The sequence below is a fragment of the Pteronotus mesoamericanus genome, unplaced genomic scaffold, assembly GCF_021234165.1.
Source record: "Pteronotus mesoamericanus isolate MK-2021 breed Mesoamerican mustached bat unplaced genomic scaffold, CSHL_Meso_final contig_33, whole genome shotgun sequence".
Classification (NCBI taxonomy): domain Eukaryota; kingdom Metazoa; phylum Chordata; class Mammalia; order Chiroptera; family Mormoopidae; genus Pteronotus; species Pteronotus mesoamericanus.
The window spans coordinates 2,855,629-2,998,275 of NW_026555135.1; the positions used below are offsets into that span (position 1 = coordinate 2,855,629).

The following is a 142,647-nucleotide window of genomic DNA, read 5'->3' on the forward strand; positions in this document are numbered from 1 at the left end:
CAATCAGAATGAATATCCTGATGCTTGCCCTGGAGTGCCTTTGGCCAGGAGACCCACACTGGCAAGTTGCAGGGCAGGCAGATGCCTCTTAGGAGCTGGGAGCCAGAAGCCATGATTGGAGCACAAATAAATGAGGAACAAGAATGCACAGCACCCTCGGCATTCTTTAGACCTGTTCAATTCTTCCCCCTAACGTGCCCCTACGTGTGCTCTTCTCTGCCCAGCTGGCCTTTGTCATCCTACCCACTTGCATTCCAACTTCCTATAGCTCAAAGGCCACCACCTCCAGGGAGGCTCCATGGTATAGGCAGGGGAGTGGGTGACAATCACCTTAGAAGATAAAAGATATAGACTCTTCACAAAAAATGCACACAAACCCATACGATTGTGCGTCTGATTTCAGAGGTTGGGGACCATCTGGAGCCTGACTCTAGACTCCAGTGGAGGGAGGGGAAAGAACAGAGTTTTAGGGTCAGTCAGATTTGAATTCAGATCTTGACGCTGCCACTTACTCATGGTGTGACCCTGAACAAGTGATTGAACTTCTCTGCATCTCAGTTTCTTCACCTGGAAAGTGAGGTTGATCATTCCTATCTCTTGCCTCCCAAAAGCTGTGAAGACCAAATAATGACAACATACTTACTCCCAGGCAGTGCCCCTGATGATCAACATTTCTAAGTTTCCTTCTCCCCCCTCCCATCCCTGAAAGAATTTAAGGAATGCGTGGAGCATGGGGACAGGGAAAGTGGCGAAGACAGAGGGAGGAACTATCACTGAGGGGAGACACGCTCCCTTTGCCCTGTCCCGGCTGCCGCTCTGCTTGTCCCCTAACCTCTCTTCCACTGTCAGCCAGGGCTCAGCCCATTCCAGTCTTCCTGGGACAGCTTTTCTCAACGAGATTTACATTTTTACTGATGTCCCTTCTCCCTCCCAGGGTAGTTTCTTCCTTTTGCTTCCCCTCTTGCTATAAAATGGGCTTACCCTGGAAACCAGCAGTGTGAGACTGGCCTGAAGTGATGGCTCACAGATGGATTCATTCACCATTCATTTATTCATTCATTCAACCAACAAATCCTACATGGCTGCTCCGAGCACCTGTGCTGACCCTGTAGGGGACACAACCATGTGTCAGACACAGGAAACTCTCGGTATTAGCAGACAAGCTGACAAACAGTTACAAAAGCTTGAGCAGTCATATAGGAGAGGAAGAAGCCACAAACTTTTCCTGGGGCCAGCAGGGAAGGCTCCCCAGTAGAGGTTAAATCAGAGCTGGCCTTCGAGCTTAAGCAGGACATCACCAGGTGGAGAAGATGGGAATGGGCATGGAAAACAACGGGGCCAGCACATAGGAAGGCATGAGAGAGCGAGGTGTGCTCTGGGGCGTATGGCCTGCGCCGGGCTATCAGGAGAAGGGAGCTGAGCTTGGAGACACCGGTGGGGAGTAAGCCTTGAGTTCCAGCTGAAGGCTTAGGATGTCTTCCTGAGAGCAAGGAAGGAGCTCTTAAAACATTGATTGATGGATTATTCGTTGGCTGGTTATTTTAAGCAGGGAGTGACATGACAAGATTTGTGTTTTAGAAAGACTGCGCCATGGGGCTTTGAGTGGAAAAGAGAAGCTGGAGGCCAAGTGCTCAGGCAGGAAGCTGGCGCACTAATCCAGAGGAGAAGTAGCAGGCTGTGGACTGGGTCAGGAGTGGCACCCTGGAAGTGGGGACATCTGAGTCTTGAAAGATGAGTAGTAACACACCGGGTGGACAAGTTGAGAATGGTGTCCAGGGAGAAGAAACTGCACAGATAAAGGCTCAGCGTGCAGAAAGCTCCTGGCAGGCTTGGGAAACTTCCACTAGTTCAGTAGGGTTGCGGTGTGGCTTGAGAGGGAGGTCGCGGTGAGGGATGAGGTTGAAGAAGTGGGTTGGGCCCTCAATTCCTCTCAGTATTCTCCGTCTCGGGTGAGACCAAGACTCATGTAGGGGAGGAGAGGGAGAATTGGCCACTTGTGCAAAGGTGGCCGTGCAAGGCTACCTCCCTACAGAGTGTGAGAACCATGGTGGGGGGTGCTTCTTACTCAAAACAGACCCTTCCAGGATCACAACACTTGACATTTGACAAAGTCCCTTTGTACCTGATGCTAATGGTTTCCTGGTGAGGAATGTGGAACAGGGGTTATTATCTTATATAGTACATAAAGACACTGAGGCCTAAAAGAGTACAGGATGTTGTCTAAGGTCACTCAAAAACTCTAGCGCTTTTCTCATAAACCTTCTGTCACTGAGTCACATATACGCAATAGCTGTTGTAGCTGCCAACTAGCATGATTGAAATGAAAAAAGGAGGAGAAAACGCCTCAGACAAAGAGACTAGCTCCTCCTGTTCTCAATTCCTCAACCTCCTCCCTGGAGCTGGAGACATTCCAGCTGAAAAAACAGAACCAGGTTTCCTCTGCTTTGGAATCCGATAGACATAGGGCAAGTCCCAGCTTGGCCACTTTCCAGGTGTAGGGAGTCACTACACTCATCTCAGCCTTGGCTCTCTCATCTGAAAAATGGGAGAAACAAACTCTACCTTTCTGGGGTGCCATGAGGATTTAATGTGATAATGTGGCACCGGGGTAAGTAGCTAACTATTGCTGAGTAACAAATTACCCCAAAACTTAGCAGCTTACAACAGCAAGTTTTTATTATCTCACAGTTTCTGAGGATCTAGAAGCCAGAAGCAGGTTACCTGGGAGATCCTGGCTCAGGGTCTCTTACGAGGTTCCAGTCAAGTGTCAGCCAGGGCTGCAGTTATCAGAAGGCTCATCTGGGGCAGAAAGGCCCTTTTCCAAGCTTATTCTCAAACCATGGTCAAAGGTGTCAGTTTCTTTTCATGCAAGCCTCTCCCTAGGCTGCTTGTGACATGGTGGCTAACCTCCCCTAGAATGAATGATCCAAGAAAGAGAATGTGTCCAGATGAAAGTGAAGTGGCATACCATAACTTTTGCTGTATTCTATTTGCCATACAGACTAACCTTGGAAAAACATGGGAGGGGAATACAGAAGGGTGTGATAACCAGGAGATGTGAATCATTGGAGCCTCTGGAAGCTCCACAGGTGCCTGGGACAGTGCCTGGTACATAATATATACTTATTCAGTAGTAGGTATTATTAGCCTTCCAATGCTGACAGACTGAGAAGATAAGATTTGGACAGGAAAAGATGAGAGACCTTGTCAAAGGAGACTGTGACTTGAATTGAGCAATGCTTCATTACATGATAGAAAAGGGGGTTCTGGACAAAGAGGTATAAATCAAGGAAAGCTTCCTGGCAGAGGCTGGGGAGGAGACAGGAGGGCAATCTAGAGAAAAGACAGAGGGTGAGTGTGGCAGGCACAATTGGTTGCCTTCCCACAGCCAACCCCTCCTTCCTTATTTCAGTAGCAAGATGCACAGCAACAGGGATGATCCAAGCCATTCATGAAAAGGCCTTCCCCTTTGCCAGTGAGTGGCCTAAGAGTGGATGTATGACCTCATTTTGGTCAGTGGCATATAAGGGGATGGTCTGCTCGGAAAGCTCCCCTCCTGGATAAGAGGGGGGCATGAGAGGAGGAGACCCTTTTTGCCCCTATGCCCTTTCTTCCTGTGTGGGAGGACATGGTGCTCAGTGTCACATCAACTATTTTCCAATAACAGGGTGGGGGGGTCTCCCTCAAGACTTAGAATGGGAAAACTCTGGGTCATCAGAGACATGGTAGAATCACCAGACTAGCCTTCCTCTGTCCTCTCTCTTAAAGAAATAAAAGATTTAAGCCACTCTAAACCAGGTTTTCTCTTATCTGCATTCTAACTGATTGAGCAAGCAAAGTATTCCAGCTCCCTTTGGGGTCATTTCCCTTTCCTGAGGAAGGTAGGGTGGAAATGTGGAACAAGAAAGAGCCCTGGATTGGGGGTCAGGGGTCCTTGGTCTAACTCCAGCTCTGTGTCTGAGTTGCTCTGTGATCTTGAGCAAATCCCTGCCCCTGTGGGCCTCTAATAATTATAGCTAATATTTATTGACTGCTTACTGTGTGCCAAACACTCTGCTAAGAGCTTTCCTTGCATTATCTCATTCAATCCTCACATCAACTCTGCTATGTCAATATTATTATTCTCTTTGTTTTATGGATAAAAAGACTGAGGGGCACAGAGATATTAGGTAATTTGCCAAAGGTTACATAGCAAGTTAGTGCTGTATCTATGGATTCTGTATTCAGGTTTGTCTCTCCCTAAAGCCCAGGCTTCTGACCATAATGTTGTACTGCCTTGCGAGGCAGTCTCTGGACGACATGACCTTAAGGGCCTTTCCATCTCAAATATCCTTTGATTTGCTGTCCCATTTCTAGCTACATGATGAACAAACCAGCTTATCCTAAGGAAGAAAGAAGTAAGGACTGCCTTTAGCCATCTGAAAGGCTGCCATGTGAATGGGAAATTAGACTTACTCTGTGTAGCTAAAAGGTCATGAACTGGACCAATGTGGGGACACTACAAGGAGACAGAGTATAGCTTACATAAGTTAGAACTCTCCAGCTGTTATTCAGCAGGGGGTAGAGGTATGCACAGAGGTGAGGTAATGGCTCTCCTGTAAAGAAGCTTATGGAAGCCTGTGTTTGATAAACCTTTGTCAGAAGTACTGCATTGAGTACTTCTGGTGGCGGGACTGAATGGCTTAAAACATGTAATAGGAATCAAATGGGATAATATACGGGAATACTCCCAACACTATAGGAAATATAGAGGAATTCCAGAAAACAGTGTTTCTTTTCCCCTTTGACACTGAGATTTCTTGGATTTTAGATTCTCTAATACGGATTTTTGGCTCTTTGGCTCTAAGACTCTACAATTCTATAATTTCAGCACACTGTGATTCTGCTCTGTTAAAATGCTATGATTTTAATACTCTAACTTTCCATGATTGTGTGGCTCTAGAGGCTGAACAGTCTATGATTTTGTAATTTAATAGTCTCTAGCTTTAACAATATGATTCAATAAAATATCTCTCACCAACTCCAGAAACATGAGGGAGTTGCTCTAAACGCTGTGCTTCAGTGGCCTGCACACACACAGGGCTACTCCCTTTGTCCCTCTTATCACTCCACTGCCAGGCCCCATACCAGCCTCAGGCTCTCTCTTCCAACCAACCCTCCTCCCTGATCCCTACTCCATTCCTACTTTGCTGCCTCTCTATCTGCTTGTGATTGTTCATTAAACAAGAACCTTTTCTGTGCCTGACTTGTGCTTATTACAAAGGGGATAAAAGGGAATGAGAAGGTATGGTCATGATCTTCAGGGGGCCTAAGATCTAAGGGCTCAAGTCCCTTGTTTTTCTTTAAGCTCAACTCAAATTCACCTCTACTAGGAAGACTTCCTTGATTGACATTAAATATCTAGCACCAATAACTGCAATTACATGTGTGAAGATCTTAGCTCTTTGTTTGGTTGTTTTGTACATTTTCAGTTATATGTCCTTCCTGTCTCCCTGATTATAATTGAGGCTTCCCCCTAAATCAAGAGCATGTCTTCTTCAACCAGACTGAGGGTTTTCTAGAGAAAGGCCATGTCTTCCCCATCAGACTGGTGGCCCCATAGAGACATGAGCCATGCCTCCCTTTTGTCATACTTGAGCTAGAGTTAAAGGTTGAATGACGTTTCTCCACCAGAATAATAGGTTCTCAGAAGCAAGTTCATCTTGCACCGAAGATTTTATAAGAGCAGATGCCACATCTCCCTTTTAAACGGGGAAGTCCCCAAGGCCAAGAACTAAGCTTCCATCCTTGTGCTGGGGGCTGTCTCCTTGAAAGCAAAGGGTCTAGAGCTCTCTCCTCTTTTTCTATTCTTTCAATCTCAGCCCAGGACTCTGGCCATAGGAGGGATATTTTTCCTAAAGCAGATAGACGAATGAATGAAAAATGGAAGATTTGGGAGGCAGAGTAGGAATTCAAGCCTCTCTCCAATTCGTCCAGACCCTTTCTTGCTCTATCCTGGGCCATCTCCTACAAGCCACCCCTCTGCCAGAGCGAGCTCCTCCCAGCTCCTCCCCGCAACTCGGAGCATTAAGTGAAGATGTCAGCACCTTGGACAGCGCCCAACCCATTACAGGACTCCGGAGCCAGCGGAAGGCAAGCTCTCCAGCTCCCTTAGCCTCTGGGTGATGGATTTCCTCGTTTCTCAATTTGATTAAAGACCAGTAGATAACCAGAGCGCCTTGTTCCGTTCTCTTCTCTCTTCCTGATGAACATAATTAACTCTGCCAGGCTGGGAATACTTGCTGTTAAATACTGCCTGCCCAACCCCCACCCAGGCATGAATCAGTAACACAGCCAGAACACTTACTTGGAAGAGTCACACATTTTGTCCTGGGGAAAGGAGGTGGGAGAGGAAACTTGCCCTGAGAAAAACAGGGGCTGTGAATGGGTCTTAAATATGGTAGTTGGGTAAAGAAAACCTTGAACCAAAAGTCAGGAAAATTGAAATTTAGTTCTGACTTTGCCACTAATCTAGATATGATCTAGAGCAAGTCACATGGCCTTTATGAGTCAGTTTTTCCATTTTGTAAGATGAGGATGTTAGACTTGACAATGTCAAGTGCTGTGTTCAGTGCTAAGAGTCTATGAAGGGGGAGTGGAACCTTTAAAAGAGAGAGGGAAAGAGACGTGCCTGAGGTCACACAGCAAGTTCATGGCAAAGCTGGGTTTGAATTCATCACTCCCGATTTTTACTTCAATCCTATTTCACTTGCACAGAACTTCTCTCTTCATCCACATCACAGGCTTTGCTGCCTGGGTATGGAGCTGAGGAAGTTGCAGACAAGTGGAATTGAGTTCTCTGGTGCTGACAAAAGAAAATAAAACTTAAGATATGTGGAAATGCTTTTTTTTTTTTCAGCAGAAAGCAGAGACCATGATAGAAATAATTAAAAGTGGGGGGAAAGGACCACCTGATAGAGACAGAAATACAACCCCAAACTCAGAGAATCCCAGAAAGGTTCTGTGACTTGTTCAAGGCCATCTAGTAGAATCCTATTAAAGATGAAATCTTATCCAGACCAAGTGTTGGCGGGTGCCTCTGCCAGAGTTGGGAAAATAGCAATCAACAAATATATATTAGGTTATTATAGTGTGCTCAGCTGTGTACTATGCACTTAGGCAGGGATATAGGGAATGGTCCATGAGTTTTGCTCTCTATATCTTTGATGTGCCGCTTCTTCTGCTTGTAATTACTTCAAGTGCATCTATGTATGTCCAAATACTGCTATTCCATTAAGGCCCAAACCAAAAGTCTCCCCTTGTAGGGAGGTATCCATAACCTTATCCACATGACACTTCTCCCTCCTCTGAATCCCCAAACCATTTTCTTTGTTTCTGTTTTATTATACTCAGCATCATCTGCCTTATTAGCTCCCATCCTTTCCTCCAAAGAAGAGCGGGAAGAGGGAGAGAGAGGGAGAGGAAGTGTTTGTATTTTATTCAGTTTTGAATTGTTCAGCACATTCAAGGTTTGAAGTTAACAGAATCTCAGAAAGATGGATGGATGAATGGATAATGAATATAGATGTATGGGTGACTAGGAGAGAATAGATGAAGGAATGGATGTGTGGATTGGTGAATGGGTATATGGGTGTATGGTGGGTGAATGGATGGATGGAAAGGTAAGTCTATGATTGAAGAGATGTATAGAAAATGGATTGAGTATGTGGGTTGGTAGGTAGGTGGGAAAATGAACAGATGAATGAGTACATAAGTGAATTTATGGACAGCTAAATAGAAGGGCATGTAGGTAGGTGGCTATTGGGATTGGTGAATGGGTAAATTAATATCTAATTATAGTTGTGTAGATGAAGGAGTGGACAGATAATTGCATGACTGTATGGAAAGATAAATTTCACAGTAGATGGAAAGAAGAATTATGGGAAAGAAACATGGGGATGTTCCTAGTATCACAAAGATCATTTTCATGGAGACTTTTCATGGTTAATGTCAGAAAAATGACTGTGGGGTTAGCTGACTCTGTTTAAGCTAAGTAAAAAATGTGCTAAGTTCCCAAAAGATCTCAAGCAATTTCAGGCTGTATCAATGGAAGTCAATAGCAAGATCAAGAAAGGTGATGGTCCTGCTCTGACCTGAGCTGTTCACACTGCCCTGGAGTCTGTGTTCTGCTCTGTGCATCTGGGATGATAACATCCATGGCTTGTCCACAGAGCTACAGTGAGGAGCGACCTCTAGTCACCAGTGAGAAACTGTTGAAAGAACCAGAGGTGTTCAGCTTAGAGAAGAGCAAAGTCACAGATGACAATCACCATGTCTCAGGATCTGGCTGGGCTTTCCTGGGACATCTCCTGTGGCCCCAGATGTCTCTGGGACTGAATTCCAGAGAAGTCACAAGGCTGTCTCAGCCCCTTGTGAGAAAAGCCATGATAAAAGGGAAGAATTATGTTTGGGGAACTCCTCACCTTGGGGGTGTACAAGTAAGATCTGGACATACTCTATTAGTGAAGCTATAAAATGGGGACTCGTTTGGTGTGGAAAGTAAATAAAGGCAAGTCCTAGGTCTCTTCCCACCTCAAAATTAAATCATTCCTCAAAAATTAGGTTTGCTGTTTTTTGTGCTCAGATCAGAATGCCGGGAATTCCTGTCCAAAGCTGAGGGTTTAGGGAGATCTGAGAGATAGATATGGTTATATGGGACCCTCAACTTTCTCTCCATGTAGGACTGAGCTTTAAGGATTGAGGAGGAGCCAAAAATGTCCTTTCTGAGACCCAAATGACTGGGAGGGGGAGAATCATAGCCAATCCATGACCTAGATTTCCTGTAATTAATGAGCCTACGTCACTGATGTGTTGGCTTCTGATCAACACTGTCTCCCCAATCCCGCCCAGCTCTCTGGTATGAAAAGATTAAATCAATTAGGAGGAGGAGGAGATCTGGCTGGCGCTGGTTGAGAACAGCAGATAATTCACTTACATAACAGGGGATTGAGGTTTGGACTTGGCCTTGAGTAGTGGGGGGTGGATCCCAGGACCCAGGCCTTCGGGCAGAGACAACAGGACTTGGGAGTGAATGCAGAAGCAGAGTCCAGGGGAGGGGGCAGCAGTGACCCAGGCAAACGCCCATCTTCCACCTTCATGCTGAGAGCTAACCACTGTTCTCTGGGCTGGGAAAGGGCCAAATTAAAAAATCACTCTTTTTTCCCCAAATGAGGGGGACCAGCCACCACTATCATTCAACAATTAAAATCAGATTAAGCCTCTCTCCTTAGTCTGGCATTCAAGTCCCTGCAAGCTTTCCAGCTGCATCTCTTGCTTCCAAGGGGTGGGGGTGGGTTGAGAGGGAATGTCCTGGTTTTCCCTTTGTGCCAGGCCCTGGCTAGGCACTGGAGGTACACAGAGAAACAGACCCAGTTCCCTCAGAAGTGGTGTCTAGTGAGGGACTACACACTCACAACACTGAGCCAAGTGGTAAAACAGAAGCCTGCATAGTCAGGGCCTGGGCAGGGAGCACAATGAGGGAGCCTCCCGGGCCAATTCCAGAAAGCTTCACAGAGGAAGCAGTACTTGTACTCATTGAGACTTAAAGGAAGGATAAGTTAGTGGGAGTTGATTGGTCTGAGCCAGTTGAGGGAGGGCCTTGATTAGAGGGAAGAGCACGTCCAAAGGTGTGGAGATGTACAGAAGCTTGGCACACATTCAGGGAACAAGTTGGTGTGGATGGAGCCCGGAGCTCAAGATAGGAATGGGGGACATTAGGTAGGAAAGGTAGCTGCGTCCAGGTCTCGCTTTTGATGGTATGCCAAGAAAGCCCTGAGGTGATGATCCCAGAGTTTCTGATCAGTCCACATTCCCTGAGCACTGGCAGCAGGGCAGACCCTGCACTAGAACTGGGGGACAGGTGGGGGTGAGGGAAACGGAGATAATCCAGCCTCAGGCCTGCCAGCTAGAGTTCTAGAAGGCACACAAGTATTTCCCCTAGCCAAGATGGATAGTCCCGGCTTGGCTCCAGGTGTGATTTAGGTCTGGCCTGAGTCTTTGGAGCTCTGCTTATTGGCGGGGCCTTCCCACAGCCCGTTGCTTAAGGATTGATAATCCCAGGCAAGTGGTATTGCTTGTCAAAAGTGAACTGGCCTCCGGGAGCCTGCTCCTGCCACCCAACTGGCCTTCTGAAGACCAATCCTGTAGAAAGCAAGGTCCCCATGAGCAAATTCAGATAGATGAGAGACAGTGACGGGCTGGGCTGGTATCCTGAGGAGGCAAGGCATGGGTTGGGAAACATTTATGAGGTAGACTGGAAGGGGCGTGGGAGACACTGAGGGTTTTTATCTTGGGTCAGGCTATCTTCTGGGAAAACACAGGAGCACATATGGGTAGGAGGGGAAGAAAATGAGTTGCAATGGTTTCAGGCTGCTCGAGTCACAGGTTTCATCAAATGGAGGCCCACGAGGCTTTAGGAGTTCAAGTGGAGCACACACAAGCTGCCTGCAGACAGTGGGCACGTGGAAATCCCTCCCCTGCCCACGCCCTTCCTTTATTCTTTCCTTCAGCAGCTCCCAGTACCTCCTCTCTCTAGGAAGGCTCCGGACTAAGCAGCAAGGCACAGATCTAGGGTCACCCTGTTCTTTGTCCCAAAGGCCAGCATTAAGCACAACACTCCTAGCACATCTAGGACTTGTCTGCATGAAAAATTTGGCTGAAAATTGAAGCTAGTGCCTAAAATTTATTCTACTGTTGAAAAGATTTAGAAGCTAACTTTTGTGGCTGCAAGCAAAAGAAACTGACTCAGACTAAGCAAAACAGAAAAAAAATATTGGCAATTCCACCAGGTAGCTCAGAATGGATGAGAAAGCTGGACAACCAAATGAGGGGACAGCTGGATTCATAGCCAAGGTCATACCAAAGGAATAGCTGGTCCCAATGCCTCCACTAATACAACCTTTAAGCATCACCACCACACTGCACACCCAGATGTGGCAATGCTACATGACATAAACACAAATGAATTCTAACCAATCTTCCTTCCAGCCTACTAATTGTCACATCAAAGTCCTGAGCCATGCACAGCTGGTCAAACTGCCAGGGGTTGGCAGTGGGAGAGTATCTGGCCTCCTTTGGCTTTGAAGTGGAAGGTGGTGTCCTAGTTTCCATAAGGATTCACCTCATGGGAGATCCACTCAAAATACAAAGCAAAGGATTAGTCTTAGGCAGCAAAACGTGTGAGAAATGTCCACTACACCTTCAGTGAGGACTCACTAAATGCTGTGAGCATGGCCAGGAGCTTTAAATACACAGATCTGCAAAGCAACTCTCTAACTGGGTAATGTTTGATTCTATTTCATAGTGAGGAAACTAAAGTTTTAATGGTCGAGTAACTTTCCCAAAGTAAGTGATAGAACCAGGATTTGAATACAGGTGTGTGTGTGGCGGCAGGGGGCGGGGGGTTGTTGAATACATTATGCTGTCTCCCAAATTGTAAACACAGAGCATTTGTACTTATGCTTCTTAACATGTGTTTTAAAAGTCTGGGGCACAGAAAAATGACTAGAAGTAAACATTCCAATGTCTTCACAAAATGGTTGATGGAATAATGGTATTATGAGTAATTTTTTCCTGCTCCTTAATGTTTTTCTGTACTTTCATTCTTTAATACCTTACTAATCATAAGAAAAAAATAGAGTAAAACAGCTTTAAATAGCATACCAGTGTTAACACAATTATGAAGAAAATATGCATAGAAAAAAAGACTGGAAGAAAATGTCAAAAAAGTCTCTGGAGCCTAGAAATAAACCCATGCCTATATTATCAATTAATATTTGACAAAGAAGGCAAGAACATACAATGCAATAGAGATAGTCTATTCACTAGATGATGTTGGGAAAATTGGACCGATACAGGAAAATGCAAAAAAAAAAAAAAATTGAAACCAGACCACATTCTTATACCATATACAACAATAAACTCAAAATAAAGACTTAAATGTAAGACTTGAAACCATAAAACTCCTGGAAGAAAACATAGGCAGTAAAGTCTCTGATACTTCTCTAAGCAATATTTTTTTCAGATATATTGCTATCAGAAACAAAAGAAAAAAATAAACAAATGGGATTCTACTAAACTAAAAATATTTTGCACAGCAAAGAGAGCCATCAACAAAATGAAAAGATATGGGAGAACATATTCACCAATGATACATCGATAAGGGGTTAAAATCCATAAAAAAGAATGAAATCTTACCATTTGCAACAGCATGTATGGACCTACAGGATATTGTGCTAAGTGAAATCAGTCAGTCAGAGAAAGATAGTCAGTCATACAAATAATGCATGATTTCACTTACATGTGGAATGTAAAGAACAAAATAAACTAACAAACAAAATTGAAACAGATGCAGACACAGAGAACAAACGGATGGTTGCAGGGGGTGGGGACTGGAGGAAAAAGGCGAAAGGATTGAGAAATACAGATGGATAGTTACAAAATAGTCATAGGGATGTAAAGGACAGCAGAGGGAACACAGTCAAGAATACTGAGACAACTGCACGGTGCCAGGTGAGTGCTGAAAACACTGGAGGGAACACCTCGTAAAGTATCTCATTGTCTAACTACTATGCTGTACACCTGAAACAAACACAAAATAGTATTAAATGTAAACTGTAATTAAAAGATAAAATGAAAAATCGTGTCTGGATTGTGGGATTATGGCTGTGTTCATTTTTCTTTCAACTTATGTTTTTCAAATTTTCCATGGGGAGCACACTCGGGGAAAAAAAGTAAGTTATATTTTAAAACCAAGCATAAAAAAATGACATTAACAAAGAGATGGAACTGCTGTGTCTCTGCCCTTTTAAATTTCTGTAGTCATGTCCTAGAGTAGTTTGGAAGCCAAGGTAGCTCTGGGTTTTCCGGGGCAGCCTGGCAGTCTCTTGCAGTGTCTGTGCTTCCAGCAGAGCTGGCATAGCTGGCGTGGATCGCAGTCCCCACAGCTACCTCAAGCTGAACACTTGAGCCAGGCTGGGAACAACCCAGTGTGCCCACCTCTTTTAACAATGTGCATGTCACCGGCCCTGCTGCCCTGTGAGAATTCTGCTCCTAAGGCTGGAATCCCCCTCTCTGCTGGTTTCACCCGTTTCCCAGGCTTTGAGTTTTACCTTCCCCTCTGTGAATGGGGCAGGGCTGCTCAGTCATGCGAAGTTTAGGCCCCTCTGAGGAGCCTTCTGCATCTCCTTGTTCCAGTCCCCTCCCCTCTCTGCACTGGCCCAACTCAGAGGGCCGTGAATAAACAGAGGATGAAGGCTTGGTCCTGTCCTGGCTGCAGTCTGGTGGAGGAACCAGTCTTCCAGCCTTAGGAAGACTCCAGACTATTCCCTGCCTTAGGAATGTCCTGCTCAGATGGAAGGTGCTGTCCCTGTTTTCCAGGAGCTCCTAGTGGGATGGGAAGACAAGTGGGGAGAGAGTGGGGGCTGATTTGTACAAGAAGAAATCGGTCTCGGACAACCTTCACTCCTGACCCTTCTGCCCCAGGATCCCCGCACCTCTCCACCCATCCCCCCAGGTGATACCGCCACCAGCATGGCCTCCCCTGGCCTCCCTCCCCGCCCTCACATGTCCAAGCACAAGAAGGTTTCTGGTGCCCTGTGCATCCTCTGGCAAGTCACTACTCCCCCCTCCCCACATCGCCACACCCAACCTACTCCTCAGTTTCTTTCTGGACAGAGTGAGGGAGCCACATAATCTTGAAGGTCCTCCAACCCAGGGGGACATTTTGTGTCGTGTTAGCTCCTTCCCAGCCCCTCCTCTTCCCTCTCCCTGCCCAGCATCTTCACTGATCTGCTCCCTCTCCTCCTCCTTCCAGGTACACCCTCTTCTTGCCAAGCCCTCAGAATCTCCAGGCAGAGATCCACTTTGGCTCCTGCAGCAGCCAAGCGGCTGCAGTAAGGGATGCAGTGGGGTAGAACAGAGGTGGCTGGGGAGGGAGGAGGGCCCAAGCCAAGGCCGAGTTCGAGAAGGCTGGGCAGGGCACAAAGCCAGGCCTAGCAGCCCAGGCCAAAGCTACCTCAGCAGCTTCTGCTAAACTCTAGCAAGGCATCTACGCTTGGGTGGCATCTCCAGAGCGGGGAGGCTTGTGGGGGAGAGGGGCACCTGCTGAGGTCAGCGTGGCCTCCAGAAACCTCTCCAGAGGCCACAGAGAGTCCCAGCCCAAACCCTGGACTCAAGAATAAGAGGAAATGACATGTCCTCCTCCCTAGGGCTGGTGCTCAGGTCCTGGAAAGCTAGAACCCAGCGCTGAGAGGGTCCCCAGAGAGCACCTGCTGGATACAGCAATCTCCTGGGAGCTGTAGAGGCCCTGCTCACAAGCCTTCTGGGGCGGGAAGCTCATTCCTGCTGGGGCAGCCGCTCCACTGAGAGGTGGTCCCTGCATCAGGTATCAAACTGCCACCAATGCCTCCTCTGTGCCAGGACCTGTGCTGGGCTCTGGGGGTGCAGAGATTCAGGTGGTCCCTGCCCTCAAGGAGCTTGCCATCCAAGGGGTGAGGTGGACAGTGCTCACATGCTGCCACAGGGAAGCTGTGGGAGCCTGGAGGCTGCCCTGAGCCAGCCTTCCAGTAAGGTGGGTGTGGGGTGGGTCAGGAACAGCTTCCCACAGCAGACAATGGACCCATGGGGCGCCTGAATAAGCAGGCAGCTTCAATTATCACTTAAATGCTGACAACTCTCAGCTTTGCATCTCTAGCCCTGACACAGCTCCTGAGCTCCAGACTTAAATATCCACTGCCCATTCAGTGTCTCTACTTGGATATCTCGGCATCTCTAACTCATCAGTGGCACAGCCAAATTCACCCTGTCTGACCACGCTGCACCTGGTCTTCTGTCTCTCAGTGAGCGATCTCATCATAGATAAGCCAGACACCCAGAGTCATCCCTCCCCCTTACCCCGTATCCCGCCGGCCACCAGGCCCCAGGTGACAAACCCTACTTCCCCCTACCTCCATCCACACACCACCCAGCCCAAGCACCGCTGCGCCCACCTGCACTCTTCCAAGCGTCTCATTTGTCTTTTTTGCATTCAGCCTCCTTCAATCATTCAGTGACGGTGATCTTTCCAAAATGCAAATAAAATGATCACCTCTCTGGCTTAAAAGCTTTCAGTGGCTTCTCCTTGCCTTTGGGATAAAGGTTAAAACCTTGAACAAGGCCTGCAAGGCCCAGCGTGGCCTGCCCAATTGTGTCTCGGCAACATTCCTCCTCCCTCTCTTGACCTCTTGTCTCGGGCCCACCTGGCTTGGTCCCCCTTCTCAGAGACCTTTGTACATGTTAATCACACTGCCTCTCCCAGGAGCGCAAGGACTTGGGCTTCCCTCCTTGCTTCTTCCAAGTGACTTCAGGGACATCTGTTCTTTGCACCACCAGCCTCCGGCCCCTTTCACGTACCGGAACGGCTGCAGGACAGGCCGGTGGTTATAAAATAATTGGTGTGCTCAGATCCCTAGACCCAGAGCCTCGCAGCATTCCTGGGGGCATGTCCCTGATTCCAGCTCCCCTTCCACTCTCTTCTTCCACTTCTGGGCTGGGGGCTGGGAGTGAAGAGCTGGCAAACTTCCCCATCCCTTCACAGCCTAAACCATTCCTTAGCATTATAGAGAGGCCCAGAAGTGAAGTGCTCTGGCTGGTACACTCCACCTGGACCTCAACCCACGTGTTCCCTGGGCTCCCAGGCAGGCAGGCCATCCTCAGGCCAGCCAGGCACGGCCTCCTCTGTGCAGTTTGCTGGGACTCCCTGAAGCGGGAGGCCCTCTCATTTCCCGTGGGCTCCCATGACACTTGGTATGCCCAGCTGTCAAATTCACTTGTCGTTGTGTCATTTCTCTCCCCAGACAAGAGCGAGCTCAGCTTGCTCAGGGACTGCGTGTTTTCATCTCGGCACCCTGAGCCCCGCTCAAAGGTGGTCCCGAAGGAGAGGCTCTTAAAAGCCTCAGCATTAGAATTTGGGACTGATGTCACATAAATGTATGTGTTTTCTTTAAACTACTGTTCAGCTCTGTCTCCTTCCGCCTGAACTTTCTGTAAGAAGGTGCACCTATGAGCCTGACCGGCCTCAGTTTTGATCTCAGCTACACCCATTACTAGCTGTGACCTAAAGCAAATGCTGAGCTTCTTAGGGCCTCAGTTTCTTCCCCTATAAAATGACAACATCCTCCTCTAAGGGTTTTCACAATTAAATGAGCTATGTTATGCAGAGGGTACGGCATACAGTCTAGGCTCAATAATTCCTTCCCCTCTCCCCAACCCCAACCTTTGAACCCTGATAAAGACTTGACATTTACCTCCATGAACTTGAACCTATGGTTGTCACCTATAGATCAAGTCAATCCAGGTCATTTTGAAACCCAGTGCTGACACAGTCACTCTCCTGCCCACAGATTTTGATACATGTGTTTTATTTGGCCTCATCCAAGTACTTCAAAAATACATTAGACTGAGCAAGTCAGTACGAAGGACCAAGCCCCAAGCAGGGCTCTAGTCTGCCCTCCAGGCTGCTATTGATCCACTAATCAATTTTCCTCCTCTGGCCGTCCAGGCAGCCAGGGACTCCCCTAGAGTATCACTGTTTGATCCCCCCCATCTTACCATAAATATACATTGGAGATGCTCCAGATGCCTTTTCAAAGTCAAGATTCTCAGGACTCTGACAGACCCCTGATTAGTTCTCCCAGAGGAGAGAGGGGAGGTTAGCCTGACTTCCTTTGAGTTAAACCCATGCTGAGTCCTGGTGACTACCACATTTTCTTCTTCTTCATTTCTAAATGCTATAAATCATTTTTTTGGCTGTCTTTGTTAAAGCTGTTAAATCTGAAAATTTTTCAGTCCTCAGTGAAATGATCTTAGAAATGACCAAATTAACCCAGGCTATTTGCCTCCAACAGTTGGCTACTGGTTGGAAAGTTTAAAACACTTAAGTGAGAACCTCCCCCTACAGAGGAAATTTGCTTTCTGAATGAATGAAGTTTTCTGTAAGAAGGTACATTTCCATCCTGCTTTTCTGATTCATTATAAATGTAGAATGGTGCAACTCATATTGCTGTCTTCTTGTAATCTTGAGTCAAACATTCACTTGTTAAAAATATAACAACATTGTGTCTTAATAAGAGCTTAGCTGTATATTTTAAGACCAACAAAATAAGCTTGGCCAACTATGATTTTCAAAGTTTTGTAAGATTATTGAGAACACAAAAAGCCAGTACAAGAGGGAGCATAATGAAATCCAGCAGGAATAATTTGTAATTAGAAAACCCCATGCAATTCTTCAGCCAAGGATAATGGTGATCCATCTTAAAAACACATGTGTCCCATGCTGGGCACTGATGAGCCTCATCAGACACACTCCACTGACACTTCTCACAATACCGAGGGGCCGCTAATTGCTGGTGGGTGCAGACAGGCAAGCTTCTTGCTGCTCCTCTCAGGAGATCATGATGATTAAGAGCAGGCATGGGGCCAAGCAGCCAGGGTTGGACTCTCAGCCGTCCTCCTACTCTGTGATCTTAGACAAGTTACTTACCCTCTCTGTGCCTCAGTTTCCTCATCTTTAAAATCAGGCCTGAGAATCATGACCTTTCAGGGTGAAGGTTATGAAGACTGGGCCAGCTGTTATGGGAAGTCGGCGTGATTCAAAATGTGTCTTTACTGCTCCCCAGTTACTAGGGTGCTCATGGGCAAGGCTAAAGGAGTTTCCTTTCCCCACCCCACCGTTACCTCTCTCTTTTAATAGGGGCACTTGGCCCCTGTCAGAAGTTCCAGCCTACGTGGAGGGGAACTGCCCACAGTGGCTCTGCCCTGAGGTCTGGTGTTTTCTCTCCTCCTCAAGGCCCCCCGCCCCACCCTGGACCACCCCTGGCCCTGGCCCAGCTGGACTGCTGGCGGTCTGCCCAGGCTAAGCAGGGGTGGCTTGACTCCAGCAAAGGCTAAAGGTTCTTCATTTTGTTTTCTCTGCAGCTCAACCCTCTGAGCTGGGTAGAGGGGCAGGAGGAGTGGCAAAGAGGGGAGAAGAAACGCACCGTTCTCGTCACCTGCCTCCCCCATGGCGGGGCACAGGTTGCATCCATCCCCGATTGTCCTCAGCCCCAGGAGAGCTCCCCACAGGGCCCCCTGCAAGGCGTCTCAGGAGATGGCAGTGACCTGCTCCCCGTCTTTGTAGCACCTCCACCATCCTTCCACCTGCTCCTCCCTTTTTATGTCCTTCCCTGGTTCAGCTTGTCCTGCCTATTGAGTTCAACAGCTTCTCTCAGCCCTTGCCACGTGCCTGTCCCTCCCCGGAGCTGAGCACTGCGGGGCACAGAGATGATGCAGGCCAGGGCTCTGCCCTCCAAGCGCTCATTTTATAGCAACAAGAGCACAGGCTGCAGAGCACACAGCCTGTGCTGGACTCTCCACTCGGCCCCTTTTAAGCTGTGTGATCTTGGGTCAACTACTTAACCTGAGTGTCCACTTCTATATTTTAAAATGGGGGCCAAATTTCATTTCAAGGCCCCTGTGAGAATTAAATACAAACATGTGTGTAAAGTCCTCAACTCAGTGCATTGCATACAGCGGATGCTGAGTCAAGTCTGCCTTCCCTCCTTGCCTCCCTCCCTCCCTCCTTCCTTCCCCCTTTCCCTATAGCCAGCTGCCTCTTCCAGAGGAGAAGGTCACAGTGGGGTCTATGGGTGGATGTAGAGCCCTCCCCCAGCAGGGGGACCTAAGAGCCAGAGCCATTTGGGCCTGTGTGGTGCCAAGCCCCATGCTGGGCGGTGTTGGGGCACAGACCAGCAGGGTTCTGCCTGCCAGGTGCTTTCTTTCAGAAGTAGACTCAGTCCTGTGACCTCCTTTTCTTTCTCCCAATGGCTAATTAGGGCTGATTGTGGGCTCCTTTTTAGCCTTTCCTTTTCTGAATTTCTAAATGGCTTCTGTTTTCTTTCTCCAGGGCAGGGCCAGAGACACACTAGCAGGGCCACATGAAGCCCCCCCCCCTCCACCAGGCCCTGCACCAAGGAGGGGGTGAGAGATTTATCCTGGGTGTCCCATGGGGGTACTGAGGCACAGGGTTTGGGGTGGCCCCAACAAAAAACTGCTTCTTGACTGCTTTGGCTGCTGTCCATCCACCTATCCTGAGGCTCCTGTCCTAAGTCCAGGAATAAGTGGGGCAGCCAATATTCAAAGCTCAGGCCTGCCTTCAAGGTCTTCCTGCCCACCCAAGTCTTCCAGAGAGTAAGGAGCTTAGAGACCCCCAGGGACATCTCTACTAGGGTAGGGGAAACTGCCCCAACCCCACCTGTGGCTGAATAGTTCACTATTTTGAAATACAGTGGGGAAATCTAGAGACTAGAACCTGACCCACTGGGGGAAAGCAGCACTAGATCATCCTGGGAAATAGCCAACATGAGGCTGGAGAGAGAGAGAGACTCTGGGGTGTCAGGGAACCTCCCATTCTTGAGGCCTAGGCTGGTGGCAATAAGGTGGTCTGTCTGCAAAGAGCGGGGCTCCAACACTCCATCTGTGGGAAGTGAGTCAGTCATGAGCCCCAGGAGCAAGAATTAGCAGCAGAGGGGGCTGAGATGCAGGATGGGACCCCAAAACCTCCAATTCTAAGAAAGGACTGAAACCACAGTCCAATAAAGCTGCTCCACCTGGGCAGAGGGAAGGGAGGCCACATTGGCTGGAGCCAGGCATGGCTGCCACATGCAAAGAAACACAGACCCATGGAAAGGGTAGGCAGATCAGGAACACATCATCCAGGGGCTCTGAGCAGAAGCAGAGAAAAAGAGAAGGGGATGCGGACAGAGGAGTCACCAGAAAGTCTTCCTGGGAAAGGAGTGTCACCAAGAAAGTCAGGAAATCCGGTGTCAAAGATTTAGGAGGAGAACTGGAGGCAGGCTCCGCGCCTGTGCCACCATCTTGAGCACCAGGGCCTGCACGTGGTTACCTCTGTGGTCTAGGTGGGTGCTGGGGAGGATGTGATGCTGGAACTACTCAGGCCAAGGTGTCCTCCTACTTGCTCCAGCTTGGGCGGGCAGGAGGCTGCCACATGTTCTCATCACGCCTGCTCACCTGGAGCCAGAGCCTGCTGGCTCCTCTGCTAATGGCTTCCAGGTGTGTCCTTGGGCCCACGGGGGGAGACATCCTGAAGAACACACCCCCTCTTACCCAAGTCTTACCCCTCTGGTCACCTTCAGCTGCAGAACCTGGGCTGGCCTGGTGCCTCCTAGTGAGACTGAGTGTGTCCGTGCCTGCAGGTGTCCACAGCGCTGGGCTTGTGTCTTTCTGTGTATCTGTAACTCTCTCTCTCTCTGCATGTGAGTCTCTGCAACCACTGTCTCTGTTTCTGAGGCTATGTGTCCATGCGCTTCTCTGTGTATTTCACAGCAAAGCTTTCCTTGACTCTAACAACAAATTCCATCAGTGTTTATTGTCTAATAAAAGGAAGTCCAATATCACCCTTCCTGCTTCGCCTCCCTAAGGCCCTAAGTTTTTATTCCAGAGTTATTTTCAGCCTAAATGGAGAGAATCTGATTTATGCTCTGCTGGGGGTGACTTGGACTCAAGAAAATAAGAGGCTCATGGCTGATGAACTGCAAAGAAGCAGGAGCACCATAAACCATCCCCCTGTGGCTGGGAGCAGGCCCCCAGCTCCAGACGCCTTGTAGTCCCTGGGTCCCTCTCCTGGTGTTCTCCGGATCCAGGCTGATGCCCGAGTCAGTCTGCGCTTCTGAACCAGAGGTTATACTGACCACCAGTTTTATCAGCACCATCCTCACCATTACCTCCTCCTACTTCATCATCATCACCATCACCATTACCATTATCACCCCCTCTAGCAGCATCACCCCCAGCACCATCCATTCCATGGCTATCACTATCAGCACCACGACTCCTACACCATAGTGACTGTCACCATCAGCACCACTGTTCCATTACTAATGTCAGATATTTCTAGCTACTTTTCAATAGGTGTTTCTCCTTCTTCCTCAGTAATAAGGTCCGCAACTTTTTGCTGGGCAGACTACCTCCCAATTAAAAGACTGTATTTCCCAGGCCGTTTGAAACTAGTTAGAGGTGGCCACGTAACTGAAAGTGTTGAATGAAATTATGGGATGTACCCATAAAGAGAAAGGGCACGCTTATTTACTCTTCACCACTATCTGCTAACTGATGTGATGGCTCGTGCTCTAGCAGCTGTTTTGCACCACAAGAACAAGGACTACATACTACGGAAGGCAGAGTGGGAGGCTGGTAGGAGTGTTGGTTTCTGACTGTTGAGAAGCCATTCAGACTCTGGACTGCTACATCTGGACTTTTTATGAGAAAAAAAATGAGCTTCTATGTTTATATCATTTAAGAGATTGTTATTTTGGGCATTCTGATGCATACAGCTAAACCTAAACTTGATTAGTATACATCACCACGTGTTAGCTTGCCTTTAAATAGTCCAGGCCAACGATCTCCGTATGAGATGGGGAGGGGGAGCTAGGATATGGAGCGGGGAGAGAGACTGACTGATTGATTGAGATTGAATTCTAGGACATGGGAAATGCTTCTACAATTCTGATCCTCCCGGTCACTGTTTCCAAAGACATTCAGCACCATGGACAGATCACAGACCACGGTAGTGAGGGCAGGAAAAAGTGAAAAGAGGGTTGTTTTGTTTTTTGTTTTTGTGTGTGGTGGTGGTGTGGTCGTGGCGGTGGTGGTGGTGATGGTTTTCCTCAAGATATGTTCATTAACCCCCACTCTGTGCCAAGCACTGTGCCAGGAGCTGTGAGAAATACCAAGACAAATCTCCGCGAAGTCCACATTTAGTTCCCAAGACCAGGCCAAGCAGATCAACACGGGAAAGCTTCCTGAAGCAGAAGAAAGGCATTGAGAAGCCAGCTGAGGGACGGAGCCAGACTGCGTGACAGAATAAACAGAACACTGAAGAATATGGGACCCTGTGAGCGGGGGATGGGCTCCAAGTTGGAAAGGGGTGAGACAATTGGCCTGTGAATTAAAGGAAAGTAAAAATAGGTGGGGGTTAAGAAGTGAGTTTTCAGGCCCTGCCCCTTCTATTCTTCAGACACTACATCAAAAATTTCAGTTTCTAATCCAAGGAATATATGATACTGTGATTGTATGGAATCTGTCTAAAATCCTACAATTCTAATCCTAAAGCTCTGAATCAGTTATCTGCTACTGTGTAACAACCTCCTCTCCACCCTCCCCACCCCACCCCTACCCTGAACTTAATGGCTTAAAACAGCAACCATTTTTTTTGTTCACAATTCCAAGCCAGCAATTTGGGCTTGTGTCAGCTGGGTGGTTCTCCTGGTCTTATCCAGAGTCCCTCAGGCAGCTGCAGTCAGCTGGAAGATCATCTGGGAGCTGGTTGGTCCAGAGGGCTTCAGCTGGATGGCTCACTCCCGGCCTCTTCCTCTAAGAGGCCTGCTTGGGTTTCTACACATGGAGATCTCAGGGAAGCAAGAAGAGGGGAGTCCCAGTGCATAAGCACTTTTTAATCCTCTGCTTGCATCACACTGGCTGATATCTCAATAGCCAAAGGAATTTCCACGGCCAAACCAAAGTCAGTGTGGAAAGGGACAGCATGAAAATATGGAAACAGGCAGGATTCACCGGGGAACATTCGTATAACAACCTACTGCAGGTGCTAAGTGTTTCATTCACCACCATTCATATTACCAGTACCGTAAGAATCTTATGTTCTGATTCAAACAGACCATGGCTCCATGGCTCTCTGAGTCTGTAGTTCTTAGAATTCAATGTTTTGATTCCAAGATTCTGTAATTCTAGAAGTAGAAGGTCTAGTACAGCTGAGGAGGATCACAAGGACACAAGAGGATGCAAAGGAAGTCAAGCACTCTAAGGTCACTCCCAGATCTAAGCAAGAACCCATCCATCTGCCTCTCCCACTTCCATCCCTTAGCCCCCAACTTCCTACCTGGAGAAGAGCAGTGGCATGAGCACCAAGTCAGGAGTCAGAAAAGATCCATCATTAACCTAATCATAGCTCTTAACCTCCCAGTGTTCTCATGTAACCAAAAGAGACAGCAATCCCTGTCTTCTGAATGACACAGAACAATGGAAGTCAGGCGAACTGGGCCCACTAACTTCCATTATCAGGAGGCTGACTCTGGTCCAGCTTAAGAAGGAGGTTTCGCTCCCACAGCCCCAAACTGTAACTACAGCTGCTGAGACCAATTCTTAAGGAAATTAAGATTTAAATAGGTTATTACCCTTGGTCTATCCTGACCTCTACCTGCAAAAGAAAGGAAGGAGGGGAGGGGAGAGCAGGAGAGGAAAGAGACTCCTGCTCCTGACTCAGCTGAATTTACACTGGAATCCTGGGGCCAGCCCCTGCCTGGCCTTGAGCCTCAGTCTGCTCTGCCCTTCAGGTTCCCCAAGAGGAATGTGGAGGCAAAAAGCAGCTCTGTGAAAGGAGGCGTGGACCAGGGCAACAATTCATGATGTTTTACAGCTGGAGTGACCCATGGCAACCCTTGAGCTGGACCACCCTGAAGCGCCAATGAGGAGATGGAAGCCCAGAAAGGGACAGGGACCTGCTCACAGTGGCACAGCCGGTCAGCAGTAGGCCAAGAAGGAAAGCCTACTTTCATTCCCTTTTCTAAACTCCAGTTTCTAACTTTAAACTGGGGATAATAAATCCAGCCTGGGATACCACAGAAACTGTGAAGCACTGTGAAAAAGTAGTAATACGGGATTTCCCCACGGTCTGGGGGGGGGTGGGTGTTGAGGGGGGGATGGGTCGAGGTGGGTTGAGGTGAGGACAGGAGCACTCATGACTTTCAGAGGACTCACCCAGCGCGTTTACTCTAGTCTTTCCCCAGAGGCCCAGGCCGCAGAGTGGAGAATACCCATTAAGTATCAGAGTTATTTAAAAGCCAGCTGTCCGCCCCTCAGGAGCTGTGTGGCCTCTGCTGACTCAATGGAGAAAATGGATCTCTGGCCTATGGATTTTCCCACAGCACGTCTCACAGCAGTGGGGGGAGGGGAGTGAGAAATGGGAACAGCAAAGCCTGCAGTGGAGGTTTCCCCTCCTGCCAGGGCAGAAGCTACACCACAGGAGAGAACCTGGGGCCTCACCCGCTACCTAACGACTGAGCTCCATGCTGTCAGCCCTGCCCGGCTGCTCCTCCACTTGCCGCAAGGGCAGGGGGAGCAGAGGAAAGGGAGGCTGCTACAGCATCACCCTTAGGAGAGCCCCCAGACCATCCTACCACCACTTTCTAGTTGCAGTGGAGCCAAGTTCAAGGTTGAGCATTGAGAAGGTGGGGGTACCAACTCCGGGCAAATCACATTATTACCTCCCCTTCCATGACCCCCATTTGTAAAAGGCCAAGGGGCACTGAACTCAAAAGCTTTCCAAGACCATCTCTCTCTCTCTCTCTCTCTCATACACACACACACACACACACACACACACACACACACTTCTTTGCAGGCAGGGAAACAGATCTGGAAAGGTAGACTTGCCACAGACCTAAGAGACAAAATGGGGCGGGAGGCAGATGGGGAAGGGGCTACCTGCTGGCTGACCTCAGGAAAGTTGCCAGACTTCTCCAGGCTTCGCACCAAGGAAGTGGAGCTCATGGAGGGCAGAGTCTTTGTGGGGTGAGAAGAACCCCAGTGGAGGAGCTAGAGTAGGGGAAGAACAGCACCTGGGAATGCTGAGAGGGGATCTGGGGCATAGTAGGGTAATAAATTCAAGAATTGGGGTCCGGAGTATCTGGCATGGGGGATTCCCAATCCAGCACAGGGCAGACCGTAACTCTGCTTGGGTGGGGCTGGGGTGACTCACTTGCTGAGTCCTAAGGAAACCCTGAGGGCATGAGCCCTTCGCCCACGGGCTCCCCTGGGATCTGACCAAACCACACTCCCCAGGGAGCGCCTTGGATGGGGAGGGCTTGGGCAAAGGAGACAGCACGGGCTCCTGTCAGGCTCCAGTCAAGTCGACTTTGCAACCCTGGTGAAAAGCACTTAACCTTTCTGGGCAGTGTCTCCTGGTATAAAGTGTCGATGGAGGATCCATCTCCTCCAGCCTGCCTCACAGGGATGGGATGATCAAGCCAGAGATTTTTAAATCATTATTTCATTCAACAAATGTTCTCTAGTGCCTTCTCCATGCTGAGCTGTGCACTGGCAATACAGGAAATCAGACCAGTCCTGAGCCGCCGCTGCTGACAATCAGAGGGTGCAGGACAGCTCTAGTCCTCTGACCACTAAGTGAAATTCAAAGGAGAGAAGGAAGCCATGAAGGCTTCCTGGAGGGGGCAGAACTCAAGCTGAGCCCTGAGGGGCAGTGGTTTGGATCGGAAAAACAGTCAAGGGGAGAGAGGACCCCAGGTGTGAAAAACAGTCTGAGCAAAGATACTTCCACTGGATGCCTCAGGGAAGAAACACACAGCCTTGAATGCAATTGGACATTTATTGAATACCTCCTATGTGCCAAACACTGACAGCCCTAAGATGGACAGGGCTGTTCCTCCAGAGAACAGACTTGGCTCCAGGGGCAACCTAGACAGATAAGGGAACAAAGAGGGGAGGCGGGAAGGGGGCCAGGTAGAAGCATACAGAGAGACGGCAAGTGGCAATATTTTCTATACGCCATGAATATGCTGTGATGGGGAAGGAGGAAGATGGAACAAGGCAAAAACGACATGGCAGCTAATTAGTCCCAGAAAGAGGCAATGCCTCATCCAGAGCCACGTGGTGAAAGCATGGCAGGGTGGGTGCTAGCCCCCAGATCTTAGGCGCTATGGCTTTTCTTGTCTCAAAGCATTTTCCATTTACTTTATCTCAACAGCTTTCCGAGAACTAGGAAGGAGTTCAGAAGCCCACCTACTTTCCAGGAGTAGAAGCTGACAGCCCAGAGGTAGATAGAGGGCCACCCTAGCGTCTGTTCCTGGCCTCAAGCTCCCTGGGGTCAGGATGAGATTTCCCCGTGGTGCTGGACCCTCTCCGATGCAGCCACTACCTTGGACAAAGCCCTGGGCAAGGACCCTGGGGCCAGACTACCAGGAAAGCCCTGGCAACCACTGGCTTTGAGACAAGTTCCTGACTCTTTGACCTCAATTTCCCCACTTATAAAACACAATCATTGCCTTGTGCTCTGGTGCCTAATGGTTCTTAGTTCTCCTTGAGTCTTCTTTTCCTAGTCAAGGTGTGTAGCACTCCCCAGTCAAGGCTGCCTACTGCCCTGCAGCCTTTTCATGGGGGTGGGCATCAGCCAACCAGGAACTAATCACCATGGGGATCTGGGGAGAAGGCTCTTACCTTGGCAGTTAGACTGATTCCTCAGAGGCTGGAAGCAAAAGGGACTCTATGTAGCAGGACAGGGAAGCAGAGACCGTTTCATTCAGTCATTCATTCATCTACAAACATTTACTGTACACTGCCTTGTGCTAGTCCCTGTAGTAGAAACACTACAGTGAAGAGCCAGTGCCTCCCTCTGGGGGAAATGTCGGAGTTGGGGTTTGGGGCTGACATGGCCCAGGGTTGGGGGGAGTACAAGAGCTGAGTGAGGACCCAGCCCCAAAGGCTCTATGAGAAAAGACACCACAGTTGGTTAGCTCCACAGACCAAGGGCACAGTGGAGGGCGGGCAGGCCGGGGCTCAGTGTGTTGGCCAGTCTCTGGATGCGCACTTGCATGCATGGGTCTGTAGGCTTGCCCCTCCAAGAACACACCCAGGAACGTGCATGGGCCCAGAAGCATGAATGTGCTAATGAATCCATATACACATACCAGGATGCACTCAAATCTATGTTCATAAGTGCACATGTATGAATGAAGCTTCATGTACTTGCATGAGGCACATCTGAGCGTGTCTGGAACCCTGCTCAAGTTTATACAAGCCTTTCTATGCATGTGTATGCACATCCAAGTGAGTATGAATCTGTATGTACTCACACGTGGACCTCTCATGTACATATGTACAGACATGTTCAATCATGCATGTGCAAGTTACTGATCTCATTTGCCAATACCTGGGAGAGGGAAGGGCAAGCTACCCCCTTCCCCCCCTGCATCAGCAGCCCTGGTCCTTTACATTGGTCTTTGCCAAAGACCCAAGCCACAGCAGGGTCTGCCTCTTCTCCTTAAGTGGTATTGATCTGTTAAATATAACCTCGGGGAAGGAATCAACCCAACAACCATTGTCCCTAATTCAGGAGAAAGACTGACTGATTCTTAGGTGGGGGGAGCCTCTATCCCAACCAGCTCTGCTGATACCAGAATGGCCTTCAGGATCAAGTGTCAGTCTCTCCAGCCTGAATAATTCATGCCAAGGCCAGGAGCGCTCCCTTCTCAGGAGCCTGTTCCTTTAAGTCAGGTCTGGAGCTTCCCAGCTCTTTAAAAAAAAAAAAAAAAATCCATCCAAAACTAAACAAACCCATGAACAGCTCAGCCCTGACCCCCCTTAAGCTCCCCCAATCCCATGCTGCAAAATCTGCTCCTGTACTCCCAACCGCTGGAGCCCCAAACCCCCCACCCATTCCTTGTTTATAGGTGGGGTACCATGGAGGGAAGGAGGCGCAGTTGATGGTGTCCAACAACCCCAGGGTCCTGAGACCCAGTAGAACAGTCTCGTACAGCACCTCCCTAGGAGCTGGGGCAGGGAGGGGACAGCAAAGAGCTGAATCACCACACCCACTGGTCCCAAGGCCTAGCAGAGTGGTTGCAGGAGGAGTCCAGGCTGGTGGAGGAAACCAGATGAAAGAACTCCAGGCTCAGCAGCCAATGAATTGGGTGTGAGGGGTAAGCAGAGGGGGTGTCGCTCACTTTCGGAGGTGGGGTGGGATGGGGTCGAGGAAACGCTAGTCCCACCGGACTTGCAGTAGTGGTAACCCAGCCAGGCCTAATGTAACCGGGGTCGCAGTGGAGGGGTCCGGAAGCTGGGGATTTTCCAGTCTCTCTTTGCACAGCCCTCTCCTGGATCACAGAGATTAGGAAGAGGCTGAAAAATGAGTAACTTTCTCAGCCCACCCCTCATGACTGCCTGCCCTTGCAGAGAGGACGCTAAAGTCCTGCCCCCAAATTCTCACTCTGTGGTGCTAACCCACCTGCCTTCTCTCCTCAGTCAGGCCCAGCCCCACAGGTGCCATAGAGAAAGAATCCAGTTTAAACATGAGAAGTGGGGCAGATGAGGCAATGAGAACCTGGGAGAGCCAAACTTCTCAGCAGACCCGGAGCCCAAGACGGAGGAAGACAAAGCACAGCAGCCAAAAGCCCAGATTCTCGGTAGCCTACCACCCCGCCTCTCTGCGAGGAGGGCGCGGAGACTCCGCTGGGGGCGGAGGAGGAGGCCGGGAGGCGGGGAGGGGGGGGTAGGCAAACCCTGCCCACTCGGCTCCAAGCCCGGAACGGCCGCGGAAGCCGGAGGCCAGCGCGCAGGGCGAGTAGGGCACCGGGGGCGGGGGGCTGCTGCCCGCCTGACCCCTCTCGCCCCAGCCAGGAAAGGGAAGGCTCCTCGGATTTTAGAGTCAGTGGACGGACCGACCGCAACTGCCAGCATCTCCAGGTCAAGGACTTGCCCCACCCGCCCCCTTCCCCGCCCCCAAGGCGCTCCGAACTCACTGGTGAGCGCGGCGGCCCCGGCGCTGGATGCGGGGGCCGCTGCGATGGCCCCGCGCGCGGGACAGCTGGAGCCAAGGGGGCCGCTGCTACAGGGGGTGCTGCTCGTGGCGGCGGCGCTGAGCCAGCCCGCTGCGCCCTGTCCCTTCCAGTGCTACTGCTTCGGCGGCCCCAAGCTGCTGTTGCGCTGCGCGTCGGGTGCTGAGCTCCGGCAACCGCCACGGGACGTGCCGCCCGACGCGCGCAACCTCACCATCGTGGGCGCCAACCTGACGGTGCTGCGCGCGGCCGCCTTCGCAGGCAGAGACGCGGACGGGGAGGAGGTGGCGGCGGACGGCGTGCGCTTGCCGCTACTGACCGCTCTGCGCCTCACCCACAACAACATCGAGGTGGTGGAGGACGGCGCCTTCGACGGGCTGCCTAGTCTGGCGGCGCTCGACCTGAGCCACAACCCGCTGCGCTCCCTGGGCGCCGGCGCTTTCCGCGGGCTGCCGACGCTACGCTCGCTGAAGCTCAACCACGCGCTGATGAGGGGCGGCCCCGCGCTGCTGGCCGCGCTGGACGCCGCGCTCGCCCCGCTTACAGAGCTGCGCCTCCTGGGCCTGGCGGACAACGCACTGAGCCGCCTGCCGCCTGCCGCGCTTCGCCTGCCGCGCCTCGAGCAGCTGGACGCGCGCCTCAACGCGCTGGCCGGCCTGGGCCCCGACGACCTGCGCGCGATTGAGCGCGATGGCGGCCTGCCCGCGCCGCGCCTGCTGCTTGCCGACAACCCACTGCGCTGCGACTGTGCCGCGCGCCCTCTGCTGGCCTGGCTGCGTAACGCCACGGAGCGCGTCCCCGACGCGCGGCGCCTGCGATGCACCGCCCCGCGGCTGCTGCACGACCGGCCTCTTCTGGACCTGGACGAGGCGCGGCTGCGCTGCGCCGACCGCGACGCCGAAGGTCGCGGGGAAGAAGTAGAACTCACCGGCCCGGAGCTGGAAGCCTCCTATGTCTTCTTCGGGCTGGTGCTGGCGCTCATCGGCCTCATCTTCTTAATGGTGCTCTACCTAAACCGCCGCGGCATCCAGCGCTGGATGCGCAACTTGCGCGAGGCCTGCCGGGACCAGATGGAGGGCTACCACTACCGCTACGAACAGGATGCCGACCCGCGCCGCGCGCCTGCCCCAGCCGCCCCCGCCGGCTCCCGCGCCACTTCCCCGAGTTCAGGCCTCTGAGCTTCGCCCGTTGGCGGTTGGTGGTGCCCCTGCCAGCTGATGACTTTACTGGGGCTACCTGGCCTGAAGCAGTGGGTATGAGATACCCGCGAGCTTGGGGCTTTTGAGACTTGCCGCTGGCTGACCTCAGACCTTTGGATTTTGGCATCACCCCGGCCTCTCCCCACACACACACAGCTAGAAATCCCAAGCTGTACCCCCTTTTTCCCAGACTCTGTGGCTCTCACCATCAAACATCCAGAGAAACCCCCTGCTGATTCCAGAAACCCTACCCACCCATCCCAGGCTCCAGACCCATCAGCTCCCCTTGTCCCCTTTTAAGACTCACCCAGAGACCTTATCCTAAAACCCAAAAGCCCTGAGATTGCCTCCACCACCCTGTTCCTTGAGCCCTGACTCTTAGCGGCAAGCATCACCCTAGACTTCAGGAACCCCCATCTCCAGCCTGGAGCCCTCACTTTCCTCCCCAAAGCTCAGGCCCTCACATCCCATTCTGGCCTCAGAGGCAGAGAACTCCCATGAAAAGGTTTTTGTGGACTTCGAGCCTTTTTCCTCGTACCAGAGCTCTGAGCCCTCCATCCTACAAGACACCCACATCCTGGGGCTCTAAGGGTTGGGCACTCACCCCTGGTCAGAGGGTCTATTTCATACCACCCACCACCCCAGCTCTGGTGCAGGCCCCTCCCTTCTTTGGCCCCTGCTTGGGGCTCAGCTCCCTTGGTCTCTCCCATACCAGAGACAGGCGCACATTATATAGCCTTAGTGTGGAACCAATCCCCAACCTTTCCCGCCTGGCCTCTGATCCCCCACTACTCAGTGTTTACCCCAGTCTCAAACTTAGCTCTTCACCCTGGTCTGAGTTACAACCCCTGCCCAAGTCTTAGGCTCTTGAGTCCACCCACCCCCATAGCTTACACTCAGTACCCACCCCTCTCACTCACTACTAGGTCAGGGTCCAATGAGGAACCCATCCCTGGAATGTGCCCACCCTTTTTACCTCTAAAGTGAGCTCTCCAGCCCTGCAAGACAGGTGCAGGCGCAACACACCCCCAGCCATATTGGTGGGTCCCCCGGAGGAAGGAGAGTCCTGGGAGTGTAAAGTTGGGCCTCAGAACCAGGGTCGCACACCCACCATGGCCTCGGCGAGGGGTAAGGAAGGAGGCCCTGCAGGGCTGGGAGCTGCTGCCCACAGGCCGCTTCCCACCCATGTGACTCTTCTCCCCTAAGGATTTCTTGCTGCCATGTTCCCCGCCCCCCATGCCTTCTGGAAGAAGAAGGGGGTCTCACCTCCTGTCTCAGGCACAAGCCCTTTTTGTTCAGGGTCAGAGCTTCAGCGACCTGCCTTCTGCATGATCCCAAAGCACAATTGGTGAGTGGGGAGGGCGTGCCTCTCTCTGACTCCCACCCCTTGGTCAGGCAGAATGGCTGGTCTGTGCTGCTTCTGCACACAGGAAGTCACCTCCTTCAATGTACTGGTTTGAGGCCTGCCTTCTCACCCCTACCCAGGAAATCTGGATGTCCCTTGGGCAGTTTTCTATAAAGTCTGCAATAATCTGTGATTCTCTGCTCTTGTAAGCCATGCCACATCATTCCTGCTGCCCTTGGGGCATTGCAGTGGTTGGTGGGGACACTTGGGTGGGCATTTTGGACCTCCCTGAGGTGCTGTGACCCTTGGTGCCTTCTCCTGGACTACAGGAAAAGAAACGGGCTCTGACTGCACATAGTAGGGTGGAGGCTAGACCCATAGACTTCCCACTGGGACGGCATTACTCTCCAAACTGGGCTGCTGTTTATCCTCTGAGATGAGGTTATGCACAGCCAGGGTGGGGGCCTGTGCTTCCTCTGCATCCTCTTACCCTTCCATTCGTCATCACGGTGTCAGGGGCGGGGGTTGTGGGGGAGATGGAGTTGAACTGACAAATGCTAGCATCACGCAAGGCTACCAGGGAAGAAATCCAGCCACAGAGAACTGAGACAGTTAATTCAGACAAGAAAAAGGATGGATCATTATTTGCTGCTTTGGTATCAATCCCTCTGACGAATTATCTGATACTCCCTTTATTCTTTGTCATACTACTATCTCCTGGCTAGAGATGTGAGAGCTGCCCCCTTGGGTATGTGAGAGGCTGAGAAGAGAAGCAGCCTAGAGGTGGGGGTGGATAAAGTGGCTCCTTGAGGTACGTGGAACAAGGAGGCAGCTGGGGCCCGGGCCAGTGGGGCCAGGCTAAGGGGCTCATCTCCTGCCTCAAGTTCCCCAGACTGGGTTATTTCACATCGAGGATCTCAGAGCCCTGGGACCATGGGGTGGAAGCCCAGAACTCTGGCATTTCAGAATTTTAGGGCACATCATCCTAGAATTTGTGCCTTCTAAATATTGAAAAGGTCCTCAGAGGTAACGTGGGAGCCATCTCCCAAGCCATCTCAGTGAGGAGCACCCTCTCTCAAAAAGGTGCTCACTCCCTCTCTTCCTGGGAACATCTGTTTCAGCACCAGAGGAACCTGCCTGGGACTTCCTGTCAGTCCAGCCCCAGCTTTGCCTTGGGACCCCGAGCATAGCTCACCCCAGGCTCTTCGCAGAGTCGGAGCCAGTGCATGAGGCCTATCTTCTCCTAGCAATTCCCCTACCCTAGTCATTGCCCATGAGAAAGGATCAAAGTCTCTGGAAACATGCCCATCTGTCAGTGACCTTCAAAGGGTGCTTTGACAATCCTCCAGGACAAAGTAGTAGTTGTGTCTCTAACATGGTTAGAGAACTGTCTTTAACAGGCCACCTCCCCAGTTTCAAAGACGTGCCCTCTGATGATACAGCCAAAGACTGCAATAAGCTCTGGCAAATAAAACATGCTATTAGTTCTGGGTCCGTTGTCAGCAAAAATCTTTGAGGGTTTTATATGAGAGCGGCTACTAAGCAAAATATCAAATCAATAGTTGTCAAAAATCAAGTGACTGAGTGCTTCATGTATGCCAGTTGATACTTAACCTTAGTGCTCATTAAATGTTGCCTGGGGGCCGCCACCCTTTTGCAGCCTGTTAATGGCCTGTGGTCTTACGGGACTATCAATAGGTCCCCAGGGCCCCCAGCCTTGCTTCCTCTGCAAAACCAGCCACTCACTCAGCCTCTACTGAATACAACTTTTCCAGTCCCAGAGAAGCTAAAGACCCAGGGGAGGAGTCATATTTAATCAAGGGTTAGAGAAAAGAAGTCCCAGGGACCTGAAAATATAGAGTCAGGACCCCTGACCCAGCCTAGGGAGACTTCCTAAAAAGTCACATTTGAATGGGGTTTTAAAGAATGAGTAGGAGTTTACAGAACAGAGAAAGATCAAAAGCTGTCAGCTTGTGCACAGGCCTGCAGGCAGGAGGGTCTTGTAGAGGATGGGAGAAGACCATTCATGGCTGGGAGTGTGCAGGAGGATGTACGAGGGCAAGACAGATCTGCCTCCCCTGCATTCGCTACTGGGCGCCTGTAGAGGGACCTCCACCTTCAGAGAAGTCAGGGAAGTGGTGAGGTATAATGTGAAGGACAGGAGAACAGCATGGTACCCCTTACTTGTTCCTTCCTCCTGCCCATCCTTTTCCTGCCATGCTGGGCACCGGAACATAGAGAGGAACCATAACTAAGCTGTGCCTACAGGGGGCCAGATGGGCAAAGGGGTAAGGGAAGGGGCGTCCGGAGGAGCCCACAAGAGACCTTATAGGAAGAGGTGAGATGGAGGGATCCAGCCGGCCCTGCCCTGACACCCTGATGCTGCCCACCCCCTCCTGGCCCTCAGCAGCGCCAGGGCCCCACCGCAAGGCCAGCCGCCCCCTTTAATCATACACCGGGAATGCTGCTAGAAGGCTGAGGCGGGCAAGAGACTGCAGCGGCCAAGTGCCAGGGAGAAAATTCCATCCAGGGTGTCCCCTAGAGAGCGGCAGAGAGCAGGAGAGGGAGAGAAAAGGTGTGTCACTGTCAGAAATGTGATAGACGTGAGACCTGCTTTGCACTTTGAGAAACGCGTCACTCCCCAGAATTCTGTGACCCTGTAAAGATTGTGCAACTTCCTCTCAAAAACAAAGGGAGCCATCTCCTTGAGAAGTTATTTCTGTGACCTCTTCCTCCCCACACCCCTCCGTGAGGGCCCGGCTACAGCCCAGAGGACAAGGTTTCAGTCCGAGCTCGGCATGACTTGCCAAGTCATTGGGTCCTGATTCAGAAATACTGGTTGAGAGCTCACCGTGTGCTGGGTGCTGGGGATTCAGCAGTGAACGCGGCAGCACCGGCTCCTGCCATCCTGGCCCAGTCTGACACTGACCTTGGGCAGCCCTGCCTGTCTCTGGCTCCAGGTCCCCTCTGTCCAGGCTGGGGCTGGACTGGTGACCTCCGGAGGCACTGCCTGCCCTCACTGGAGTCCATCTCCTTCTTCATTAAGTCTCTGCCTGGAAAACTCACAGCCCTAATGTATGGGCATGGCCTTTCCCAGACCGGGAGAAGGGGCAGGGGCAGTTAATATTCCTGCGGCAATGCACTTGGCTCCTTCAGAGCCACCTCCTCCACCCCCTCACCTCTCCCTCACCGCCCATGCCCCCCGCCCCAGGGCTGCCTCAGGGCAATTTATCCAGGCCTGGCCAGTCCCACGCAGACCACCTCAACTAGCCCATTGTTGTACTGGTGGGGAAACTGAAGCCCAGAAAGCCTGGCAGCCCTCCTTCAGGTCACACAAGGCAGATCCAGAGCCCAGGGTGCACCCTGGGGGCATCCCTGCTCTGCTCTGGATCTGACTCTGACCCATGGCTGCCCCACCTCCAACCTCTGCATCTCCGCCCCTGTGCTCATGGCCGCCTGCAGCCAGACCCACGCCTGTGGTGGCCTGGAGATAGAAAAAGGACGTGAACAAGGAAGGCGTGGAGAGGACTCTTCAGCCTCCACTGGCAGCCAGCAGCAGGCCTCAGAAACCCACTCCAGCCTCCTGCAGGCAGAAGCCCTGCTGGGAAGTCCTTCTTGATGGTCCCAGGCATGAAACTCATTCTTCCTGAGCCTCTTCTCTCCGCTGAGCTGTTGCTGAAGTGGACCGGGGCCTGCGCTTGTTGTCCTCAGTAAAGATGGGGTCACTGTGCTAACGGAAGCACACCGAGGGCCCCTAACTAATGTGACCATCCATACTAGGCAAGTTTGGGGAGTGAAAGCAGCCACTATTGATAATTACATGGGGACAAGAATAAGCTAGGACTGTATGAGGCTGGTGGGCCTTGAACTCCAATGGCTTTTGAAAAGACCTGAGGGGCGGGGCAGCGGGGAGAGAAAGTGCTAGACTGCTAGACTAGATATTCTGCCAGCACTAGACAACTAATATACTCCTTGCCCTAAACCCTGTCCTCCTTCCACACCAGACAACATCTTGAACACTCTTCTCCAGCCACACCAAATCACTCGGATTTCAGTGACTGAGCCCAGGCATTCCAAGCCCCGTTCCTTTGCTCACCCAGTACACTCTGCCTGGGATGCCTTCCCCATACTGAGAGCGGCAGGACCGCTTGAGCCCCGTCTGCTTTCCTGACCCCACTCTCTTGTTCCTGTCACTGTGCACCCCTCCGCCCCCCAGACCTTTATTTGTACGGATTGGTTTCCTGACCCATTGTTGGCAGCAGACCAGAAGCTCCGCCCAGAGGCTTAGTTCCCTTTTGGGTCCCCAGTCCTGGTACACAGAGATTTGTGAACACTGCCCCTGTCCCACAGAAATCCACAGCCCAGGGGGAGAAGCATCACGCAGGGCTTGCGGCTTCCTGCTGTTGTGTGTCAGACGCCCACCCCCTCTGAATCCCACAATCTCCCACCTCATTGAACCGAGGTTTCAGTTACATAAGATGCCTACATGGTCAGCTCCTTGTTGGCAGCTGCTCAGTCAGTGAGAAAAAAACAAAAAGGAAATACAGCTTTAGAGTGTGTAATCATGCAAAACATAATTTAGCTTTTTGACTTTGACTTTTTAATACAATTATAGCTTTCTGGACTTCCATTTGGAGTACTCGTCCAGGGTCCTCTTTGACCAGTTTGCGCCACTGGCTCAGCCTAGGTTCCTTGCCTCCAGGGAACTAAAGCGACATCCCTTGGCAGAATCTTGCAGAAGCCCAACCAGTTTTAACTTTTCTTTGCACATATGCGCCATCTGCTGGCGAAAATGGGAAAATTCCGCTTTCATTTAGTCATAATCTATGCAAGTATTTCAAGCGCCAAGAACTGTGCTAGAAAGAAGCTGAGGATATAGTATTGAAGAAAAATGTCAAGAGATAAGCCCTTATAAAATAATAATAGTAATAAGTAACACATATGTGCTTACTATGTGCCAGGGATTGTTCTAAGCTCTTAAGACATATTAACCCATTTTACCCTGATGACAATTCTGTGAAGTAGGTATTATTACCATTTACACTTTACAAATGAAGAAGGCACATAAAGATGAATAATTTGTCAAGGCACGCTAATAAAGGGTCAGTTTAGACTTAGAACATAGAGCCATGTGCCTACGCCGTAAAGAAGTAAATAAAGAAGGAATATATTTTGTATGAGGGCAATAAACGGAGTGCTAGGAGAGCAATGAGGAGGGGTGTCCCTTGAATGGGGTAGTGAGGCAGACCCCCCTGAGGAGGTGGCTCATCCTAAAGAATGGGAAGGAACATGCTTTGTAAAGTGCCCAGGAAAGATCAATCCAGGCAGAAGAAACAACGAGTGCAGTTTCTTCTTTGAGACTGAAAGTTCAAACGTCGAATGTCAGGCAACTCCTGGCCATGCTACCCCTAAATATCTCTCCAATTGGTTCTTCTGCTTCCCCACCTGGTCCCAGGCTCTACATCTCTCAGCTCCTGCCTCAGTTCCTGTCTGGTTCCCCTGCCTCTAGTCTCTTGTTCTGGTCCATCCTCCACGATGAGGCAAAGCGATCCTAAAAACGCAGGAATCTAGTGCCTTTTACTGCCCTGCTTAAAGCCTGGCTCTTTGGACTGATTGATTATCTGTAACCTCCCTCCCTGTGGCCATGGTCTGGTCCCACCTCCCTTCGTCCTTCCCTTCAGACTTCTTCTGGTTCCCTTCATCCTAGCTTCGTCAAATGGAATGTCCATAGCCTCTCCTCACCTGTCTAACTCCTTCTCATCCTTCAAAACTCAGCTAAAGCAATCCCCCCTCTAGGAAGCCTGCCTTCTTCCCCGTCTCATCCACCCCCGCTGAACGCGATGACCCCTCCTCAGGGTTCTTGTCACAGGCCATGAGGCCCCATCTCCAACATCACTCAACAACAATTCTAACCCTTTGTTGCCATGTCTTATCTTCCTGTGAATCTGAGAGCTCCTTGAAGGAAGGGATTGTCTTAGTTATCGTGTGTCTTCAAGGCACAGCATAAGCCCCAGCAAATGGTACCTGCCCATTGTTTGCAGTCTTATAGCGAGCTATAAGTTGTTTAGTTTCTTTTTGCTTGTTTATTGAGGTGCATATTTGCATAGAGTAAAACCCACTTTTTTTGGCCTACACTTTGTTTGAACAATCAAGACATGGAACAGTTCCATCACCCCCCAAAAATCCCTCCTGCGGCCCCTTTGTAACCACGCCCTTTCAACGGCAGCCAATGGCAATGAGTGGTCTGTTTATTGTCCCCATAGTTTTGCCTTTTCCAGAATGTCATATATATATATTTAATTTATAAATCATGTTTATTCTATTACAGTTGTCTCAATTTTTCTCCCTTTACCCCCTCCACCCATCCCACTTCCACCCCCCACTCCCACAGTCAGTTCCCCCTCTGTTGTCCATGTCCATGGGTCATTCATACATGTTCTTTGTCTAGACCCTTCCCCCTTCTTTCCACCATTGTCCTCTTTCCCCATCCCCTCTGGTCACTTTCAGTCTGTTCCATGTTTCCATGCCTGTGGTTTATTTTGTTCATTAGTTTATTTTGTTGAATAGGGTACACTTATAGGTGAGATCATATGGTATTTGTCTTTCATCAACTGGCTTATTTCATTTAGCTTAATATTCTCCAATTCCATCCATGTTGTCACAAAAGGTAGGAGTTCCATCTTCTCTCTCTTTTTCTTTCTTAAATGCAGATTGATTTTATTTATTTTTTTAAATGTCAAAGTTAATTATAAAATATTTAAAAAATTTTAAACCATTATAAAGTCTCAGCAACTAAACCAACATTCAGAATGTTATATAAATAGAACTGAACAATTTGTCCTTTTAAGTCTGGCTTCTTTCACTTCATATAATGCATTCTGAGATTCATCCATGTTGCAGCTATCATTAGTTGGTTCATTTTTATTGCTGATCAGTATTCCACTGTATGGTGTACAATGGTTTATCCACTCGCACTTGTTGAAGAACATTTGGGTTGTTTCTAGTTATTGACAATTATGAATATAGTTCACGTCCAGGCTCTTGTAGGAATGTAACTTTTCCTTTCCTTTAGGAGTGTAACTACTAAGTCTTATCGTCTGTTTATTTTTTAATTTGTATTGAATTTTTAAGGTGACACTGGTTAATAAAATTGTATAGGCTTTAGGTGTGCAATCCTATAGTACAAATTTATAAGAAACCGCCAAACTGTTTTCCAAAGTGTCTGTGAGTGACTAATCAGGGCGATCACTTCATAAGTTATATAAATGTCTAATCACTCTGTTGTATACCTGGAACTAATTTAATACTGTATGTCAACTGTAATTGAAAAATGATTTTTAAGAAAGTGTGTTACTATTTTGCATTCCCATCATGAGTGTTCCAGTTCCTCCACATTCTCACCAACACTATTTATTGAAAAAACAACAATTGAATTACCTGTGCAGCTTTTAGGAAAAGGAAGTGACAGTATTTGTGCAGGATTTAGTTCCATTGACGTGGGTGTGTATCCTCTCACGAACACTACACTTGACTGATTACTGTAGCTTCCTAGTAAGTCTTGAGATCAGGTAGTGGAGAATTCCAACTTTGTTCTTCCTTCTAAAAATTGCTTTGCCATTCTAGCTTCTTTATCTTTTCACATGAACTTTAGAATCAGCATGTCTATATCTACAAAAAAATCCTTCAGAGACCTTGATTAGGATTACATTAAATTCATAGTCAGTTTAGAGAGAATTGGTATGTTAACAATATTGAATCGTCCAATCCGTGAATGTAGTACATGTCTCAATTTGCTTAGGTCTTCTTTGATTTCATTTCTCAACACTTTGTGCTTTAGAAGTGTGCATAGAGATTATACACATATTTTTTATATTTATACCTAAATATTTCTATTTCGGTGCTATTGTAGATGGTATTTTTCTTGGCATTTTCCTTTCCACTTCAATTTCCAGTTGTTTGGTGTTACTATACAGAAATACAATTGATTTTTGTATATTGATCATGTATCCTGAAACCTATAAAAACACACTAGTAGCTTTTTTGTTTTCTATGTAAATAACCACATTGTCTGTACATAGAGGGCATTTTATTCCTTCCTTTGCGGTCCATAAACCTTTTACATCTTGTCTTGCCTCACTGCGCCGGCCTGGAACTTCAGGAGGATGTTACATGGGCGTCTTGAGAACCCCATCCTCACCCTGGAGGAGGGACGTTCAGTCTTTGGCGGGAAGTGCGATGCTGACACGTGGCTGTTGTGTAGATGTCAGTTACCAGATTAAAAAAGTTTAGAGGGTATTTTTATGAATGGATATTGAATTTTGTCAAGTGCCTTTTCTGCATATGTTGAAAAAATTGAGCTGCATCCCATAAACTTTGTTATTTGTGTTTTCATTTTCATTTACTTAACATTTTCTAATTTTCCTCCTTGACCCATTTAGAAATGTGTTGCTTAATTTCCCAGTATATATGAGTTTTCCAGATAACTTTCTGTTATTTGTTTCTAGTTTAATTGTTATTGTTTTTTAAAAAAATTTATGATTTAAATTCTTTTAAATCTGTTAAGGTTTGGTTTTTTTTAGACCCAGAAAATGGTCTTCTTGGTCAATGTTGCATGTGCACTTGAAAAGAATGCGTATTTTATTGTTTTGGGGTAAGATGTTCTATTAATGTCAGTTAGGTCAAGTTAATTGGTAGTGTAGTTCATGTTTTCTACATCCTTACTATTTTTTTGTGTTATTCCTCTGGAAGAGTTGTGGATTCGTATGAACCAAAACCTTTTGGTTCATCAGGTTTTGCTTCAAGTACGCATGTACATTTAGATGCATTCATTACTAGATGCATATACATTTAGAATTGTTACATCTTCTTGGTAAGTTGACACTTTTACTTTTTATATTATGTTCCTCTTTATCCTGGGTAACAGTCCTTGTTCTGCACTCTACTTTGTCTGATATTAATACAACCACTTAAGCTTTCCTTTTTATTATTGTTTATACAGTTAACCTTTTCCATAATTTTACTTTTAATTTATCTTCGTATATATTTTTCAAGACTTTATTTATTTACTTTCAGAGAGAAGAAGGAAGGGAGAAAGAAAGGGAGAGAAACATCAATGTGTGAGAGATACATGAGTGGTTGTCTCTCTCATGTCCCCAACTGAGAACCAGACCTGCAACTCAGGCATGTGCCCTGACTGGGAATTGAACCCATGGCCTTTCAATCCACTGAGCCACACCAGCCAGGGCTTTGCCTTTATATTTAAACTGGGTTTCTCCTAGACAGAATATAATTGGATCTTGTTTTTTTTTTAATCCAGTCTGACACCCTCTGCCTTTTAATTATGTTTAGGCCATTTACATTTAATACAGTTATTGATGTGGTTGAATTTAGGCCTACCTCTTTTATTTTTTGTTTGTCTCTCCTGTTTTTTTTTTTTCTTCTGTTGTTCCAACTTTCCTGCCTTCTTTTGGAATATTTGAATATTTTTCAGTATGTCATTTTAATTTATCTATATTTTTGACTCTTTTATTTGTTGCTCTAGGAATGACAATATACATATATAACCTTTCATAGTATACTTAGGATTAATATTTGATTACTTCAAGTATAATACAGAAGTCTTACAAATAGGTCTCTTTATCTTCCCCCCACTAATTTTTACAGTATAGTTGTCATATGTGTTCCCTTTATATACACTGATATCCTTATCAATTTATAATTTTTTCTTTCAAGTTACACATATTTAAAGAACTCAGGATGACCAGTGTAGCCTTTTATATTTACCCAAATAATTGCCATTTGTGTTTGTCTTAATTCCTGGAGATGAAGGTTTATCTCTGGCATCATTTCCTTTCAACCTAAAGAATTTCTTTTATTTATTTACTTTTATTGTACATCTTCTGGTGGCAAATTCTCTTACATTCTCTTCTCCTGAGAATCTCTTTACTTTCCATCATTCTTGAAGGATATTTTCCTTAGTTACAGAATTCTGGGTCAATAATTCTTTTTCTTTCAGCACTTTAAAGATGTTGTTCCACTTTCTTCTGGCCTCCATGTTTTCTGTTGAGAAAGCTGCATCAAATCATCATTCTTTGTATGGAAGAACATACAAGAATGTGTCACTTTCTCTAGCTGCTTTCAATATATTACCATTTATTTTTGGTTTTCAGCTGTTTGGTTATGTGTATCATATGGTTTTCTTTGAGTCTGGGATTTGCTCAGCTTCTTGAATTTGTGAATTTATACCTTTCATGCAATTTTTCTTCTGCAGCAATATCTTAATTTTTTCAATCTTGTTTTCCTCTGTTTTTCAGATTGAATAATTTATACTTATCTACCTTTGAGTTCATTGACTCTTCCTCTGCCACCTTCCAGTGATTTTTATTTCAGATATTTTATTTTTCAGTCCTAAAAATTCCATTTGGCTCATTTTTTAGTTTCTGCATTTCTGTTGAGAACAACTATCTTTCCATCACTTTCAAGTTCTAACAGCTACTTCAGAATCTTTTCTAATAATTACAGCATCTAAGTCATCTTAGAGTTGGCATGTGTTCATTGTATTTTTCCCTTGAGAATTGGTCATTTTGCTGGGTTTTTGTTTGTTGAATAACTTCAGATTGTACCCTAGACATTGTGAATGTAATATTGTGTAGACTCAGTCCTGTTATAATCCTTTGTAGAATGTTAATTTTGTTGTTACGTTTAGAGGTAATCACCTAATTTAGGTTCAGACCCTAAGTTCTGTCTCAGCTTCTGTTGCTGGTGGTTCTAACTTCAGCACAAATCCACAGGAGAAAATAGGAAAGGGAAATTTACCCAGATTACTTCTCCAAGTTTTGACTCCCCTGCACCATCTTCCTGCTTTTGTTTAATTTTCAGAGTCATTAGGTAGTTGTTTTGCATTTTTGTCCAGTGTTTATGTAATCAGTAGGAGAGACAAGCTATAGCAGACTTAGCCTGTCTTGGCAAGAATTTGAAATGCCTACGCAGTTCATTTTGATTTGCTAGAGTTTCAAAAAGCTAGATAAACGAAACCCCAAAGCACTGTGAAGGCAGCTATGGCAGGAGGAAAGCCCAAAGCTAAGAGGCAGCAGCAAGTACCTCTCTGGCATTTAGAATCCTGATGAGATGCCAGGCCCTCCTTCTACACTGTGATATCCAGACGAACATGATTATTTCTATTTCCTAGATGAGAAGATTAAGGGAGAGCTGGTGATTTGCCTATTTGGTCTCCCATCTAATCCCCTGACCTTTACCCGCTCAGTACTACAGGGCACTGATCATCGCAAACTACATGTCCAAAGATTCCTTGAAAATTAGCTTCAGCCAATAGGAGGCACACACAGGAAACTGGAGGGCAGGAGGAGAGGAGAAACCAGAGTATTTCTCCCACTCTCTTGCTTTGGGCAGCATCCCCAGCAGTAGCTGTTCCCTCTGTGGTTAAGATGCCTCAGATACCCTCTCCCCCAATGCCCCTGCTGGGCTGCCCTGGTTCCTCAGCTCCGTAAGACCACCTCCTCTCCCTGCGCTTCCACCACACAGGTGTTGTGGTTTCCTGTTATACCTGATCTCTGGGTTGCCTCACATCCCATTGACCCTTTCAGCTCTCGCAACATTTTTATAACCAGTTTCTTCCATTAAATTCCTGCTACTGAAATACTGGCATAGGTGTTGGTTATCTGGACTCAGACTGATCTAGTCCGTATGGGAGGGCAGAACGAAAACCCCAGCTCAAGCCTCCTAATTCAAATGTCAGTATCTTCCTGCTGCCCTTCTCGGCTGGGAGGGGCATCAGGAAACAGACCACCTTCTTGTCAACAGGAGGGCAATGCTTTGCTCTAAGTTGCACATTGTTTTACAGGAATGTAAAAATTTGTCTTTCATATAGGATCCATTTTCTAGGAAAGTTGTCGTATATTCATCAGCATGTTCCTTCTGTGTTAATACAGTACAGTACCATTTAGAACTTCAAATCTTTTGCACCCACATCCTCACTCCTCCCATGTGTTCTTTTAGAAAAGTCAGAGGGCAAGTTGTGAAAAACAGGAGTGGCTTTGGGAAGGTCCAGCAGAGCAGGAACGGAGAACTGAACATAAATTGGGGCTGGAATTGGGGCAGGACTTCAGCGGAAGGGGTCAGTGGCGCCAGAAGTTGGGATGGCTCCACCCCAGGAGCAAACCAGGGGTAACGGGATCCAGTGGTGTCTGAGAGGGATCAGAGTTGTGGCAACTTCCCCAAGGCCATAGGCTGGTAAATGGCAGAAGGGGGAGGAGGAAGCTTCTTGGCAGTCTCCAGAACGGGGCGCAGCAAACAGGTTGGGTGTGGGACCACAGACAGGGGGAGGGACACCTGACCCAGCCATGGGCCCTTTCTACCCGTCCAGGCATCGGGGGCAGCATTTGCTGGTCCCTGTCCCGCCAGGGGTTTTTGAGACAGAAATAAAAGCACAGCCAGCACCTGTCACAAAAGACCTTTAATGGCCACCTACTTATGGTTCTTTTGTTCACTGTCCTGTTAGAGTTGAATGAACTGTAATAACTTATCTGAGATAATAAGGAATGACACAGGTACAACAAATAAACCTGGCAGATGGCCCAGGAATGAGGGTGTCACAAAATAATCACTTCACAGAGGGGCCACAGACCCAGAGAGCTGTCCCAGCCACCGGCCACTCCCCACACCCGGGACGTGCACACACAGTCAGTGTACCAGGCTGAGCGCCGGCTCCCATTGAGTAGGAAGAGGTGTCCCCCAACCCATGTCTTTGGCTGGCCCCACAGTGTAGAGACGTTCTAGTAGGAGTGCGCATCCTGCACTTGTTCCCTTGAGTGCTCTGCCGATCTGCGGTGCAGGCCATGCTCGCACCCCGAGTTTATAGGGCTCCCACTTCTCATGTGAAAACACCTCTCATACCCATCTCTCCTATGATCCTTGCAGTAGCAAGTCCTGCGAGGTGGGCAGAGCCTGGCACTAGCCCCACATTACACATGGAGAAACTGATGTCAGTGGGTTCCACGGGCGCACTGGGACTGAGCGTAGAGAACCAGTTGGCACACTTTCTTCCACGCCCCGTGGCTTGCAGTGCCCTAAACCTCACCTTTTCACTTAGAATGCCCAGGCTGGGGGCAATGCAGGATTCTGTGTCAAGGGCTGGTCCAGATCTCACCAAAGTGCCCACCCTCAGCCCTGATGAGGGATCTAGGCAAAGGGACAGGCTGGCAGGGAGAGAATTCAGGAGACTACTTTTCATGCATGGGTGGGGCACCAGCCTCCCTTCAGGCACCCTCCTGTGGCCCACACACTCGACTGCCCACAGACATGGGAATGGGATCCTGTTAGAATTGCTCGAGGGAAGCTTGCTGCCTAAAAAGTCTCTGGGCAGATCCTGCCCTCACAGGAGGCACTTTTGCTATGAGGTCCTGCCTCAGCATTTCTTTTATGACAACTGGACTCCCATCGATCTGTCTCTCTGTAAAAAGGAACCTGACTCTAGTTTCTCCTCCCATCACATTGTTCCTTCTGTCATCCCATGTACCTGGGCCAGGAGCACTGGGTGTCCTGTGGGGACACAGACTCGAGTTCTAGGGTGAGGGCTGGGCCTGTTCCCTCACTCTGCTGGCCCCCACACTGCACGGGCCGATGTCGGGGTCAGGACCCATTGTCACTGAGCACCAGGCCGCTGCCCAAATGAAATCTAGGCCCAGGCTTCAGGGTGGGGGCTACAAAATCATCGAGTGTGTGTGTGTGTGTGTGTGTGTGTGTGTGTGTGTGTAAGCAAATGGTCTGTGACCTAAGTTCCAGTACAAAGATACTTTGTATTGGAACGCTAGAGTCATTCCAGCATGAAAAGCAAGAAGAGAACCTGACCTGTGCTTGCTGGTCTAACATCGACCACCTCTGAATGGTGGTTCGAAGGATTTTTTTCTTCAAAAGAAAGTCTGAAAGTGAAACTTCCATGGGCAAGACAGATAAAAGCAGAGTTGTCCTGGTGGAAGTGGGGATGGGCGGAGGGCTGGAGACCTATCCTATGCCTCCATCCCTCCCTTCCCACTTTAGCAGCTCCTGACAAAGCTCTGTGGAACACCAGGGGTCCACAGCACCTGGTTTGAAAACCACTGTGTCAGAGTGTCTACAGATCATGGGTCCTGGGGACCTGTGCTTTGACTTCCCTCTCAGGGTAAAAGGTTGGGAGAGAGGGATAGGGAAGGATGCTCCCCCTTCACAAGGCCTCTCTTTGAAGCCGCTGTGCAGTGACCCCGCGGGGGGGGGCCAGGGGTGGAATTCCTGGCCCCACGGGTAGGCCATTTCAGTTCTGGAGGGAGAACAAAGTGATGGAGCTGCCCGGGCCAAGACACAGGCTTGCGCACAAGGGTGGGGGAGTCTGTTTTGGTCCTTGTTGACTTTAAAAAGAAAACATCGGAACAGGCATAGGCCTATGACCATGAGATCCTAAAAGCATTCAAGACGGGGGCCTAATGTCTTCCTCCGGGATGGGTGGAGAATGTCCCATCCCCTGTCACTGGCAGGAGAGAAGCTGCCTTTGTGGGCTGCTGAAACCATGGGGGAGAGGTCAGCTGGGGCTGAGCTCTGTGTGTAAGAGACCTGGGTTTTCCCCAAGCCCAAATACGTCCCAAGTATCATCAAAAAGTCTTGGCAGTTCCTGTTGACACCGGAAAGGGCCTTGTACTTTGAAGGGAAGGAGCAGGCAATTTCTATTCCACGTGCCCCCTGGGTTCTTTGATGGGGCACTGATTCAGGGCCTGGGGCTGGGGCTTCTCACTAACCTGGGACCGGAGCCCCAATCCCTGACCATATCCATGTTTTGTCTCTCTGTCCTGCTTGCTGGGACCATTATCTGTGGGCATGGCATTTGAATAGTCTCCATTTTCCCCTCAGCTGGGTCACCAAAGCCGACCTGGCTACATCTCCTTCTTGCCAGTTGACATCTGCCTACGTGAGATGACCCGTGGGAGGAGGGCTCAGCCCACAGCAAACTTCCTGTGTGACCTTGAGCCGCTCCCCTGCAGGGGCAGGGCCATGGTCTGTGTCGCCATTTGCAATTTACAGGGCTGACTGTCATGTCTCCTGACTTCCGTCCATCTGGGCCTCACAGTTCCTTGACGAAGTGGGGAAGGGATTGCTGTCCCACTTTACAGTCATGGACACCAAGCCCAAAAGGTTGAGTGACTTGCTCAGCTGGTTGATGACAGTCAGAACGGACAGGCACCGTGGGCTTCCAGGCCAGCGTGCTTTTCACAGCACCATGTGGGAACCAGCTTGTCAGCGACTCCCCCAGTCGAAACAATACCCCACGTGAGCCTAAGGTTCCTAAGGCTCACTGGGGCTGACTCTTCTCATAGTTGCAATGCTGAGGAGCCCAGCTGGCCCTCTGCCTGGGGATTTTCACTCAGGGCCACGGTCCTCCTTCCGCCCTAAAATGCTACCTCGCGGCCCACTGAAGAGCCCCCAGTGTGGCATTATGCGGTTAGCACAGGCCCCAACTGTGTGCACAGAAAGAACTGACACTGTGGGCCAGTGCCTGGCACCCAGTAGGACCTCCCAACCCCGTTTCACTCCAAGGTCTCACAGGACTCCGGATGGAGAGGCGCTCTGCAGAGAGGGACTCAGCCACGTTTGGGCGCCGCAAGGGGCTAGAGCCAACCAGAGGCTCAGGAAGATGATCTGGGCCTTTCCCTCAGGGAGACACCATAGGAAATACTGGTCTGAGTGCCCCTGAGATGCAGCCCATGGCTTGCAGGGGGCGCCCAGCCCAGGGGCCAGTAGGGCTAAACTCCAGCTTAGGCACCATTCACAAAACTGTACATTCTACTGTGGGCAGAGTCCACCTGGAAGGGGAACCGTTTCTGATTCACATCAAGGCACTATATGGACTAGGAGCAGCCCTGGAGTCGTGAATAAAATGGCCCCGTCCTTCCCCCGTGACCTCCCCTAAGCCTTTCCCCTGACCATGAGCTTCCTGAGGACAGGGCCTGGGACTGACCCATCTCCGTGTCTCCAGTGCTGGGCACTGAGCAATTAAGGTATCAGCCAAGGATGGTTAAGCCAAATTCAAATGAACATGATCATTGCCCTTCTGCAGCCCTTCACCCAAAGAGTAAAAGGCTAGATGGGGCTATGATGCTTCCTGAAGCTGGAGAAATTTCAGGAAACCACTGGGACAAGCCCAAAAGGCTGAGGGAGATGTTGAAGGGGTGGAAGCTCAGGAAACCAGTGGAAAGCCTTTTGTGTGCACAGGTTAGGGATGGGGGAGGAGGTGTGGACAGGAGTGATCACCCCAAATTGTAAAGGGTCTTATACCAGCTTCAAAGGTTCCAGAGGAAGACCCTGGAGACCACACGCTTGGAGTGTGTTGTTCCAGCATTTCATCAGCTCCACAGCTGCCCAAATGAAGTGCAAACTGCCCAGCAAGCTCTGGTAGGGGCTTGATGCCCAGGGCACCTGCAGCCAGGACCCCAGGACTGGCCAGGGGAGTGTGACTGTCTGAACTGACTTGATTCTCACCTGAGTAGGGGTCCCTCGGATTGAGTCTTCATGAGAGGCAGAAGGGATAGGCTTGATGCAGTGCCAGGCATGGGAGCTGGTAATCTCACCATGGAAAACAGCTGCCCAGTCCACCCCAGGAAGGGCTGGACTGAAAAGTGTTGAGATTCAACTTGTATAATAAAATTTGTTGTCTCCCTTTTCAGGGAAGTATGGGCTAGAGAGAGAAGGAAGAAGGGACTGAGGAGAGAGCCTCTTGCTCCATAAATCAATATTCTTGCTTGGGTATAAGGTAAACCTCAGGTGTCTGCATCCACAAGGGGCTGTGAGTTATTGGAGGCCCTATCTATCACAGCGCCCCTCCACTCCCCTCTCCCTGAAGGCTCAGCAAATACAAGCTCTGTCCTTTCATAATACTGAGGCCCCAGGGCCGAGCAGCTCATGCTAGCTATGGCCATACCTTGACATCAGGCAACCCGCCAGAGGCCCAAGAAGCGTCCGTCCCGGGCCTGCAGTGGGGAAGTAGAGCTCTCCATGGCCCCGACACCTCCAGGGTCTTATGAGTGCATCCCCTCTGGAGGCAGCCAGAACAGAGTCAGCGTCTCTGGCTCCAGCCACTAAACCAGACACTTTAATGTTCACAAGTTCTTGGAGGACAGAACTGGGAGGGCCCTTGTTATCATCAGGTCAAATCCTTTGGTTTTCTAGGTGAAAAACTGAGGCCCAGAAAGGGAAAGGAACTTGTCCAAGGACACACAGTAAGTGAGCAGCAAAGACCAGACGACAACAGAAACCTTGAAACACTTTCTACCTCATCACCTGCCTGCCCTGTTGCCCTGGAAACACCCCAGAGGTCAATCACAAACATCAGCCAATGGGTTCTGGGTCCCCATGGCTCTGCGAACTGCTGGGGGGGTCATCGACTCCCCACGGAAACAAAGAGTTCCTTGCTACCTACTAGCCCCCTACCTTTTAGGTGAGGCCATCCCAACGGACCCTGCCACCTTCTGAGGGAGGACCCCTTTTCCTGTGGGTATGGTGGCCTGAGGCACTCTCTCCCAGCCTGCAGGCCAGTCCAGCCCAGCCCTGAAGAACTACAAGGGGAGGAAGGAGGACACCACTGTCCCTAGACCCTCTGGACTTCCAGCCTCACTTCCCATGGGCCCACCAACTGCACATCCACAAATGAAGGGAGCAGGGCAGGTTCTCCCCTTCCAGCCTCTGCACCCACCTCTTAGAGCTGCCCTTCAGGAAACCTCCTTTGGTGCTTCAGCTCATCCTGCCCGGAAGGGGGAGGGGAGGAGGCGTACTTTCTAAAGACCCTTCCTGACTTTCTCTTTCTGTGCATAGTAACACATAGGACAACACGCATAAGATATAAGGTCGCTAGGAGATTATATCCTGACAATACTGAAAAAGACTTAGGTTAGTAGCTCACACAGCTTGCCTTAGTCTAGGTCACTGCTGGTAAGAAAGTCCAGTTGCTTTTCTCCACTCCTGGGGTTTACACCAATGTCACTGTCAGACACAGAGGGGCATGGAGCAGGGACGGGTGTAGAAGGGGAAAGCTGTTTAGTGGGTCAGAGCTGCAAAAAGGTGTTGAGAATCCATCCACGGTCTGCCCGCCCAGCCAGAAGAGGGGGACCTTCGACACGGTCATCTTTTAGCTGCCAGACTGTATTATCCGCCTGGGACTGTGGACATTCCCTCACGCGTCTTGACCCCTCATCCCCACCCTTCCAAGCCCTGCGCCTTATCCTCCCCCCTCTCCCCAGCCCAGGCCAAATTCCAAGGCCAGAGCCATGGTGGCCTTTCTGGGGATCAGCAGGAAGAGAGGGGGAATGAAGAGGTGACTGCAATGAGAGGGTGATGGCGGTGCACGTGGCCCTGTTGGCATGGGGACGCGGGGCCCAGCCTGAGGCCAGAGGTTCACCACCACAACCTGGAAGACCGCTGGGCCCCCTAGTAGAAACTGGAAGAACAAAGGGGAGGGGGCACCAGAAGAGGAAGAAGACAAATGAACAGCCTGGAGCAGGAGAGAGGACCCGGAGCTGCCCGGGGCGGGCCGGCTCCAGTCTATCTGTCGTTGAGCCGTGGAGAGCCAGTACCGTCCTCCTCCTCTTCCTTGTCATCCTTCATGCCTTTCAGTCTCTGACGGGCAAAGTCCTCAAACACAATGTCGTCGTCGCTGGTGGGAAAGACAAGGAAAACGAGGGGCATTTGCAGGGCAGGGCGAGTAGGCTTATTCAGAGGGGTTAGGGGGCTTGCCTGCCGATGGGACTCGGCCGGAGGGGCTGACCTTGGGCAGAGAGGCCTGCCAGGCTGGCACATCTGGACACCCACCAGTGACAGGAGGACTGGTCACATGTGGCCTCCAGCCAAGGGTGGAAATACCAGAGGAAGGCCTAAGTTTGCTTTTCACGCCTAAGGGCTGAAAAGTGATCTGGTTCTTGAGGGGTTCAGGGGTGCTGGAAGGGGTGGAGGTGAGGCCGGGCTGGGGCTGGAGGAAGAACTTATTCCCGCTCTGAGAGGCCAGGCCACCGGTGGTTTCATGGCATATTCTGAATCCCCCAAGAACAGGCGCAAGAAACACCGGCCACCTGCCGTAAGAGCTACTGTCAGGAAGCATTTCAGCTTCTGCACAGAAGGGAGTGGGCTTTGCTCACTGGAAGAGAGAACCGTGAAGGCCCTTGCTCCAGGAAAGGGTCAGCTCGCATTCTACCCTGCGGGATCTTGGAGAGGAAGGGGTTGGTGCAAGTCTAAATGGGGGGGCCGAGGAAGGGTGGGGTGGGCAAAGGGGGTGCCTGAGTGGGCTTCAGGACTAAGGACTGCTTCCAAGAACAATGAGTTCCCTTCTATCATGAACACGTCCACTTAGGCCCACTCAAGTCCCCTGTCTCCCAGAATTCAGCCAGCTGTGTGGGGTGTCCTCGTGGCATGACTTGGGACCCCAGATCCCAAAAATCTCCTGGGACAGAAGGGAAGGGTGGATTTGGAGCTGAAGCGAGAAAGCTGGTTTGCCCTGGAGGTGGTCTGTGATGTCAGCCCAGGTCCTCCCCCTCTGGCCACTGTTCAGTGAGCCAATGGCTTTTGGCCATAGGCAAATCCGCATCAGTCCTCAGGAATCAGAGGCAATAAGATCCCCAGAACCTTCCCCACCCCACAGCTTGATTCACTGGTTGGGCCCGGGCAGGGCAGGAGAGCCCCAGCCCAGGAACACGAACCAGCCCTGTGTGAGCTGAGCAGGTGCTGTGGACGGACTGGCGGACGTGCAAGGATGAGGGAGGAAGACAGACCCCACCAAGGCAGGAGGAAGAGGAACAGGCACGGAGGGTCCTTCAAGTCACATGCAGGCAAGCGGGTTGCTGAAGAGGCGAGCAAAGACAGCTCTCAGCAGGCGGGGTTAGCCCAGCTGCTTGTCAGGGATTAATAAGCATATATGCAAACAACCCTGTTGCCCCACCCACCTTCCGAGGCTGTCCCCCCACCCCCACCCCCACCCCCACCCCCCACCCCCCCCAGCGGGCAGAGTTTGGCTTACTTTGTGTCAAGTTCTATGAGATTGGTATCTACTGGTGTCTCGTTCTCTGGAACTGAACACAGGGTGGGCAGGCGCCCATGGGTTAGTGGTGAGTGGGTAGGGGGGCATAGGTCCCCGCCCTGGAATAACCACGCTAAGATGAGGACGGCAAAGGAAAAGGGAGGTGGGATGGAAGGCTGGTTCCTGGACTCAGTAATACCCCAGATCATCCGAAAGGCAGGCTGGAGGGCTCAGGGAGAGTCGCGGAGGCCCACCATAGCCCCAGGCAACTAGGAGAGCCTCTGGACCCTGCTCCTTTTGGCACACTTCCAATGTGGCTTAGATTCATTTCTTGCATGCCTGACTTTTACTAACTCTACAACAACGATTTTTCACATTTTCACACCTCTGAACTTTGGGTATTTTTACAGTCAATGGCATTGCATAGTTCAATTGTGGGAACATTTTTCTTTCTTTGTGTTACAAACTATACTGTCTCTTTTGACTGAAATACTCTTAGATTTAATGAAGTATGAGCAATCTAGTATCACTTGGAAAAATTATGGGGCTGGTGTGTCCAGGGGCCATCTTATCCAGGTAGCCCTTTCCCCTACATCTGGATGCCAGACAAGGGTTCCAAGCACGGCCAGTAGGCACCCCTCCGCTCCCAGCCTCCACCCCCCCACCCATCCCCACAGAGAACACAGCCAGGCCTGTCTGTCTCCTGGGGGGTTAGAGGTCACTAGGAGTATGGGTCTCACAAAAGACCCTGGGGAGTCGGGGAAGAGGGGTGACTCTGGGCTGACGGCTGACCCAGAGGGAGGTGGGGTGATGCGGAAACAGCAGCTGGTGGAGAAGGGGGTTGGCTATCTGGAAGCCCCACCCCAGTAACCCCCAGATCCCACTCACCTTCTCGATGTGGGGGCTCCTCTTTGGGCTTCGGGTGCATTAGGGTGAAGGGCAGTTCCACGGCCACATCACTGAAACAGAGACCCAGACCCGGTGAGCCTTGAGCCCAGCCTCTGGCTGAGAGACTCTGTGCCCTGTCAGTGTGAGGACTGGGGAGGGTCATATGGTCAGAAGAGAGCTCTGGGCTGCGAGGTAGGAAATCCGGCCTCAAACCCTGGTTCCGCCATCCTCCGAGCCTCAGTTTTCCGTGGAGTTGAACTAGGAGACCTCTTATCCTGGCTCCAAAAAGAATAGCAACCACCTGTTTCCTCGGAAGGATCCCTGGATGCCCACAAGCTGGGAGGAGGCATAGGGGTGGGGAAAGGGTTGCCCAGGACGGTGTGTGCATCTTGGTCACTGGTAGTTCCAGAGGTGCCAAGGGATCCTGCCAACCTCAGGTCGCCACAGCCAGCCCAGCCTTTCCTGACACAGCCCTTCCCAACTTCCCCGTTGGGACTTCCCCCACCCTCACCACGTCCCATCTCCCAGCATCTCCAGGAGGTTCCTGCAAAAGGGCACAGGTGGCCCTGGCCTCCTGCCATCCCGCACTGCTGAGGTCAGTTCAATCAAACTGCATCTGGATGGGCCCCAGGCCCTGGGGCTGTCCACAGCATGCACAGAGGCTGCCGGCCGCAAGGGGACGGAGGGTGGGCTAGTGGGGAGGACCGGGGAGGGGCTGCCACCAGCCAGTGCTTCTGACAGAAAAATAACAAGACCAGATACTTACATGGCGCTGACTCTGTGCCAGGGGCTATCCTAGAGCTACTCTAATCTTCATGAGCTGTTATTACACCCAATGTACAGATTGGGAAATTGAGGCACAAGAACAAAAGGTATCTTCCCCAAGGGCACACAGCTATTCATGGGAAGTGACAGACAGGCTTCTGACTCCCTGAACCACTGAGTGATAACAGCTCAGAACTGAGGCGATTCCCACCCACCCTCTGCTCTCCACTCTTACAAAAGCAGCCCTGAAAGCTCCTCCCCTCAGCCTGAGGAGGCCCTGCTAACTATGAGTGCTGCCAGGCAGGTCCCCATCTTCCTGACCTTGCTGCCCAGGGCCCCAGTGGGAGAAAGGAAGGGACAGGAGCGCAGAGGGGACAGGCAAGAAGAAAGGTCTGTTCCGCAAGCCTCACCACACACTTGGGAGCGCTTCACATCCTCAAGTCCTACTGAGCTCATCTGGAAAATGGAGATAACAACACCTACGTTCTAGAACCCCTAGAACTTCCAGGAGATGATGCAGGTAAAAGGCTCGGTTGCATTGTGAAGCTTGCACCTGCCAGAATTGTGACTTCCCTGTAGTAGGAACAAGGAGGATTCCTAGGCTGTTGAAACAATGTGCTTCTTTTTTCCTCTTTTTGCTTCCAAAGAGGATTGCTTTTCCAAGTCCACTTGGAAGAGTGAGCTCTTAGGACAGAAGCTGGTGGAAGATTCAGTTTCCCAACCTTCCCTAAAGCCGTACAGGCTACAGATGGAAGAACCTGGACCTTAACCTTCCCCCAGGCCATAAGCGATCAAGGGCAGGGGCTCTGTCTGATCCCCCGCTGGAACGGCAGCAACCAGCACAAGGCTGGGCACAAGGCTGGGTTCAGGAAATCTTTGCTGAAATACATTTAATTGAGCTGAACTGAATTGAATTACACCTCAGTCCAAACTGACTGATTTCTTGGGATCAATAAGTAATACTGCCATCTTGTGACAGAAGGAGACAAAACCACTGTGTGGGGGGCATGCGCATTTTTGGAATGTATGTGGATCCAGCTGACTACAAGGGAATCTGGTCAACAAAAGCAGATCTCCACAGGACCTCTCCTTAGCAACACTCGGCCAGCTGTTAGTTCTCATTAGCACAGAAGTCTGAAAGCCATGAAGCTGACATTTCTCCAAAACATTCTATAATTCAGACTAATTGGGGGCTACTCCCTAGATCAGTAAAGCCAGCTTTGCTGTCTGCAAAGGTCCTTGTCACTTGGGTGCAATGCTACAACAGGGTGAGGTTTTTCAAAGAAAAACTGCATCCCCTTGGTCCCTCAGGAGAGGGTTCTAGTCCCAGCGCATGCCTGAGCCTGGCAATCCGAAGTGACCCATAAGATTCCTTCTAACCCAGTGCCCTGTAGTTCTGGGAGGTGGGTCAATCAGGTCGAAGGGAGGGATTTTACCTGCACGCAAGGTCTCCCAACAGGCTGGGTAGGTCAGAGGAGGCGGGAGAAGTGGTCAGGAGAGAGTTCAGAGAGGAAGAAAACAGAAAGCATGTTCATTCACCACCTGTGCTGCCGGTAGGTCAAGAAGACCCTGGGACACACTCTCACCCACCCCCTGCACGGCCATTACTGCCCGTTCATGGGCACATGGACATGGCGTTAGCCTTTCCCAGGGAGGGGGGTGCTGCCTCTCCTGGGAGGCCCATCTAATGGAGGAAGCAGTTTGGGATTCACCGAGGACTTCTCCAGGAAGCAGCAGCCTGAGGCAGGCTGGGTGGTGCAAGAGCCACAGGCCATGGGAGCTGGGGTTTGCAGTTCTGAGACACCCTATAATAGGTGGTCAGTGCTACATGCTGCCAACCTGCATGAGGCGATTCTCATAATACCTAATGCAGTTAGCTTTCTAATCTTTTTGTACAAACATGCAGCTTAGAAAAAAAATCCCTGTGACAAATTAGAAATCCCAATTCTAGGTTTAGAACAACAATATGGGGGGAAGTAGCCCTTTCTGAGCCTCCCTCCACCAGACTGAGCTGCAGGACTGCGGCGGGTCCACAGCCGTGCCCCTAGCTCCCGGCCTGTGTGACCTGAGACTAGGGGAGGAGACTGCAGGAAATGTCTGGAGGACTGTATGGGCCTCTTTCTCTGCATCTGTGAAATGGGAGAGTCAGAACACCCCCAGTCCAGCGGTGGGATCCTCAGCCCCCTTAGCCATGTCCCCAGCAGATCAGCATGGGCATGAGTCGGGGTGGGCGCCGTGCCCGCGGCATGAGGAGGGCCACAGGGCCCCCTGGACACCCCACAGGACAGACTCTGGGAAGCCTCCCCCCACCCACGTGCCCAGAATGGGGGCGCGGACAGGGAAGAGGAAGGAGGGAAAGATGGGAGGAACAAGGTTGGGGCTGAAGGCGTCTGAAGCAAGAGAGTGAGCAGGTAGAGGAGGAGGAAGAGAAGCAGGAAGGAAGAAGAGGCGGAAAAGGAAGTCCTCGAGCTTGGTTTACCCTCAGGGTGGATGCAGCTAAAAAGTCCAGCAAACAGGCAGAAGGGGGTGGCAGGCTGCAGGTGGTTAGGGGCACTGCCCCTGGACTTAGAGGCCTGGGCTGGACCAGCCACTCACCCGCCCCGAGACACCACCAGCTTCACTTTCACTTTGTAGGAAACGATGATGCCCAGGATCTCTCTGTTGGCTCCTTCCCTCAACCTGCAAGGCAACACAGGGAAGCCGGTTCATGGGAGTTCCCTGGGTGGGCAAGACATGGCAGGGAGGGGTGCGGTGGGGGGCAGAGGCCATCCGTCCCTCTCCTGGAGCGCTCTGCCACCACAAGCAAGCAGGGGGTAGCGCGTGAGAAAGGCAAGATCTGCCCTCAGGGGGCGGGAACTTGGAGAGGAATGGCCGTATGGCCCTGGAACCCCTGCCTTTGAGGGGCACCCCACCTCTGCCCTCGTCTCTGCAGACTCCCCAACCCCCTCACGATTCCTCCTCTCTTGCTAAGACCATTTGAGGAGCCGCTCCCACCCTTCATGCCTCACTGTGCCTCAGGGACAAACCCCGTCCGACTGGAGACACTAGGTCAGGACTGGCTGCCTCGGGCAGGAAGCCTTTCCAGGCTGCTCTCCCTCAGGCAAGCCAGCGGCGCCCAGCACTGACTAAGGGACAGGGCTCTAGGGTCCAGCAAGTCGTTGGGGTTGTTCATGGATAGTGGTGGGAATAAAGGGACAGCTTCCCCGGCCGTTTAAGCTCCCGACGATGGACCCTGGGCAACGCTGGGGAAGAGGGGAACCCATGCCTTGTGCGGGCACTGGTGGGACCAAGGCAGGTGTGGCTGCGTGGGGACAGGGTGAACATTCCAGAGCCTGGGAGGAGGGAGGGCGAGTCCTCACAGGGTGCTGGAGGCCAGGTTTGTGTCTTCGTGCTTGAGCTTCCCATCCAGGGCGAGGCCCCGCTTCTCCCGATTGTTGGCCAGGAAGGGGGTCAGCGTGTAGACCTTGCAGAACGTTGAGCTGGGGGCCACTGTGTCACTGGGAAGAAGAGAGGCAGGTGTAGAAATGTGCCTGTGCCCAGAGCCAACCCCAGCCTAGCCAGGACATCTCAAAGAGCACGTAGTAACACTGTAAAAAAATTGTTTTAGTTTTTTTAGTTGCAAAAATGCTGAGCATTATTACATGTTAATAAACACAGATAGATAGAAAAAATAAATGAAATGTAACTGCTCAAAAATAATACCAAGTGTGTCTTTTAATAGGGGCATCTACTTCCTTTCGGTGAGAAAAGTACGTTTCACTTGAGATCTCTCATTTCCTTGGCTGCTAACAAGCTTAGAACAAAGTTCCATGCTCAATCATAGTAGCTCTCCCCAAATCTAGACTTCAAAAAAAAAAAAAAAATTCTCTACCCTCCCACACAAGCCCTATCACCCAATGAGCTGGATTATTCTTTTACCAGACAAGAAACACTGTGTACCTAGTGTCTTAACCTCTTTGCCTTGGCTTCTGGGAAGCTCAGAGCAAAGCACCTCCCTTCAGTATACGTTTCTGATACAGTATCATTACAACCACAGGCCCTTTAGATTCATTAGCGCTTATTTTGTCATTCTCGTTTTAGTGGGTCTTTTCCTTGACGGCAGCATGCATTTTCTTGTAGCTAAATCAAGGGAATACTTTCTAAAAGCCTGTTCAGGATCATCGACATCGGGACCCAGCCCTCTGCCGGGTGGAGAAGCAGCTCCTGGGCCTGTAAGTGGACCCAGGGCCCCTCCTTTCCCCACACATTCCCACGCGGTCCAGGCTGGGCTTATGCTCACTTACTCGGCCTCTTCCATGGCCACGGGGCACTTGTACTGGGCTGTGTTGAAAAGGCAGATGTCTGCATACTGGCGCACTGGGGAGGAAGAGGGAAATGAGGTGGGGCGAGTCAGGGGTGCAGCCCCCAGGCATCCCGGGCTCCCCTGGGTTGGGGATGTTTAGCCCCAGGCAATGGCCAGAGCCCACTGGGGGCTTCTACAGGACACCGTCCCCACCCTCCACCCAAAGGGCAGCCCAAACGCACTCACTCCCTTCCATGACCAAAAAATCTTCCCCTCAAGGACAGCTTTGCCCTGAACTCAGGGAACCTCAGAAGAGGTGGATTAAACAGTGAACTCATTACCTGGCCAATAAGCAGCCTCAAAAGCCTTACCCTTTGGCTTAGGGCAGGCCCTGGGCTTCCCTGCAGGCCAGTAGTTATTTACAAGGCTGTTAAAAAGGAGTGCCTTCAGCTACCCCTACCCCTTGGGAGGGTTCCCTCTTGCCCCCTCCCTGGGCAGGCCCTCTGCCGCGGGTACCCGAGATCTTGATCTTCTTCACTGTCTTGTTGGTGTTGTTGGTGACATGGACGTTGACGCTGATGGGTTCCCCGTGGTAATAGATCTGGGGGCGTAAGAAGGGAGGAGGGTTGGATGGGAGGACACCAAGGTCTAGAGAGCGGGAGGCAGGAGAGGCTTCACACACGCCTCCTGGGGTTCCCCAGACCTCGGCTACTCTGATATTGGCCCCTAGTTCATCAGCCACTTCCCACTGATGCTAAGTCACCAGGCGCGATAGACTTCAGTTCTTTTTTAGGACCTTGAAATATAATTGAACTAGAAGATGATATTCCTGCACTCCAGTCCTGGCTTGGTCACCAGAAACAATGATAACAACAATAATAATCATGAGAATGACAGTGGTGTGACCTTGGAAAGGCTTCGTAAGCCTCACTTTTCCCTCTGTATGACCGGGGAGCTGAACTAGGGGATGATGTATCAAGTCCCTGCCAGTTCTGGACACCTAGAATTTTAGACACAGGAGGATCTAGAAGAAGCAGGGGAAAGGTGGGGAAGAACTGGCCCACTCACTGAGGGAACCAGCTCTGAATCCTCACTGAAGGACCTCAACTTGAATCTTGCCCCAGGCACTTGCTTTCAGCTGTTCCCAGAGAACTATAAGAGATGCTCACAGCTCAAGGCTAGATGTGGGGGCGGGGACATTGCCAGGACCCAGGACCCTTCGAGAGGTCACTGATTTCTGCAGTAAGTCGCATCCTTCAGGATCATGCCTCTTCTGACACCACATTTGGTCCCAAGAGGGTTCCTCGAATTCCCCAGGGAATCTCAGGTCCCCTGAGCCCTGTACTCCTAGAGCTGGGGACAGAAGCTCCTACCTGACGCGTCCTGAGGCCACAAAAGTCCTGGGATCTGAGCAGACGCAGCCCTAACAGAGCAGCCCCCACCCCCCGCCAAGTTTGAGCCTCCTACCTCCTTATCCAGCGAGGCCTCTAGATGCAGCGGCTTGTCAGACATCAAGAACTGCCTGGTAGTCTCGGCTGTGGGCTGGGGGCCAGGCCTCTCCGGGGCATACTGAACCTTCCTGATCACCAGGCGCACAGAATTCCTAGTGGAGATGGGCAGAGCGAAAGACGACCAGTCACCTGCTTCCATCCTCTTACTTTGCGACCCTCCATCCCACTCCTGCTCAAGAGACTGCCACCGCTCCCCACGGCCTCAGACTCCAGCCCAAACTGCAGAGATTGGCACTGGAGCCTTGTCGCCATCTGGCCCTACTCCATTCTCCCCCATTCTGTCCCCAGCCACCCCCACCTCCTCACTATCATCCCGGATGGTCTCCGTAGTCCTTTCTCTGAAGCTTTATTTGCACTGGGTCCCTGCCCATAATACCCTCTTCCGGCAGCTTCTGCCCTCATTTGCTTCCTTCTTCAAGACCCAGCTAAATGACTTTTCTTCCAGGAAACCTTCCTGGATCCGCCCGCTTGGGTCTTCTCCTGGTCCAAACTCCCACAATATCTGAGCCAGACCATCCCATGGCAGCACTTTCTGTGGGTCTGTGTCTTGGTGGCCGGCAAGATGGTAAGAAAGGGACTATTTCTTCACTTCCTGCATCCCTCCTGTCATCTGATAGTGTAAGCTCCTTGAAGACAAAACTCTGTCTCAATTGTTCACTGCTGTATTCTCAGCACGTGTGACAGTGTCTGCTATCTAACAAATGCAGCTAGATATCTATTCAACAACAACATGCAGAGGGGACATGGACCCCATGAAGAAATGGCACCCTGGAGAGGTGATGGGTTTGGTGATGGGGCGTGGATTCAGCCGGGGGATGGAGGCCAGGGAAGAGGATAAAGACCCAGTGAGAGGGCGGTGGCCTGGAGACGAGATAAAGCTCAATGACAGTGGCAAGGGCTCAGGGAGAAACAGGGCAGGGAGGGAGCGGGCCTCAGTGAGGCGGTCCCCATGGCATGCTGGGTAAGCTGGCATCCCTATTCGTCAGATAAGCTGCCTTCACTCCCTGGAGCTGGATGGCCAAGGTAAAGTCCCGGCTCCTCCTTTACTAACTTATGACCTTGAGTAAATTCACCTCTCTGGCTCCTCTGTAAAACAGTAACAGTAGCAGGACCAACTTTTTAGGGTAGCTTTGAGGATTAAATTAGTTCATACATGCTCATAACTTTGAATACTGTCCAGCACTTAATAAATCTCTGATAAATGATAGTTGCTTTATCATTATTAGTAGTAACTCTGGTGACGACTTAAAATGTCCCATCGGTGGTGAGGTGAGGGTGGTGCTCTCAATTTTTTTCCTCTTCCTTGCTCTGATCAGGTTCCACCCCCAAAACCCACAATCTCCGCCTCAGACCTTAAGAAAAAATGGGGGACAGAGAAGCAAGGGAAAAGGGTCCCCCACACCGCACACACAAGCAGCCCGGGCTGCAGATAGAGATACCTGCAATACATCTTGGGGCCACCAGGTGGCAGACTCAGCCCACTCCCTAAGAGATTGCAGGGCCCTCAACCAGCCTCCCGCAGGAACTGTCCCTAGGCAGGGCGGATCTGAGTTGGGGGCTGAGGCGACCCACCCCAGAGGTCAAGGCCAGCTATTTTGGGCTGCCTTGGGCTCTCGGTCTGCCCAGGGCTGTGCCTCTCCTAGAGAACACTTCCCTTCTTTAAGACATGAGCTGACCTCCCCCTCCTTCTCCCCTGGGTGGGTTTGCTTTCTCCACTTCCCTGCCTTGCTTAGAAGCCTCCATTGACACCCGCTACTACCACTACTTGCTGCTGACAGCCTCCCAGGAAGAGAACTGGGAAATAGGGTCTAGGATGGCCTGGGCAACTAGCTCACTGTTTAACACAATCTCAGTTTGGGGTTTTGTTGTTGTTGTTTTGCAAAACAAAGTAAAAAGACATGCAGTCTGGAGGGGAGAGACTAGAGGCAGGGAGACAGGAAGAAGCAGGTACAATGGTGTAAAGGAAAAAATGCCGAGGCCTGAGCCAGGGTAATTAAGCCACCTCCCCAGGAAGCCCTCCATGACCTGCCAGTCTTCCAGAGTGCCCTTCTCGGACTTCCTAAGGCTGGAATGTGTAGCCCCTCCTCAAACACTTCCAGCTATTGTTACTTATCTCTTCTTCTGCCTAGGCCTGGCCTGTCTCCCTCTCTCTGCCAGCAGGCAGCCCGCACCCGAGCCGGAAGCTGCGCCCCTCTCACCGCTTGTGGATCTTCTCCTCCAGGTTCTCTGCACAGAAGGCTTTGACTTCATAGTCCACACCGCAGGCCTGGGGGGAAGGGGTGGCTGACCACAGGGCCTTGGAGTGGGCAGAGTCCCAAGAGCGCTGCCAGCCACCCTCTCATTTTACAAACGAGGATGCTGGAACGGAACCCCAAACTCCCACAGCCTGACAGACGCTCGGTCTGACTCAGGGGCCCTGTGCTCAGCCCAGGGCTGTGCTGCTTCCCTCTGTGGCCGCCTCCCCCATCTGACCTTCCCATAGAGCTGCTCCCCTGCTCCCCCAACACGGGCCATCCCAAACCACCGTAATGGGGCTCTATTCTATGGACTCCTGCCTCGCCTGGTGGTCATCCCCACCAAGGCAGCTGCCCGGACACAACCAGAGGAGCCTCAGCAGCCTCCTGCGTGCAGAGCAGGCACTGGGTGCACCGCGTCAGCCTCTCGCTCACCCTCTCACCACACGAGGAGGCTCATCCTGTTATCTCCATTTCACAGGTGAGGAAATTGGGGCTCAGAGATCAGGGGCCTGTGACACTAGTGGGGTCACTTCTCTCTGAGCCTCAGTTTCCCCACCTATGAAATGATTGCACCTCCATATGAGGGGTGAGTCCAGGTAGTCATCCAGAGAACATTTTGGTCCTGTTGCAGCCGACACCAACGTCAGTAAGAGACTTGAGAGAGCCTTGGACACATAACTGAATGTGGGGTAACGACGATACCGTATCTGCTGCCCTCTCTATGAACAGACAGATTAAATTGGCCTCGACAGAGGAAGGTTTCTAAGGGGGAAAGGGGGGAGGGGGGTGCAGCTCTAGAGCCTCCTGGAGAGGAAGCCAGGGACCAGGAGATGCAAGTGTCTTGTAGTCAGAGAGATGCTCCCTTTGGGGCAACCCACCTTCCCTGTGTCTTCAGGCCCTGGTTGCAATGTCACTGAGCATGGGAGGTTCGGAGGGATCTGTTGAGAGGACAGAGAGAATGAGCCTCCTGTCACATTCACAACTTACTTCCCCATGTCTCCCCTCCTCCCCCCATGCACATTCATCAGACCACGGGACATGTCTCCTCAAGCAGATTTGGGGCTCCAGAGCGCAGACCACGTGTCTCCCCCATCAAACCAGACCAAGCCACGCCCCACATGGGGCCAAAGGCACCTCCAGTAAAGCCAACGACCACAGTGTGTTTCTTCACCTAAAAGGTTTAGCCTAGCCCAGTCCTCACAGAACAACAGCTGAAAAAGATCTTGCCATGATGTCTACTGTCGTGGGCAGAATAACGGCCCCAAAGATGTCTACATCCTAACCCCCAAGACCTATGATGGTGTTGCCTTACATGGGAAAGGGACTTTCTGGGTGTGATTAAGGATTTGGGGATGCCGAGACTGTCCTGAACGATCCAGGAGGGCCAGAGGTACCCATGAGGGTCCTTAGCAGTGAAAGCAGGAAGCAGAAGAGTCAGCATCATAGGCGGGGTGTGAGAAAGACTGAGGCAGGCAGGTGGAAGGGGTTATAGGCTACGAGCAAAAATGTGAGCCGCCTTTAGAAACAGGAAAAGGCAAGGAAGCAAGATGCTCCCCCAGAAAGAACGGAGCCTGCTGACACCCTGATTTTCGTCCAGTGAGGCCCGTTTCTGACCTCTGACCTCCAGAACTTTAAGGTAATACATCTACACTTTAATTGGCAGGTTTTACTGCCACCACATTTGTGGTGGGCTGTTACCACAGCCACGGAAAACCAGTGCATTCATGAAGGAGCGGATGAACTGCACCCCCTCCCTCTCTCTACCCCTCCAAGGGAGCAAGGAGAGTTCACTTCATCGCAGTGTCAGAGTCTAAGAAACAGGACATTTTAAAGCGCAGAATCTTGGAGTCTCGGAAAGGAAGTTGGCAGAGCAGGGAAATCGACTACTTGCCATCTTCCCCCTGTGAGCTGGGCTAGAGCTGGGCTGAAGCTGAGCCAGTGGGCGCCCAGTCTGAGAGAGGAGACAGCCCCACAGTGACCCAGGGGAAAGAACGGGCTCCTTTCTCTGCAGCCCCCCATACCTTCTTTCTCCCACCAGTGACCTGGACTCGGGAGGGTCTGAGGAGTGGCTCAGAGGTAAGGGCGACCCCCGGCAGAGGCCAGACAAGAGACACTTCCTGGGCCGCGTGACAGTGCCCCAGGTCCCAACATAGCACTGGGAAACTAGGAGATGGGGAGCTGCAGCCCCAGCTGCCCCCATGTGCCCGCCCAGAGGGCTTCCTACAGGTGGCGCTTCTGGAATGGGGCCCCAGGGGCCGGCAGTTCCTGACCTCAAAGGTGAACGGGTAGGCGTGTTCACCCAGCTTCTTGATGAGGCGCTCCTGGAGCCGTGTCAGGGGCTTCTTGTCCTCAGGGGCTGGTGGGAAGGACTGCACATTGGCCACAAACAGGTCCTTGCGAAAGGTCAGGCCCAGGACATCCAGGTCCTCTCGGCCGTAGCGGAAGGCGCAGGTCAGTGTCACATAGACTGTGGGTGCAGGGGGCACTGAGGAGGGGCCTTGGAGGGCGCCATGCAAGCCCCCACAACCGCAGCTACAGCCCTGAGATTGACCCAACCGGGGCCACAGGTCTGTCCCAAAGTTCCCGTGGAGAGGCCTGCACTGCCCTTGGGACGGGGCATTGGCCACGGGGAGAGCCGCCTGCAGCCTGGCGCCTGGGGGAGGGCGGGGCTGACTGCCGGACCAGGTCTGCCCTTCCCCACCCCCACCCCACTCGAGCCAGGGCGTGTGGGCAGGGCACGGCTCGGTGGTCTCCAGAAGGCCTGGGGTCTTACCCCATCTACCCCCTGCCTCCTGTCTTCCCACTGACCTTGGACAATCCCTTCACCTCCCCAGCAATCAATTGTCTCTTCTGTAAAATGAGACTCTAACTTCTGCCCTTTTTGCAACCCAGCCTAGGGACTGTCATTACACATCGATGTGAAAGTGCTCAAGGCATTAAAATGGTTCTCCCCAGTGGGCATGGGGCAGAGCTGCCCCAGGCCAGAGGACTCCGGGGCTCCTGCCCTGATGTGCATTGGGGCTGTGGAGGGAAGAGGGGCGGTGGGGAGGGAAAGGCAATGTGATTGGCTGCTGTCCTGCCTGGGAGTCAAGGAGGCCTAGGCTGGAGGTTGGAGGGGAAAGAGGAAGCCCCGGACAGGCTGGGGGCGGGGGCCTCACCTCTCCTCTCCTTGAGATACTCAGGATCCACCAGGACCACACCGTCTGGAGGGAGGACAGAGAGTTGAGTGAACCTCCCAATTTGACCTCTCACACGTCCAAGCCCTGAACATCAAGCAAAACCGAAAGCCAAACCCAACCCCAACCATCTCTCCATCCAGGAGCACCATGAGAGAAACGGGGAGGCCGGCATCGAGGGGATGGCACCGCCATACACCCCCTCCCACCGGCTGGCCCTACAGGCCCAGCTCGTGACTTCTGGCGGGTTACTCCTGTTTATCTGTCATGATGATAATATGGGTCCAAACCCCCTATTGTCGGGTATAATTTAGAATTTAGAAGTTTTGAATTGCAGGTGGGCCATCGGGTCCCTCTTCCGTGTCTCCTGCAACGCCCCCTGCAGGCCGTGCAGCGCGCCATGATCAGGCCACTGCTGCCTCTGCTGGGAAGTACCCGCGAGGCCCAAACAGCCTTCTCATCCTGCGCCAAGCCTATGAACAGTTTTAGACTTTCAGAGCCCTTGGATGTGGGATTTGCAGAGCCGGGTCAGGGACCCTGCCGTGCCTGCCTCATGGGCTCCTGCCAGGACTGAGTGAGTTCATACGTTAAAGCACTGGATGCGGCTTGGCGTGTGACACCACGGAGAACGTCCCAAGTCCTGGCCTTGGGAGGGTGGAGTCCAGCCAGGCACAAAGGCCTTCATCTCTGCCCGGAACCCTAGGAGACCAGAGACTCTGATTCCCGGTCACCTCTTTGCCCGACATCCCCAGTCGTCTGTGTCCAAGCCTGACCCAGCCATATGCACTGAACAAGCAAAACTCTCTCTGCCCACACCCTAACCTCCACGCTGCCCCCACAGCTGACCTCTCAGGGACTCTCAGAGGCCACATCCGGAAGCGAGTACCCAGAGGGCCCTGGTTCCTACCTCAATGCCGGGCAGGTCCAAGGGGCAGGTGGTTGGGGAAGTGCCCCCCACTCCCAGGGCCTCTGTACACCTTCCCTCCTCTCACAGAGGGTGTTCCTTCTGGGCCAGACACCAGGGCTCAGTGGACAATCAGCGAGGAGACGTCCCAGTGAGGACACTCCTTCCAGCCAGAGGCATCAGGAAGGCTCCCTGGAGGAGGGGAGCTATAACCAGGTCTTACCAGGCAAGAAGGGGTCATCAAGAGATGACCAAGGCAGTTCCCTGGGACCCCCGGAGCCCAGCACAGGGCCTGCCATGGAGCGGGTGCTCTTGGGAACACTTGCCCCACAACTCTCAGGTGCCCGGTGTGCTGGGGAGTGGGGAGCTGGTTCCCTCCTGCTGCCGCCCCTCCCCCAGCCTCAGCACCACTCTACTCTGGTTCTTAGTAGGCCAATGGGTTGGAAACAGCCCCTCGAAGGAGGCCACAGGTGAGCACTGGAAGGCTCGCCCACAGCCTCTGAAGAGCCAGTTCAGGGAGGAGATGCGAAGGGCAGAGGAGAGGTCATTGAGCTTCAGAGGACACCAAACAGAGTCCGCAGACAGGGGCGGGGAGGAAGAGTGGGGTCATTGTGCTCTGGGCAAGGAAGGGGCCTGGATGGCAGCTGGTCTCTCTGCAGCCTCGGGCCCTGCTCACACCCCTCCCGACCCAGGGACTCCCGGGTTTCCTGTCCCAATGTCACGAAGGTCTTCCTCTCAGAGAGCTGAAACCACTGCTGTGCTCTGCTCCCATCTTGGCTCTGTCGCCCCGCGCTCGGCCCGCTCCGGCCCGTCTGGCCTCAGGACCCCCCAACCTCCGCGCAGGGGTGTGATGACAGAGGCCACAACAGCCGTGAATTGTTCCCCAAACACATCCCAGTTTCTTCACCTGGACTTGGTCTCTTGCAGTTTCCAGTGCCCATCCTTCCGCCGCACCCCACCCCCGACCTGCCACCTCCACTAGCCTTGCTTTAGTTTTTCAAGCCTCTCTCTAAAAAAATCATCTAACTTCTCTGGGTCTCATCATCCCCGTAGGTACAATAGGGGTAATTTGGGGCCTGCCTCCCTCCAGCAGGTGTGGGAAGAGGCAATGAACTGATCAAGCTCTTCTAAACAGAGCTGTGGTTTTTAGAATCCTAACCAGGGGGGGAAGGTGCCTTCCAAGGGGACATTTGGCACTATCTAAAAACATTTTTTGTCACACGGGGATGGGATCTAATGGGTAGAGGCCATGGATACTGCTAAATACCTACAATGCACAAGAAAGCACCAACGGCAATGTAATACCCAGTCTTCCACGTCAGGAGTGCTGAGGCTGAGAAACCCTGAATGAGAACAGGGCCTGGGAAAGGTGCGCCAGCCTCCGGAGGACCCGCAGGCCCGTGAGAACAGCCTCCACCTTCCATGCCCCAGCTGTTTTCCTTCCATCTCCCAGCTGTTGCCATCAGGAGGCAGCAGAACACAGGTTCTGTAGAGCCAGGCTGCCCGGGTTTGAATCCAAGCTCCCTGACCTACTAGCTCTGTGACCTGCAGCAAGTCCCGTAACCTTTCTGGGGCTCATCACCTCTGTGAAGCAGGGATAATAACAGCAGCCACCCCCAATATGTGCTGTAAGCCTTAGAGTGGGGGGCAGCTGCTGTCTTCGTTGTCCTCATCCTCCTCATTATCAGCAGGATTCCTTCCCTGATTCTCACCTCCATCCTTCTCACTTAACCCTCAGCTAAGGGGGGGAAAGCAGCTGAGTAAATGTGTGCTGACTGAAGCAAGAAGCCTCTCACACCCCGTGTGTGGCACCAGAGGCCTGATGGCTATTCCTGGGCTACTTCAACACATTGTTCTCTGGAAGAGGCCGGGCCAGCCCCGCCTCCCCCATTGCCTTCCTCCCCGGCCTCCAAGGACTCACCCACAGGGTCCACGAGGTCAATGTGGTCCACAAAGTCCCGCTTTCCCAGATAGACGGTGAGCTGGGGAGGAGAGGCACAGGGTGGTGTTAGCAGCTGTGGGCCCCGAGAGCACACTCCTGAAAAGCCACTGGCCCTTGCCTTGGAGAAGACCTTGGAAGCTGTCCCTGAAACTCCAGACTCATCCCTAACCCTCAGTGAAATCCACCTGGCCTTGGACCTGAACCCCAGCCCCGACGCTAAGAATAACAAACCCTTGTAAGATTTTTGAAAGCTCCTGTTCATTCCACACCCCTGTGACGAAGTTGCTCTTGTTTCCATTTTACAGATGAGGACACAGCCCTGGAGAAATCTCCTCGTGAAGCATCGCTGAGGGCGGGGCAGCTGCAGCAGCAAAGGGGCCTGCTGAGCAGGAGTCCTGGGCGCATCTCTGAGATGCCAGAGAAACCGAGAGTCGGGGCCCTGGGGTGAAGCTCTGAACCCTGGGTTCCGCAGAGTCTAGCCGAAGCCCCCTCCTGTGGGGGCCAGCGTTCCGAGCAGAGAGGAAGCCGGGCTGGAGCTCTGCTCCATAGCTAGCCTTCAGGGAAGACCCTGAGCTAGAATCCAGAGGGTCAGCTTAGACGCCTGCTCCTCCACAGTCCCTAAATCCTGATGGGTCCCTCCATCATAGTCCTCAGTCCACCCTCTCCTTAGCCAGACTGGCCCTCCTAAAATGCTAATCTAATGGTGCTATTCCCATCTGAAAACCCTTTAATGGCTCCTCAGTGCCCAGAGGTAAGATGACAAATGGGTTTCATTCCAAATGCCAACTATGATTGATTGGCCGGAGCTCAGGAGGAAGCTAGGATGGAATCCTGGCTCAGCAGGAGAGGTGACTGGTGATGTTTGCTGTCGGAGCTCACGCGGTGCCACTTGCCAGCCCAGGCCAGGAGTCCAAGCCCCTATGCCCACCACCAGACGGCAGCTCCTACCTCCTCAGCTGGGCATTCAGATGCAACTGATGTGACCCCTCGCCCCACTCCCAGACTCACTTCCTGTGATTTCTGTGTGAGCCCAGAACGCCCTTTTGACTATGCCTTGCCTGGAAACACACACCAGGCTGGGTCGTACAGCCCCCGAGCAGCCCTCTGTCTCTCACCTGTCACTTTAAATGGAAATGGTCGCTTTCCATGTCTGCCTGCCCCGTCTGACTGTGAGTGGCAGGGACTGTGCCTTCGTTATCTCAGTACAGCCTACCCCACTCCCCACCCACTCGCCAGGGCCTGACGTGACTGATGTCAGTAACATCTACGCGCTGAACTGAGAGGAATGCAGGATGGAGCCTGGGCCTGCGCGAGGCGAGCCAGCGGAGCAGGCCCCGACAACGCGAGGATGCCTGGCTCAGCACCGAGGCTCCAGGGGCCTCTCGCACCAGGGGAGGCAGGGCCCCTGAGGCCCTTGGCACTCACTCCAATTCCTGCACTCACATCGAGGTCTCTCTGTGCTAGTTGTGCACCCCCACACCAGAGCAGGGGCTCCCTCAAGTTCAGGAGGGCTGTTCTACCCTAACCTCAGAGAGCTAGTTTCCTGAGCTCCCCTCCCCCACCCCCGCCCTTGGACGACTCCTAACAGCCTCAGATGGGAGTGCGTGGGGTCCTGCGTGGTCAGTAGACATGCCCCAGAGAGGACAAGAGTTTGGGGTCAGGCAGGAGCTGGGGTGCAGCTCTTATAGACTCACCTTCCCATTTGGGCTCGCCTTCTTGAACACCCTGTGGAGGGAAAGAGAGGGAAGGCCAGGGTTAGCATGTGGCACCCAGGGGAAGTCTCCTGCAGGCCTTCCCTCAGCAGGGCTGAGGACGAGGGGCCTGGAGTGGTTTTGCAGGCACCTTCTAGGCCGTCAGAGCTGGGACAGTGCCCAGCCTGATCAGATCTCACCCGTTTCCACCACTGCGCCCCCCCCCCCCCCCAAGGTCCCCTTATTGCCACTGCAGGTCTCCTGGGCCCTGGCCATGGCCCCCCTTAGTCTATTGTTCAACCAGCAGGTGGAGGGAGCCTTTCAAGATATAAGTCAGACCATGGCGCTCACTTGCTCAAACTCCGCCTGGTTCACACAGAGGACAAGCCTTGGTCTGTGTGTCTGCTCTGCCTCCTCTCCCTCCCAGCATCACCCCCGCTTCCTCCCTCAGTCCTCCAGCCCCAGGGCCTCCTTGCCGGTCCTCCAGCGCTCCAGGGTGGCTCCTGCCTCAGGGCCTTTGCTCTAGCAGCCCCCTCCCTGGGACACCCCCCACAGGTCTGCTTGCCCAGCAATCAGTGAGGGGTCTTCACCCTGTGTCCCTCCCCACACTCACTCCTTCTCTCGCTCTACTTCTCTTTTCCCACCGCACTCTCGCTTTCTAACCTACGACATAATCACTGATTACAGCTATGCCTGTCTACTCTGCTAACAGGTCAGCTCCACAAGAACTGGAGTCTTTGTCTCTCTTCTCCACTGATGTATCCCCAGTGCCCAGAAGGGTGCATCTAGTAGGTATTCAATACATGCATGAATGAATGCCAAGTAGCAAGGACTCCATAAATATTAGTTGAGTGGGTGAATGAATGAATCAGTGAAGGAATCAGCAGCTGAGAAACTGAGGCCCAGGAAAGGGAGGGGACATGCCGGTGGCCACATAGCCAGTCTCTGGTTGTAGAGTCAGGCAGAGGCCTGGCCGCCGGCTCCCGCCATGGGCTCGCTCTGCCTTCCAGAGCACACTGCAGGCTGCAGCAGCTCCCCGGTCCTCTCCCCTAAGCTGGGTCCGGGGGCTGGAGGCCCCCTCGCCTATCCCCCATTGTTGAGCCCCAGAAATGCTCGGTGATATTGGGAGGGAGAGGAGATGAGTGAATGAGAGAGACAGAGACCCAGGGGAGAAGCAAAGGTGCTGGAGGAGGGCGAGGACATGAGAGGGACTCGGCCCGGAAGCTGTGGAAATAAAAGATGGAATTGGAGATGAAGAAACAAACAAGTAAAAAAACAAAAAGAGGGAGAGAGAAACAGTCAGAAGCAGGCATGGAGGCGACACAGGGCCATGGCGCAGGCCCGCACTCAGCCGCGAGGGATCACAGAGCCCAAATCCTTCCCCAGGAGCAGGAGGCCCCGCAGGCAGCCAGGGCAAGGCAGGAGGAGGCCAACAGTGTCGCGACAGTCCTTCCTCCAAGAAGGGGGGTGGGAGGTGGCTCTGTGTTGCCTCCACAGTGCCCCACACACCTACCCCTTTTTCCCAGGGCCCAAGAGACCACTGATGGGCCTGGGCTTGGCTTGCAAAGAAGGGCCTAGCACATTCCTCCCCGACATCCCCTAGGGGCTCTGAGCTTTTCTCCTTATAAATATTTATTAGTGTTTGGAGTGTGAAGATGCCACTGTCAGCTGGAGTGTAATAATTGCTAAAGTGAGAAAAAAAAGAAACACATCACATGGTTGGAACCAGCAGCTACCAAGCTGGGTGCTGTGTCTGCAGAGGAGACCAGAGATCCCTGGAAGGGACAAGTGGCACCCTGTTCACAGGAGGGGGCTGGGGGCAGGCTGAAAGAGTGATAATCAAAACAGGAGGGAGGAAGGGAGTTAAGAAGGAACTAGCCTTTGTTAAGTGCCTCCTTTTTTCTCCTATTAGCACTGAAAAATGGTCATTCCAACCCCTAGTTCATAACTAGGAGTTCAGAGAGATGTAGTAACTTGCCCAGGAATGCACAGCAAGGGACAATGTCGGGATTCAGACACAGTTCTGCCTGTCTGCCTCCAGAAGCTACTTTATGTCCAGCCCTGCTGCTTTCCTAGAGCAGGTGTTTTCATCGAGATCGGGAACAGAAAGGAAGGGAAGTGAGGGCAAGAGAGCGGAGGGGAAGAGGAAGAAATGACAGGCCCAGCGAAGGGGTGAGAGGAGAGCAGGGTGACAGAAGCAGGAAGCACGGCAGGCCGTGGGGAAGGCTCTGACACTGTCAGCCCCCGGGGCCACCTCCTCAGGAAGCTGGGCCGCTGGTGGCTTCCTCACACAACAACAGCAGTTGCCCGTGATCTGAGAGAGCACGGTATGCCCTAGTCATGTCTCAAAGTACTTTTCCCAGAACACTGCTGAGCCTTCAACAATCCCATTGCAGAGATGAGGAAATGGAGGGTCAGGCAGACAGACTGCGGCTGCCTTTCCACTCAGCCGCACAGCCGGCCCTCCCTGAAGCCACTCCACCAGCTTCCCGGCCCCAAAGGTGTCAGCAAAAAGGCCCCTGCGGGGGTGCTTCCAGGTCACCGGGACCCCCCACATGTGAAGCCCCACACCGATGGCCTCTGCCCATCCACTTTGAAGAGCAAGCACAAACGCACAAGACTGTGGTCAAAGCCAAACTTCCAGGCTGTGGGGTGGTGGCTGGATCTGGTTCCCCCTGAGTCCCGTCCATGCCCCACAAGCCTGATTCTCAGAGTCAAAGCCAGGTCCCACGTAGGAAGTACCGGTGGTGGTGTAGCTGGCTGAGGCTCCCTGGAGACAAGAAACAGAAACCCACCGAGGGTCATTCAAGAAAAGGAGGAGGAGGGGGCACGATAAGGAGACAAAAATCTCACGGAAAGGATGCGCAGGCAGGATGCACTGGGGCTGGAGCCAGGAACAGGGAAGCCATCAGCCTCTCAGACAGTTGCTCGCTCTCTCCACCTCTCCCTCTGGGGCCGCATGTTCTGCCGGCTGCACTGCTCTCTGTGCGGCCGCTCCATTGTCTTTGTGGACCATCTCTCTCTGCTTACTCAGGGCTTTTCTGCACCTCCATCGTTTTGGCTTGCATCTGGCTCTCACTCTGACCCTCTTTCTATTCTGCCTCTCCCTCAGCTTCCCACTGTTAATTGCTGTGTGGCCCAATTCCAAAGTCCCAGGAGAGGAATTTCATTGGTCAACTTCGGTCAGGTGTCCCACGCCTGAGCCAATCAACTCTGCCTAGAGTGTGTCATGTGGCCCATGACACATGGGCAGAAAAGAGTCTATAGAGCAATGTTTTTCAAAGTAGGGGCCACAACCCATTAGTTGATAATGAAATCAATTTAAAGAACTGCCACCAGCACTTGTATTTTTAATGGAATAGGAGATAGAAGTATGAGGCACAGAGAGCAAGGGTACAGTAGATACTACTATATTTACCAACACTCCATTCCCCTCTAAGGCTGGGCAAATTTCTCTAGTCCCATGACATCAGGCATGCCCATGGGGTTTGCTCCAGCCGATGAAATATGAGTAGAAGCGCCACATGTCATTTCTAGGCAGAGCATCTAAGGGCTGGTACATGATTCCCCATGCCTGTTGTATTAGTTTTCCTTGGAGCCTAGAACAAATGACCAAGAACTTATGGCTTAAAGCAACATAACCTTATCTTACAGTTTTGTGGTTCAGAAGTTTGAAATGTACCTCACTGGGTCAAAATCAAGATGTTGGCACTCTCCACAGGCTCTAGGGACAAATTCGTTTCCTTGCTCTTTCCAGCTTCTAGGGCACCCACATCCCTTGTTCCAAAGCCTCTTCCTCTATCTTCAAAGCCAGCAACAGCAGGTTGAGTTCTTATTATACTGCATCACTCTGATCTTTTCTGCCTCCCTCTTCTACTTTTAAAGAGCCTTATGAATACATTTAGTGCCCTATTTTAAGGTCAACTGATTAGTAACCTTAGCTTCCTCTGCAACTATAATTCCCCTTGGCTATGTAATATAATATCTTCAAAGGCTCCAAGAATTAGGGTGTAGACATCTTTGGGGGGCCATCCTTTGGCCTACCACACCCTCTTTTCTTTGCCACAGAAAGTAGCAATGATCTGGGTGGGGAAGCCTCCAGTGATCTAAATCCCAGGGCACTCCTGCTACATGATAGACTTGCAACATGAAGGAAAAAGAAAGTTCTAGCACCACTGAGATTTGAGGGTTGTTTGTTTTTGCAGCAGACCAGCTTCTCCTGGTTGATACAAAAAGTAAGTATGACTTAGTGAAACTTTCACTTTAGGAGAACTGAGTTACACTGTTCTATGAATTTCATGCTTCAAATTTTTTAATGCTTACGAACATGCCTAAAACAAGCATGCTCCATCGGTGCCTGCAAACCCACTGGACCCTGTTTCCTGATCCCAATCCGTCAGGGTGGTGCCGCCAGGCAGGCTGGCCAGCAGGTCAACTCTCCATTAGCCAGAACGGTGGTTTCTCCAGGGAGCCCCAGGCTCCACTTGCAGTGTGGGGTACCTACTGATCAACTTCACGCTAACATTCTGCTGCTGTTCTGTGAGCCATCAGTCCTCCCAGGGTCCATTTGGGCCTGTAGGAAGAAACCTGCACCACAAGAGGCCAGCACAAAGCACTTCCATGATAGACTACCCAACAACCAAGAGTTTATAATCCTGTGGTACAGCCATATGGTGGAATATTATATAGTAGTGAAATTATGCTTATATCTTTCTTAACACAGGGAAATGCCTATGAAAGAATATTAAGCAGAATAAATCAGGACTCAAAATAACATATTTGGCATGAGCTCAATCTGTACTCAATAAACACCAAAAGAAGAAATAATAATAATAATACTCCTCAAATTGATCTACAGAGTCAGTGCAATCTCTATCAAAATCTCCATCGGCTTTTCTTCAGAAGTCGGTAGGTTGAATCCTAAAATTCAGGTGGGAATACAAAGAACCCAGAATAGCCAAAACAAACTTGAAAGAAAAATGGAACTCATGGGGCAAAAAAAAAAAAAAAAAAAGGGGAAAAAAAGTTGGAGAACTCATACTCCTGAATTCATAACTTACCACAGGTTATACCAATCAGGACTGTATGATACTGACATAAATATAGACATACAGATCAATGGAACAGAATTGAGAATCCAGAAATAAACCTATATATTTATGGTCAATTGATTTTTGACAAGGGAGCTAAGACAAATCAATCGGGAAAAAAATGTCTTTCAACGAATGCTGCTGGCACAATTGGATACCCATATGCAAAAGAATGAAGTTAGATCCCCTACCTCACGCGGTGTACAAAAATTAACTCAGAATGGATCAAAGACCTAAAACTCTTAGAAGAAAACATGGCCTTGAATTAGGCAATGGTTTCTTAAATATGACACCAAAAGCACAGGCAACTAAAGGAAAAAAATAGATAAAACTGTCTTCATTAAAATTAAAACTTTGAGCTGCAAAGGTCACTGTTAAGAAAGTGAAAAGACAACCCATAGTCACGGCCAGTGTGGCTCAGTTGGTTGGAGCATAGTCCCGTAACCAAAAGGCTATGGATTCCATTTCCGGTCAGCGCATATACCTAGATTGCAGGTTCAATCCCCCTTTTGGGTACGGACAATCCTCGGTCCAGGTGTGTATGGTAGGCAACCAATCGATCTCTCTCTCTCTTCCTTCCTCTCTCTCTAAAAGCGGTGAAAAAATGTTCTCATGTGAGGATAAAAAATAAATAAAGAAAAGATAACCCACAGAATGGAGAAAATGTTTTCAAATCATGTATCTGATAAGTCTAGTTCCAGGATACATAAAGACCTTATTTTTACTCAATAATAAACAGGCGAATAACCCAATTAGAAATAGACAATGGGTTTGAATAGACATTTCTCCAAAGAAGACATACAAGTGGCCAATAAGCACATGAAATGATGTTCAACATCATTAGTCACTGAGGAAAAGCAAATCAAAGCCACAGTGAGATACTTAATACCTGGAATAGCTATAATTAAAAAAGGATAATAATAAGTGTAGTCAAGGATGTAGAGAAACTAGAACCCTCACATGTTGCTGGTGGTAATGTAATTGTGGTGGAGTCATTGTGGAAACAGCCTGGCAGTTCACCTAAAAGTTAAATGTAACAGTTAACATAGGACCCAGTAATTCCATTCCCAGGTATATATCCAAGAGAACTGGAAACAGATGTTCATACAAAAATGGGTACATAAATATTGATAGCAGCGTTATCCATAAGTCATAAAAGATTAAAAAGTAAATATCAATCAATTGATGAATGTATTTTTAAATGTGATATTTATACAATGGAATATTATTCAATCACAAAAAGAGATGAGGTACTAATCCATGCTACAACATGGATAAACCTTGAAAACACTGAGTGACAGAAGCCAATCACAAAAGACCATACATTGTTTGATTCCATTTATATGAAATGTCCAGAATAGGAAAGTACCTAGAGACAAAAAGCAGATTAGTAGTTACCAGGGGCTGGTGGAAGGGGAAAATCAGAGGTGATTGCTAATGGAGAGGAGTTTCTGTTTGGGGGGATGAAAATGTTCTGGAATTAGATAGTGGTGATCGTTATACAGCCTTGTGAACAAACTAAAACTGCGACTATTGTGGTATTCACTAAAACTGTGACTATTATGGCATGTAAATTATATGTCAATTTTGAAAAATGAAGCTAAAAACAAACCCCTACAAAATGAATGAAAGGAGAGCACATGTGCCTAAATACTAACAGGGGTTGACAGAGACTCCCTCCCTTGACACACCCACTACTTTTTTATATCTTATTTTTCCATTTTGTACAATAAGCATACATTACATTATAAAGTGACCAGAGCTTCCCTCACAAACTATGTCTCAAGTCTTGGAGAAAAGAGAGTCTGGAAAAAATGTTGAAAGTAAAGTAGAGAAATACAGATCCTACAGATTTGTATAAATACAAATCTCTGGCTCTGCAATTGTACAGCCCAGAGTCCACATCTCTCCCCAGGCCTGCAGTGTCAGCTATTAGAGGTTTCTGCTCAGCTCTCTCCTCTTCCAGGCAGCCTTCCCTGACTTCCCCCAAGACGGGGTTAGGTGCCCTCCAACTACTTCACACTGTGTGCCCCAGTCACAGCATTTCTCAGACTTTGCAGTGGTCTGTTTACTCGCCCTCTGCTTCACTTACATCACTTCAATGAAAAAAGAGATTTTATTTGTGTTATCGCATGGTGCCTGGGGCCCAGTAGGTACTCAATAAATAAACACAGGTTGAACGTTGTTGAATAAATGTTCTAAGACAGAATTTGTCAAAAGTGAGAATGGATGAAGTTTAAATAGATGGTGGTTGGCAATGATCTTTTTCTCTAGGTAAGTGAACTCCAGGCATCTCTTCTGCCTACAGTCCTCTTTGGCTGTCAGGATCAATGGGGCTTGGGCTTAGAGAATGCCTCACAGGGGCATGGTCCCAGCCACCACCAGGCTGAATCAGGGCTACAAGTGACATACCCAAGACAGGCGTCTGCTCCGCTTTGATCAATGGCTCTCCCGCTTGCTTCTTACTTACCCACATTCACACAGCCCATTCCACTGCCAGGTTCTGGGGCAGTAACATAAACAATTCATGGTCCCTGCCGCCAAAACCCACAGTACAGCCAGTCAGAGACACCCGCCAAGCACCATGTCCTCCGTGCATAAAGTTCTCCGTGTGAGCGAAGTGCTGTGCCCCATCCTTCACACACATTATGGTATTATATTATTCTAGTAATATTTCCACTTTTTCAGAGGAGAAACCTGCGACTCAGCAATCCTAAATAACTTATCCAAAGTCATAAAGCCAGTATCAGAAGAGCAACCCCGTGAATGGGCCCCGTCTAGGAAATCATTTAGACAAAACATGCCTTAACATCAGAAAACTCACCCTGGGGAGGCTATCTGTGAATGTAGATTCACTACCAGTGACTTGAGACATCACTGGTAACAGCTCATTCCTTTGTGAACATTGGAAAATTGTGGGTTGTTATTCTTTTTCAACAGTGAATGAGGTTAGACCTTCAAATATTACTCAGTCTTCAGTCAACATCAGAAAACTCATCCAGGAGAGAAACCAGGTGCCAGTTCCTGCTTTCAAGTGTGTCATAAATATTAACTCACTTGTTCCTCTAACAACCTTATAAGGAGCTATACTACCACCCCCACTTCACAGATGAGGAAACGGAGGCACAGAGAGCCTATGTCATTTGCCTAGGGTCACACAGCCAGTGAGCGGTGGAACTGGACAGATAGCAGAGCCCAGGCGATCTGGCTCCAGAGGTGGCACCTTTAACCACTCACAATATTCTCTTTCGGGTGGGGTTGTGCGGTTTTCTCTGGGAAGGCAAGAAAGGTTTCAGGGGAGGATGTCGAAAAGAGGGAGATCTTGAAGAACAGTCACGGTGAAGGGACAGCCCCACAGGAGGCGGCGCAAAGAGAGCAACTGAGTCCCCCGGGGGCTTTGGCCATAGTGGGCAGGCTGACGTAGCTAAGAGGTGTCCCGAGTGCCAGAGAGGGGCACAGGGAGGAGGATGGGCCAGAGAAGCGCCCACTGACTGCCAGAGAGTCCTGGAGCACCTCCGTGCACCGGGCCTGGGCTAGGTGTGAAGGCTCTTGAAGGCTGAGCTAAGGAACTTGGACCTCAGAGAAGGCGATGAGGAGTCGTGGGCATTTGGGAGGAGGAAGAATGATTGGCCAGGACTGTATTTTGGAGACAGAGATGCTCCAGGCTCCATATCTCCCTGCCTCCCACCCTACACTGCCTCTGAGAGCAACCGTGGCTTCACTGGGCAGTGTGCGGAGCATGCAAGGAAGGGGGCATTAACTCTCAGGTACAGACACCCTACATTCTGACCCACTTTCCTGGGTGTGAGAACAGCCATCGGGGAGCAGGAAGGCGTGAGGAGCAGGTGGCTGTGGCAGCAGAGAGGTTTCTAGGACCCTTATCACACTCTCCCTGGTAGCGGAGTTATTTGTGTACAGACCTGTCTTCTCTGCCAGAAATGAACAGCCCTCCCTGTGTCAGAACACCGCCTGCCTGTTTACCCGCCATTAGTGCACCTGCTTCCCCAGACTGCCCAGGAGGGGAAGGAAGCAGGAATACGGGAAACGTCACCCCCATTTCACAGATTTGTGGGGCCTGCGGGATCACCGGGCAGCCTGCTTCATTTCCCAGATGGAGAAATCAAAACCCAGGAGAGGGAAGAGCCCTGGGCTGTGGCCAGGAAACTCAGGCTCACGCTGGTACGTGGAGAGAGCCACAAGGAGGAGAGGCCCCGGCTTCTGGTGCTCCTGTCACGCCCTGGCCCAAGTCCCTCGTGGCTCCCGTGGGCCTCTGCAGGCTCGCAGGGCACATGGTGGTGTCTGGCAGGTCTGAGGGGCAGGGGTAGCGGATGGGGGCCGGGGGGGTCTGGCCAAGTCAAGCTCCCAGCCTCTGGCTTCTAGGCAGACAACATTTCCTCCCGCCTCCTGCTGCATTCACGGGGTCATTTTTCTGGCCATGATCCACAGTTGTGGTGATATTCAGGGGGTGCAGAGAGAGGAAGGAGGGGGGCCACCAGGTGTCCATGACAGTGGGGAGAATTTCTTAAAGGAGCATGACCTGTTTCCTGGTAACCCAAAAAACTGGAGACATGAAAGTCAAAAGCTAATGAAAATTTCACCAAGCAGCCTAGCAGCTGGATCCCAAAGAGCCCCCAGACGGCCTCTGAACGCTCTCCAGCCGTCTCCAGGGTGGAGGGGCAGGGAGGGCAGGCTGCTGGCAGAGGAAACAGCATGGACACTGAAGTAAGCAGGCCCTGCCCGAGGCCTGTGTGACCTCGGGTGAGTTTCACATCCTCTCTGAGGCATACTATCCACGGTCGGGAAAATCGGGGTGATGCCTACCCCATAGGTTGAAAGTATATATGAAGACTTAGTACCGGAAAAAAAGAAGAAGAAGAAGGCTTGGAACCTAGCAGAGAACTGATAAAGGGAAGCCGACATCACCGGCGCTATAATTACTGCTGTGGTCCCGACTCCTGCAGCCACCTCCCCGCCCAACCCGCCAGTGCCCAGGGGAGGGTTCTTGCCAAATGGCCTTCAGGTGAGAAGGCCTTGAAGGCTGGAAGAGGGTGTGATGTTGCCCCTGCTGGAGACAGGGAAGTTTTTTTTAGTTGTCCCTCTCTATCCTAGTCTCAGATGAAAAAGTACAGTTTTGGACTAAACTAAACTCCAGTTTAGTCCCTCACGTTCCAGGAGTCTCTAGAGGCGAATCCTGCCCTTCTCTCTTTCTGTACCAGCCTTCCCATCGGTTCTCCGAACTGCAATCCTCTCTATCCTTCCTTCCCAAAGTCAGCCCGTCCAAGAAGCCTTCCCTGCCTGCTTCACCTTAAAGCCTCCTTGTCCTGATTCCTCTCATCTGGGGCGGGGGAGGCTTTGCTTGCTCCCCACCCCCAGCTCCTTCCCTTCTTTCCTCTCTCCATCCATCTTTCCCACTTCCCTCCTTTCTCTTCCTTTTATTTTCCCAGTCGCTGGCCCTGGCACTGTTCTTACCTGAGGGAGCCCCTGTGCCCTGTCCCCACGGCACCTACTCTCTGAAGCAGGGAGACAGATTCTCCACAAATAAGCAAAGCGTCCCTCATGAGCAGAGTGGGCAGGTGGAATGAGGTGATGTGTAAAGTGCCCGGCTCAGCTCCGGGAACACAAGGGCCACCGACACACCTGCACAGCTCCCTCCCCACCCCTCCACCCCTGCCCTGTGCCCCCTCAGCATCCACACAGGGCCTGCATGTCCACTCCGCAGTGGAGCGCATTGGGACTGAATCCTTGACCAAGTCCAGAGAGCAGGGACCCTCTTCCTTCAGTCGTTCATTTTCCTTGGAACACAGTCAGTGCTGAATAAATACTTTGAATAAACGAATAAACAAGAGCCAAACTCTGAGCTCAAAACTTGGAAAACTAGGACCTGGGCCAAGTGGTGAATCAGAGGCAGGCAGCCTCACCCGATGATGGGGGCTGGGGGCGGGGGGGTGGGGTAGACGGGTTTGCCCTCAGCAGGAGCCGCAGGCATGGCCCAGGCCCGCACAGTCCAGGATTCCCCCAGTGGGAAGATTGGATGCAAAGTTTTATTTGTTTTATTTGCCAATTTAAAAATATAAACTTTTAGAAATATAGAGTGTATATTTCTAAATACTTTATTAAAATGAGATACTAATTCAGAAGCATTATATTTTTCCCATTTTCACACTTCATGAAACATCAGGACTGATCATATAGGGTGGTGCATTTCTGACTCCAACTCATCAACCACTCTGGGGTCTGTCAGGGGCTGAGAGCCCTCTGTGGTCAGAGGCCCTGTAAGGACTGGCAGCTGTGGCCCAAGGTCGCCGCTCTCTCCTAAGAAAACGCTTTGGAGAGGGAAATCAATGGCTTACATTTAGCCAGATCAGGTGCCTCCAGTGTGCTGGAGCTAGCTCATGAGAGCCAACTGTCACATTCCTAGGAATTTTGCGAGCTAGTTGTTAAGCACAGTCCTTGCCAGTGGCTCTGTACTGGCCCCCAGGGGACATTTGGCAACGCAGGGAGACTTGGGGGTGAGGTGAGAAGGTGCTACTGGCATCTAGTGGATAGAGACCAAGGCATACTGCCTGCACAACACACAGGTTAGCCCCGTCCCAGGCCCCAACAAAGAATCCCCAGGCCAGATGTTAATAGTGTTCATAGTAAGAAATCCTCATCTAAATATGTAATTGAATAAATTATATTAAAAACAAAGGGAATGCATACTCAAAACTTATCACTTACCAATTATTTGACTAAATTTTACTATGTTGATCTTGAGCTGATATGATAATTTATGTTTACTAGCCTGTATGCTGGGAGTGCTATATGATGATGTCCTACTGTGCACCTCTTCCCAACTCCATGTTCAACAACATCACATGAGTAGTGTGAAATCCACGGTGGGAGAATTTACACCACAGAAATTGGCCAAAGCCACAGCCTTCAGCCCCCTGTTTTTCTGGAAGGCCCACTGTTACCAGGACAGCATTGGGTGTAACCCTAAATAGAAAAGAGAAATTCACAAGCCTGGTGGATGCTTCTAGGGTCCAGCCCAGGCAGACGCCTCAGCACCAGCCTGCTGTATGCCATGTGGAACGAGGAACCGAATACGGCCATGTGCACAAACTCTATACATCTCCACACACACACACTGTATACACCATACCACCCCACACCTGCACCCACAGGCACATCATACCTATAGATACCACACCACCACACATATATACAACACACCACATATCACATACGATACCACAAACACATATACCACACACATACCATATACACTTCACACCTCACACTGCATGTACACCATACGCAGACACACCACTCACACACAGACACCACACACAAATGCTAAGTACACCCCCCACACACACACACCTGCATAACATGCTCCACACCCCTCTCACATACAACCCCACCTACCTACCCCAGACACACACCACATAAATACACAGGCACCCCCACAGTCGCCCTCTTGCCAGCCGAGGACTAACTCGAATGATGAGAAAATAAAAGAATGCCAGTCTGGCTGACCACGTTCTTGGAGGTCTGAGCAATTGCACCTTTACTACCGCCTCACCTGTGGCCCACCTTCCCCACGCACTCTCACACCCAGCCTGCAGAGGTGACGGTCCCCCCGGGAGCACCATTCAGCGGCTCCATCTCAGTGCCCTCGCTGAGTGGTCCCCCATCCTGCTCTGCGGCCAGCTCTCCACAGGCTCCAGAGCTGAGCCCGGCTGGCTGTGGCCTCCACCCCTTCCCAAAGCCCATGACAAGCAGCTCCTTGGGTGACTCCACCCACCCGGCCACTTTAGCTGCCACCAGATGCTGGTAGGTCCACACCTCCATCTCCAGCCCAACCCTCCCTGACTCCACACCCACTAGCCTTGGGACAGCTGGACTCGGATGTCCCCTGACTTTTCAGACAAGTCCCAAACAGACTTCCTGTCTGCCCACATCTGCTCCCACCCTCTGCTGTCTGCCCCTGCCCACCCCAGACGTCAGCACACACAGCAAGTGCTCGATGCACATCTCAGTTATGTAAATCCTATAAAAAGAGGAGAAAAACAAACTTTCTTAGGAGGCAGATAGGAAGTCTTACCCCATTTTATGTATGACAGCCCTGCGTCTTGGCCAGTTAAGGGACCAGCCCAGGAGCAGCAGCCGAGGCAGGGGGCTGGGTGGAATGGAGGGGGCCCTGGAAGAGCCAGAGCCAGGGGCTGTAGGCAGCAGCTGGGCCTGGGCAGGCCCTGCAGGATCAGCTCTCCCGAGCCCCAAGCGAGGGGGTTAGTTATAAAGAAAAGGAAAAGGCGTTCCTGATACGCGTCCTGTTTCCTCTCCTCCTCTGGGCTTCCCAGGCCTTGGAGGGCGGATGTCTCTGGGCTGGCAGCCCTCAGCCAGCGCGTGGACCAGCCGAGGGTGAGGGTCTCGGGGACCCCCTCCTCCCCAGCGGCCTGTCCTGCATGGAGAGAGGGGCTCCCTGGAGTAGGTGCTCAAGTCTCCCTGCCCAGCCTGGGAGAGCCTCCATCCTTTATCCCCAGTGGGTACTCGGCACAGCTAGGCACTCCTGGCCACCAGGCTGTCCCATAAAGACACCTCCACTGGGAATCTTCCATGTCGCCCTTACTTGCTATGGGTGACAGTCCCGCTTCCTCCCTGCCCCACAGAAGTCAAACACATTACTCTGCCCAGCCTTTTCTGGCTATTACCTGTAGACCTGGGCTCCCCATGAATCAGGTGGGGCAGGGAAGGAGGCGGGGAGGAGGGAGGCAAAGGGGCTCCCTCCAATGGGGCTTCCTGAGTGAGGGCTGACAAGATGAGGCTCCCCCATCAGAGGGGGCCTTCCTGAGGAAAGAGGTCAGATTTCCTCGATCAGATTAAGGATGTCCCTGAGGGAGATGGCCATGACCTTTCCATCTGAAAAGAGGCTTCTGCAGGACAAAGGTCATGACTCCTTCCCCAGACAAGGAGCTGCCAGAGGACAAGAGGGCTATGTTCTCTCCCTTAGGGAATCCCAAGGAACAGGAGCCATGCCCCCCTCCCTCCGTCGGACAGAAGTCTCTCTCCTGGAGGATAAGACCATGGCTCCCCCATCAGACTAGGGACTCACAGAGGAACAATCCCATCTGTTCCTCCCACAGCTGTTCCCAGGACAGACTTCTAAGTCTGACACACAGAGAAGGACTTCCCCGGGGGGCAGAGCTGGGGGGAGACTTGCCCACATCATCCCTTGCAGCGAGCCCATTGCCAACTTCCCATTCATGGTCTCAACTGAACTGCAGCTTCCTTGCCATCCTCAAGATAGCCACGCGTCTCAGCAGAGGCCAGCGGCTGTCTGTCCTGGCCAGGGCCATCAGCTTCTCAAGAGATAGTGAAGTGAGCAACTGGGAGGCCCCTGACAAGGATGCCCAGGGCGGGCTGTGTACTTAGCTCTAGCCTGGACATGTCCAGATATGTGGTCTGAACGGGTCTCTGCTCCTGGCTCAGCCACTAATTGGGCAAAACTCCTAAACCCCCACTCCTGGCCGAAGGGGTAGGAGACATCAGGGAGGAGGAAAAGCAAGGCCCTTCCAGGTCCCGCCTTGAGGACACCCCTGGCCTTCCCCAGGGGGACCATCCCTGAGCCTGCTGTAAGCTGCCTCTGCAGTCATCTTCCCTACAGGCGCGCCAGCTCCAGGGAGCTGCTATTAGTTAGCATCGATCCACAAAGTGCCTTGCCTACGCACTTTATGAGCTGGGAGCTGGGAGCCAGAGGTGGAAATGAGTGAACCCAGGCCACTGGGCAGCACAAGAGAGCAGCTGGACCCCAAGATCCAGGCCCAGACAGGCCCAGGGCCAGCACTTCGTAGATGTTTGCCAAATGCGTGTTTGCTGAAAAGCAACTTGACCATATGTGGTAACTTAATCTGGGTATATTTTCTGATTAAGAAATAATAATAACAATTATTATTGTTATTATAACTGATGTTTATGAAATGTTTAGTACAAATAGAACACTATTCTAAACATTATATTAACTCATTTAATCCTCACAAGAACCCTGTGAGGTAGGTGCTCTTATTATCCCTACTTGAGAAACAGACACAAAGGAGTAAAGTAACTTGCCCAAAGTCACAGAGCAAAAAAACTAGAAATGTACCATCTGCTTGATTAATTAAAAGAATACGATATTTTTGAAAGATACAATTTGTCCTAAGTGTCTTCTAGAATAAATACATTCATCATTGGGCATGCTGTGGGATGTAAGAGGTTCCCTAAAAAAAGCAGCATTACAACGTAAACCATGAGCTCATCAGCCATCTCAAAATCACTGTTATCCTTCTTTTGAAACTTTTAACTGAGTGCTTTTATTAAAATCTAGGAAAAAACCCAATTATTTTAAGATGTATCCTTTATTTGTCATAGGCTAGGTACTGTATACCATGTTTAAAATGGGGAGACAAGGGGTGGCTCAGGGGGCTGGGCATCATCCTGCAAAGCGAAAGATCATGGGTTGGATTCCTGGTCGGAGCACATGCCTGGGTTGCGGGTTCGGTCCCCAGTTGAGGTGTGAGCAGGAAGCAACTGATCAATGTTCCCCTCTTTCTAAAAATAAAATAAAATCTTTAAAAATAAAATGGAGGGACAACACAAGGGAAAAAAAGGCATCCTTCCCTTTACTGTGCCTCTAGGCGGAGGAGGCCTATCTCATATCCCGCCTCCGTGTCTGCGCCCCCCGGAGGGGAGGGGCTCCAGGGCCCGACCGTGCGAGGCACAGAGGTGGTCCATCGTAAAGGAGTTAAGGGTTTGGGGTTGGGCAGGCCTGTAGCTTCATCTGCCTCCAGTTCAGCTGTCTAGAGTGTCAAACAAGGCTCTCTAAGTGGTGAAAACACAAATCACCACCACAATAAACAGCCTGGCTGGGTGGCCTTGGGCAGGTCCCTGTCCATCTTGGCCTCAGCTGGCTCACCGGCTCTCAGTGGGGGTCATGCTACCTCGCAGGGGCCTGGGCAGCTGAGAGGAGATAATGGGTATGAGTCGTCCCTGGGAGGCCAGAGTGCTGGGCAGAGACAAAGGCCTGTTATTAAGACAAGGCTGAGTTATCAAGCATTTTTAAGAAATGCATTTCCATTACTTCCAAGAACACACAGGCGGGCAGATGAGGTGGTCACAGTGAAGTCAGCCAAGAGCGGCTGTCCCTGAAGCAGCAAGCAGGGCAGAGCGTTCCGGGGCGCCTCCGAACATCTCCCAAACCACGCCTGGGACTTGGTGACAAACACCCCCCTTCTCACCCCGCACCCTCCACCTGCCCCTCACACTGGTTCCCTTCTCTTTCCTGGGAGGCTGTGGAAAACCTGCCAGGAGGAATAACGCCACCATCTTCCTTATCCACCAACCCGTCCGCAGTGACAACGTTGGAACCAGCTCCATGGGCCCCTATCCAGATGCTCGTTTTTTCCTTGAGCCCCAGGGAGGCCACACAAATGGTGACAGACATGAGGAAGAGCAATTAGAAACAGGGTCTGGATCTCTATCCTGGCACTTAATGGGTCTTCACTTCACCTGTCCGCACCTGGGGAATGGGACAACACACCTACCTCCAGGGGTTGAGGGGAAAGGACAAGTTGAGGTCCGCTTATGCCTGACACATAGTCCAAGTTTGAGATACGGTACGATTGACCAGAGCTGCCAGGGTAAACAAGGCTTTCCAGGGCCGCGCCCTCACATGGGTTAAAGTCTAGTAGGGAAAAGACTTAAGGAATCGCATCGGAGAACACATAGCCAGGGCGTAGAGAAGCCTTTGACCACCATGCTGCATCTCCCAACCTTTATTTGGCACTCTATGTATTTAGTGGGCCGCAGGCACCGGGACGCCGCCCCCTGGGGGTGTTTCGGGTGCGGTGGATGGGATTTTGAAATAGGCTCCTCAAGGCCTGGACGGCCCCTCCCTCAACATGCTCCCTGTCTCTTGGCTCAGGTTTTACCCTCATCGGGAAACCTCATGGCTGACACACCCCCCTTGACATCTTGATTATCAGCAAGAGGTCCCAGGCACAGGCACGAGCACTCACAGCAGGGCCCATGGACCTGGGTCACATGGCCACAAGCTTTGAGCAGGGTTTCTTGTGAGTTTGACTGAGTCAGTCATGGGGGCCTAGTCAGTTCGAAGGGCTACACGCGTCCTGCCACAACTGCCGTGACCTTGAGAAGCAGAGGGGACTGTGGTGAATGCACTGCCCAAAGATGATGGGTGTGGCAGATGCCCACACCAGCAACCACCCTGCAAAAGGCGCCACAAAGGGGGACTGTAAAGAAGGGGACAGCCCTGGCTGGTGTGGCTCAATGCATTGAATACTGGCATGTGAACCGAAAGGTCACCGGTTTGATTCCCAGTCAGGGCACGTGCCTGGGTCACAGGCCAGGGCCTCAGCCGGGGGCGTGTGAGAGGCAGCTGAGGAGTGTTTCTCTCACACATTGATGTTTCTCTCCCTCTTTTTCTCCCTCCCTTCCCCTCTCTCTGAAAGTAAATAAATACAATTTTTTAAAAAAGAGGGTGACAATAACTCCAGCAAGGAGAGGCTCCGTTCTTCCCAGATGGACCAGGGCCGGCTGAGGAGGACGTTGCAGAGAACAGGGGACATCTGAGCTGGGACTTGAAGAACGGCCAGGTTGTCAAGGTGCAGAAGAGAGAACATCAGAGTAGCATGCATATGCATGGCGTTACACATCCTTACATAGCAGAGTATACGTTTCAAAATCACTACCTCATTAGATTCCCTCAAATCCCATAGTGGTGTTATTACCTGCCTCTGCCCCCATCACACACATGTACAAATAAAACTAGTGAGCCAGATAATGAGCCCCAGGCAAACGGGGACTGACTTCTGAGCAGGAGGGAAGTGCGGGAATGGACGTGGGCCGAGCTGGCCCTCTCCTCACAAAGGGCAGTGGGTATTTGTGTCAGGCAGCAATCCCTCATTTCCAGCCCCTGCTGGTCTGTGACACACTCCTCCTGTCCCCAACATAGATACACACTCCTCTGGGTCCCAGGGCCTCGCAGGAGGGGTGGCTGGCAGAGGGACAGAGCAGTATGGCCGGGGCCAGACCAGAAGATAGAGAGAGACCGGACCATTGTTTAAGGCCCAGTTTGGAGGGCCTGCCCGACGCTCTCGCACTCATCCTGAGCACTGATAACCTCCACCTCTCCCCCTGTAACTCTTTTCCCCTGGCCTCTCCTCTTCCCTTTACTCACAGAGGCTGCTGCCAGCCTCTCTCCCTCCTCCCTCCACCCCTTGACCCTCCCCAGGGATCCGTGAGCTCAGCCTTTCCCATCAGCCATCCCTGGGAATGATGGGAAATGCTCCGCAGGCCAGGAACTGAGAGGAGGCCTGCCCCAGCAAGAGAAGAGGGGAGGGGGGCTTTTCCAGGGCTGCTGGGGGTATCCTTGGGGCAGGGCTCAGTTCTGCTGCTTCCTATGAATCCCAGGCTGGGCTAAGGGCACAGTCAGCCTGTCCCTGCTGCATGCTCTAAATAAGATGAGACCCCACTGCTGAAGAAGGACAGGCCTCATTTTATGGATGGGGAGACAAGCCCAGAGAAAGGAGGGGGAAAAAACTATATTGAGGGATTGAGTGGTCATGTCTCGGGCATTATTTGAGCCTTTCGCATGTCTGGTCTCATTTAATCCTCACAACTACCCCGCAAGGCTGAGTAACGGCCCCCAAGATGACTAGGCCCTATTCACCGGAATTGTGAATGTTACCTTACACAGTAAAAGGGACTTCACAGGTGTGATTTAGCTGAGGATCAGAAAATGGGGAGATTACCCTGCATTATGTGGGCAGGCCCGGTGTGATCACAAGGATCTTTATAAGAAGGAGGCAAGAGGATCAGAGAGAGAAAAGCCAATGTGACAATGACAGAAGTGTTGAGAGACTGGGAGATGCTACACTGCTGCTTACTTATGATGGAGATGGAGCCAGGGACCAAGGAACACAGGGACCTTCTAGAAGCTACAAAAGGCAGAGGAATGAGTCTCCCCTAGAGCCTCTGGAAGACACACAGCCCTGCTGACCCACTTGAGGACTTCTGATCTCTGGAAGTGTAAAAAGAATAAATGTGTGTTGTTTTAGGCCACTAAACATGTGTTCTTTTGTTATAGGACTATAGGAGACTGATTTGGTAGGGAGTCCCATTCTCATTTTGCAGATGAGGAAACTGAGGCTCAGGAAGGTATGTGAGTTCCTCGGGTCCTGTACACTCCACTCCACACCACACTGACTGACTGGGAATCTCCATGGGCTCTTAAGGCCAGAGCTCCTAGGCCAGGGCTTCGGGGCTGAGGAGAGTCGGAGGAGGAGGCAGGGGCCAGCCAATGCAGGGCTGAGGTTGAGGACAGCAGGGGATCTGGGGAAAGGAAAGCTCTGCCTGTAAACGTGGGGGTTACATTACGGCCGGCTGGGCCCTTCTGGAACCAGTGACTGAGTCCTGCACCGCCCCAAACGGTGAAGCAGGGAGGCAGGCGGCGAGGGCCCTGGCTCCACAGCTGAGCTGGGCAAGCCCGTGTTTGCAGGATTAACCAGCATTAGAAGAAATCCTTTCATGATCTTTCTCTGATCCTGACACAATCCCTGGGAAGAAGCTCTTTAACCTTCTTCCTACATTACTACTGGTGAGGAAAATGAGGCCTCAGGGTTAGTGACGGGCCCAAGGTCTCACAAGAAGGGAGAAGCAGAGTCTGGGTAGGCACGACTGATTGGACGAAAAGCATCACCAGCATCACCGACGCTGTAACTGCTGCGTGCCCGCCCCTGTGTTAACTCACACTGGCACGTCCAGTCGTTCTAGGCGCAAACCTGGTCAAGTGCCTCTGCCTAAAATTTCTTACGGTTCCCTACAAACCGTTTGCAATCTGGCCCCTCCTGTCCCATGGTCCCCTGCCCCTCCCCCTGCACCCTCTGGCCACACTGACCTTGGTCAGTTCCCCAGAGCCACCAAAGCCTTTCTAACTTTGGACTCTCCCACAGGGCTCCAGCCCCGACCAGTCCTGGGCCACACGCACTTGTGGTGGAGAAACCTGGGCTCTGGCCATGCCTGCTCCTCCTTGTGGGTAAGGGAAAGGGAGCAGGGCCCCGGGGTGAGCCCCAGAGGGCAGCAGGCCTGGGAGGCTGGAGTTGAGAGGGCCCAAGTAAGCTGGTCATTTGCTACACAGCAGTAAGGCAACAGCAGCCTGGGTGTAGGACAAGGTGTGTGGTGTCACAACCCAGGAGACAGGCCCTCCCAGAGGCACAGACCCCAGGACACTGGAGCCGAGGAGACTCAGAGAACAACGGGTCCCGCCCCACAGGGCACACATGGCAACTGCGAGGCCCAGAGAAATGCAGGACTTGCCCCCACCCCACCGTGTGTCACTACGGGAGTCAGGCTGGGGTGGTGGTGAAAACTTTGGGGTCTGTCCCTCACTGGCTGGGTGACCTCAGGCAAAGGGCGAATCACTCTGATTCACCTCTGAAATGATAGTGAGAGCACCTTTCGTGATGAACGCACAGGAAGCACCTGGTGCAGTGAAGCCTGCGATAAATTCAAGCTGCTGTCACCACTGAGAAAGCTAGGCCTGGACTGAGGGCTCACCCCACTCTGTTCGATAGCTGGTGGGTTTAACTGCACCCTCAGGCTGGACCCCCAAGGGGAAAGTGGGCCCTTGGCTCTCTCCAAAGCCACTGCTTCTGGGCCCTCGAAGCTGGTTAGCCTTTAATCCCACCTGATCATCTCCAGGAAAGGGATTATCAGCCTCATTGTCCTTACTGTTAAAGAAAAGACGCCCACCACTGCCACCACCAAGGAAGCAAGCCTGGGCTAGAGGGGCTCCTGATCCAAACTTGGGCTCCCCACTTCCACATCAGTGGAGGGTAAGAGGAATCAACTAGGGACTGATCGCTTCCTGTGGGTGGCACTGCGTTGGGGCTTCTACATGATCACCTCACTGAGACCTCACCACAGCCCACCAAGAGGGGGTTCTGAGGCCCATTTTGCTAGAGAGGAAGCTGAGGTTTCCGGAGGATTAATAAGCTGCCTGCCCGCGGCACCAGCTGGCAAAGCCACATCCCTGCCCTGCTCCAGGAAGCCTCTGGGCAAGGGCCCATTCCTATGCTAAAGCTCTGAGGTCTGGGCCTTTCTGAAGGGAAGGCACCCAGACCAGGCCCCGAGGGCCCGAGGCTGCCCCCTGCCCTGCAGTCAGTCCCTGTGGCCCATCTCCTCCCTCTGGGCTTCTCATCTCACTTCAGCCTGCCACACAGATCTGTTATTAATAACCAGGACAATAACACATCGTAATGCTGTTGCCTCAATTTGGACAACGCTGTCCACCCTGACATTGAGTTCACATCCGCTCTGCTTCCCTTCATCTCAGATTTTTACTCATTAGGCACTTTCTCAGAAAGCCTTTAGTGACCCCCGACTAGGCCAGATTCCCCCATTAGGGACTCCGAGAGTGCTTCTCATGGCGTGCATCTCTGGCCGGCTGTCTCCTTGGTCCAGATCAGAAGCCCCATTAAGCCATGGTGTCCCCGGAGGTGCGCCCAGGGCTGGCACACAACCTCAGGAAGCCACTCTCCACTTGCCTGGGCCAGGCACCATGCCAACTGCTGAATACAGGCATCGTGTTTAATCCGTACCCCCCCCATACAGATGAGGGCAGTGAGACTCAGCGAGAGAAAGTGACTTCTCCGAGGAAAGCCAGCCGACCTGCACCCAGGCTGGTCACATAATTTGAGAATGGGCCCCTTGTTCAGATTTCAAGACGGAGACAGAAGATCATTAAACCAATTGTAAGGCCCTTCTGAGCTCGTAGCTGTGTATAACTGCACAGGTCACAAGCCCATGCAGCTGGCCCCCCGGGCATCCATGTCTTCTGACTCCAGGCCCAGAGCCAGGCCCCTCCCACTGAGATGTGCGAGGGCACCTGCCCTGAATGCTGTGGTTCTCACACTTGAGCCTGGGTCAGAAGCTTGTTAAAGCCCAGCCTTCTGGAGCCCACCCCCAGAGTTCCCATTCAGGAGGTATGAAGTAGGCCTGAAAATCTGCATTTCTAACGGTTGCATTTCTAAAAGTGATGCTGATGCTGGGACCCCGAGACACTGAGACCCACTGCCCTAGGACAGCATATTGAACGGGGGCATCCCCAACCCAGGGCCTTGTGGGAAAAGAGATTTAGCAGGAAGCTATCAGGGCTGAGGATGCCCAGAGTCCTTAAATGATACTCAGGCCTCAGTCCAAAGGGCCAGGCCTGCTAAGGAAAGGAGTGTGAGGGAGAGGGAAGGAAAAAGGAAAACTTTACACAAGTTACCTTGTTTAATTTCTGTAACAATCTTGAGAAGTACCTTCTATTGTCTTTATTGTAGAGGAAACCACAGTATAAAGAAGTCAATAATTTGCCCAGGATCACAGCCAGGAAATTATGGAGACTACAGCTGAGCCTGGCTCTGTTTTACGTGTTATTGTGAAGCCTGCTTTAAGCAGCTGGCCCTGACAGGTTCTAATCCCACGACCTGCTCTGTGCAGGGCAGCAGACTCAGTTACCTTGGGACGAATTCACACAGTCCCAAGCCCTGACAAGCCCCCAGAGCCCCCTGTCCACTGCCTGCCTACTCTCCAAGCCCAGGCCCGCAGCACACAGACTCGAGACCCAGCTGGGGGGCTAACGACTGATATCATTACAGCAGGCCAGGGTGCCCCCGCCCCCGATCAGGGGTCCCTTCCCCATCCAGGCCCTTCTCTCCAGCCCCCTCTCTAGCCACTTCCCTAACACACCCTAAGCACCAGATCACATGCCTCTGTTTCAGAGTTTGCACCAGCTGCTCCGTCTGCCTGAAATAACTTTCCCACCCTGCTTTTCTGTCCAACTCTTACCCTCCTTTTAAAACCCCAGGTCAGCTCCGCCCTTCCTGGGAAGTGCTCCCTCAACACCTTGTCCATCCTCACTGCTCATTTATGCCCCTCTCTGCTTCCCAGGCGGCTTCTCCGGCCCTGCTCCCGGCACAGGGCACGGTGCGGAGGGTGCGCCGGCCCAGGCTGAGCTCTGTCAGGCCAGGGCACGGGTTTGCTTCACCCTGGGAACCTCTGCCAGGAGGGGCAGACACAGAGGGGATCACGAGGGTCCAAAGTGGGTGATGGGACCTCAGCTGGGGATGTGAAAAAATGGGTGCAGGGGTGGGGGGGAGAAATGCAATTTCTACATCCCCAGTCACTGTCAAGTTATGGGGGCAGCTCCCCAAATCCCCATGCCAGAAGTAAAGATCCCTGGCAGAGCAGCACAAATCTACTGCTAAATGAACACAAGGCGTGCTATGTGCCGCTGTGCGATCCCCCAGGAAACCGAGGCCCGGAGGGGGAACGGAATGAGCCCAAGGTCCCAGGCAGAGCAGGGAGCGGCCGTGGAGTGGGCCTGTAGCCTCCTCTCCCAGGAGATGTGGGTTTTAAACAATGGAGGAAGGAGGCGGCAGTGTGTCCCCCACCCTGAGAGACATGCCCTGCAGATCCCTCCGCGGAGCAGAAGGCATTAATGGACGCACTCTGGAAAGTCACAGCCCACAGAAGCCCCATGCGGGAGAGGACGCGGCCGGCTGCCCAAGGAGGGGAGAGGCTGGAGTGGAGCCAGGCTGACGGAGGAAACATCCTGAGAGGCAGGCAGGAGGAAGGGAGGAGGAATGAGAAAGGAGGAAAGAGCCAGACACGCAAACACCTCCGCCTCTTCTTTCCAACCAAAACAGAATCCCCAGCAGACAGAACCTGTGAGAAGGAGACAGGGATAGAAGCTGAGGCCTCAGGGGGACAGGTGGCTGGGAAGGCACTGGGGACTGGAGCCTCTGGAAGCTCTAGGGGCTGGGGAGCACTGGTGGGGCGAGGGTGGGCGTGTGGCGGTGGCGGAGAGGCCCCATCCGTCAACAGGGCCTGCCCAGCTCTGTACCCACAGAGGAAAAGGCTCAGGAGGAAGGGGATGTAGGGGATGTGGGTACCACCTGGTCACTCCTACTGCTCCTTCTAGACCCACAGTGCCAGCTCTTCCCAGAGCCCCCAGACCTGACCTCTGGGCTGGGCTGGGCTGCACACTGGAGTTAATGCAAAGTCAGAAAATAGAGTGGAACAGAACTGATCTGATGGGGGAGTCCAGGCCTAGCCCTTAGGAAGCTTACAGTCCAGTGGGAGACCCAAGGAATTCAAAGGAGGGAATGTGGGCACAGACACTGCTCTGGACTCCCAGGCAACCAGGACCTGACAGTCACTTCCGGCCAGTCCATGAAGCCTTAACAGAGGCCTGCCCTCTGGTGAACGCACTGCCAGGGCAAGGAGTCAGGAGGAGCTGGGAAGGAGGAAGAGGGACGCATCATTTTGTCCCATGCCTCCCTACACACACGCGCGCGCGCTCAGAGCTGGGAGCTGCGGGGGCTTCCAGGGACCCAGGTTCTGGTCCTGGTTCTGGGACTTGAACAAAGCCCTTGGCTTCTGCACACTCTCCTTTCTGTCACCTGTACGACAGGGCCATCCCGTTCCCCCTTCCTCTCAAGGGAGGCACAAGATGAAGGACAGGCCTCCAAGCAGGTGAGAACTGAGGCTTCTGGTATGACTTTAGCACATGGGAGAAAATCTCACCCCCATGCCAACTCCCACCCCATCCCTGCTCTGGCTGGCGCCCTCTTTCCTCAGGCTCCCATACGGTACCGCCAGCCTGGGAGACAGGCTGCGGTCAGGAGACCAGGCAGTCAGGCCTGGCACCCAAGGGGGAGAGGGGCCCAAAGCCAACCCACTTCCTGTCCAGGGGCCTTTCCTCTCCTTCCTCTTTCCCTCCCCACACATATGACCTTACCACCATTTGAGAGGCTTTGTTGCAATGACTTGTGTCTGGGCTTTCCCTCCACCTCATCTGACTGGCGCTAAGCTGCTAGAATTTAGGGATCCTTCTTTCATTCTTACCCTAGTGAACCAGTCAGCCTCATTGAAACCTTCCCTCGCTATAGGCTGGCAGTCATGTGACTCCCCCGCCCTCAGCCTATTTCCTTGTCTGTGAAGAAGGGTTGTTCTTCTGAGAATTAAATGAGCCTAGTGCCACACCTAGTAACACATATTAACTCTATTATTATTAATAATATTCAACCAATATTTATTGAGCATCTGTTGTGTGTCAGACACTCTTGGCCACCAGAAGTTGCCCTTCTAGCCAGGAAGACAACAGGGCCTTGCACAACTCCAGGGGGCGCCCTGGTACAGATCGCAATGCCAACAGTATCCCCTGCAAGGCTGCAATGCCACAGCCCTGCAAGACAGGCATCAAACAAACAGACGGTATGCGGTGATTTGATGCGTGCCGTCAAGTGTAGTGCTCCAAGAGGCCAGGATGGGTGACCCGACCAGCCTGAAAAGTCGAGAAAGCTTTCCGGAGAAGTGACAACTGAACCAGGAGCTAAAGAAGAAGCACTAAGAACTCTGAAAGGAAAAAAAAGGTGGGGATGGTCGGCTGCAGCCAAATGGAACAACACCTGCTGGGGGAGGGCTCTAGGGGAAGGAGCAAGACTCGCTGAAGGGGCTGAGGGGAAGCCGGCAGGGCCTGGCCGCCGGGCAAGCTTCGCCAGGAGTCGGGATTTTACTGTCATTGTGTTAAGATGTTGATGGGGTTTCAGCAGGGAAAAGACATGATGTAGTCACACTTTCACACGCTCACTTTGGCTGCTGGGTGGAGAATGGAAGGGCCGACAGGCTGGAGTGGACAGGGGGAGTCCAGTGAAGGAGCAGCAAGATCAATAACAAGACTGCTCTGGGTTCAAACTCCCGACCTGCCATTTATTAGCTGGGATAGAGATCATAACAGCACCGGCCTCCTTGTGAGGATTAAATGAGCAACTTTGCGTATGTAAAGAACTTGGAACAATACTTGGCTCACAGAGAGTCCTGAGTGTTTATCTGATATTATTCATCCAGATGGGAAATGAAGGTGGCTCAGATTAGCGAGGTAGCAAGGAGACAAGGAGAGAAAGAGATGTGGCCAGACTCCAGGAATGCATCACCAGGCCCCGTTGTGAGCACCCAGCCGCTCCAGCCCCTGAGCCAGCTGCAACCACAAGAGACGCTGAGCCAGAACTGCCCAGCTGAGCTCTTCCCACATTCCTGACCCACAGAAACCAGGGGATGAAAGATGCATGTTGTTGTTTTGAGCTACTAAGCTATTGGGTGGTTGATTATGTAGCGGAAGATAAGTGAAACAACTCCTATTGAGAGTTACCTGGAGGGAACCTCCTCCCCGCACCCCCCCGCCCCCGCAAGCAAGAAGCTCACCTTAGGAGCAAGAAAGCTGTGCAGGGGTGAAGGGGGAGAGCAGCAGCCGAGCCAGGGATCTCTGCACTTTTCAGGATTCTGCCCTCAGGAAGTGATCGCATAGCTTCAAAGCTAAGCATTTCAAAATTATTTACAAGAGCAATAGACTGGAAACAATGTAAATGTCAAATAAGGGGATGGTTCAATAAACTGGAACATTCACATGAGGAACTCTTACGTGTCATTAACAAATACGGAAATTAGGATAAGTTAATGGCATGGGAAATGCTGAAGGAAAAGAGGCCATTATCAAATGTCACACATAGATTAAGCACAATTGTGTATGACTACACCAAGGGGGGCTGGCTACCCCCAAAGGGAGGCATAAGCCCAGTCCCTGAAGGCTGAAGCTCGAACAGGATGTCCCGATTCCCATCCTGACCCCCACCCTGGCTGGCCAGCTCGAAAAGATTGTCCACTTTTTATAAATTAAATCTCAGCAGACATGACACCTCAGGCCCATCCCAAACATGGGCTGGTGAACTTCGTGGCTCAGAGGTCCGGAAGGCGGAAAATGCTGAGAAGAACCCCTGAACTCAGCCAGCCTGACCTCTCCCGTGACACGTACGGGGACGAAGGCCCAGGGGTTTTGCTAAGGTCCCCACAAGCCCAAGGCATCAGCCGCCAAGCCCAGGGCATTTTCAAAGGCCATGAAGGAGGCCTGCCTGATCCTGGGGGAGACGGTGCCTTTTCAGGCAGCTCTGGAGAAGCAGGAGGTGGTGAGCAATTTTCATTAACAGCTGAAGCTGCCGACGCAGCAAGGGAAGGCGGGTGCTGCTGCATCAGGACGTGAGGGAGCTTCTGAGAGCCGGCCCTGAGTCACGCTCACAGCTGTGTCCCCAGCATGCAGCCCAGGGCCTGTCTCAGCAGGGGCGCTCCGTAAATGAACAAATAAGTAAAAATGTGAATGAGAGTTAATAACAGTGGCTAACAGTGCTTTACTTTGTGCCAAGCACTATTCCAAGCACTTTGCAGATATGAACTCATTTAATCTTCAGAAAAACTTTCAGGTTTCCATAGTAAAAGAGGAAGATTCTCATAATAAACACGTCATTGTTTCTATTTTATAGATGAGGAAACTGAAACAAAGAGGGCTGAAACAGCCTGCTCAAGGCCACACAGCTTGGAACCCTGGCAGCCTCGCTCTACAGCCCTCGGCGTTAACCAGCCTGACAAACTGCCACCCACTCAACACCTTGCCCCTGTCCCGGCTGCTCCCTCCCATACCATCCTTTCCCCAGCAGCCTCAGCCAACACCCATGTCTCGTCTCCCGTATCCCTTTCTAACAGATGTTGCCTTTTCTTTTTATTAGCAAGTTTAAAAAATAATGTGTTGGGGTGAAACCCACCTGAAGTAAAATTTACCATTTTAAAATGAATATTTAGTGGCATTTAGTATATTCACAGTACTGTGTTAAACCACCACCTCTCTCTAGTTCCAGAACATTTCTATCATCTGCAGTAAAATCCCTCACCCATGAGTGGCTGCTCCCCGTCCTCCCCTTCCCCCAGCCCCTGGCAACCACCAATGCTGGTTTTCTGTGTCAATGGATGTATCTATCCTGGATAGTTCATATACACGGAATCATACAATACAGGACCTCTGTGACTGGCGTCTTTCACTTAGCACACACTGTTTTCAAGGTTCATTCGTGCAGTAGCATGGGTCAGCATTTTGATGACTGAATATTATTTCATAATATGAATAGACCACAACTTGTTTATCCAGTCAACCAGTGGTGGACATTTGGGCCATCTGTTCCCACTTTTGGGAGCTGTGAACAGCCAATGCTGCCTTTTGACCCACTCCATAATCCCGTGAGGACTGCCTTCCTATCTTGTTTCCCAGAAGGCAACACTGAGGCTCACTTGTGACAAAAGATGGTGATTTAGACTGGAACCCACTGCCTCTTGGACTAGCGAGTCCTTCCCTGTGTCCTCATCTCCCACCAGCCAGTCAGTCAGCCCCTGAGTCACACTCTTTCTGGGCATCAGTAACCATTACATGCCGGGCTCTGGGCCAGGTGCTGGTGACACCGAGTGAATGGCTCAGGCTGAGGCACTACCTCCCAAGGCCTGAAGCCACAGGGATGGGCTCCTGCTCAGCCCAAGGGTTCCAGGATCCAGGCACAGAGTGTCCGAAATCAGTACAGAAGCAGGACTGTCCTCTTCCTCTTCCTCTTCCTCTCTGGGTCTCAGCTTTCCTCTCTGCAAAGAGGGAAGGTGGCCTCCAGAAGAAGGCCCCAGAGATCTGCACAACAAGACTGTCCAGTGGAGCAGGAACTGCTAGACTGGAAGGGCCTTCAGGAAGCACACAACTCACAACTCTGGAGTGGGGCGGGCCTGTGGGCTCGGGACTGCAGGTGCGGGTTTCCCCTGCCAGTCAGCCATTTCCGCTCTCAGACACAAATGGGCTAGGAAAAGCCCTTTGCCAGGAGTCCCTGCTATGCCTTCCTGCTGTGCAACCTGGAGCCAAGCCTTTTCTGAGCTTTCTCTGCCCAAAGGCAGGGGCTTAAGGATTGAGAGTTCCAGGTTCTACATGGGGAGGAGTGGGGTGGCTTAGAGGGCTCTTCCTGCTGAAGACTACTCCCCAAGCCGTCTCTGAGGAGTGTAAGAGGGTGTGGCTGTGACCTCTAGAGACCCACGGAGGCCACCCCCTTCCTGGACTGCCACACATCAGCCTGTTAATGGGACCATCCTGAGGGAGCATCTGGCAAAACAGTCTGAGCCTAGTCACTTAACCGTCGCCATTGCCTCCTCAGGCTCCCTTCACGCGTGACAGGGCCTCAGCCAATATGTGATCAATAAATAAAATCATGAACGGACAAACAAATGAATGAACAATCCCTCGGTGATTTCCCGATTTCTAGCTCTCTCTCTTTTATTTTATTTTTTTTTTAATTTTTATTTACTGATTTTTAGAGAGAGGGGGAAGGAGGAGAGAGAGAAACATCGATTTGTTGCTCCCCTTATGTGTGCATTCATCAGTCGATTCTTGCATGTGCCCTGACCGGGGATTGACCCCACGACCTTGGCGTATCTGGATGATACTCTAACCAACTGATCCAGCCAGGGCTCTAACTCTCTTCTTTAGCCTATTTTCTATACAACTGCCATGTGAAACTTCAGATCCTGCTTCCCCTGCAAGTTGTGTGGCCTTGAGCAAATTGCTTCCTTTAGCTTATCCTCGATTCCTCACCCACAAACAGGGACACTACTTGTGGGGTTACTAGGAAGATTAACGAGAAAGCACTCACCAGCACCTCAAGGGCTAAGGAGGGGTCCAGGAAAAGCTATTGAAGAAAAGCGTTCCTCTTTGGCTCCCCACCCCATCCAATCCCTCCCAGCCTTAATCCTCGAGTCCCTCTCTGTTCCAAAGTCTGAGGGGAAGAGCCGCGCCCCTGGACTGGCCCCTGGCTGGACATAACTGTTTATGCCAAGTCCAGCCTCCCAGGGACAGGTTATTTGCTCTGCTTGTAATTAATTGCAGAAGGCCCGGCTGGTAATAAACTCTGCCGGGGAAACATAAACAGTTTGCACAGAGCTCCAAATCCATTGTGAGGCCAGCAGAGAGGGTCTGAGGAAAGGAATGTTCTCCCCAGTCTCCTCCTCACTGGAGACAGCGAGGTCACTGAAGGTCAGAACCAGAGATCATTTGAAAAATAGCAGCTGACGTGACTGGGCGCTCACCTTGTTCCAGGCCCAGCTGAGCACTTGATTACCTGGGAGGACTATTCTTCTCATTTTAAAGAAGAAAAAACCGAAGCTGAGAGAGGCAGGGTGACTTGCCCCAACTAGAAACTGACTGGGCTGGAAAGGACACCAGGTCTGACTTCAGAGAAGGGAAAGAAAAGGACAGCCATTCATTCAACAAGAATGTATACATGTCCCCGGTGCCAGGCACTGGGACCTGGAGACACAACTCAGCGGGCCCTTGCATTCCACCTGGGGACAGGCAGATCACAAATGCTAACCAAATAATGATTTGATTACAGGGGTGCTAAGAGGAAAAAAACAAAGTCTCTTGTGCTGCAGATACAAGTGGCCTTTCGAGCTCCGCAGGGCAAAGACCACACAGTAGGCCTCAGCAGAAACATAGTAGGTGCACAGTGGGCTTCTGTCTTTTCTCTGGGCTAGTGCAGCTTCTGACCAACCAATTCAAAGTGTTTGGAAGGTGCTGTGCCAGAGCGGGGGTGGGGGGGTGGCGTATAATGATGGAAGAACAAGACCAAGCCTCTACCCCCAGGCAGCCCGCTGTGGATAAAGGGGTGAAGTGCAAGGCAGGTCGATGAGGGTCATGGGACAGAAAAGAGGGACCATCAACATTTACTGGGCGCCTCTTTGTGCCAGGCACTGTGCTAAGCCCTACGGCATTTCATGTAAGCCTTATCACAGCCCTGGGGTGGGGACGGAGAGAATGCTATCACCCCCATTCTAAAGATGAGAAAACTGAGGTTCAGCGAGATGACATAATGGTCTCAAGGTCACAGACATGACAAGTAATAGGAGTGGGATTTGAAACCTGGCCTGACACCAAAGCCCACGTTCTTTCCTCATAGCTCCCACTCCAGCCTCCTCCCTCCCCACCCTGAAGGGACACTTATGTTGGAAGGGACAGGAGGCAGCCACCGCTCAGCACCCTTCCCAGCACTGCAGGGGGAAGCAGCGCACCCTGCTGGCCTGGCTTCCTTTCCGAGCAGGAAAGGTCAGCTCGGCCCGCCCAGGGACCTGACTCAGGCACAAAACAGGTCAGGCTCCTCACTCACCCCCGCCCGCCCGCTCAAGCCCAAGCCCAACCAGAGAGCAGGGAAGGTCAGTCCAGACTTCCACCCCGCCCTTCTCCCTCCAAAGGGCCAGTTTACATCAGCCCTTCCCAGGGAGCTGAATTTCACAGCTTATAAACACTTGTACCCGCTTAGCTCATCTCACCAGCCCCGCCGCCCCCCGCCCCCGGCATCAGGCCCAGCACAGGTGAACGCCACAGCAGAGCTGGCTCCATCCGGGGGGCGGGTGGGCTCCCCCGAGCCATCTCCATCCAGCTTCCACCAACATTTACTCAGCTCCCACATCAAGCCTGGGCTGTACCAGACAGTTTTATCTATGGTACATTATCTAAACTTTCCCACAGCCCTTTCAGGTAGGTATTATGTCCACTTTGCAGATGAGTAAGACTAAAAGCAGAGAGGTCTTTTCGGTCTCTTATTTACATAGCAAGCAGGAGCTATGAGCAGGGCCTGGCCCAGAACTGGCTCTGTGAGATGCCTTTCAGGTCCTGCCTCAGCAGAGAGGGCTCTAACTGACGACCAGGTCCACGTGGGACCAGGTCCACATGGTGGGATGAGACATCCCTGAGGACATGTACCCATGTGGCGCCAACGTCCTGGCATAAAGCACCACCCAACCAGAGCAGGGACAGTTCCAGGCTTGAGTGAACCTAAATGAAGCTCATAGGGTTTGAAAGTCCTCAAAAAACAAAACCCACAAAAAAAATCTTCGTGTTGCACATTTCACAAAACCCCTGAGCATGTAGACGCATTCCTAGGCCTTGGAAAGGGCCCTGGAGTTTGAAGGGCCTGAAGCTGCTGCTGCACCAGCCTCACGGTGAATCCGCCTCTGCGCTGGAGGAAGGGCCCAGAGGCGACCTGAGCACAACTCGCCTTCACAAAGGCCCTGCCTCCAGCCCAACAGACAGACGAGGCTCCTGAGGGCATTCCTTCTTCTTTCTCTGTCTTGCCACGGTTTCAGAAGAAGCAGAACCCATCTGAGCGCAGTGGGCGTGTGCGCATGCGGACAGCACCACTGGATTTCTTTGTGATCCTGGAGCACAACCCAGGGAACATCCTTCCGTGCCTGGGTGGGCAGGGTCGGCCCCCACCTGTGCCGGGAACCCTGGGCCAGCAGGAGCACCGCCAAGTATTTGAAGGATATGACACAGTTTACCCTTCACATCCCACATCCCTCATCCCATTTGGCCCACAGCCCTGGGAGGCATACAGCACAAGTTTTATTGTCCCCATTTACAGAAGAGGACAAGTGACACTCGGCGCACCTACTATGTGCTAGGCATGCCAAGGCGTCTTCCACAAGTGACATCTCACAGACACCCTGGCAGGAACGGCTGTGTCCCCTCAGAACATGTGGGGAATCCACATGGGGAATCCACATGTTCTCACTCATTCTCTGGGTCTGGGCCGAAGGATGGGGCTGCGGTCCTGGCTCGGAAGGCAATGGGCAGACAAGCCGGCTCCTCAGCGGGCTGGGGAGCAAGAGGCCTCCAGCCTCTGAGACAGAGGAGCCGCAGGGGGCTCAGTACAGCCTTCCCAGAAAAAGTAGAAACCAACAACCGACTTCTGTCTGGATACACCAGAGGAAGAATGTATGCGCCTTGGAAGCCTGAAACCTGCTTGAAAGCAGCAGCCTTCCAGACTCTCAGCCTTGTGTCTTCCCACACCCTGCCAGGGAGCAGAGGGTCCCATGCCCACGCCCCAACCCCCCACCTCCCACCTGCTGGGCCTTCGAGGCCCTGCATATCACCACACCTCTCACCCCACAAACCTGCCACCCAGTGCTGGCTCTTGCTCATCCAAGTCCCACCACTGTCCCTCCCCCATGATTCATTCCGTCATGTATCCATTCTACAAACCCTTATGGAGAACATAGCATCGGATGACACTGTCCCCATTTGCCCAGAACCAGGGGGTTTCCCAAAATGCAGAACTGATAAAGGAGAACTGGGATGATTGATCACCCTCACGTACTATGTGCCCAGCTTTATGCTAAGCACTGAGGACACACTGCACATGGCCGCTGCCCTCAGGAAGCTTCCAGTCTGAGAGCAGGTCTCATTCGGCGAGGAACCACCGCCAAAGGCACCTGCTCAGCACCTCACACACATTATCAACTATGACCTTATGAGGAGAGCGCGATCCCCTCTGGTATACTGAAGGGAAATAAGACTCAGAAAAGTGCTATAACCTGACCCAAGTGGCAGAGCTGTATGTCACATGCCAAGCCTTGAACTCATATCCAATGAGAGAGATAAAGGAAAAGGAAGGTTCCCACATGAACATTAGGAAGACAAAAAAATATACGGACAATGTTTTATTTAATCGATGTTCATAGCCTCCATGTCTGGCATGTTCTGGAGGTTCAGAAGATGTGTGTGGAGGGAAGAAAAGGAGGGAGAGAGAGAAATGAAGGGAGAGAGGAAGGGAGGGAGGGAGGAGGTATATGCATTTTTAAATCATCTCCAGGCTAGGAAATCCCAGCCCCTAATTTAAAATACATACATCTCTTTTTTTACAGTTTCGGCTGTTTTCTTTCAGCACACAATCCGGGAAGGAAGTGAGAAGAGGGGAAGAGTGCTTCTCCTTTGGGTCAGCAGCTCAGGGCTCACTTCCTCCAGTGAATCTTCCCTGACTCACTCCCCCACCCAATCCTGGTCCCCACTTCTGTGAGGGCCCTACCAGGCTCTGGGGTCCAGGAGGCACCAAACACACGCCTGCCCTTTAGCACAGGAAACAGACATGTTAACAGCCAACTACAATAAATCATGCCGTCAGGAAGCCTGCAAGGCGCCAAGGGAGCGTGGAGGAGGGCTCTGACTGCCTGTGCAGGGAGCAAGGAGTCAAGGGACAGCCTTGTGCCCAAGCACCCAGCAGGTGTCCGGTGCCACATGTTCAACTGAACGGCGCTGACATAAAATAGAAGGGAGGTTTCATCAGTCAGAGGAGCAAGGGATCCCAGACAAAGCGACTGGCTTTAAAAAAAGGCACAGAAGTGTGGAAAGTACAAAGACTGTGGAGGAACACCCAAAAAGTCAGTGTAGCCAGAGTGTTGGCCGGGTGGTTGGAAAAGTGGGAAAGGAGCGTGGGAAGAAGTTTGGCACAGAGCACGAAGGGCCCCCGTGCCACCTGAAGAATGGGGACTGTCCTACAAGACATGGGAAGCAACGCATCAGTTTTGAAGCTGGGGAAGAACAGGGTCAGATGTGAATTTCAGAACAGGAGGAGGGTTTGGAGGATTTAGACTGAACAGAGGGCCAGCAGCCTAATACTACTGCCACAGTCCGGGCCGGAAGCGGGGCTTGGGCTGAGTGGGTAGCAGTGCCGGGGGGAGGAGAAAAGCACTTTGGTGACGGGCACGTGTATCCATCCCATCAGGCAGGGCACCGCAGGGGTTAGGACCGGGATTTCTCTTCTCCGCAGAGCTCCCTGCTCGTACACCCGCTCCTCCAGCTCTTCACTCCAAAGGAAGCTGAGACCAGAGGGAGCCAGGTCAGGCTGCGGCCCAGATCGGGGCTCAGTCTGGGACTGGGTCATGGCTCTGTGTTTGAAAGTTCTTCCTATTACAAACTTTTACTTTTTTTTTTTTTCTTTTCGTCTCCAAAATTAACTGCAAAACGGTGAACATCAGAGATGGCTGGATTGTTTCAATTATGCACACTGAGTCGCTGCCGCTGAAGTCAGCCCTCTCAGTAACAGGAGAAATAAGTGTGTGCCTAGTAACCATCCGCTTATGCTGTGCAATCACTTTTGTCATTTTTAGGATATTTACAAAAAAATCTATTGAAGAAGAAGAGGAGGAGGAAGAGGAAGAAGTTCTTCTTACTGAGTTTTAAAATGCTTCTAGGTTTCTTCCACGGCCCTGGGGCTACACAGACCCATAATAAAATCAACCCACTAACGTGCTGGGCACTTTCATTAGCACAGATACAACATACAAAGCAGGGAAACTATGCCCAGAGGCTGAAAAACTCACCACAGACGCAAAGCTACTAGAAGAGGGGAGGTGAGAGAGCCAGCCCGCTGCCGCTCCCGCTACACCCCGCGGCCCGCAGAGATGCGGACACAGCGCGCCTGTCCCACTCCCATTGCCAGCCCACAGCCCCACAGCCCCACAGCCCCACAGCCCAGAGCCGTGGCTCAGAGACGTGGTTTCCCGACTATTGCCTGTCTGTCGCTCATCAAAACAGTCATCTGCCCTCTGCGGGTCTCTTTGGCCGGAGGGAGGCCTTTGCTCCCTCACCTGCCACGGGAGGAGTCCTGGGCAGATCCAGTTTCCAACAATGAGTTTGCTTGAGCCCGGGGCCTCCTCGTACACCTGTCCCAGCTCCTCTGCCCGGATGCCATGTGGCAGAACGTTCACTTTCACCCTAGATTTTGTGTCCTCAAGAAGTCTGTCATCCCGGGACACCCCTTACTAACAGCCGATGAAGCCAGGGTCTGGCTGGAAACATCTGTCACAAACACCACCAAGACAAGCGTCCCCCCCGGCTCACCTCAGCTCACCCCCAGAGCTGGCTCCAGTGTTCCCCCTTCAGAGGGGCTACTCTGATCCTTACTTGCTGGGCTTGCTCTGCCTCAGACCAAACTGATCCCCTTTACCTTCCTTCTCAGAGAGTGTTCTGATGATCCAGCTCCCCTCCCCCAAAAGATATGAGCAGCCCCAGGGCCAAGGCTTGCCTGATTCCTCTTCATACCTCAGGTGCCCAACCCAGGGCCTGCACTGCGGCACATACTCACAGAAGTCTATGTTTACGGGACCCTCTCTGCCCACCCCTGGGAAGGCAGGGGTGGCTGAATAGAAAGGGTATAAGCCAACCCTGAAACCCCTAGCCTGCAGGGCTGCGGGTGCTCTGTCATGATGCTCCCCATACCCCAGAACCCAGGAGGGTCAAACCCCACCTACATGAAAGGGCAAGGTCTTAGGTGGGAGACAGGAACAGAGCTGTTCCTTAAATCAGCTTCCCACTAAAAGAGAGACATGCCTCTGGGGTGGGCCAGGCGGCTTTGGGGGCAGGCCTTGAGCAGAGGTCGGGGCCTGGTACCCAACAAGCATTGAAGAAGGTTTGTGAAGTTGAATGGAACAAACTGAAAAACGCTGGCTGTTTGTTCCTCTGGTTTCAGAGCAGCTCCCCTCTGGGGGCACTTTGCAGGCAAATTATCTCAGGACACAGCCTGTTTCCTCGAATGAGGCTTCTCCCCTTTGCAGCTCTGTTCCCAGTAGTGTGGGAAGGCGGGCAGTGTGCAGAGCCAACCCCAGTGGAAGGTAGTGCACAGAGCTCTCCTCCTAAAACGGGTGGGCAACACCCACCCCACCCCACAACCAGGCGCATGGTCACAGGGACCTCTCAAGCCCAGGAACTCTGAGCAGAGCTGCACCACCTCTACATGGTCCCTCTGGGGCGGAATGAAAGAAGGAAGCAGGCAGTCGTGCTGTTATGTAACCAGCTTCCTCCGAGTCAGAGGCCCTGGCTGTCACAGCCCAGGGCTTTGGGGAGAGGCTGGGGGAGGGGAAGGCAGCTTTCTTCCCTGCCTTTGCGGCATCTCCTCCAGAGCTCGGCGGACCTCCACATCTCAGGTCCAAGAAGGCACCTCCCGCTAGGGGTTGGGAACCAGGACAGGCTGTTGCCAGAGTGTATGAAACAGGGTCTGCTGACTTCCCTGGCCGATGACCAGGCTCTGGGCTCCTCACGGGCACCTGGGGGCAGGCGCTAAGAGAGAGAGGCCTCGGTCCTGCCACAGTGACCGCTCATGCCCCACTTCCCCTTAGAGAATCAGCCATGGGTGAGGAGCCAAAAGGGAGGGGACCCAGGCTGCCCCAGCACCACTCTGCCCCACCCTCCCCTCCCTGGGCAATCTCACTTCCCTTTCCTGCCATCCTGTGAGCTTCTGCTCTAGCGCCGACCATACACAGCTGCATGCAGAGCCCAGGACAGGCCGGGGAAAGGGAGCAGAGACAGAGGACCTGAGATACACTCTAGGTCTTGAATAATAGCAATGACTTTTAATCAAGTCCTTTCTCTCTCTGCCCCCAGCATGCCATGGTGTTATTATTACACCAGTTTGCAAATTTGAAAACCTTCGCCCAAGATTGTGGAGATAGTGAGCAATGCTGCTGGACAGCAAAGCCAAGTTTGTCCAACTCAGATCCACACTCCAAACCTCGTGGCTCAACCTTCGGGGAGCCGCATGCCCCCACACCTGGGAGTGCTACGTGGGAAAGTACTAGCCTGATGGAGGAGACACCGGGCAGCCTTAAACGGTCGCTCACTGAGAGCACTAATTTGCTAGAACAGTCACGAGGACAGGGCAGAGATAAAGACACGACAGAGGCCGACGGCTTGCCTGCTGCCACCACAGTCTTGCTTTCTGATGAACCTACAGCAGCTCAGTCTCAGGCTGGATCAGACCCGCGTACAGTCTGCTCCTTCCAGAGGACAGGCATGCAAGCGGCGACGCTGGAACACAGCCTGCTGTTGATGTCCTCTCCCCTTCTAACGTTAGAATCAAGAAGGAAAGGTCCTACAGACCTTCTGGGCCATGCCTCCCCCACTTCCTGCTTGACACAAAGAAGAAAAGCAGCTCTTCCATGGTATCACAGGGACAGGGAAGAAGTGGGGTCAGAGCCCCTACTCCTGAGTCATGTCGCTAGGGTGCTGTGCCTATATAGCACCTCCTCTCATCACTCTCTCTCTACTCCCCAACCCACTTCCTGCTTCCCCTTTCCAGCTGTGCCCAGCAGGTCCAGTGTCTGGACCCCCCTGACATAGCATCCCTCTCATTCTCACATCTCTTCTGAGCCTCACCACCCCCACCCCCTTTCCCTCCACCCCTCTGGGCCAAGGAGCAATTCTTGGGTGGTGTAGTTAGCTGATTATGACCTCAGCCTGCTGGATGCAGTGCCCAGAACTCTATCCCCAGTAATTACGTTCTGAGTACTTGCCCAGTGGAAGCCGATGGGGAGCTCTGTGCTCTCCAGCTGCATAAAGAGCTCCTTGATCAACAGTGCTTGTCGGAAGCCATGGTCCCCTCCTCGTGCCAGGTCAAACCACATTGGATATACTGTAGCCAGATCCAGATGTCCATTCTAAGAGGAACTATCCATTGTCCCGTACCTTTTCTGCTCGGACCCAGAAAAGGCTCCGTAATGTCTAAGGATGGGGATGGGGAATTTAGCCCACCCTCTGGGAGCTAAGAAAGGATGGCTCCATGGCTGGGGAGCTTATTTAGGAAATAGGGTTTGGACAAGCAGAGAGAAGTGAGGATGGCATTCGAGACGGGGAGAGCAGCAGGAGCAAGGGCACGGAGGCTTGGGTGAGCCACCAATCCCCTCGCCAGGTAGCTCTGGCTGTCAGAAAACACACTTTCCTAGCAAGGTAAAGCCAATTATTCAGTGACCTCTGCCCTTTGGGTCACAGAGAATAATCCAATGCCCGTGACTCTGGCCCACCTTTAGACACTTCAAAACCCTCAATGGCATCCCATTGTCTTCACCAACCACGTTATCCACCCCCCAAATGTATCTCCTCCCAGCGAAATACCTACATTCAGCCTCCTTCGCTAAACAAATATTTATGGAGCTCAGTGCCATGCCAGGTCTGCACAGGTGCTAGGGACAAGAGGCCCGGGCTAGGTGCCCCTGGCCTCGCAGACAAGACATCCCAACTGTGCAAATAACCAAGACCCAAACAAAGAGGGTGGGACCGGTGTGGGAAAGAATGGCACAAAGGTCACAAGGCACTTGGAGATCAGTGAGGGCTTCCCAGAGGAAGAGGCCATGTGTGATCCAGTCCTTCAGGGACAGGAAGGGCACTGGGCATTGTGTGGAGTCAGGTCATCCCCCCTGTACTGACAGCCAATGATAAAACAGGCTTGTGTGAGCCCTTTGGGGCCTGAAAAGTGAATGGAACAGGGTCCCTCACTGCGAGAGGTCACAGCCACATGAGGAGGGCTGACCAGTGAGAAGTCATCCAAGAGCTAAGCCCAGTGCCACTGGCCTGTCTCCAAGCTCTACCTATTTTAACTCATTTAATCCTTACAACAACCTACTGTGCCGGCACTATTACTACCCCCTTTTGCAGAAGAGGGAGCTGCAAGCAGAGAAAGAGTTAAATAATTGGAGCAGGTCACCCAGCTGGTAAGTGGCAGAGCTGGCATTTGAAACCAGGAAATCTGGTTCTTACTAGAACCTACCCAGTATTCTAATCAGCCTCTAATCTATGCTAATCAGATCACAGAGGAGGCTATGGACACCCAGAGGAAGGTGTCCCTGAGGAGGAAACAGCCTGGGTAGAGAGAATGAAACATTCCAGGGCCTGCGGGTGACTGCAGGTGCTTTGAGAGGAGGAAGGCAGCTGAGGTGAGGGCTGCGGGAGAAAGCACAACTCACATCACCCAGGCCCGGCTCCCCAACAGCCCCAGCGCCCTGGTCTGTGACAGAGGCGTGAGCTGCCCAATCCCCCAGTTCCGGTCCTCCGGAAGAAAGGTCACCCCAAAACACACTAATAGAGCACAGGAAAGGGATGACTTAGCCAGAAGGGCCTTACCCATGGTGGCTGATCTGTTTTCCATAGGGACACTAAAACCCAGAGAGGGTAAATGTCCTGCCCGAGATCACACAGCAATGAGTAAGCATCAGCGCACACTCCTGGGACCCTCCTGAGGTGGTGCATCCCCGCGGTCCCCTCCCCAGCCTCTCCCTGGTCCTTTGCAAAAACACACCCATCCATGCCCATTGGCTGCGCAGGCTAGGAGAAGGGGTGAAGCTGCACAAGGAAGCAGCATGCAGCTTCTCTCTCTGAGGTACCTGCAGGCTCAGCGCCAGAATGGGAGGGACCTCCCGCCTCATCCAGGACCAGACCTATTCAGTTTCTGGGCCTCTGGGTGCACCACCCAGAGAGAAGCTACACCCCACAGGGCCACTCAGACCTTGAGTGCAGAGTTCCGCCTCCTGCTGGCCTGACATCAGCCACAGCACCCCACTTTGCTCCACACTCTTTAGGCCAACAGACAGATCCCTTTCCAGGGACTGCGGGGCCCCACTGGACTAGCTGTGGTCTCAGCCAGGCCCAGCCCAGACTTGGGCAGCAGGAAAGCTGCTCAGTTGCTGGGATGACTTCAGGCATACAGTACTCCAGGGACCTGTCTGGTCCAGCCCCTGGGCCTTGGCCTCCTGGGGGCCTTGTCTGGCACCAGGTCTCCTGGGAAGGAACAAGCAGTTCCTCTAAAGTGGGACTAAAGATGGACCAGTCCCAGGAAAGAGGAGGCGAGTCTCCAGAGAGACGACCCTGCCAGGGCCCCTTGGGGGATGGGGACGGGGGTTGGGACAACAGAGTCCTTTGTTCCCCTCTCAAAAGCAGCCATCCTGTCCTGCCCCACCCCTTCTATTCTACACCCCCTGCTGGGACACAAGCCACCCCCGGACAAGACGTCTCCTGCACACAGGAGGGAGGGAGGGTGCCTGGGAGCCATCAGGGATGGTACCTGTTTTAATCACAGGGACCGTGCTGGAGACATGACTCGCACTTGGGAGCCCCCAGTCTGATGAAGGAGACAGGGCTCCCGCTTGCAGAAGTCCGTCGCGTGCGGCAGAAGCAGGCTTCACTTGCAAGAACCCCATTCTAAAAGGGGTGGTACATCCCCTCCCTTGGGACTTCCCAATCTGAAGGAGGAGACCCCCAGCGCCCAGTCTAATGTGGGAAGCATGGCTTGCATCCCTAGAATTCCCCAATGGAGAAGACCTAATTTCAGCACTTAGGGAGCCCCTAGGGTGATAGCAGAGGCAAGAAGGGAGGAAGGAGTTAGTCGAGTTAATAAATTCCTGCCAGACGTCTCCTATGGAGCAGACCCAGAGGTGAATAACAGGCCAAAAAACAGGAAACAGAAATAACACCAAACCACAGGAGCGCACCAGCTGGGGAACAAAGATGCCTGGGCTACAAACAAATGAGTGATAAAGTGCCTTGAAACACACCGCCCCAGCACCCAAGGGCCTCTCGCCAGGGCTACCGCCTCCATCGACAGCCTTGCCCCTCACATTCGTGCACCCAAGTCCACTATCTGCGCCTTGGTATAGGCTCTTCCTTCTGTCTGTAACACCTAAGCCTTCCTCATGCCCTAGGATCCAGCTCAGGAGGCACCTCCTCCAGGAAGCCCTCCCCAAGACCCCTAAACACCCTTCTTTCAGGAGTCAGCACAGACACGCCTCCCCTGTGACCCGTTAACAATCCTGAAATGTCCCTTCCAGCTCTCAGCTGAGACTCACACGCCAGGCTCCACACCCAGAGTCCCACCTCCCAGGGCCGGGCACCCTTCCTCCAAGAGGCTCACCCCTGCTCCAGACACGAAGAACAGCAGGGTCCTCCCCCTCTCCTCTGCACCTGGACCTGGCTTTGTCCTCACCACTCCAACCAAACACCCTCACCAAGTCAACAGCAAGTGCCTTCTGGCTAAGTCCCAGGGGTCTTAACCCAGCCGGTCAGCTGTTGGTCCTTCCCTGCCTCTGTGGCTCCCAGGACACAGCCTCTCCTCCTCTCTCCACCTTCAGCCACGGCCATCAGCCTTCTGTGCCCTCCAAGGCCCCAGCTGTCCCTAACTGTCCTCTTGTCATAGGCTACGCTTTCTCCCTGTGCCATGTCACCTACCCTCACCAGGTCAGCTACCATCTCTAAACCCAAGACTTTCAAACCTCCACCTCTCACTCCCATCCCCCCTCCTCCCGCCCCGAGGTCTTGACCCATCTATGCAGAAGTAGCCCCATATTTTCCTCAACTTCCAGGCTGGCTCCTTGCCAAGCTCCACCCCCCTGTAGGCCTCATTAGACAGTCAATATGGTCATACTGGCAGCAGTTCCAGGAAGCCACTCAGGGCAGGCTGACCCCCAGCCTGGTGTTCTTCCATTGCCACAAACTTGAGGTGTTCCCAGCCCACGACTCAGGACCCCTGAACCCATGCTTCAATCTCAGGCAAGAAGGGCCAAACTTGGAAGGAAGAGAGCCATGAAGAAGTCTGAAGCCCAGAAGCCAGCCTAGAATCAGGGATCATAGAGAGCGGGTCAGGCTCAACACCTCTGTTCCCGGCAGCCCCACAAGTGACCCTAGCCAAAGCCACAGGATTTCCCTATGTTCTAGCCAAGATGGGACACACAGAGCTTAACCGCCAAGAGAGACAACAGCCAAGGCTCACAGACAGCTGGCGATTACGTGTCCCCATCATACCCTCCCTCCTCCGTCATCAGACAAAGAGTTTGTAAACATCTGTAAGAAAGGAAAATCCATTCCATCCCATTGCCTCTCAGGAAGTCCCTCCTGTTGTCTAACTCTGATTCTTCATGTTGCCAATTGAGTTAGTAGGAACAGCAAGAACCAGAAGGGAGGTACAACTTGAGAATGGGGTCACCAGGGAGTTGGCAGAGGCTAACTGTGAGCCAGACAAGTCCCTCCCTCTGAGCAAAAGCAGAGAGCAGCAGCAGGACTTTGCGGGCAGACAGGCCTGGGTTCAGAAGCTCCTTGCTTCAATGGCAGAGGACAAATTACTTAATCTTTCCTACTGCATTGCCTCATCTGTGAAATGGGAACAGCAGTCCTTACATTAATAAGATCATTGGGAGAACCAAATGAGTCCATGCATGTCAGATAGCCAACTAGTCAGGCTAATTGGCTCCACCTCCTTATTCAGGTTTGTCCATTCCATCCCCTCCACAGCCTTCGCTCGGAGCTTGCCTTCTCGCAGGCTCCTCCTCGGCCTCCTCTCTGCTCTCCTTTTCTCCGGGCCTGCTCTTCCCACCCACCCTCCTTGCCACTGCCAAAGCCCCCCTTCTGAAATGAAAATCTGCCCCATCCCTCCCTCCTCACACTCCTCTCTTAATCACCTTCCACTCAGGAGAAAAGCCTCTCTCCCCAGCTTGACATGCCCGGCGGTTGATGACTGGCCTGTGTTTACCTCTTAAGGCTCACCCAGCATCCCCAGCCCAACCCACAGGCTGTACACGTTGCTTCATGCCTCCGAGCCTTCGCACATTCTGCACTGTCGGCCAGGAACGATGTCCCTAATCCCAGCCCCTGGCCTTCTCATCCTTCCAGAGGAAACACAGTAGCACCAATGCCACCTCCTTCCCAGGACGGCTTCCCTTACCATGTTGCCTGCAGGGTCTGGGTTAGGGACCCCCTAGCTTCTCACAGCACATGCTATCCTGCATTATAACCACCTGCTCTGCTCTGAATCCTTCGGGGACAGAAAGGAGCCATTCATCTTGAACGCCCAGCCCTGACACTCAGTCCACATTTGTTGAACGGGTGTATGACCCCTCCCAGAGCACCTTGTCAGAGCGGTCAGCATTCTACCTGTGCTATAATGGCTCCTCTCCAGGTATCTGTCTGTCTTTCCCCCCTTGACCCCAAAGTTCCTAGAGGGCAGTGACAGTTTCTGACTAATTCCCACTGTCACTTTCATATGTGGGATGCAAATCCAGGCTCAGGGGAGGATGTGATGACTCCTGATCCTTAGAGAATTGGGTATTTGCTGTTTCCTTGTCTGAGTCCAAGATAAAACAGAGTCCCACTGCTTATGGAACCAGGCAAGATACAGCCCATTATTGATTTGGCCCTCCTCTTCCAAATTTAAAAACAAACAAACAAAAAAACCCTGTCTGGAAGGGAGAGGGAGGCCAACTGGAGCTACAGGAAAGACCAAAAGGGGAGCAGGGCTACCGTTAGATGGAAGGTAGCCAGGCCTGGGTTCCAGGCTTAGGCAGCACCTCCTGCCCTGCCCAGCGAACTCAGTGAACACAAGAAGAGCCCTGCAAATTTTAACAATTAATACCTCCAATTTACAGCTGGGAAAACTAAGGTCCAGAAAGGTGGAGACAATTGCCCGAGGTCTCCAAGGTCCCTCAGTGAGTTAGAGGCAGAGCGGGGAGTCACAGAAAAGGTCCTGCCTCCAAGCATAGCATCTCCAATAGGTGCCTGGCTGCACATGGTGTCCTCATCCTGCTGACAACCCATGGCAGCAGGGGACAAATGACACTCCTCCCTAAGTCACAGAGAGGCAAGCCAAGGCCCAAGAGGGGCTGAGTCACCCTGAGGGCGAAGCTGCAGAGGAAGAATGAAGGAGAGCAAGGGCTCCTGATTTCCCACAGGGAGAAAAGTCTGACCTCAATGGTCAGGAGACTCTTGTCTTTGGGGCACATGGATGTGGAAGAGACAGCCACACATCCTCCTGCTGAGGACAGAGTCCTGGGTCACAGTGCCGGCCAGCCGGCTGCAATGGGGACCAGCTATCAAGGTGCATGCAGATGCCTCACAACCTTCTGAAGCCTCCCCTGCCAGCCTGGGCCTTCACACACAGAACAAGGTGCCCCATCCTGACCTCAAACTCAGGGCCCTCCAGGGGTGTGGCAGTGTCAAGCAAGTCACAGAGAAGTGGGTCCATGTGGGCTCCAGTCTAGGCCCTGCCTCTGACCCCTCTTAACCTTAAGCAAGTCAGGTAACCTCTCTGAGCTCTCGTTCCTCTTCCAGGAAATGGCAAGAGGCAAATTACCCTCCTTGAAGTACTGTCAGGATGGCTGGGAAGCAGTTTCTAAATCTTAGGAGCACCAGTTACCTCTGAGCCTCAACTTCTTCTTCTGGAAAAAAGGAAATAACCTCCGGAGGACCTCTCTCATGCTGTTGCAGAAGCGGGTCAGACAGCAGCGGGTGCGAAATTGCTTTGTCAGTGGCCCTGAAAATGACGGCCCCCCGGGGTCATCTCTCCCTAGTTTATCCGCTCCTTCGGCACACATGTTTGATCCTCACACTATGCCTAGTATGCAGCAGGTGCTCAATAAATAATTATGGGAAGCAAGGAGAAGGGGAGGGAGGAGAGAGGGAAAAGAGGAGGAAGGAATGGGGCACAAGGATAGGAGAGAGGAAGGAAGGAAAAAATGCAAGAGGGGGCCGCAGGAGGGGTAAGAGGAGATAAGGGAGAAGCTTCTCTCAGAACTTAAGGAAGTGGGCAGACTGAAGGGGCAGAACGAAGGTGACAAAGCTGAGCACCTGACTGGGGCGTCCCCAGGAGCCACCCTGGCCCCGGCTCCAGCCCCCCTCCTCTTTTTCACCCCAATTTTCCATTTCAGAGGCATATCCTCTCCCTTTCTGAGTTGGGCAGGCTCTTCTCCCGACCCCCAGCCCACAACACATCCTGGCCACCAGGCCAGGCCTCAGGGAGGTCAGAGGGGGAAGGAAACAGAGGCGGTAGAATGCGGTTTTCTCCCACAATGTGGTATGCGGGGACTAGAGGGAGTGTGTCAGCAGCCCCAGGGTCTGACAGCTTGTGACCATGGGGTGCCAGTCTGTGTGGGCATTAGTCTGGTTTGTGTCTGTGGGGGTCAGTGTTGGCGTGTCTTGTGAACACCATGTTAGTGAGATATGTGCCAGCACAAGTGGCCCTATCAGAAAGCGTGACAACATGTGTATGCTAGTAAGAGTGTCTGTTACAGCAAGCAAAAGTGGCAGTGTAAGTGTGTAGGCCAACATGTGTGTGCCAGCATAAAGGTGTGTTAGAGTCGATATGTGTTGGAGTGTGACCTATGTATAACAACATGATGGTCAGCAAGAACACGTTAATAAGTATATACCATTGAGTGTATGACAGTGTCACTATGTGATCAGTGTGTGGCATTGAACGTCAGTGTGTGCGCGCCAGCATGAGTGTGCCCAGGGATGAGTGTGCCCGTGTACCCACAAGAGCGTGCGTACCATTGTGTGTCAGCCTACCCCCGGTGGCTCTCTGCATCTGCTGGCCAGTGCTGAGTGTCAGCGAGTGAGTGTACATGAGTGTGTCTCGGCGCTGGTGCCGAGGAGCCAGGAGCCACATGGGGCAGCCCGGTCCTCGCCTCTCCATACCCCCGCCCACCGCCCTGCCAGCGACTACCCGGAGAACCCTCAGGGGCAGGGGAGAACTGAGCTCCGCTAAGCCAGGCGTTGGCGGTCCGGAGGTGACCGCGAACGCAGAGCCAGGGCGCGGACTAGAACCCCTGCCTTCGCCCTCTCCCAAGTCAGCCCCACGCACACGGGACCGGCCGCCTCCCGCACTCACCGTGTCCCTTTGTCGCCCATGGTCCGCGGCGGCCGCAGGGAGGTCCGCGGCGAAGGCGCCCAGGCTGGAAAATCCCCGGCCGGCAGGAGGAGCGCGGGCCAGCAGGCTCCCGGTTCCCTGCTCCGCCTCCTCCGCTCTCCGGCCTCCGCCGCCGCAGCCGCCGCCCCCGCCCCCGCCGGGTCACCGCCCGCCGAACCGCCCGCCGCGCTGCACAGCACCCAGGCCCCGGCCAGGGGCGTGGAGCAGTGCGGGAGTGTGCGTGTGTGCGCGCGTGTGTCTGGGTGTGCGCGCGCCGCCCAGCCAGCCGCCAGGGCAGGGCGGCTGGAGGCGTCAGGGCCCGCAGGGCATTTTGGGGGGGGGGGTCTACACAGGTGCGTGCCCAGATGCGTCTGTGTGTGTGTGTGTGTGCGCGCGCGCGCGCGTGCTTGTGGGCGCGTGTGGTGTATGTGGTGTGTACGTGAGGGCACACGCTGGGGTGGATATACGTGCGTGTGTGTGTGCACGCGAGAGTGTGCTGGTGCGGGTACGTGTGCACGCCGTGTGGCAGGCTGGTTAGAGTGTATTTGTGTGGATGGAGTAGTGTGCAAGTCTTGGTGCAATCCGTGCTTGTGTGCAGGCCCCTCCCCCGGGCACATAGGGGGCAGCCTTTGTGTGTTCCAGAAGGGGAAAACCTAGGGTCTGCCCACACCAAGCCCGAGTTCCTGGCGGCTCCCCTAGTAGGGTAGGGATGGGAGTTAGTGGGGAACGCTGGGTGCCTGGCAAGGCCGTCGCCCTCCGCTCCACCCTTCCCCCACCCCAACTCCCCACCCTTCTGGAGAGATAAAACCCAACAACCTAACAGAGACAGGAAGCAGGGGTGGAGGGGGCAGGAGAAGACAGCGTTGGCGCTGGGGAACTGATGACGGTGGGAGGGGGACCGGGGCGAGCAGGGACAGCAGTAGTGGCTGCCCTAAAATAGGAAGCAGTGAGAAGGGGAGATAAGGAAGGGGGCATAGAGCTGGCCTGCTGGGCCTGGGAGTCTGGCATGGTGAGGTAGTATGATGGAAAGCATCCTGGCTCGCCTCCGCAGGCTGCTGGGGGTGGCCTGGGACACCAGCTCTCTCCGAACGTGTAAAGTATGAGACCCGTATTTTGCTGTGTATAATGCACACCCACGTTTTGTGCGCATTGTACACGGAATCATTATACCCATGGTATGTAGTCATTATACCCATGTATAATGCGCATCCTTATTTTTTCCTCAAAAATGTAGGCAGGAAAGTGTGCATTATACATGGCAAAATACGGTAGTACCAGCTTGCAGAATTGGTCGTAGGTGGTGTGTAGGGGCCTAGTAGATGTTAACCCATCCTCCTGCAGGTCTCTTGGTGTCCTTCAAAATCCTGGCTGGGACCCTGCTTTGTCTGAGGTTACTCTTGCTTTGCAGGTAGAGGGAGACTGTGAGGTCCTTCACTCTGAGATTAGACTCCTTGGCCCTGATAGGTCCCTAATATTGGCATATTAATGGGATGAAAGGAAGCTATCATTTACTCCGATGTGATTGTGGGTCTGTAAAAATCTCCTGTAATTAAGCTCAGAAACAGAGACCTATACTAGTTATTTGGCCCGGTAAGGGTATCTCAGTAGAATTACTGTAATTATGTCCAGATGGCAGGTGGTTGGGCGTTTGGGGAACTGATAGACAGTCAGGGTGGTCCAGGGTCTAGACAGTGTTAGGAGATAGGAGACTGTGGATTAAGGGTGAGTACTCTCCTCCTGGCCTTGGCCTCTGGGCTTCACCCTCACTCCCACAGGGGAAGGAGACGAAGCCACCTGCTGTTTCTGCGAAAGCCAGAGATCTCGAGAGGAAGACACCAGAGTCCTGCGTGGTGAGAGGAGGGGCCCCGTGTGAGCCACAGGGGGCCCTTCCCAGGGTGGAGAGGCCAGGTCCTGCCACTCTCTGCCCCAGTTTCCCCACCTAGAAAACAGGAAGTCAACCAAACTGCCCGATCTCCAGTGTTTCTCCCCATGATGGTGCCCCGAACACTATTTGCCTCAATATAAAATGTAACGTTGAAATTATTTCCAAGTGAAACAAACAGCCCAGGAAGATGCATTAAATGGTTTCAGGTAAACTGTGCCCTTGTGGAAATGCGTGGAGCCAGCACACAGCTCTTCCCAGCCCAGTCTGGAAAGCATGGCTCTAACATTCTTTTCTTAGGATGCTGAACAGATTGGTAGCCTGTGGAGTCAACATGCAGGATTTCAAGTACATCCCTGCTGGCCTATAAACTTCATGAGGGGGTGTATGGTGTGCCTGGCACTACTTGATGCTCACAATTCTATGAGATAAATGCTCTTTTCCCTTTTTTTATAAATGAGCAAACTGACACTTAGAGAAGCTAAGTAGTTTGCCCAAAGCCATAGCTTCCTCTGGACCTTGGCCTCTGACCTCCCCTCCAAGGCCTTCCCCAAAGGGAAGCTAATATGTAGTAGAGCCAGAACTTGGCCCTTGATTTACCTTTCATTCAATAACTGTTTGTTGAATGTGCCATACATGGTTCCAGGGACTCACAAACAGTGATCGATAGGACAAATGAAGCTGACATTCCAGTGAGGGATCTAGGATGGGAGAAGAGAAGTGAAGGGAATATTTTTGCTTTACCTATCGGCAGTACAACATCGTTATGTATTCCTGGTATAATTAAAATTAACAAAAATGTAAAAGTAGTCAACCTGAGGAGACCTCTACGAACATAGACAATCTAATTTCAGGCAGTAATAAGTGTTATTACTTATAAATAAAATGATGAGGAAACAAAGCATGATGGGGGCGAGTGTGCTTAGAAAAAGCTCTTCGAGGAGTTGACCTGTGGCCTGAGGCCTGCAGGAAAGGGGCCAGCGCTGTGCAGTGTATGGGGAGAACCAGGGGCAGAGCTCCCCAGACAGAGGGAGCAGCAAGTACAGAAGCCCACGGGGAGGGAGCCTGCGTGTGGGTGAGCGGGGAAGGAGTGGTAAAGGTCATGCAGGGCTTGTGGTTAGGGCTAAGGAGTTTGGGGAGCCAGTGGAGGGCTCAGTCGAGTAAAAGTGATCGTTTTACATTTTTAAAGGTCGCTCTGGCTGTTGGAAGGAGATGTCTCAGAGCAAGACAAGAACAGGAACAGGGCATCCCGCTGCTGCCTCAGGTGAGAGAGCGGATAATGGATTGGACTAGGGTGGGGGCAGCAGAAATGAAAAGAAATGAAGAGGTTCGTACATACTTGGAGGCAGAGCCAACTGCACCTGCCGAGGCACCGGCAGCGGGCAGTGGTGGATCCAGGATCACTCTGAGGCATGCGGAGGGTCTGTGTGTTCCACCCGCCACGCAGGCCGCCTCCCCTTGCATTTCTCCAAGGGCACTGATGGTTGAGGTGCCCAGAGGCTCCTTCCTTCCTGCCTCAACCCATTTTTAATACATCTTCCACCTGAAAACCAGAGTAATTTTTCTAAACGGCAAATAGATGCCCCTGCTGAGGCTCATAGGAGATGATCATCTCCAACGAGGTCCCAACTTGGGCCAGTCACATGCTTGAATTTTTACCACTCACAATAATAATTCCTTACCAAAAGGCAGAGAGAAGTATTACTCCTGTTTTACAGATGAGAAAAGAAAAGCTCTAAGAGGGAAAGTGCCTAAGCCAAGGACATAGCAAATAAAAGGGAGAGCTGCAGCTCAAACCTAAAGCCTCTGCTTGGCTGGTCAGGCAGTTGAATGGCAGGTTGAAGTGAGAGTGGGAGGGTGGGTGGGTGGGTGGATGAGTTTTCAGCTTCCTGTTCAACGAAGGACCTGAGTCTGACTGCTGCACGCCTTGGAGATGTGAAAGGTTAATAAAGTAAGGCGCTTCCTGCCTCTACCCAAACCAGGAATCCGAGCGTAATCCTTGATTCCTCCTTCGATCCCTTCAATCTTTATCGAGCCAGTGCTGGACAACTGTCTCCTAAGTATCTCGCTCCCTGGGGGATCATGTTAAGGAATTTGGTCTTTATCCCAAGGTCAGGAAAGAAGCTTTAAAAGATTTTAAGCAGAGCGGTGGCATGCTTGGACATGCGTTTTGAAAAGATGGCTCTAGCTGTTGTGTGAAGAACGAATTGGACAGGGGCCAGAGGCGAGGCAGAGGGGGAGTCCAATTAGGAGGCGGTGTGGGCAGTTTAGGGGAGGAATGGTAACTGCATTCCAGGGAGAGGCCATTCGACAGCTGCAAAGCCAGGGAGGAAGGAGAGGGCAAGACATTTTGGAGGAATTCTGATGGATCTGTGGCCAGAGCACAGAAAGGGGAGGGGAGGGGCTGAAAAGGAGGAGGGGCCATATCCCCAGGAAACAGGCTCACAGATGGGTCAGCTCCCAGTATGTTTTACATTTGTCTAACCAGATTTCTTCATGGTGCGATCACTGATATTTAACTATCACTAGGTGGACAATTCGAGTTTCTCATTTGTAATCAACAAAACCAATTCCAGCTGACTTACGTATACAAAGAACATATTGGCAGGATATTCGGGAAGTTGCAACCAATGAATAAAGAACACCACAACTCAGTCCCCTCCTATTGCCAGCACTAAGCCTAGCCCCCCGGAACTAGATATGGCCACTGCCACCTCTGGCCAGAAAGGATTCTTAGCTGGACCTATAGCTCTGCGTCCAAGTCCCCCATACATCTGACCGGCTGCACCTAGTTATGTGTCCTTGCCCTAGGTCATGTGATCCTACCTCTGCAGGATCCAGAAATTGTGTTGTTGGCATTTGTGACTTCCGTAGTGGGAAGCAGGCTTTCACTTACTCCAAGAATCATAGGGTGAAGGATTCCCCAAACATAAAAGGGAGTTTAGAGCCTGAGTAGCCAAAAAATACAAACATCCACTTTACTGTGAAATGCAGCCAAGTGAGCTACAGTAAAAACTCAGAGCCAGGAGATGACAGGAAAGGATACATACCCTTGTTAACAGAAAGGCCTTTGCCAGGTTGTCTCAGTATTGTTAGCTTTCTAAAAAAAGAGAGAGAGAGACAGTGGTTCTGATTCTAGTAAAAGTATCTTTTTTTTAAAAATCCTTATCCAAGGACATTTTTCATTGCTTTTAGAGAGGAGGAAGGGGGAGAGGGGGTCGGGGGGGTGCGGAGAGAGAGAGAGACATCAATGTCAGAGAAAAACATCGATTGCTTTCCTCTCATAGGTTCCCTGGCCAGGGATTGAACCTGCAACTTAGATATATATGTGCCCGGACTGGGAATTGAACCTGCAGACTTTCGGTGCATGGGACAACGCTCCAACCCACTGACCCACCTGCCAGAGCATGATAAAGTATCTTGTATCAGAATAACCCTCCTGCAGATAGCCATGCAAACTTTGGACAAAATATGACGAGGATTTGAGGACACTGGAGAGCAGGCCAAAACAGTCCAAAGAATTTCATTCTTGGAAGATGGGAATCACACTGGGTGAAATTTAATCTTACGTGCATTTCCCCTGAGGGAACTTCCCATTCTGGGCAGGGCAGGAAAGCTAACACTCAAGCAGAAACCTTGAGGGAGAGGAAGGTCGATTGAGATATTAGGAGAGGGAGTTTGGGTTTGCTGCAATGGCTAGAAATTGAAGCAGAGAAGTCTGGAAAGGGGAGCAGCGGTGGGGTTAAGACTTCAAATGTGCATAGAGACTGATCTCGGGTCCTTGGCTGAGTCCTGACTGTATGTGCATGGGGGTGACTCTCAGTGGAAAGTGGTTGCTCGAAGGCTGAACTGAGCAAACATTTGAGACCTTCCCCACCATGGGGAAGGTATGTTTCAGCCTCCCCAAGCGATTGCAGTTTAGGAAACACCTTGGGTTTTCCACGGAAACCTCAGAAGTTCTCTACCTTAACAATAAAGACAGTGTCTCATGACTAGGGATTTGGACCAAGATTTAAGGCAAAGTAAAATAGATCCAATGGCCAAAAATTGGAAACAATCTAAATGTCCATCAACATGGATAGACAAGACGGGTAGATCAAATACAGTATATCCATACAAAACAATACTATTTAGCAACTAAAAGAATAAAATACAGTTCTAGCCAGGTAGCTCAGTTGGTCAGAGCATCATTCCAATACCACACCAATACACCAAGGGCATGGGTTTGATCCCTTGTCAGGGCACATATAAGAATCAACCAGTGGGTGCATCAGTAAATGGAACAACAAAATCGATGTCTCTCTCTCTCTCTCACTCTCTTTCTCTCTCACTCTCGCTCTCTCTCCCCCTTCATTTCTTCTCTCTCTCTAAAATCAATAAAAATTAAATAAGATATGAAAAAAGAAATAAAATGCAAATATATGCTATAACATGGATAATCTTCAGAGACATTATCCTCTGTGAAGAAAGCTAGACACCAAAGACCATATGTTGAATGGTTTCACTTAAATGAAGTGCCCAGAAAAGGCAAATATATAGAGATAGAAAGTAGATTAATAGCTGCCTGGGGCAAAGGTGAGAAGGAGGGTTAATGGGGATTAAAAGTAAATGACATGAGGGATCTTATTGGGGTGAAGGAAATGTTATAAAGCTTGGTATATTTACTAAAATGAATAATTGAACTGTACACTTGAAATTATTATTAATTATATGATAGGCTTATATGTAAAAGATGCCTCAATAAGATTATTTTTAAAAAACTAATTGATAAAATCAACAGAAACTATTTGAATATTAAGCGATGAACTGTAACAATTTTTTCTCAGATCATCCCCAAAAGGGCAGTTAATTAAGAGGAAGAGATAAATTCCAAATAGACATGATGAATATTTTCTTAGATTGTTCAACAATATGAGTAATTAATAGGAGTTATTCAATTCCTCCTAACAAATTGGAGGAATTCACTTAATGAATAGTTTTAATAATCAAACTAATTGAAAAAAGTGTTTTAATGTTTTCCAGATTTGACACAAACTAACATTGAAAAAAACAACATAAAACTAGTGACGGAGGTTCTCGATGACAAACTAGTTAAAGATTAAATGTATATTTAAGATTAGTAATCATATGCAAAAAATAATGAATATAAAAAGGCCTTAAAGCTCATATATAAAAAAATTAAAGTTTTGTACCAAAGATGACAACAATCTTAAAATTTTATCTGACATTACCAATGACAGCTAAGCTAAAGGAAACTTTCTACACCATTAATTATTTAACAAATAATAAATGAAATGGGTCTGCCTTAACAGAACATACGGCGAGCTTCCACAGTTCAGGATGGCCAGCCAGTGACTTAAGTGCCTGCCAGAACAAAGGGCAACTCTCTCCAGAGGAAGGCGACAAAGCCCAGGGTCTCCACAGCCCATCATCTAAAATGTCCAGTACAAAAATAAAAATTATGGGACATATGAAAAACAAACAAAAAAACAGGAAAATGTAACCCATAGTCAAACCAAAAGCAGTCAATAGAAGCAGACTCCAAAATTACCCAGATGCTGGAATGATCAGATAAGAAAAGTCAGCTATTATAAATATGTTCAAGAGCTTAAAGGAAAACAGGTGCATAATGAGTAGACAGATGGGTTAGCTTCAGCACAGAAATAGAAAAAAATTAAAAAAAACCAAACGGATCCCTGGCTGCCACAGCTTGTTTGGTTGGAGCGTCATCCCATAACTAAAGGGTCACTGGTTCAATTCCTGGTTGGGGCACATGCCCAGGGAATGAGCTTGGTTCCTAGTTGGAGCACACGTGGAAGGCGGCTGATCGGTATTTCTTTTTCTGTCTCCCTTCCCCTCTTTCTCAAATGAGAATAAAATAAGCCTTTAAAAAAGAACCAAATGGAAATTTTGGAGCTCAAAATACAATATTTGAAATGAAAAAATTTACTGGTTGGGCTTACTATCAATTGGTGGCAGCAGAAGAAAGAATGAGGGACCTTGAAGATCAGTCAATTATCTAATTTGAATAAAAAGAAAAAGAATTGCCTCACTGACCTGTGGGTAAAATCATATAATTTCAATCCTAGAAAAAGAAGTAGCCTCTAACCAAAGAGGGTATACAGATGGCAAATAAGCTTATGAAAATTCTTCACATCATATGTCATCGGAGAAATATAAATGAAAACAGCAATGAGATACCACTGCACACATTACAATGGATAAAATCCAAAAAACACTCACTGCATCAAATGCTGGCAAGGATTTGGAGAAAGAGGAACTCTCATTCAAGGCTGGTAGGAATACAAAATGATACAACCATTTTGGAAGACAGTTTTACAGTTTTTAAACTAATCTAAACATATTTTACATAATCTAGCAATCATCCTTCTTGGTATTTACCTAGATAAACTGAAAACTTAGGTCCACACAAGAATCAACATACAGATGTTTATAGCAGCTTTATTCATAACTGCCAAAACTTGGAAGCAACCAAGGTGTTTTTCAGTAGGTGAATGAATAAATAAACTGGGATGCATCAAAGCAATGGAATATTATTCCGTGATAAAAACACATGAGCTATCAAGTAGTGAAAAGACATGGAAGAAATTAAATGCATTTTACTGTGTGAAAAAAACTGATCTGAAATACTATATATTGTGTGATTCCAACTATATGACATTCTGGATAAGGCAAAACTACGGAGACAGTAAAAAGATCAGGTATTGAAGGGAAGGAGAGGGATGAATAAATCATCACAGATGATTTTTAAGACAGTAAAAATACTCAGTATGATACTATAATGGTGGATACATATTATAAATTTGTCCAAACCCATAGAATATACAACACCCAGAGTGAGCCCTAATGTACACTATGGTCTTTGGGTGATTATGATGTATCAGTGTATGTTCATCAGTTGTAACAAATGTACCACTCTGGTCGGGGAGGCATTACATGTGTGGAGATAGGGACTATAAGGAGACCTCTATACCTTTCTAAAGCTTCCCTCTAAGATAAAAATAAAACAAGGATCTCGGTTCTCATTACTTCTATTAGCTTGACACCATAAATTCTAGTCATTGTAATAAAGAATAAAAAGAAATAAAAGTCACAAAGATTGGAAAGAAAGTAGAGCTATCTATTTCCAGATGATATGCCTGTGAACGTGGACAGTACTAAGGAATGTACAACTACCAGAATTAATAAATGAAGTCAATATGTAAAAATCAATTGTTTTTCTATATACCAGCAAGAACAGATTGAAAATAAAATTTAAAATTCTATATAGAAGTGCACTGAAAACATAAACACCTAGGAATAAATTTAACAAAAGACATACAAGACCTTTACCCTTACACTAAAAATTATAAAATATTATTGAAAGAAATGAAAGAAGAGCTAAATAAATAAAGAAGTGTATCAAGTTCATGGCTTGGAAGACAGTATCAGGCTGTTATTTTCCAAAAATCAATCTATAAATTCAATAAAATCCTAATCAAAGTCCCAATAAGCTTTTTTTGGTCAGATATTCATATGGAACTAGTTAAAACAATCTTTATGGTGTAAGGATAGACAAACATTTTAAAAATGGATAGACCTTAAGGTCATTTGTCAACATCCCCTTCTGGCCTGTAAACTCTGTCTGTCTCTGAATTTGTTTGGTTCCTCTCAACATCCCCAGAGTCTAAAACAGGGCTCAATTAATAACTGATTGTCCTTAGTAATCAGAGCATAGTACATAGTAGGCCCTCAATAAATATGCATTAAACATGCGTATTTTAAGGAATGGGGTGAGTGTAACAATCCGGTCTCCTCTCAAGGCCAAACGACATGCAATCTTGGAGGCGAAGAAACCACCCTTCCTTAAGTTCCCTCACCCCATCTCTCCCGCTTCCCTTACTCGTCCCCTCTTCCCTTCACCTTGGCCACCTGGAAATCAGCATCATCAGCTTCCTGATCTGCTACCCACCTACCCTATGAGAGCAGACCCCTCACCCCAAAATTCAGAAAGCAGATCATGCTGTCATCTCCAGAGATGATACAAGCTACGGATTCCCTGGTCTCCTCCAGCAGAGCGAAGGCCAAGGAGAAGTGAGAGGCAGGGCTCGCACTGCGCCCTGGGCAAGGGGGACCAAATGCCCAGGTTTGCCCATGACAAAGGGGTTTCCTGAGGTGCAGGACTTGCGGTTTTAAAACTGGGACAGTGGTGGGCAAACCAGGAAGGGTGGTCACCACACCTCCCTGAATCCTGCCCCAACCTCCTTCATCCTGAAAAGGAAAGTGCACGTGGACTATACACCCTTCCCACAGTGGGGAGCCAGCTCTAGGGTGAGCAGTCTTTTTTAACAATCGGTGTAAATGTCAAGAGCAAAGATAGCTCCACAGCTTCTGCTCCCAGACAGGGTCTGAAACTCAGCCAGCGCTAGGTAAACTGTCGGATGAATAGACAAGCTGAAGGAGCAGAGGCAAAGGGCCCCGTCTCTGGGAAAGCCCCACCCAGGGTGGGCTGTTTTCTGCAGCCACAACCCTGTACACGCTGCATCCCATCCGGCCCTGTCATTTTCCTTCCCACCCTGCACGTTCTATCAAGCACCGGCATGTTGTTGCATTCAACAGTCACAAACATGGAAATTATTTTTACAAAATATTATTTTTATAAAGTTTGTTTTTTTCAATGCTTCTGTACAGAATATTACTATGGAAAAACACAGCCTTGCTCCATTCTCTCTTACCCTGCTCTAGGTCACTTCTCTAAAAGAAGAAACCCATGATCTTTTCTGCTTTGACATGTGGGGGCTTTCACCCCAAGTATGACTAATACTCATCTACTTCCCTTTCTTGATTAACTGAATTAATATTTAGTATTAATTATTATATTCACTTATGAAAACATGAAGAAATCTGCTCAGATTACCTCTCATCTTCCAATTCCTTCCACATCATGTTAGTTATAATGTTCGTTTATTTTTCTAGTGATTATTTCTTCAAGCTCAGTAATTGTTTAAAATCTTGATTTCCAGTTCCATCCGCTTTAGCTGTGTCTCATAATTTCTACATAAAATGAAATCAGCACCTGTTTCACCTGTCCTCACCCACGCTGCGACTCTGGCAATTCTACGATTACTTTACATTGCCAAAGTTATCCTATTTACATGTATTTTAGCTACAATTAAGTCTTTCATGCTTTGTCTAGAGAGGAATTCTGATCCTTTAAATCCAGTAAATGGCACTTACAACATTATGATTAGAAGTAAATTCTAATTTGGGAGTATGTTGGGTCCATAAAACAAGAAAGGACTGCTACTATAAAGGATCAATGGAAAAACAGGAAAATTTTCTGGGAAATTAAAAAATATATAGTTGCTTGCCCTGGCTGGTGTGGCTCAGTGGATTGAGTGCCAGCCCACGAACCCAAAAGTCGCCAGTTCGATTCCCAGTGAGGGCACATACCTAGGTCCTGGGCCAGGTCCCCAGTATGTTTCTCTCCCTCTCTTACTCCCTCGCTCTCCTTCTGTCTAAAAACAAATAAATAAATTTGCCCTGGCTGGTGTGGCTCAGCAGATTAAGAATAAATAAAATCTAAAAAATATGTAATTGCCAAAATCAAAAATATATAATTTGACAGTCTAGTGTCAGGAAGGAAGAAAGTGCTTAAATAAATCAAGATGGGGTGTGTCAAAGGGACACAGAAACCAACCTGAAAGAGCTCTTAGTAGCCAAAGCTGGGACAATTTGAGCAACAAAATAAATAGTGTAGTATTGCAGTATAACCCAAAGTCTAAAATAAATATACATGAATCTGCGCCGATCTAAATAAATGACTGAGTAAATAAACACATGGGAAAGGGGATGAATCTCCCTTACAGCAGAATCCCAAATAACATATGTAGCTACTCTCCTCTCCAGATGGAGCTTAATTGGTTCTCCCAACATGAATGTATGCTAGATTTGGTGACTCACTTCCAAAGAATAGAGTATGGAAAAGGAAAGGAAAAAACAGGCAGTAACATCACAGTGGATAAATCTGATAAATTGCTTTAATCAAGTAATCAAGGTTATGGTCATCAGCCGATGTCATGTGATGAGAGGAGTCGCTCACCTTGTTGGTATTCTTCCCCAAAACACCTCACCCCAGTCCAATCGGGAGGAAAAACTCCAAACTGAGGGATGTTCAACCAGAGAGCTGACTAGCACTCTTCAAAACTGTCAAAGCGATTTAAAAAAAAAAAAAGACACAAAACAGGGAAAGACTGAGGAACTGTCACGTTGTTGACGCAGAAGACACAATGACTCAAGGGGATGTGGCGCTCCGAATCGAGTCTGGGAACAGAAAGAGAACGTTAATGGGAAAACTCTTGAAGTTCTAATAAAACCTGGGGTTTGGGCCATTGTAATATATAAATGTTTATTTCTTAGTTGTGACATATGGGCTATGGTTATGTAAGATGCTAAGAGAGGAAACAGGTGATGGGTACATGGGAACTCTCTGTGTTACCCCTGCGGGGGGCGGGGGGGAAGTATTAGAAGTGTCTAGAAGCAAAAGTCGTGGAATTCTCTAAAAATATAGAGACAAAAAAGAATCTTTTTTTTATTAAGGGGGTAAAAATCAAGTCCTAAGGGATCAGTTCAAAAGCCTGATATCTGTGTAATGAGAATTCCAGAGAGAAGGGAAAAGAGGCAGGAAAATAATCAGAGAAATAATAGAAGAAAACTTCCCCAGAGCAATGGAAAAAACAAACAAACATCAGATTAAAAGTGCTCATTGAATGCTGATCGGAATCAAAGAAAAGTCATGCAACCAGGGTCACACGAGGTTTCAGAAAGCCTAACAACTTTGAGCTGAAAGCAAACAAACAGGTTATCTATAAGATAATAAAGATCAAATTAGCCTCGGGCTTCTCTGAAGCTAGAAGCTTATAAACACTGACCTGCAAAGTTCTGAGGAGAGATGTCTTTGAACTTGCCAAGCTAAAAACAACAACAACAGACTAGTAGAGGCAAAATAGGCTTGTGAGAACAATAAAATATACCTCCCATGCATGCACTCTTGCTGAAAAAATTACTTCAGCTTGTGGTCCAAGAATGCAAACAAGGAACATGTAAATGCAGTGCTTCAATTCTCAAAGTATAGTTCCAGAAGCTAAATCTGGCAATGTGTCAGAAATGCAAATTCTCAGGCCCCACTTCTGATCTACTGAATCAGAAACTCCGGGGGTGGGGCCCAGTGACCTGTTTTATCCAGTATGAGAACCACTGGAGTCGCGGTGTGGGGGACGGTCTCAAGAACCCTTCGCCGGTCTGGTGCACCCATTGCCCGGTTACTGTGAGTTGCTGCACAAAATGCCCACCAGTTTCAAGGGGGTAAACTCCAGAGTCTCCTGCGGAAAGTACTTCCTGCTGAGCTTTCTTCCCCTGCTCGACCCTGCTGGCAGGGATTCACTGAGAGTCATCAGAATCCTCGTCTCAGGCTCTGCTCCTGGGGAGCCGGGCCTAACACACAGAAAATCCAAGAAACAATAGGACTAACCCAGACCCACACTGAACAGAACTTCCAGGGTGGTAATTGTTTTCCTGGAAGTACCTGAATTAAAATGGAACAGGAAAACAGGAGGCTCTGATTAACAGTGTCTTAAAAATGTTTTCAAGAATAAATTCCAGTCAGTAGATAGCACAATTAAGCTAGAAGCTCTTAGTCACGTGGTAAAAAGGCACATGTTTCTCCTCTCAGACATTAATGGGAAAGGGGCCAAGGAACTCCAGGAAAAACACAAATCTGTACCAGAAAATTGTGATTCAAATATGAAGTAAACAAAAATGTGGCGTGATGTTAAGCAATGGATGCTATGTAAGGAAAGAGAAGTATTTGATCTTAACATTTGAAATATTCCATTTTTTGGCCTTATTTTATTTTACTTTTATTATGGAAAAATTCAAACATATGCAAAGATAAAAAGAATGTCAAAATGAACCTCATGTACCCATCACTCAGCTTTGACGGTTATCAAGATCTCAATCTCAAATACCTTGTCTGTTTTCAAATTTTCCTAAATACCTCTTTTTTTTTCCTCTTTTACAATTGGTTGGTTTGAGTCAGAATCTAAACAAGGTCTATGGGATGCACATTGTTGCTGTGTCTCCTAAATCTCTCTGGCTACAGTGGAACATTCCACTTTAGACAGCACCGGTTCAAGGGCTTGAAGTGACATTTCCTTCTCTGCTGGTCCAGTCACCGTCTCAAATCTGCAGGGATAGTTTTGTTCCTGTGTTAAAGCCAAACCCTTTGTCTTAATCACTGTCATCTCCTGAAATAACCACTGGGTAGTCTTCAAGTTCAGGCTGCTTCAAGCTCTCTCAAATCTTCAGTTTCTTTAGAGTCAAAAAAATCTCCAGTTTCTTTTGGTCTGTAGAATTCTTCTTTCCTTCCTTTCTCTCTTTTTCCCTCCCTCCCTTCCTCTCTCCCTCCCTCCCTCCCTCCTTTCCTTCCTTCCTTCCTTCCTTCCTTCCTTCCTTCCTTCCTTCCTTCCTTCCTTCCTTCCTTCCTTCCTTCCTTCTTGATTTTAGAGAGAGGAAGAGAAAGAGAAAGACAGAGACAGTGACAGAGACAGAGAGAGACACACACACACAGTGACAGAGACAGAGAGAGAGAGAGAGACATTGGTTTGTTGTTCCACTTATTTATGCATTCATGGGTCATCAGCTGATTCTTATATGTGCCCTGACCAGGATCGAACCTGCAATCTTGGCATATTCGGACAACACTCTAACCAGCTGAACTATCTGGCCAGGGCGAAGGAGCTTTTCTTGAGGACTCCGTCCATATAGAAATTTGGGAGCCTCCATTCCAGCATAAACACCAAGGCAGGTGTCCACTGCCTAGGAATTTCCTGGAGTTTTCTATTTAGCGAAGCTTAGTAAGAGCACTCCTGCCTACACAGGCTGCGGATACTTTAATGCCATATGCAATCAAAGAGACCTAAACAATGTTCTAATTTATATCTGGACTTCTCAGAAAATCTAAAATATTTAGGTTAGGAGCCAAAACATGTTTGGAGCTGCAGCTGCAAGAGACCGTCATGGACGATCTGTAGCCAGTTGATCCCTGGTTTTGTTAGAAAGAGTGCAGTTCACAGTAAAGATGAAGGCGGTGGCCTGGCCTGAGGCACACAGATTGCCATCGTGGAATCTTTGTCCCAACGCTGAGTCAGAGGTTCTGGACTTTACCCCTTCAATCCTCTTTATCGTGGTGGCTGGTTACCGGAGGGGCAGAAAGGGCAGGCAGGGCCGGAACACAGGACGAACGAAGGGAGCTTTGACGAAGGGAGTTGCTCCAGACCTCCCAGCAACTAAGGTGTCAAGCATGGGTTTGAACCCAGGTCAGTCTGGCTTCAAATGTCCTCCCCTCTCCTTCCTCCTCACTCTGGTGAAAACTGGGAGGCCATGGGAGAAGTCCTCATTCAACCTGGTGTTCCCCGAGGGGCCGCCCACAGGGGAACACCTGGAGTCAGAATGACCCAAGTTTCCTACAGTTAAACAGTTGACTCAGACAAATATCAACAGACACTCCCAGAAACATGAAACCAAAGTCAAGCAACAGACCTACAAAAAAAAAAAAGAACAGTCCCTTTGATAGGTGAGAGAAAAATCAGAGAATTATTCTAGTCAACCTCTTCACTGTCGCCCTATAGGCCTGGAGGACTCGAACATCAACCAGCTCATTTTTATGGGGGCTGGGGGATGAAGTGGATGCTGAGTCCTTGCCCCCAGGGGAGCTTCCTGGGTGCTCTGTCTCCAGGACTGTGAGTGACTAACCTCTGAGGCAGGGATAGTTTTCATCCTGTTCTCATTGCCAGCACAGGGCCAGGCACAAAATAAACTCTGACTCCGTGAATGAATTTCATTTTTTGAAAATTAGTCCAGTCTCTGCCACCTGATCATTCTTCAAGAATTTAGTGATTTTGTAAATTTTTTGAAAAGAGGGAACTATATAGACAGGGAAGGGAATTGAGAGGTGAAAGGAGGTATGCTTCCTGGTAGATACATTTCTTATGCCTTCCTGGGTAAAGTAAGGCAAGCAGAGAGAGAGAGAGCAGTCAGCCTTGGCACAGCACCCCTGAGTCTACTTGGATGAAAGACTTTCGATTTCTGGAGGGAGTATGGGACCGGCAGGGACCCTGTGCTGTGTTCAGGAGCTTCTCAGGATCCATAACCCTGAGGCTGGAAAGGAGGCAGACTGGAATGGCCCTCGGGGGGCGTTGCTTCAGGCTTCCAGGGGGGAGCTCATTCATTCAGGCAACATGTAGTTTAATGAGCACCTACTATGTGCTAAGCCATGTTTGAAGCACTGGGGATACAGCAATGAATAAAATGTTTAAAAATCCCTGCCCTCTTCTAGAGCTTACATTCTAGTCAGAAAAGCAGGGAAAAAATTAGGAAGATAACATTATAAATGCATTTACCCTTGAGCCAGCAATGCTACTTCTCAGACTTCAGGCAGGAGCTTCATCGGCACAGTAAAAGAATACAGGCACAAGATTATTGATTGCAGTATTATTTGTAATAGCAAAAGACTAACACAACTTTGAATCTTGAACTATGTGAACATATCCATTCAAATCAAAAACAAAAAAAGTATTTAATAGGTTTTCCCCCCAAAATTTTATTTAATTTTTAAAGAAAGGTGAAGGGAGGGAGAAAGAGAAGGAAACATCAATATGTGGTTGCCTATTGTGCACCCCTTACTGGGGACCTGGCCCACAGCCTAGGCATGTGCCCTGACTGGGAATCAAACCAGCAACGTTTTGATTCACAGGCTCACACTCAATCCACTGAGCCATAGCAGCCAGGGCTAGTAATGGGTTCTATTAGAAGATGATAAATGTATCTTGGAGAAAAAAATTAGGGAAGGGGACTAGGTAATGCTGGGGGGGAGTGTTGCTATTTTAAACTGCTTGTCAGGGAAGGCCTAATAGAGAAGATAACATTTGAGTAGAAATCTTAAGGAAATGAGTATTGGGGAAGTGCTCCAGGAAGTAACAGCAGGTCAAAGGCCCTGAGGTAGGAGCCCGTCTGGCACATCCAGTGACCAGATGGGTTGGAGCAGAGTGAGCCAAGGCTCGCTGAGTCCGCAGGGTGGCAGCTGTGGGTGGCTCGCGGCCCTGGGAGGCCTCCTTCTCCTGCCGGCCTCCCCAGTGTATTCAAACATTTCCCCCAGTGATGCCTGTCTGCCCCTGGATCTTCTCTGCCCATGAACGTTCATCCTGAAAAGTGATGCCCGGAGCTGTGCTGGCTAGCGTCCTTGTATCCTCCATCACCATCCCCAGCTGGCCTGCCTCTCAGCAGTGCTGCGTGCTGTTGACTGTCCCGTCCTGAGTACTCTTCACGGACCTCCTGACGTCAACACCTCTGACCATTTCTCTAAGTGTCTTTCACTGCCCCTAAACACTGAGGCTCCCAGGCTCTGTCCTCTCTCTCTTTTCTCTCTCTTACCAGCTCTTGAGCTCTTTCTCCCCCAGGGCTTCTGCCCTCACTTCTCTCCCTAGCCCAGACCCAAATTCTGCCCCCTGGACCTCTGCCCCAGATGTCTCAGGCATCTTGGGCTCCACACATGTCCAGGGCTTGACTCACCACTTGTTCATCGCCCCTCTGCCCGCAGACCGGAGCCACTGGTCCTCTGGATGCCCTCTCCTGGGTGGTGCTGGCACTGAAGCTCCCTGCCTGCCCCTCCCATCCCTGCCCACCTGAGCTCTGCCTGATCACTGATTCCTCCCCCGACCCTAGCACAGGGCCTGGCACACAGTGAGCTCACAGTAAACTTTATCAAATGGCTAGGCTGTCTCATCCACTGCCTCCAGGTTCTGAATCCGACCCCCTCTCCCAGGGACCCCTGCCAGGCCCAGCGGGTCCAGCCCCTAAGCCCCTGCCCCCCCAAATCCTGAGTGGAGGAGCCCCCAGCAGCCTGCCCTTTGAAGCCCTCCCAGGCTCCGAGATGTTCTTCTCAGGGAGGTTGACTGCCAACCCACTGGAGGGAGGCTCCGTGTAGTTCTTTGGGTTTCTGTGACTTCTGCCCATGGGGGACAGAATGTGAATAGGTCATGAAAACCCTTGGGGAGAGCATTTTGAGTCGGAGGAGGGGGCAGAAGCAGGACCAGGAATTGAAGGGCACAGCAAGCCAGGCGCCTGAAGAACCTCAGCGGAGCTGCTCAGCACAGCTGTGTTTGTTTCCCGAGACTGGACCGTGAGCCCGGATCACCAGCCCCGTGGCGCCAGGGTCCCTTCTGTCTTCTCCTTTACATCTGATACCCTATGGCGGGGACTGTCAACAGAGGGTGACCCCTCCATCCCATCCCTAGGTTGCTAGATAAAATACAGGCAGCCCACTTAGGTTGAGTTTCAGATAACCAAGTAAATTCTCAGTATGCGTTTGTCTCCCACCCAGTGTTTTCTGTGAGACATACTTACCTAGAAAATTATCTGTGGTTTATCTGAAATCCAAAATCAAATTTAACAAGGGTGTCCCTTCTCTCTCTCTCTCTCTCTCTCTCTCTCTCTTTTTTAGCTAGATCTGGCAACCCTACCCCAGGTGACTTTTAGCAATGTCTGGAGACCTCTTTGGTTGTCACAATGTTGTGGGGGGTGCTATGGCATTTAATGAGTAAAGGCCTGGGATGCTGCTAAACGTTCTTTAGTGCACGGGACAGTTCCCACAACCAGGAATCATCCAGACCAAAACTTCAAGGTGTCAAGATTGAGAAACTCTCCCTGTGGGTGTCCAGAGCACACAGGGCGCCCTCACCCAACCCCCACCACTAACCCCCTGCGCACCTGCCTTCCTTCCCTTGGGCCACTGAGCGATACGGGAGAGAGACTCATGGATCAGTCCCAGATGTTAACCAGGGCTGTTATGGAGTTAACGGGAAGTAGAATACAAAACTGTGTACCTTCTCAACACTGCACTGGGGTAAACAATGTTTGAAAAAATCCAGTGGAGGAAAATGACTAAAATGTCAAGGCAAGAGAAATGGTTTTCCCTCTCTCATTTTTTTCCTTTTCCACATGTTTCCTGTTTGCGAAGTATTTCTGAATTTTTAACTTTTAGTTATATAAGTAATTCATGAGTATATTCTTCTTATATTAAAAAAAGAAAATGATAGCCCTGGCTAGAGAGCTATCTACCTGGTTAGAACATTGTCCCGATACACCAAGGTCATGGGTTCAATCCCGGGCCAAGGCACATATAAGAAGCAACCAATGAATGCATAACTAAGTGGAACAACAAATCAATATTTCTCCCTCTCTTCCTTTGTCTCTCTCTAAATCAATAAATAAAACTAAAGTAATTGAAATAAATAAATGTTTACAAGTGGAAACCGTACAGCAAGGCCAGTCTCCTTTGGTCCCCTTTGGCTAGCACCTCCAGTCTGGTCCCAGCCCCCCGCAGAGACCCCTGCTGCTGTGGGCCTGACATGGGGCTATGGCAGGGGCTTAGCTCTATCTCTGGCTTTGAACTGACGCTGGAAAATGGGATCACACTGTCACAGGACAAGCGCACTTGACTAGATTCGGCCAACCGGTGTGAAAGTTAGCTGTACCATTTTACTCTGCCACCGGTAAGGTGTCACAGGGCCGGTGTGAGCCAACACTTGTCACCAGACTTGAAAATGCTGGCTAGTATGATGGGTGAAAAGTATAATCTCGTTTTAATGTGCATTTCCCAGATTTTTCTCTAGCTTTGAGATTTAACTGAAAAACAAAATTGTGTAAGTTTACAGTATTCGATGTGATGATTTGGTATATGTATATATCGCAAAATGATGACTGCAATAAGATTAATTAACATATCATCATCTCACATAGTTACCTTTTTTGTGGGTGTGTGGTAAGAACTTCTAAGATTTACTCTCTTCCCAACTTGCAAGTATATGAAACAATAATGTTTAACTATCGTCATCACGCTGTACGTTCCGTCCCCAGGACTGGAAGTTTGTACCCTTTGACCACCTCCACCCACTTCCCTGACCTCTCAGCCTCTGGCAACTACTAGTCTCTCTGTTTCTAAGAATTCAGGGTTCTTTGTTTTGTTTGTTTGTTGTTGTGTTGGGTTTTTTTTTGATTCCACGTTAAGATTACACAGTATTGGCCTTTCTCTGACTTATTTTGCTTAGCATCCATGTTGTCACAAATGGCAGAATTCCTTTCTTTTTTATGGCTGAATAATATTCAATTTTATGTATATATGTAATACCACATTTTCTTAGTCATTCATCCATCAATATAAACACTTAGGCTGCTTCCATGTCTTGGCTACTGTAAACAGTGCTGCCATGAACATTGTTAATTTCCTTTGGATATGTATGCAGAAGTGGAATTGCTGGATCATATGATAGTTCTATTTTTAATTTTTTGTGGAACCCCTGTATTTCCATAGAATCTGCACCAATTTGCATTCCTACCAACTGTGCAAAAGAGTTCTCTTTTCTCCACATCCTGACCAACACTTACCTTTTGTCTTTTTGATGATAGCCATCCTAACAGGTGTGAGGTGCTATCTCCTGGTTTTCATTTGCATTTCCCTGATGATTAGGGATGTTGAGCATCTTTTCATGTGCCTACAAATGTTAGTCATTTGTACACTATGTTTGGAAAAATGTTATGACTGAGGTCGAATATCTTCAGGTTCTTTTTAATTTTTAAATGAATTAAAAATGTAATCAATATACATGCACACCATACAACAAAGAGTAGTCAGTGAAAATCAGCCATCGTCCCTTGTCTGAAGCCCAGCCTGGCAGCCCCCGCCCAGATACTGTCTCTGGGCAGTTTCTGGCATTTCCTTTCAGAGATATTCAGTGCTCATATGAGTACTTACATACATAGCCTTTCTCTTTAGTTTTCACACAAATCGTAACATTTTCCACACTGTTCTGCACTTTGCTCTTTTTTAAAATCTGTGTACATCCCACTGTACACAGTACCATGCTATTCTTGCTCATGATTTCATAGCATCTCATCTGATGGGTACATTACAATTTGTTTAAACAATTCTGCGGTATTAGACATGTTGATGGTTCCCAATCTTTTGCCACAATGAATATCTTATGCATATATAATTTCTCATGTATGGGAATATATTTGTAGGTAATTCCCTAGAAGTGGAATTGCTGGGTCAAAAGGCAAGTATATTTAAAGAGTTTGGGATTGTAACCAAATTGCTTTCCATATCAATTTACTGATTATGTCATTTTGTGGTTGTAAAGAAACTATCTTATTTTTAATTCAGAGAAACCATGACTTAGCAAGTATCTACTTTGTAGTCAGAAACTTTACACATATTACCAAAACCACTCATGACACAGTGAATTGAGGCATAGTGAATTAGCCTTTTGTTTAAGGCACCCACAAAGTAAGTGGCAGGGCTAGAAATCAAACCTTGGCCTGCCAGGCTCCCTCCCCTGCGCCTGGGTCTGGGCCTTGTCACCAGTCAGAAGGCTGACACCCTGGTATGAGAACTAGATTCCAGCATAACTCGCGGTAATGTCATGTGACAGCTGACAATGCAGCCTGAACCAAGTGCCTGGGAACGCAGGCCTGGGAACGCACTATGAGCAGGGGTGGGGCTCGGGGAGTGAAAGGGCTTCACAAAGGGGAGAGCTTTTCAAGCGAGGCCTTAGAGTTGAAGGAATAGATTTTCCTAGAGAAAAATGGAAAAGCGTGGCCCACGCTCAGACTCAAGAGCCAGACTGTCTGGATTTGAATCTTAACTTCTGCCACTTCTAGCTGTGTGATCTGTCTCGTCCGTAAAATATAGAATCTAACTCATAAAGTTATAGAAGTTAAATGCATTAAAGTACATTTAAAAAAAGAAAAAAACACCTAACTTGCAAGCATTCAATAAGCCTTAGCCATTTATTAGAGAATAACTAAATTGTTTTTAAAGGTATTTTATTGGATAATCTTTTCCTCTATGTTGTTTAAAATTCTTAATAGTTGGCAGACTGCAACGATGGGATTACTTATTTGGCTGAAGGTGGCAGGAGGTGATATCATAGCAGATCAATCCAGGCACCGTGCAGGTTGTATCAGAGCAACTCTAGGCCCAGCACAGGAACCGGTGGTTCTCAGTAGTTTATGTATTTTACCAAAGTATTATTCTTTAAAAGTGTTGAAGTGCAGTTATGCAAATGTAGATTTTTAAGAGTTGACATTTATTTAGCTCTTACTTTGCGCCAAGCACAACTTTAGGTATCTCATGTAATCCTCACAACAAGCCTATTAGATAATTATCATTATTATCCATGTTTTACAGATGAGGAAACTGAGGCACCAAGAGAGCTTTAAGTCATTTACCCAAGGCCACCACATTGAGGGTCCACACCAGGTTTGGGGAGAAGGGAGCCTGCTCTCACCTCCCTGAGAATCAGCCTCTAGGCAGGGAACTGGATCCAGGATTACCCTGGTGTCCTCGTTGCAGTCATGGGCTCTTTGGAAGTGAAGCTCTCTTGACTCTGGCACCTCCTCAAGCCTGAACAGCTCTGGTCTCAGGCCAGAGAGGAGCAGAGGGAGCAGGAGACACGATCAAAGTTTCGTAATCTGGGCATTTTAGGAAGCAGCTCTGGTGGAGCAAAGAGGGGGATGAGGAGTGGGGAGAGAGACTGCAGCACCCTGGCCGAAATATTTGGGGGAGCTGTTTGACGGAGGGGTGCTGTAGGCCAAGGCTGCAGGCAGGGCCAGCCCAGGCCCTTGGCCTGAGCTTCTTTCTCCCTGGGATGACAGTGGAATCCTTCTAAGGCCCTTGTCCTGGCGGGTGGTACTTACCTGCTGGAAATTAAGTACCTATAGTCAGTAGTAGCTACTGAACCCTTGAAAGATGGCTAGTCCAAATTGAGAAGTGCTGTAAATAGAAAATACACGTTGGATTTCAATGACAGTATTGTACTAAAAAAGCGAGATAGCTCAATAATTTTTAAATTAATTACATGTTACAATGATACTTCGGATCTATGGGGTAAATAAAAACATTAAAATTAATGCCATTTGTCTTCCCCTCCCCGCTCCTCCTTCCCCTCCTTCTCCTTCTCTTTTCCATAGGTGGCTACTGGAAAACTTGAAATTACCTATGTGGATCACATTTTACTTTTCTATTGGCTAGCGCTGGTCCATAACCTTCCTCCGGGCACCTGCCTCCCTTCCCTGTCGTGAGCAGCTGTAGCCGGCCGTGAAGGCAGGTTGGTGAGTTTGTGCTCTCTACCAGGCTTTTTCATTGGGCTTCACTCCGCGGCAGGCTGCGGCTGGGTTTCTCGAGACCCGCCCGGGTGCGTTGTGTTCTGCCGCCCTCTAGCGGCTCCTTTTCCAAGCTGTCCTGCTCTTCAGCGTCACGCCACCTTGCTGATAGAACTGGACTGGACTTGATATCCTGGAACGCTTTGCGGGCCCCAACCATTTATTCCACTCACTATATTGTTTTGATTTTACTTAATTAAAAGTCGCTTTACAGAAAGAATTTAAGAAATGTCCTGATCCCTAATTACTATTTTCTCACCGGGTCTCAATTTAATTAAGATGGAGGTGTCTTAAGTTTTCTTATCTTCTCCAACTGAGGCTTCTTGTTGGTAGAAAATGATCAATAACATCTGGAAAACGATATTGCCTAACCATCTAAATTCCTGGATATTAATAAGTAATTTTTACTTAGGGGGCTAGATTTTTGGCCTTAGAAAACAGTTTCCTTGTGTTGGTTAAATGAGTTAATAGTATGGTAAATGGGTTCATTTGTATTGTGGTTTCAGACCCTTCTTGATGGGTAAACAAGGGTAATGGAAGGAAATTAAATCTTGACAGATCACTGACCTGGCAAAAACACCCAGCTGGTTCCGTATCTTCCTGGAAAATCCACCCAGCTAAACCAAATCCAAGTTAACTCAGCCACTCAGAGCAAGAAGAATGGACAGGGGCCATGGGCCCACTCCTAGGGTGCTCTGGATTTTCCAGGGTGCACGGAGACATTCCCAGGCTTGTGCAGAATGGAAATATAAGTTCAAGGAGAAAAGGAAACAATGTAAAATGTGTGACTGTTCAAGAAAAACTTGTTTTTGTATTTTTAAGTGGATAATTGTGGGTATGAAATCACTGTGGCATTTATATTCTTAGGGAGACATTTTTAAGAGTGACTAACTGCTTTATTTTACAGTGTTGACATTGTCATAATGCTGGAAGTTACAGTCTTTGCAAGTTTATTTAAACAGAGTGAAAAGTGCCTACCTATGTTAAAGTTCTACATAACTTAGAATGTACAAGGGAAAACTGTACCCTTCATATGCTCATAAGGGAGAATGTGAGCACAAGATTTTGAAGACCAGACCCTAGGTCAGATACCCAAGAGTGGAACCGCTGGGTTTGGGGAGTGCACCATCAACATTCCTTAAGGATAACAAACTTTCCAAAGCTGCTAAGCTAATTTACATTCACTCCAGCAGTGGAGTCTGAGTTCTATTGCTCTGAATCCTCCCCAAAGCTCAGTGTGTGGAGCTCTACACCATTCGAAAGAGAGGCCAGTTGTCATCTCTCTGCAGAAGCACAAAGCTAAGCAGAGGTTACTTGGAGCCGAACCCCAGGCCTTCCAAACTTCTAATGGCTTCTCTCTGCAAAAGCCCAAAGCACGCATCTATAAGTAGGAGCCATCCCTGTTCAGTACCCTAGGCCTGGCTCCTGCCTCTGGGCAGTGTTGGCTGTATGCCAGCCCTTGGCTCTTACCCGTTCCTTTTGTCTCCAAGCTAACCAACCACCTGTTTACTCGGTCTTGCTCAGGGATCTGGGTAGCTGGTAGCACTGGCTTGTTACGCTCTTATTCCTGTCCTGTGCTCATATCAGTGGAATCACACTAAATTCAGTCCTTTATGTGTGGGTTTCACTAGTCAAATCCTGGGAAGCCAGCCTCCTGCCTCTTATTGCTGTGGAGCATACCCACCTCCCCAACTATGTCTGTCCCACATTCTCAGCCTCTTGAATGGAGTCACCCAAGATGCTCACTTGGCTAGCTGACCAATTGAAGGGGTAAGGAGCGCCGCCTCCGGGGAGCAGCAGCTTCGCCGCTTTTTGGGTGAAAGTAGCTGTACCGCTGTAGTTGCAGGTCATCACCGCTAGAGGGCGAAGCATGCAACACTCTGGGAGAGCCAGTTTAGGAAAGGTGGAATTTCCGCGTTCTAAAATTAAACTGGACAAACTTACAGACTGGGTACTGAGCTGTATTCCCCGCCCGCCAGCTGGGCTCAATGACACTCCCGGGAAGGATCCAGCAGGTGTTTTTTACTTGCATCCCTCCACTCTGCTCTCCCCCTCCTAGCCCTCACTGGCCCTGGGCATGGCCTTGTTACAGCGGGTCTTGGGTCCCACCTCTCCAGGTCAGACCTCATCCCACACTCCAGGAGGAAGCCTGATGGTTTGGGACCTCCCTGCCCTTTTTCTCTCTCTTAGCCACGTCTTTCTGCTTCAGCAGCCTGTTTTTTCCAACATCTTTTCCTTTAAGGAAGCTTTCGCTGCCCTATACACTATAGCAGTATGGTCCTTTTTTTCTTGTAGTCAAATTGTACCTGGTGTGTGTGTCCATCTGCAAAGAGAAGAGGTCAGAGCTGGCGTGTTAGTGTGGCATAGTACTTGGTGAGGTGACTCACCCTAACCAAAAACATTGAAGGTTAATGTAAGCCTAAACACCAAGTCGTTTATTTGCACTAAAAGCGATGCTAACCTGTCCCATATTATGAACGAACATTTTCCATGTGCTGAGTGCTATGCTGAGTGCTTTAAAGACACCATTTAATTCAATCGTAGAAATCCTGTGAGGTTGTTAATGTAAGAAGTGTCCAAACTTGTAGATAATTTTTAAAACTTTATTTGAGCAAAAGTGACAATTGCCAGGAAGAAAGATCTAAAATGCTCTGGACAATAACAGTTGGAAGTTTCTTTTATGCATAGAGATTTGAGGAGGGAATTTAATGAAGATTACATGAAGACGGGGAAAAGCAAGGCAGAATTGGATTACAGCATAGTTAACAAGTTTATGTGCTCTCTCTTTTTAAGATTTTTAAAAATTTAATCTTTATTGTATTTTTTTCCATTACCATTTGTGTATGTGCTCTCTTCAAGGTGGTACCTTTGAGAGATATTACTTCTGCCATTTTAAAGGTGTGTTAACCTAGATTCACAAGAACAATGGGCAGGGCTGGCTTAAAGCCTTTCACTAAAGAAGTTATAGGCCTGGGACACACTACCCACCATGACCTACCCAGTTAGGAATTTATGATTTATTACAGCACCTCTTTTTCATTAATAATTTCTCCACTTCCCAGATGAAGAACCTGAGGCTTAGAAGGATAAGTGATTTGCCTGGGATCACCGAGCTTGTCAGTGGCACACGGGGACATGAGACAGATTGAGCTCCGTACTTCCCCGCTGCCCCCACCTCTGACCAAGCTGTCCACTCCCTCAGCACCCTCCTGGTGTGGCACTGGCATCCTTCATGGCGCCCATGCATTGTGGTGACCTCATTTGTGTGACACTACAGGTGCACATCTGTTCATTACAGCGTAGCTCGTTGTTTAAGGAAAGATCTGGAAAATGTGTCCCAAAATGTTTACATGGCTTAACCAGAACAGTGTTGTTCTTGCTTGCTTCTGTATCCTTTTCAATGTTTGTATTCATGTATTTCTCTTTTTTTAATCATTTGAATGTATTTTATATTTTGAAATTTTTAGTTTTAGATTGTGGGAAAGGGGTTCTTCTTAAGCTTCTAAAGGATTCAGTCTCTTCATTCAGCCTGATGTGTCAGCCAGCCTGGCAGACACCTGGGTGTCTCGTGAGCCTCAGCTCAAGGACTGGAGCTCTGGGACACCTCTTCCAACACTCTGCCCTCCCCGGTGCTCTATTGTCCCTATCATGATACGATACTTATCACATTTTTAAAATCTGTATCCCCACCCCTCATCCCCAGATCCAAGCTCCTAGAAGCCAGGAGCTGAATCAAATTAATGTGTGTCCCCAGGATGTGGCATAGGCAGTGGATCCAAGCAATAAAACAAATGATAATTGAGCACTTTACTATGTTCCTGATGCTTTACTATGTGCTAAGCACTCTGCCTGTATTAACTCATTTAATCTCACAGCCATCCCATGGGGTGGGTAAATTAATATTTTCATCTGTTTTACAGATGAGAAAATTTATGCAGAGATAATTCCACCAACATCACAACCAGGCCAGGGATGTGAGCCCCGGCTGACTGGCTCAAGTCTGTGACTGTCAACACTGTGCCACACTGAACAGATGCTTGGAAAAGTTTTGCTGAATGAAAAATACCTAGAGTGTCTCCAAAGCATCATTCGATCTAAATAACATTTTGTCTGGCCCCAAAGGCAGAGAGTTAAATCTATACCCCACTACACTGTGGGGATCCAATGGCCACGCAGGCTGTTTGTTCAGAAGAACCTAAACAAGGTTAAATGGTTGCTTTCACTGAGTTCGCCTCTACTCGTCCACTGGACCACTTTGGCCTCAGTTTCTAGAGGAGGAAGGGCATTTATGTGGACAAGGAGACTGCGGTGGTCTCGCTTTCCTGGATTCAGGGCTCTGGAAACCATTCTGAATTCCACGTAATAGGCCTCCTTCGCCCATGAGCCAGGGTGGGATCCCAAGAACTCAACTGAGCGTGAAATTTATCTCTGAGTTTCCCAGGGTCCCAGGCAAACAGGGAACAGATTCATCACACTCCTTGTGAAGTTTATTTTGTTCAATAAGCCTTTAAACAGTAACTAAGTGCTCTCTCTGCCAATCACTGTGCCAAATCTCA

At 50.5% G+C, this 142,647-nt stretch overlaps 2 protein-coding genes across 4 annotated transcripts; one reads left to right on the top strand and one right to left on the bottom strand.

Moving 5' to 3' along the window:
- Positions 1-28,663: 28,663 nt before the first annotated feature.
- On the top strand, positions 28,664-29,833 carry TPBGL (trophoblast glycoprotein like). The gene has a single exon (XM_054576153.1). It carries the CDS (start codon positions 28,664-28,666, stop codon positions 29,831-29,833), a length of 1,170 nt encoding a protein of 389 aa, XP_054432128.1.
- A 15,116-nt stretch (positions 29,834-44,949) lies between these two features.
- ARRB1 (arrestin beta 1) lies at positions 44,950-115,028 on the bottom strand. Of its 3 annotated transcripts, none has more exons than XM_054576282.1 (16): positions 114,913-115,028; positions 68,640-68,670; positions 66,925-66,985; positions 64,082-64,126; positions 63,194-63,390; positions 61,802-61,861; positions 60,885-60,952; positions 58,643-58,778; positions 57,692-57,776; positions 57,177-57,249; positions 56,253-56,390; positions 55,489-55,572; positions 54,330-54,353; positions 52,129-52,199; positions 51,241-51,292; positions 44,950-49,887 (listed from the first exon to the last, which is right to left on the bottom strand). In XM_054576282.1, the coding sequence occupies exons 1-16, from the start codon at positions 114,930-114,932 to the stop codon at positions 49,776-49,778; spliced, it is 1,257 nt and encodes a 418-aa protein (XP_054432257.1). In that variant the 5' UTR covers positions 114,933-115,028; the 3' UTR covers positions 44,950-49,775. The 3 variants fall into 3 exon arrangements, with proteins under 3 accessions (XP_054432257.1, XP_054432255.1, XP_054432256.1); XM_054576280.1 differs by lacking the exon at positions 114,913-115,028 and adding an exon at positions 71,490-71,725; XM_054576281.1 differs by lacking the exons at positions 54,330-54,353; positions 114,913-115,028 and adding an exon at positions 71,490-71,724.
- Positions 115,029-142,647: the final 27,619 nt, after the last annotated feature.

What these genes read in the sequence shown, in the direction of transcription:
- TPBGL (XM_054576153.1), top strand. Translation starts at nt 28,664, where the DNA reads ATGGCCCCGCGCGCGGGACAGCTGGAGCCAAGGGGGCCGCTGCTACAG.
- ARRB1 (XM_054576280.1), bottom strand. Translation starts at nt 71,545, where the DNA reads ATGGCTTCCCTGTTCCTGGCTCCAGCCCCAGTGCATCCTGCCTGCGCA. An exon ending in AGGCCTCGCTGGATAAGGAG is followed by an intron (nt 57,777 to 58,642) that starts GTAGGAGGCTCA and finishes TTACGCCCCCAG; the next exon opens with ATCTATTACCACGGGGAACC. An exon ending in GTGGCCATGGAAGAGGCCGA is followed by an intron (nt 56,391 to 57,176) that starts GTAAGTGAGCAT and finishes TCTTCTTCCCAG; the next exon opens with TGACACAGTGGCCCCCAGCT.